This window comes from Aptenodytes patagonicus, chromosome 25 (assembly GCF_965638725.1).
Source record: "Aptenodytes patagonicus chromosome 25, bAptPat1.pri.cur, whole genome shotgun sequence".
Classification (NCBI taxonomy): Eukaryota; Metazoa; Chordata; class Aves; order Sphenisciformes; family Spheniscidae; genus Aptenodytes; species Aptenodytes patagonicus.
This window is the reverse complement of record NC_134973.1, coordinates 5,544,728-5,681,666: the sequence shown is the minus strand read 5'-3', so window position 1 is coordinate 5,681,666 and position 136,939 is coordinate 5,544,728. Positions and strand designations below refer to the sequence as shown.

The 136,939-nt window shown below is 58.1% G+C and overlaps 5 protein-coding genes across 10 annotated transcripts in view; 3 read left to right on the top strand and 2 right to left on the bottom strand.

Annotated features, from left to right (window-relative positions):
* Positions 1–25,584, bottom strand: part of SBNO2 (strawberry notch homolog 2) — a 68,357-nt gene extending 42,773 nt beyond the window's left edge. For 2 of the 3 annotated variants that reach the window (XM_076359132.1, XM_076359135.1), the window contains exons 1-4: positions 24,384–24,447; positions 11,181–11,404; positions 9,989–10,068; positions 2,240–2,363 (exon numbers count right to left, since the gene is read on the bottom strand). In XM_076359132.1, the coding sequence (XP_076215247.1) occupies positions 2,240–2,363; positions 9,989–10,068; positions 11,181–11,306 (330 nt within the window). In that variant the 5' untranslated portion in view covers positions 11,307–11,404; positions 24,384–24,447. Of the gene's footprint in view, positions 1–2,239; positions 2,364–9,988; positions 10,069–11,180; positions 11,405–24,383; positions 24,448–25,108 lie in introns of those variants that run through there. The other variant, XM_076359133.1, reaches the window with a different exon arrangement.
* An 8,074-nt stretch (positions 25,585–33,658) lies between these two features.
* Positions 33,659–79,949, top strand: STK11 (serine/threonine kinase 11). Its single transcript, XM_076359139.1, has 10 exons — positions 33,659–35,197; positions 45,342–45,425; positions 49,476–49,565; positions 50,828–50,960; positions 51,448–51,584; positions 52,103–52,230; positions 60,027–60,084; positions 68,939–69,132; positions 77,492–77,714; positions 79,270–79,949. The coding sequence occupies exons 1-9, from the start codon at positions 34,908–34,910 to the stop codon at positions 77,698–77,700; spliced, it is 1,323 nt and encodes a 440-aa protein (XP_076215254.1). The 5' UTR covers positions 33,659–34,907; the 3' UTR covers positions 77,701–77,714; positions 79,270–79,949.
* A 1,144-nt stretch (positions 79,950–81,093) lies between these two features.
* Positions 81,094–88,522, bottom strand: CBARP (CACN subunit beta associated regulatory protein). 2 transcript variants are annotated; one of them, XM_076359137.1, is made up of 10 exons: positions 88,420–88,522; positions 85,970–86,041; positions 85,210–85,355; positions 85,042–85,103; positions 84,514–84,679; positions 84,268–84,442; positions 83,906–84,058; positions 83,306–83,513; positions 82,985–83,168; positions 81,094–82,686 (listed from the first exon to the last, which is right to left on the bottom strand). In XM_076359137.1, the coding sequence occupies exons 2-10, from the start codon at positions 86,015–86,017 to the stop codon at positions 81,495–81,497; spliced, it is 2,334 nt and encodes a 777-aa protein (XP_076215252.1). In that variant the 5' UTR covers positions 86,018–86,041; positions 88,420–88,522; the 3' UTR covers positions 81,094–81,494. The 2 variants fall into 2 exon arrangements, with proteins under 2 accessions (XP_076215252.1, XP_076215253.1); XM_076359138.1 differs by lacking the exon at positions 83,906–84,058.
* A 643-nt stretch (positions 88,523–89,165) lies between these two features.
* ATP5F1D (ATP synthase F1 subunit delta) lies at positions 89,166–92,911 on the top strand. Of its 2 annotated transcripts, XM_076359131.1 has the most exons (6): positions 89,166–89,319; positions 90,508–90,661; positions 91,119–91,207; positions 91,761–91,888; positions 92,486–92,529; positions 92,782–92,911. In XM_076359131.1, the coding sequence occupies exons 1-4, from the start codon at positions 89,188–89,190 to the stop codon at positions 91,881–91,883; spliced, it is 498 nt and encodes a 165-aa protein (XP_076215246.1). In that variant the 5' UTR covers positions 89,166–89,187; the 3' UTR covers positions 91,884–91,888; positions 92,486–92,529; positions 92,782–92,911. The 2 variants fall into 2 exon arrangements, with proteins under 2 accessions (XP_076215246.1, XP_076215245.1); XM_076359130.1 differs by lacking the exon at positions 92,486–92,529.
* A 16,286-nt stretch (positions 92,912–109,197) lies between these two features.
* On the top strand, positions 109,198–124,558 carry MIDN (midnolin). 2 transcript variants are annotated; one of them, XM_076359487.1, is made up of 8 exons: positions 109,198–109,374; positions 111,525–111,750; positions 112,909–112,996; positions 113,279–113,341; positions 119,127–119,513; positions 120,094–120,226; positions 120,330–120,623; positions 123,207–124,558. In XM_076359487.1, the coding sequence occupies exons 2-8, from the start codon at positions 111,533–111,535 to the stop codon at positions 123,467–123,469; spliced, it is 1,446 nt and encodes a 481-aa protein (XP_076215602.1). In that variant the 5' UTR covers positions 109,198–109,374; positions 111,525–111,532; the 3' UTR covers positions 123,470–124,558. The 2 variants fall into 2 exon arrangements, with proteins under 2 accessions (XP_076215602.1, XP_076215603.1); XM_076359488.1 differs by lacking the exon at positions 109,198–109,374 and adding an exon at positions 110,942–111,401.
* The last annotated feature ends 12,381 nt before the right edge of the window (positions 124,559–136,939 follow it).

Below are 136,939 nucleotides of genomic sequence, written 5' to 3'. Positions count from 1 at the left end.
CAGTTAGAAGACTCTGGTCAACAGCTACTGGTGACTGACCAGATCCGCTGCGTCAGGCAAGTCACTAACATGAGGCAACCCCAGCAGCTTTGCTCAGGGAGTTGAATTTGGACTACCGCACCAGCGGCTCACCTCAAAAGGCACAAATCCCCAGCATACATAAATCCAAACCTGCAGAAATCGGAGCCCCAAGGAGGTTCAAAACCTCTCTTTAGCCATGCCAAGAAAATAAAAGCACAATTAGGGGGAATTAACATATCCCCTTCAAGAAGAGGGGAAATGCATCAATTTGCTGATGCATCAATTAATGAATCATGCAGGAAGAAGAGACAGATTACGAAGGAAAGTTTCTGTTTATACATATGTCTTGACATTCAGCAGTTACCGAAAATAAAATATATTCAAAAGTGCAGGGCAGCTTAATGGGGCCTGCTGAAGTACTTCTCGGTGTGTCAAAGCATGATGCTAGCACGTAGTACATCTGTACTGCCCCAGTTTATCCTCATGTCTCTCCTGCCCTGTTTTCAGCAACTTAGGGCTACCTCGTAAGGCATGCTTATAATTAATAGTGAAACATCCAGAAAAGGCCAATCTTCACCTGAACACAGAAGGGGGGAAAACAACAAACTCGGCTCCATCTCACACAACACCCAAACAGTGCCCCTTGTGCTTATCTATCACACCAAGTCACAAACCTGAAGCACACAACTGATGTTCAGATTAGCCAGTTCCCAGACTCAGAGGAAGCTTGGCTCTGACGGTAAGCTACTTTGTGACCAGAAAAAAATAATACTTTTAGTGAAACAAGTTTGACTTACAGATAACATAGATGAAGATTCTGAAGAGAGCCCATGATTTTGCACACCTTAAAGGTTCCTTTGAGACCCTCCAAGCACCCCTGAGGCTTAAAGGTCCAATCTGTCAGCAAGTGATGAGCCCCCAACCAACCTGTGAATCAGGTCTCAATTAGAAGACCTTAAGCATACAAAACACCAAAAAAAAATCAATCACTAATTTCTAATGTAAGCTCCCTGTAGCACTGTCTAACTGAAAAAGCTATTCTGCACATGGCTTGAAGCATGTGCCCGTCCCTGAGCACTGCCACAGCCCTGCTCCTCCTCGTGTCTCTTGTCTGATGGGAGAGTCGTGCTCAAACAACTGTTCAGGACACAAGTCAGGGGCTGGAAGTAAAGGGGTGCTCTGTAACTCTGTCTGCACTCCTCCCCCTTGGCTGCTTCCCGCAGGGTTTTGAAGCACGGCGGGCTGTGCCCTTTGCCTACCTGAGGCAGGACGCTGGACCGCATCTGGCACCTGCGTGCTTCCCAGATAACCAGAACAGTGACTTACTGAGGTAGGAGAGCTGAGAGTAGGGAGTTCATTCAGTTTGGCTGTTGCCTTGACAGGTCAAAGCAGGGTAACATTCTGCAGCTTTACTCACTATGTCTCTTCAGATGCTGGGGGAAACCCTAATGCAAAGAACATACACAGCCAGACACTGATAATGTCTATATTAACTCCTAGAATGGATATAGCTAGTCCCTTCTTTATTCCAAGTCAGCTCTATCATGTCAGCTGCTTTCCAGTCTTTACTGACCAATCCTATCATGAGATGTTGCCAAAAACCAGTGCAACATTTCAAAAACTCCATGGAAAGAGCTCCTTCCCACCCAGAGAGATCCCTGAGGTGAGGATGCCTCTTGATCCCTAGAGATGCCAAACGAACCAGGGTGACTTCATTCCTCCCACACTTCAGCTCTGCAAAAAATGAACGGGCTACAATCTCACTTCGCTAGGCACTGAGTTGATGTAATCCCTAAATATTCACTGTTCAGGAATCCACCACTTGTAATCAGTGAGAAAGCACAGGCAACGTATGCGAGTGAAGAGTGTTTCAGGAGGAAAATGATTTAACTGTCTGAAGCATGTTCAAATTCACACTTACCTATACCCTCCTGCAAACTGGATTCTCCCATGCACTTTCAGTGTTTATGTTAAACATCACTTTAAAAGACAGAAGGAATTTTACCACAGATAAGCTGCTACCAAGCCAATGGATAGCTTCTGAATTGCTGTTGTCAGAGAACCTATCCCAATTGCACACAATTCCTAGCAGGTGCTGGACAAATTTAAGATATTGCCCATCTCTTCCTTTCCCCTCAATAAGGCAATACTGAAAAATAAAACCCATCACCATAAAGTACCGTTCTCCCCCAAAGCCATTAAGTAGCTATGTACTTACCTGAGGAAAATCACCATTTTTTGGTAAGAAGTCAGTGGGGTCCACAGATGCATAGTTTGTATCCAAGAAATGTGGTCTGCTGATGGAATTCATATAAAAATCGTGAGGGGAATTAAAATATTGCCTGTAAGGAAATGGGAAAAGCAGTTATTTCCTGTCTGTCCTGAGTATTTCTCAGGTTGCTTCAGATACCATCGTCAGTGGTGAAGCTGCAACTATGGGATGACACATACAGGAGACTGATATTAAAAAAAGCTGTATTTATCCAGAAGAGATATCTAGGCAAAATAATACATCCACAAGTTATATCCTACTTCCCGGACTCAGTAGTGTAAGAGTCTGGAAAGCTGCATTAGCATTCAATTCTCTGCAATTTGTGTAAACTGGGAAGGACTCAGTAGATAATAATGGTCTGCAGGACTAAATAATATTTCAGTGCTGACAACAAAGCAAAATTAAGCCCCTGAGATGTCCCAGCGCCAAGCGTTTGACGGGTGTGATGGAACCTGACAATCACACTACGTAAGGACAAGCATCAAGTTTCACGGAAATATCACACCTGAACGCTAGTTTGGGTCATAAAACTGAAACAACCCTGCAAACTAGCACAGACAGGGAAAGAAAACACCCCCCTTTGCACACCCTTGACAGGGAGGTTTACCGGTCACAGATCTTAACTTAAAGACAGATAAAAATGGAAGGGTTAGGGATATGCAACCCTAGACAGAACTATTAGCCCAGACAGAGATGAATTACGGATGTAACCGATCATACCAAGATCTCTGCCGAACTAACAAGTGAGAAAAGCAAAGGTCTTCGGGTTGCTCCCTCCTGGGTAGGCCACATGCCAGCGCTTCCTCCAGCCTCCCTTCCCCCAGCACCAGCTTCCTCCAAGCAGAGAGGAGGTAAGAACTGCAAAAGAGCAGACAATTCCCTTCCTCCTTCCCAGGAGTAGCCTCTGGCCTGTATTACACGACTGCCTTCTGGATTGCTATTACACACGCAAGCCCTTTCCCTCTCCTGCAGGAGCAAGGAATGTGCTTCGTAATCTTTCCCGTAAGGACTGTGCACTCACGCTGCTTGGGCAATCGCCACCCAACACGTTTGCATGCTGGAACCACTAAAACATTTCACCCGATCTGACTGGTTTCCTCTTGTGGCAAGTTGTACGTTCTTCGTAATGCCAGGGTTACAGAACCCACAGCAATAAACTTTAACAAGGCACTGGGGGGGGAGGGAGAAACAAAATTTAAGAAGAAATACTACCCAGGAGCAGAGCTGGGGAATGACTGCACTGCCAAAGTACTATTAAGCAATTAAAATGCCATGTGTGGCTAGCAGCTCATTAATACACCATGCTTAACATTTACATACGTATTTATGTGTAAACACAGTTATCTCGCTCTGCTAAATACATTTTTCCTGCTCTTTTTTCATCATTAAATATAATGCTCTCAAAGGAACAGCTCCCTCCCTCCCCCTCTTTTCCTTTTTTCCTTCTTTTCAGTGCTGCCACTGTTTTACCTACTGCAGAGATACACCGAAACAGCGACCTAACCCTGTGCGAACGCAGAGAGGTGGATTTAGCTACACCTGCACGAAATAGCTCTGACAATCCAGCACTGACTCTCGGCTCCTCCTAATCTATTCAGGAAAATGAAAATATGTGCATAAATTCTGGGAATTAATGTATTTACACACAGGAAAAGGCTTGTTTAATTTGCTTTCAAGTTGAAACCGCTGTGGTCTCACTGCCTCTCTTGCATGAGAACAGAGCTTGGCCAGCGCTAACGAACTAACCAGGGAAGGGGAAAACTATTTTTACCAGAAAAGTGAACACCGCCTCCTATTCCACCAGCACCTCGTGGGTCTGGACAAGAGTCAGTTCAGGTAACGGGAAGGAGGCCATGACAGCCCCAACCTCCCTGGCCCAAACTGCTGTGGAATGACCGGCTTTGGTACGTTATTTTGCTTCCCTTAATCTTGGTTTTCAAATCTGTGAACGTGAGATGCGCTTTCTTCTTGCGGTCTGAAGTAAGAGCCAACAGCAACTCAGTGCACTGCTTTGAGATCCTCTTAGGAAAGCCACCAAGTATGCAGCACTTGCCAAAGTCCTTTTAGTACCTATGGTGCTGTGCTTTACCTTTCTTTCAGTAAGAACTTAAAGACCTTCACCCTCATCTGAAGAGTTGTCATAAAGCCACTGACAGGTTAGCTCGAATTAAACCGCAAAAAAAAAAAGCGTTAACCGGAAGAATCAAGTATGGGAACCTTGCTGTACTGCCAAAGCAAAGGTGTGAAAACAGCCTCATGGCAAGACTGCCCTGTACATACCTGCTCACCCTCTCCAGGGCTTAGTTGCTGGTAAACTGCTCCAGGGAAGCTACTCTGGGTCAACAGCTTCCCCTCAGAGGCTGAGGGTGTTCACTGGAGAACTAAAAATCATTTTAGAAAGGAAATTCATACTGGGTTTAATCACACTGGATTTACAACAGACTGCCCATTTGCACTCTTATCCTAAGATCTGACTTTGAGCCGCAGCGCTAAAGAAGGAACCGGGTGTCCTGGACAATAGAAAACAACACTGCAAGTCCATGTCCTGTCACGGAGACACTCAACTTGCCCATGAAGAGCCAGGCTCTGGCTAACCTGGCCCATCCCAGAGCCAAAACCCCTCTGATTGAACTTGGAAGACAGCCAGGGACACGCACAATTGAGGTCCATCCAACGGTTGTGGGCAAGTGCTACACCAGTCCCTTTCAGGCCAGTGATTCACTTTAACCATCGAGGTTGACTATTGAAGCAATCAAGGCCCTACACCAATTACTAACCTCATAATAATTAAATACACGTCCGTATTATTTAGTCAGTGAAACTCGTCTCTTCAGTGCTCAGAGTTTAATGAGTTAATGCTGGGGAGTTTGGACTCATTTTACTTCTTTTGGCTGCAGAAAACCAAGTGCTGATCTTCTTTATGAACAAAACCAGACCTTTTTAACGCAAATGACTAAACACATTTAGTCACTAAGTTCTTAAGAGAAATTACTCTACACTAAGGTGAAGTTGAGACTGGAGAAGTGCTGTGCTCTTCAGACAGAAGAGGTTGCACTGGCTCCATCCCGCCCCCCAGAAGAGGAGTGCTCCATTGTGACTCAGCCAGCATCAACACCACTTTGCTTTGGGGAAAGGTAGTCGTCACCCCGATGAAACCACACAGACAAAAGGGAAGGAATGCCGGTCTCCCGCTTCTGCTTGAACTCTGCTTCACAAAAGAGAAAGAGGGAATCTGGCTCAAGAGCTCAGTTTGAAGAAATCAGCATTTCCTTGTGTGAAGAGGAAGTTACATGTGCTGACGACCCAGTACACGTCCCTCAACAGGTACCAGTTAAGAACAATAAGTGTCTGCTCCCTGCCCCACAAGCAGAACAAGCCAATAAAGCCAAGTCCAAAAAATCAGCTGTTATGAAAAAGGATATTTAGAAATCCAACTAGAGGGACATTTTCCTGTAGGAAAACATGAAGGAAAGTACATGAAGGTGTGCAACGTTCAGAACCCAACAAGCACCAGTAGCCTTACTGCAGAGATGGTTCCTACCCTTCCTTAAGGAATAAAGCAGCTGGCTCAGAGAAATTCTTACACCCCTGAGTCCTGGGACATTATGAGCTGGGTGGGGAGCATCTTTGGATTATATCAAGTTCAGACAATTGCTTTAAAGAGCAAGACTGCTTTTTTTTTGCTGCCACCCACTCTAAACATAGCAGCAGTGGAACAGTTTGGTACAAGGCAAACCTGAGCTGACATCTGACTCACCCAAATCATTTGATGTCAGTCCAGCCAGTGGGTCTCAGGGTAGGGCTATTTCACATACTCCAACAGAATGTTGTTGGGTGGGGTTTTTTTGTTGGGTTGCTTTGGTTTGGTTTGTGATTTTTTTTTTTTTTTTTTAAAGAATTTGATAATTGCCTTCAGTTTTCCTGAAGCTCAGGACTTTCAACAGCAGGACCTAGAGGAACACACTGTGGACAGGCTTTTACAGGAATCCACATCTCAGAGGTGAGCACTGCAATGCACATCGCTCCCAGGAGGTGGGTCTCCATACTCTGACAGCTTAAGCTTGCTATAACAACACTTGTTTAGACTACACTATGATATTGTGCCTGCCTCGCATGCTTCATACCAGCTGCTCATCAATGCACCCAATGCATTTGAAGCCCTTCTGGGGCCATGCTGCAATTTCACTGGTGACCTCCTATGTGTATTTTGGCCAGACTTTATGCTCTGATGTTATAGCCCTCCATTCAGAGACACAAACTCCACATCTCAGGCCAGCAGAAGATCAGAGACAAGCTGGCAAGGTCACAGGCTGCCTCGGCATCAGTCTGGCACTACTCTTCCCCACCATTAGACCAATTTATGTTTTTCAAAGCCTACTTTACTATTATAGTAAGCAATACTCCACACGTGGGTGGCAAAGTAGAAAAGGGCATGAAAACAGCAGGAAAAGAGGGTGTTGCATGTTTTGGAAACTGGGGAAGAAAGCTTTGCTCCAGGTTTTGAGAAATACTTTTTTGCAGATGTGTGACACCACTTCCAACAGCACCACTGGACTGACCCAGATTTCCCTGAAGCAAGGAATGTATTGAGCCTACAGCTGCAAAGGAAGCCCAGCTCTTCAGGGATAATTGCCTTAGAAATGAACTGAGCTACAGCTCTTCCCTACAGGGGACCTGAACCTCATTTGTTCTTTCAAGCAAGGTTTAATACACTGTTTACATTTTTCAGGTTAAGAAAATCTGAAACAAAGAGGCAAGCTTTGGTATCTTTTAAAGAAATTCTCTAGCATGAAAGTTAACTACTGAAAAGAAACAGGAAAAACCTGCTTCAGGACAAAGCTGTTGCTATGAGAATAAGCCATGTCCAAACACAGCCACTTGCAAATGAGATTTCTTCTGCAAGGATTTTGAAGAGAAACTTGTACTAACTCTAATGCCATCCGCATTTTTCTATTTTACAACATGGGCTATAATTACAACTCCCTTTACAATCCCATTTTTCAATGTTTCCATCCCTTTCAGGATTCCTACCTGTAACACCCTAACCCTAAATCCACCTAAAAAAGATTCAGCTGCAGTTTTCAAATACAAAAGGACAGACTTCCTTGTTTTTTGTGAAATACAGATATGGAAAATTTCACCTGAAAGGTAATTTTTACAGTTACCAGGATATAAAAACCAGGAAGCTAAAGGTGCAGCCTTGGCTAAATCATTCTCTAGCAAGTAATCGCTACAATGAGCCTCATTTCCAAAAGTAACTATAGCAAAGTCAACAAGTTTACATTTGTGTTAAATGCAGGCATGTCTTTGCAGGATCAAGGCTATAAAGTTTCCAGCAGAGTTGACATGAGCAGCACTGAACAGGAAGAAAGCAAGGGGCAAAACCAGAACAAATGGTCAAAGAAAAAAACCCAACACAATAGATAAACACAATCTAATCTTGTGGTTCGATACAGCAAAAGAGAAATTCTGTTATAGCTCTCTTGAGGATTCACAAAGTGTAATTTACAGGAATCATGCTTAAGAAGTACACCCTCTTCCAATCAGAGACAGGCTAGCTAAGAGCAAAGATACTGAACTTATCAGATAACTCCTCTCAAATTCTCACCTTGGGGAGTAACTAGCAAGGCAGAGCTCCATTCAGCACCTGTGGGACAGCTTCTTGGTGATCTCACATCGAGAACTGCCCTATTCCATCCGCCCCGTCACTGCTGGCTAGCTCGCTCTGCAGACTGAGGTGGACCAGGCACATGAGAAGCAAGAAGAACTAACGCAGAGACAAAACACGTCTCATCCCTCTGAACAGAGGAGCTGATTCTCACTGCTGCCAGCCGGGCTGGAACTTAGACACTCACGAGGATGGATCGCTCTGCTTTTCCACGAAGATGCTAAAATCCCTTTAGGAAGGAGGTTAAACTAAATCCTCACGCACCTGGAACGCAGTTATTAGCTCACAATATCAAGTTCTGTTTCTTTTATTTTTCCTTCCTCTCACCTCTGACCTAAATAAAAACACATCCTGTATATCTGTGCCACTCCCTGTATTCACAAAAAGACCAAAGCAGCTGTCAACCAGCCTTGAAACCTTCTTCCCAACAATCAGCATCTCCCAGTCCCAACAGAGTTCCAATCCAAGTCACTCCGTGGTGGCACAAGGCCACTTTATGTTGTCCCAAACGTCTCCTGTCATATCCCACCTTCTGATCCAGGATGGAGGTTCATCATAAAGGGGGAGAAGGAAGAAAAATGTTTATTGTTATACAAAGACCCCGCAAAAATTTTGGGCACGTAATCTAGAAAAGTTTTTGCACTCAATCTAGAAAGCACGTCTGCTGTTTTTCCCATCAGATAGGGCCATTGTTACCATGCAAATGTTACTGAAACCCATCACAACTCTGCTTCACAGCACTAAACTGTGCTGTACGCTAGGCAGCTTTACTTAGAAGTAAGTCACAATTTCCCACACGAGCCCGTACTCATCACCTCACACCTTGCGAGATGAGGTTATCAGTGAAGAACATCAGTTATAACCAGAGGAAGAAGTCATGACTCTTGATGAACTCTGGGTTGTGCAGTTAGGGGCTCTGCACGTTTTTTCAATATAGACACGTGTGCTGGTTTTGGCTGGGATAGAGTTAATTTTCTTCATAGTAGCTGGTATGGGGCTGTGTTTTGGATTTGTGCTGGAAACAGTGTTGATAACACAGGGATGTTTTCGTTGTTGCTGAGCAGTGCTGACACAGAGTCAAGGCCTTTTCTGCTTCTCACCCCACCCCACCAGTGAGCAGGCTGGGGGGGCACAAGGAGCTGGGAGGGGACACGGCTGGGACAGCTGACCCCAACTGACCCAAGGGATATCCCACACCGTATGGCATCATGCCCAACATATAAAGCCGGGGGAAGAAGAAGGAAGGGGGGGATGTTCAGAGTGATGGCGTTTGTCTTCCCAAGTCACCGTTAGGCGTGATGGGGCCCTGCTTTCCTGGGGATGGCTGAACACCTGCCTGCCCATGGGAAGCAGTGAATGAATTCCTTGTTTTGCTTTGCTTGCACATGCAGCTTTTGCTTTACCTGTTAAACTGTCTTTATCTCAACCCACGAGTTTTCTCACTTTTACCCTTCTGATTCTCTTCCCCCGTCCCACCGGGGGTGGAGTGAGGGAGCGGCTGTGTGGGGCTTAGTTGCCGGCTGGGGTTAAACCACAACAGCATGAGATGGTAGTATTTAGTCAGCTTCCAGTCACCTACACAGCAAAAGATTTTAACCTCACTTTACCTGTAAGTCTGCCACCTGGTATCAGTAATACCTTCTTCCCTGTCTGCACCATCTGTATAAAGCTAGAGATTGCATGACGTATTTGCTCAGCTAGATTGTGCTAACGGGGTGTTTTTAAGAACCCCGTCAGCACAACGAATCCAGGCTAAAAACAAGGTTGTTCCTCCCTTAGAGCAGCCTCCAGGTCTACCAGAAATCAAAGTCTCTCTCTTTTTTTTTTTTTTTTTTAAAAAAAAAAAAGCTGTTTGCTGCTTTTTCCAAGATGTAGCAGTTTATGAAATGCCACAAGATCAGTGTGTGATGCAATTATTTCCCCATCAGTTAGTGAAATAAAGTAAACAAGGAAAGCAGTAAAGAAACAGTTGAATCACGGGGTGTGCAAGAGCAGAGGGGAATTATACAAAGGAGAACAGCACTCACTGGTTTTCACTTGGGAAAGATGAGGTTGGGAAAGAGGCAGGGTAGCAGCTACTCCATGAGTCGGCAGCCAGCATGGAATTCTGAAAGGAGAAACCAGAACGGTTACAGCAGCAGAGGACTGGCACAATTAGCTGCAGCTGCAGGCCAGGCTTATGCCTTCTCGCCCTCAGTGCCCCCCATAAGCAGAGGTGGCTCAATCTCTCATAGTAGGAGAAATTGAGTGCTACACTCCAGTTTGAGCTTTTGAACCTACTTTCCTATTACTGTCCCCAGAAGGACAATAGGGTCAGACCCCTTTCCTAGCCCTTTAACCTCAGTCTTTGCGGAAAGCGAGCACCAACCCGTTAACTTGAATTTGGCTTGCATAGGTAAACACCTGAAAACACTCTTCTTTTCTTTTTGTCTTCCCACCTCCCTAAACAGTCTCCAACATTAACGGGAAGCTTTTAGCTCAGCACGTACCAATACCATCATGGAAAGAATACAGTATCTTATTACTCAGCTACAGATCAGTCTTTCATCTGTCCTTTTTTGTGTCCAAAGCAATGATACCTCATGCTTGAAGCAACACGCATTTGGTGAAGTGGGCCTCTTTTTTTAACCTCTATATTCCTATATGTGACAAAACTCAAACAAGAGTTATAAACAGAAACAGAAAACTGCGGGAACATGTAAGCTATTTTGGGATAGAGGTTTGCTTTTTGCCCTGTTGAGAACAAATGCATCAGGGACCCGGTCTTGTTTTAGCAGCCGCATCAGGACAAATACAACCCTGTTCACCTCTGCCACTCTCAAAAAAGGCACAGCTGGACCCAGCAATAGACTTAGCACGTCTCAGAGAGACGAGCTGGGGTAGAAACAAAGTTTGCAATTCTGCGTAAACTCTTTAGTCCCTTCCCAAGGAGCCTGGCACCTACCAGCTTTTAGAGAGACGTTGTTTTAATCACAGCTTTGTTTTCCTCCTCCCACTTTCAACGGCAGCAGACAGCCATCACCTCAACCCTCCAGCATTCCCAATCAATACTTCATGCCCCTGGACAGCTGCCTAGAAAGTCTGGTAAACAGCTCCTGTAAACATGCTCAAGGACTCCCAGGACTTGACAGGCTGGAGTGCTCTGCTCAGATCCCTTCTGGTGACACCCTCCAAACAGCCTCTCCCTACCCCTCCCCGAGAAGCTGCTGGGGCCCTCACCTCCATGGCTGGCACGGCGAGCTGGGAGCGGAGGCCGGGGATGCTGTAGAGTGTATTGCCTGACTGCTGGTGCTCGTGCTGCGGATGGTTCTTCCCCCCGTCCATGGCAGGGTGTGCTGAGGGCATCAGCCTGCGTCCTGCCACATGAAGTCCTCAGGGCAGGTGGAACAGGCTATGGAGTGGTGGAAGGTTCTTTATTTGTGCTCTTCACCCTGCACCATGTCCTAGGGTGGAAAAGAAATGCACATTGAAATTTTATGAAAGGGGAGAATTAAAAAACACTTGTAAGACCAAACATAGCCAAGAGATCAGTAAACAGACATCAGCCTGTGAAACGCCTGCTGCCTCTTTATAGAAGAGAGGGTTTTACTGGGAAACAGTGTTCTCAAATACCACCACACCTGGAATTCACCCAGACCTGCGAACTTACATTAAACACACCTCTCCTGCCTTACTGCAAACACTGCGGAAGTCTGGCAGATCATCACAATCATCTGTGATTTTTGCAGTAGACGCACAGCTGGTTTTTAGCTTGAGGAATTTTCTTGTCTAATATACAAAAAGATTCTGCACTTCTGTGCAAACTCACGATGATCAATTCCCCCAAATCCCTCGTTTTCATGAAAATATGCTACGTAGGTGGAACATGGTTCCAGTGAGTACCGATGGCCATGCTGAACAACGAGTGAATCACCTCGCGGGGCCAGAGCGCACTCACATCTCCGATCTCGCTGTGCTCTGATGTCTCTTTAATTTCACAGCAGATGTTTAGTGTGCACTAATACTTTTGCCACTGCTACGCACAAAGGTCAAACCAGACAGTATACTTTTAGCATTAATACTATTAATCTTACAAATATAAGAACTTAGCAGCTGTCTTGCATTTTCCCTGTTGCTAGCAAGATGAGATTTCAGAATCATGCTGGCTAAAGCAAGAGTATTGTTCTGGCAGGGATTAACCTCACGATAAGACATTGCCTTCAGTGCAACTTCCCAGTCAAAACCTCCAAAATAACTTCTGATTTTTTTTTTTTTTGCTAAATTCTCCATAACCCCACAAAACATCAATTTCCAATTGGATTTAATGAATTAAAAAAAAAAAAAAGAGATGGTAAAAGCAACCTATACAACTAGAGGAGCAAGAGAAAAGCATCTGTGATGTCTTTACTTCCATTGCATCTTTCCTTGCCCCTCTCCTGCCTCCCATGACTCTGTCCACCACCAGAAGCCTGTAGCATAACAGCCAAGTAAATGAAACTGGCCAATATATTCTCATCAGGCAAGCTAGCCAAGCAGAAGAACTAAGTAGCACAAACCGAAGCTGCAATTTAAAATATGCTAGCTTTGATCGTTTAGAAGATACTACTTGCTACAAGGAGTATTTTTGAAAAGTCTTTTTTTGAGTCAGAGTCCCTTTAAAAATAAGTGACCTTTCAGCAGACAAAATTATTTCTGCATTTGTAATGGAAAGTGAAATTAAAGTAACTCTTTCTTTCTTTCTCCGGTGGCAGCAGCCATGCCAGGAGAGCTCTGAGCAGGGCTCGCACGTGCAGGCTGCGGAACCCGCAGGGGACCAGCGACATCCCTGCCGAGCCCAGGGTGGAGAGGCCGACACGGATCCCTCCATGAAAAGTTACCAGGCAAAGCCCTCGCATTCAGGGGACTTCCCGGGTGAAGAGCAGAGACCGACGATCCCGCTGCCTCTGCTCCTCTAACAAACCGCAGGCGCACAAATGCCTTCACAAGACACAGGCTTCCAGACTGAATTAAATCATTTGCCAGAGGCTAAGCACTCTGCGGTTTAAAAAAGTATTCCCCCTTTTATTTTAGCTAAAGAGGTAGTCACACTGGGATGGACACGGTCTACGTAAGCCCACAAGCCCGCGCTGGACGAAAGCTGCGGCTCCTCGGGGTGAGGCTGCAGAGCAGAAGGCAGCTTCCCCAGGAGCAGAGCGGCCAGTCCTCCCAGGAGCCGCGGGTTTGAACGGGCTGCAGAGCGAGCGACCGAGATGCGAGCGTTTTCCCTAGGAAAGCACAATGAAACATCACCTCCAGAGAATATAGTTTATACACCAGCAGAAGTAACACCAGGCTACCCGAAAAGGTCATTAAGCTACCAAAAAATCTCAGAGCATTTTAATTAACCGCTAACAGAATACTCCTTACAAAGGCCTGGGATCACCTAGATCCTTTTCACTGGCTTTATTTCACCAGAGATTTACTGCAGTCTCATTCTTTCACAAGCAGAAGCGTTTCTTTTTATTACACCATAAAATCTACACTCAGACTTTATAGTCCATAAGCCCAGGAGCAAGAAATAGCTAAACACATTTAGCTCGCACCCCAGCATCCTAATTAATATTGTTATACTGGCCTCAGGCCTCTTGATTTATTAGCCAAACTTTAGCACCAGGGTTCCCAAAACGCAGCCTGTTGACCACTTGTAGTCTTGAAGCCTCATTAGAAGCTGCTTAATCATGGCCTTCCTTGACAAAAGTCAGCTCACCAGCACGGCTGCAGAGGCAGCAGTGTTACTAGTGGGTGCTCTGGCCCCACTCACGCCCGAATTAAGTGTTGATGCCGAAGTCCTAGTATTTAAGCAAAATCTGCTTTATGTTACATCTCCTGAAGACAAAGGACTGCAGATGAATTTCCTCAGGCAGCCCAACGTTCACGTCCCACCTATCAGGTGGCTCTGCGCACAGAGACTGTGACGACATTAAAATATTCAAGGACTTCTTCCTCCCAAGCCACATGATTTATTCCAACAAAACTCGTGAACAGGGATGCATAAATGCAGACTTTGACCCCAAACCCATTGGGAAGAGATGCAGTAAAAAGTTTCACCAGTGAGAAATGAAACAACCTATGCTTCAGCATGATGGCTACACAATCATCCCAGGGGATGCTTTCCTCTCTGGGCTTTCCTTTTTTTTTTTTTAAAGATTATCTTTAAATACTGCTCAGCTGTTCCTGAACAGAGGTGGTGAGGTTCGCTGACCTAAGGGTCAACGTCACAGACTGCTTTAGAGATATCGATATCCTCTGGTGCCTTTAAAATACTGCGTCTGTTCTTTTCACCACACTTCAGGGGTTTTTTGCTGCTTTTTTTTTTCCTATTTGTAACAGCTTTCGATAGGAAATCAGAAGCAGTTATTCCCGTAACAGCTGTAGCAAATATTCAGCTTTACTCATACATCCAAAGTAACTTATGAAGGGTAAAAATCAATATCAGAATTTCTCCCTGCCTGCTCTACATTATCTCGTGTCTTGGCAACGCCAGATCTCACCGGCCAGATTCTCTGCAGAGCAGAGCACCTTTCCCTAAAACAGCATTAGTTCCTCAGGAAAACTCTTGCACAATAGATCATACCCAATTAGCAAAACGAAGGAAAACTGCTTAAGGAACTGTAAACTTCTACGCTTGAGCAATGGTCAGATGGTAAAAGACAATGCATTGAATTTGCATGACATAATTCCTCTGAAGAGATCAAAGTGAACAGCAGTCCAGCCTTATAGATGGGCGACCCGAAAACTAGAGATCTTTTGTTCGGAGACGCCAAGAAAATCAGTAACAGTTAAGAATGAAACCCAGATGTCATGGACTCCCAGTCTTGTCCTCTAGGCCACACCAAAAGAGGATGAATCCCCTCAACATCTTCTAGTTAACCCAAAACAAAACCGCGCGCTGCTGAAGAAACATCACCTTAACGCACAAATGCCACACAGCAGCTCATAACCATCACAAGGCTGCTATGAACTGTCCACCCACGTGAGCTCCTTGCTAGTTCTGATAAACACAATCATGCCCTGTCAGCATTTACTTACACAGAACCAACCACTAAAAAAGTCTGAATACAAACATGGAAATAAGAAAGCTGGAATGCTGTATCGCCTAGGTTTATGGGGGGTCTCTAGCTAGTGTATATTCCAAAATACATCCAAGCATCGGTAACAGTGGGAAGCAAGAGGCATCAAGAATCCACTCTACACCCTGCACCCTCTCCATCCGTTGCCTCGAGCCAGAGGATGCTGAAGGCACTTCTTGTCTGACCAGAACAGCACCAGCAACCCAGCAGCAGAGGACGCACTGGACGTCACCAAACCCCAACCTCCTTCGCTCCGCCAAAGCTTCAGCGCTGCAAAATAATCTTCTATTCCCCGTGCAGGAAGACGGCGGTTACATCAGGTTCCCGGGATGATTAACACGGAGTTTGTAACAGCTCTCACTATAAGCTCACACTCTGATAAGAGAGGGCTGCCGTCCGGCTTATGCACTCAAATTCCAAGAAAAAACTAAAGAAAAAAACTGACTAAAGCCCGTTTCAGAGATCTGTGTGAGCCTGAGGACAGCAGGACAATACCCGTCACGAGAACAGGAGAAGTGGAAACAGCCTTTGGTATGTGCTTGTCTTACCATCCTCCAGGCAGCCTCGTCACGGAAAACCATGAAAATCAGCAAGTTCCTTACAAGCCAAAGTGCTCTCATTTCCACATCCCATCCTGTCGTTGTAACAATAAAAACTGATAAACACAGAGGCCCACGGTTTGCAAGAGAACTGTTACAGCAAACTTTTTCTTAAACATTTTTCCACCACTTCTCCTACCAAATATACTCCAACAAAGTAACAGTTCCCACCATTAAGGCAAATCAGAGCTCTCTAGTTTAAGATAATTTCTATTACAGAAGCATGCAAGTGGCCCACCAGGATTTACTTAAAAACAAAACAAAAACCAACCAAACTAGGGCACTATCAGCATCTAATTTGACTTGGGAGTATTAGAAACTCCAGGGCCAGCAGTGAACAAAAATTTAATTACTGATACCAACTTTTGATCTTAACAGTCAAAAAAGGTTCTAGTTACACAGATTAATACTTATTTTTTCTAAAGTTTCAGAGAAACCTCTAATACCGTCTAAGATTCAAACCATAGAGTTAAAACTCTTTCACAGGTCGCAGATGAACAAAACTTTTTAAAAAACTCTCCCGTCCTGTTAGCCTTTGACAACCAGACTTGGGATGTTTGCTGATTATTCGCTTTTAAGTTTTCTACTTACGAAAAAAATCCCTGAACAAGCAGAGTGCTACTACCAAATTCAAGAATCGAGAATTGACTCAAGTCTTTCATAGCACTAGAAAATAAAGAATGCAGAATCATGGAAAACAGCGACCTTGAACTCAGTGACAGAAGTCACATTAGGACATCACACCGAAACGAACCCCGGTGCGTGGCATACGTCACATCCCCGTGAGCGCAGGAAACGGTCGTCAGTACAAGGAGGTACCAAATACTAACAAGGAATTTCAAAAAGCTTCCCAAGTGGATTATGCTTCAAAATATAACTGCAGAGTAATTAGACTGATTTTACAGACGGGTTATTTGTCACATAGAATTAATTGAAGCACTCCAGTGCCGTGATAACTATTCAGGAAGCGATACGACCAAAATAACCAAATCCACAAAGAAAAAACCAAACAACCAAAAAACCACACCACCAAATAGCGCAAAGATAAATGCCCTAAAAATCACTGGAATGGATTTTTTCATTTCCCTGCCACAAAACCTACATAATTACAAAAAATTATCTCAAAGCACAAGCTGTAAAGCTGCTTACTTACAACCAAGCAGAGAAGTTTTCTAGACTCACCAAAGATGAGGCTCCCGTTGCCAGCAGTTATGTTAAAGAAGGCGTAAAGGGCAGAGGCCGGGAGAGGAGAACACCAGCTCTGCAGACCAGCACCTGGCACAAGTGGTAGCTGGGACAGAAAGTAAGGGAACCCCAACGACATGAGGATAAGGTTCAAGAACTTCAGTAATTTTCTTCTGCAAGCATCGCTAAGAAACAGCAAAGTGATCTCCCAGATTCCAAGTGATGGCACTCAAGCAATGACTGCACAAGCGTGAACAAAACCGTCGGACCTGCTCCTTTATGGCTGAGCAGCCTATGTTTAATAATGAAACTGGTTCCCTGCATAGCGTGATAAAGCCCCGTGAGCAATTTGATTATATCACGAGTTCTTCTGATTAAGCTATAGGAACAGTTTCAATATTAGTAACAGTTTGCTTAAAGGTTTGCTATTCGGTCCAGGCAGTACGGGGCAGCTTCAGTCTGGAATTCCTGTCGAATTCATCACGCCTAGAGGTTACGGAGCACAAATTTCAACTTCTAACAGCTTGAGCTTTTTATAAATTTATCAGACCAGCACTGCAGCAGACAACTTCCAATTTGAAAAACATAATGAACTGCTCTGCAATAATCAGGATCGACAGAGCCGTGGGTAAGGGCTCAGTTCACGGGTATCTGCAATCAAGAGAGGAGAAAACAACCCATTGTACACTCAGTAAACGCAAGCACTTCCTCCTGTTCTGTTTCAGTCTTTGTTAGTGTATTTTAAATTGTCTCCATTAAAGGAAGATAGCTAGGAAACCACAGGTATGCACGGAACAGTCAGAGCTAAGCCTGCTGATCGTGAATTACCATGCACTCAATGACAAAAAGACCTCAGAAACTTGATCTAGTTCCTTCTCCTGCTTGCAGGTTAATTCCCCTCCCACCTGCCCACCCACAGCCATGGAGCAGAAAGGGAGCCCCAAGCCTCGTGCCCCTACCCCACTCCATCCACTCCTTCCACCAACGCGCTGCCGCTGGTGCACCATCGACACAGGAACCCGCGGGAGCTGCAGCTGGAAGGAATTCTTCGGAATACAATTAGTATATAACTGCCCAAAGAAATGGGAACTTAATGCTACGGAACTCTCGAAAGCCATTTTTATGTCCCAAGTGCCAAGCTAGCTTCAGGTTCCTCTTCAGTGTTTCTTCTTGCCATATGTTTGGACAGTTTAGACCAAACAACATTTTGTCTTGAGGGATGAGAAGGGAAGGGTTCGAATCGGAGCCCCAATCACTGCCACTGGCAGTGACTCACTCCGAGAAACAGGAAAACGAAGGGAGAGAAGCTAGGATCTACCCTCCTGATACAGTCATGGTCCCCTGGCAGAGCTACCATGAGGCTCCATCATATTTAGAATAGGGACTAGCAGACAAAAGATAGTATCTGAGTACAAAAGTTCAACATGAACAGAAGTATCAGATCTTTTCGCTGCGGATAAGTCAAAGCATGAATGGAAATACGGTTTTTTCATGCTCTCCACTATTTTCAGCTTAGCTTTTTTTCATTGGGCAAATCCAGTTCTTTGCAGAGCAGAATTAAATACAGTACTGCTTGTTTAAGTATCTGAAACACTGTTGGAAAAGGAATTTCAAGTTAATTTACAGAGAAGGCAGAAGTTAATGCAGAAACAGAAAATACTGTGGGTGACTCACTCTAGCTCTCTGCTATTCTTAAGCAAACAACTGGTCAATCTATATTTGAAAGCCAAAGAATCTGAAGTTTGTTCCTTACCAGGAACTATCTTAGAAGAGAGAGTTATACCGATCCCATGCACTTATCTCAATGAAAACGTAGAAAAGATGACTATGTCTCCAACCATGCATGTCAGAAAACATGAAAAAAGTGTGATGCAGACAGCTTCAAAGCCCTATTAGAAAGAATTACAGAAAAGAGGAGTGAAAAATCTAACCTTAAGCAGATGAGGAATACAACCCAGTCCGGTTACAAACGCATAGGATAACACCAGTCTAAAAGATACTTACTATCTGTGACGAAAACGGAACCACTTCAGGGCATCCTAACCCAAGCACTTTAAGCCACCTTGGTCTCCCGAATGTTTTCGGCAAGGAAGAACGCGCTTGGGAGCATTTGTTCTGTACAGACTTAGAGCTGTAAGTGTGTAGGCACAGCACTGCCAGGCTCTTGAGCAACACTTGAGAAGGAAACAGGGCAAACCTTGCTACTTACCTGGGCTGTGCAACTCAACACGGAATTGCAGTGTGAAACAATCTATTTGACAGATTAACTGCTGGAATTAGATAGTTTGTAAGCAAAGGGAAGAAGAATTGAGATCATTCCAAAGCTTCTTGCCAGATCTATGCAAGATATATGGTGGTGCAAGCCAAAGAGCAAACGTGCCCTCCAAAGACAGTGGTGTCTCAAGAATGAAAAGGAAGAGCTTTACCCTTCAAGCAGTGCTAGCTCCTCCTCATTTGAAGCTCAGACCATACCGGGGGGGGGGGGGGGGGGGGGGGGGGAGGGGAAATCAAAGACAGCTTTTTGGAAGGAAAAGTCCTCCTTACAAGAAAATATTAACTGTCCCGCACAGGCAGACTTAAACTAAGTCAGGCAGGTCTAAATTAGCATGTAACAGACTTAATTATTATAAGTGCCAGGAAAAAAAAAAAAGTTGAAAAACAACACTGAGAGACAGGTCAGGTTGCAAGGATCGTAGGAGCAGAGGCAAGAACAAGGAACAGAATAAGGAACTGCAGCTGACAAAGTCAGGGCAAAATCTGACTTACTGGGGAAGAGCACAGTGGCTGTATTTATACCATACAGGCCTGCCATGGAAACAGCCATACCATTAGCAAGGAAGTGCCGTACAGCACAGCCGAGTGCATCCACGTATGGAGACGGACTGTGCAGACGGTGACTGCCACCCCATCGCACGGGAACGAGCTCAGGCCCCAGAGCAAGCGCAGCTAGTAGGGAAAGGAGGCTCACCTCCCCACCATCCTTCCACCCTCACCAAACACCAACAGGGTCATTCTTCTCCCCACCACGAGAGGGATCAACGCTGGCATAAAGCACCTTTGCACCAACCAAGGCCTGTACTGCACCCAGCATCGCACTGCCCATCACCGGGACACTCCTTGGTGCTCTTTGGATACTTATGAGAGTCACAGTGGCCTTAATCCTCGCACAGAAATGCAAGACTCAATAATGGGGGGGGAAAAACTTAATCTGGAGTCTTGTTGCTGGCATCTGCCCCAATGTGCCATTCCCTAAATTTCCAGGGATTAATATTAGGCAATTAAGCGGCACAGCAGCTTTAGCAACAACAGAAAATTTCATTAATCTATCCACTGACATAAATTGTCTTAAACCTTCCACAGACACTTTTGTTTCAAGGCTGCACGATTAAAGTCAATTGCTGATGCTACCTGCAATGCTGACCTCACTTTTCATTCACTCAGCTCACGGTGACTCCAGAACATTATCTCTCCTGCTTCCCTGGACTGCGTTTCTCCACCAGCAGAGCTGTCGGGTCCCCGCTTCACCGTTCCAAGTTTCATGTTACTTCCCCACAACGAAGCGGCTGCAAAGCAGACGGCCGTCTCCTCCGCTCGCAGGCTGCTCTCACTCTGATGGTCTGTCTCCAAATTCAAATGCTCTGCTTTGAGCAACAAAATATTGCTCCAACAGGGACCCAGACTCAAAGTAAAGCTTGCTTGTAGGGCAGACAGATTCCATCTGTCCCTGCTCCTCCACTTGGGAGAACAGGTATGACTATTTCTGGACAGAGCAAAAATGCCTCCCCGTATACTACACATGCTTCTGCCGAGAAACACTCAGCACATTTTTGTGTAAATCTAAACAGCATCACCCGCACACAACCATGCACTGGAACTCCCAAAGGGTAAACACACAAGCTCTGCAAGGCAGAGCTCGGGTTGAGGCAGTCCAGCGGCTCAGACAGCGAATGCACGAAACAGTTCTCAAAAGCAGGGGCTTGAACAGCCCCCGCCAGCGGGGCAGAGCCCGAGCAGGGCACCGGCAGCGTCGGAGCTGCTCCCCTTCTCACGCCTGTCACCAGCACGGTCCTGGAAGAAAAGAAACCACGGCGAGAGCACGACGGGTGCTGGCTGCCAGCTAACACGGCAGCCACGGTGCTCAGCACAGCCAAGGTCCGGCAGCAGTGAAGCACACCTGGACGGAGCTGTAACACAAGCCCGACACAAACACTAATGAAGTCAACCTCAGAAGCACACCTGCACGGCAGAAATGCGTTATTACACTACTTAACTAAAGGGAAGGAGAAGAGCACAAAGATCTTGGCTGACTAAGGTCAGAAGCCAAGAAAACACGGGTCCCTGATTCTCTGCACTTTGCTCTACCCCCAGTTTCGATCATGAGAGACACATTGGAAGAAACACTCTCCACTGGGGCTGGGCAGGTCTCGATGTTCTGTTTCACACGCAGCCATTCACCGTGGAAAAAATACTCCACGACATCAAAGCCTGCTTCCCTATTGATCGTAAGCACACAAACACCATTTCAAACCAGCCAACCTTCAGGCACGCTCAACGTATACTTTCTCTGTGAAAGAGGCACGCATTCGCCTCTTTCATAGCTACCTGTTTACAGACCTTGGTTGTGTTACCAATAAAGACTGAAGAGTTTTAAGTTTTAAGCTGAAAAAATGTTTCGGGGGAATATAAAACTCCTAATTAAGCCTAGAAGGCTTTCCTGAGAGATCCAGACTCTCACGATTAAAAATCACAGCGCAGTATTCAGTGACTACACAGTTAGCTCTTTATTACAGTGTCACTACTCAAAAAGCTTTAAACCCGTGTCAGCATTTTTATTATAGACCCTCCATTTCAGGGATCTGTAACTTAACCATTAAAAAGGCCTATTCGGTCAGGAATCACAACCCTCAAAGACGCCATATGCTCGCTACTTCAAACAAACAAACAAAAAATTTAAAAACTCCTGTCCATGTGCACTTTAGCGTTAAAAAAACCTGCGATGAGAGCAGCTGTAGCTTTTCCACGAGTGTCCGGTCTGGCAGGGGCAGCCTGTCCCATGTCTGGCACATGACGAAACATGACGCTTGGTCCTGCTTTTTTTGTTCCAAAGTCGGCAGGGATTAGCGGGGGGACCCACTGCGTGGAGAGCTCAGCAAGCACAAAACAAAACACCAACACTCAACAGCAAGCGACCAGGCAGCTAAAGGGAGGGACAAATCATTTTCCAGGAGAAGTCCGTTCCTGTTTGAGGATGAGGATGTAAGACCCTCAAAAAGGTAAAGTATGGGAGGAAACTGCATTTAGCAAAACATTAAGAATTTCTAGGGTTTTTTTTAAAAAGCTGTGAGTTCATACACAAGAAAAGAAAAATCCACACATGGGACTCAGCAAAACCTTTCAGAACGCTTTTAAAAGAACCAAACTTGAGATCTCATCGTTAAAGAAAAAAAGAAAGTCGCAAAACGCACTGGCCGTGCCACCTCCTGTCAAGTTGTGTGGGTTTACCATTACGTTTTCCTTTATAAAGAAAAAAAACCTTCTCTTTCAGCTGGCCTGAAAGCCCTGCAAAGGCACGGGTACGATTCCACGAACAGGCAAACGCTATCGAAGGAAGCAGGCGGGGAAAACGTACCTCTCTTTTTCAACTTTCATCAGCCACCCCAGCTACTGCATGAAACAGCCCCAGGTAAAAAAACGCCACTCTGTAATTAGAGAAAGACCCTCTAACGCCCAGCACAGTTCTGTTAACTCCAGCATCTAATACTGGGCGAGCTGGCAGACAGAAAGCAGTGATTTCAGGCACTCCAGGATAACGCCAGCTTTGCACTACGCCAGCGCTAAGCGCTGAGATTTCAGATGCTTTTAGGCTGCTACTTTGGCAATGACTGAAAAAGGACTTCAGACAATTCAGATGTTCTTCCTTTGAAGAGTACTCACACTAGTGTTTGAATGAGACTTCACTCAGTTGAGCTGCTACAGGTATAAGTCTTATTTTGGGAAAGCGAGGGGGCAAACGTCAAGCGAATAGACCTCCATCAAAAAAAAGAGCAAGCAGCAGAGATAAGAACAGAATTCAGGCTTCCACAGTCTCCAGCTGGCATCCTACCTAATGAACTCCGCAAAAATTTTTACTGCTTTATAGGATGCACAGTGTTCCCTGAACTCAAAGCAAAAGTACTAGTACGTAATTTTCCACTTAAATACATTCCCGTCACCGGCTGCCCTTCAGTTTAGACGTACCCACACAGGTCAGAGGGAGCTCAACATGTCGGATGACACGTAGATGATCCGCAGAAGACAACAGCACCGCACAGGTACAGCCGGTATCTTTCTGCCCACTAAATTTACAACAGTAACGGTGCACAAACCAGAAACACCCTCACGGGCTTTTGGATCTCAGCACTGAACCTGCAGACCTCGCCCTTCAAAAGACCGTCTTATTTTAATTGCAAACGGAGCATGCTGGCTTGAAGTCACCGTTCTTATGCTGATATTTATGGTTACTTTTGAGAACGGAGCTCACCCTTAAACCTCGTGTTAGTATTTAATTATGTTAAGAACCGAGTACACCGGTGACCGCTAACAGCACTAGAATTAGGCGTCTGTTAGCGTAAGCTCTATTTTTCAGAGGCTCTTAATTGGGCCGTTAAGAGCTACACCACAACAGGCAGAGACTTGGCAATCAAGGCCTTGGCCCGCGACCGGCTCCTGCACGCGTCTCGGCAGCACTCGGCGTGACGGCAGCTGAACACGGAGCGCAGGAAAACGGGAGTTTGCTGGCTTTTGCCGCCCCAGCTGCGACTCGGGCAAGGGTTCCCTTTTCGGGATTAGGCCTCAGGCAGCGTCGGAACAGTCCGGTCTCGGCGCTGAAGCCGGGACTGGCGGCGGCAGCAGCGGCGGCCCCGGCGAGCTTCACCCCGCGGCACCTTTCCTTTTTCTACGGAGAAACACGTTAGCAGCGGGCGCCGGCGCCCGCGAACCCAGCGGGACGGGCCCTGACGATCGCGCTCGGCGAGCTGTAACCGTTTCACGGCGATAACCCCGGCTCCGCCCGTGGGACCACCCGAGAGGCGGACACGCGGGGAGAAACGCGAGCGACACCCCCCTCCCCCCCCCCCCCGGGCCGGGGGGCTCGCTGTCCCCACGCCGGCTGCTCCCCGGCCCCCGAGGCGCAGCCACGCGAGTCCCGGGCGGCCCGAGGGCCGCGCAGCCGGGCCCCGCCGCGGCACGGACCGCTCCCTCAGCGGCGACAAGCGGCCCCGGGGCGCAGGCGGCACCGGGCAGGCCCGGCCGGGGCGGCGGCACGCCGGGGGGCCGCGCTCCCCCCCCTACCCCCCCGCAGGGCCCCAGGACCCACCCGGCCCGGCCGCACGGAGCGGGGCCCGGGGCTCTCCGCCCGCCGAGGGGGCCGGGCCGGGCCGGGGTGCGGCGGCGGCCCGGGGGGACCGAACCCTCAGCACCGCCGGCCCCGGGGCAGCGCCGCGACCCAGCCTCAAGGGGAGCCGGCGCGGGGTCCGCGGCCGGGGGGGGAGCGGGACGCGGGCGGCCCTTACCTGCGTCCCGGGGGGGGGGGCTCAGGCTCCCGCCCGGCGGCCGCCGCCTCTCCGCACTTCCGGGTTCCGCGCGGCCGCCATCTTGGGGGGGACACGAACTTCCGGGCCGGAAGTGGGCGGAGGGCGGGGCCGGGGCGGCGGCGGAACCGGGGCCGGGCTGGGGGGGGGGAACCGGGGCCGAGGGGGACCGGGCCGGGGCGGGCAGCGGGACCCGGGGGGGGGGGGGGGGGTGGTGGCAGCAGGTAAGGGAGGGCCCGGTCCCCGGGCAGCAGAGCCCGCGGCGTCGGGAAGCGGCTCCGGGGCTGAGGGAACCCCGGGGCCCGCGTCACCGGCCGCAGCGGCAGCCGCCGGTGCCTCTCCCCGCGGGCAGGGCCCGCGCCGCCTTCCCGCCCTGCGCCTCGCTCTGTTCCACACGGGGAGCTGCCCTCGGCCCTCGCACCGCCCGCAGAGCGGCGGCTCCCGGCCCAGAAACCGCCCTCCAGGCCCTTCCGAGCCGGGGGGGGGGGGGGGGGGTCAGGGCAGGCCCGGCCCCGCAGGCCTTTGCGCTGGCGCGGATCGGGGAGCGCTCGCCTCGCCTCCCCCGCGGAGCCGCCGACCGCGGGAGGGGAAGGCGAGCCTTGGAGCGGCCTGGGCCGCTCAGGCGGTCGGCGTCTGCCCCCAGCCCGAGCGGGCGCCGGCGAGTCGTTTTCCTCGCCGAAGGAAAGGAAATTCCCCAGCTTTCCTACCTGCGGAGCCGGGGCAGTAGCCATCTGCCTCCAGAGGAAGCGGGAGAGCTGAAAAGGGAAACACTTAAATCCTGACCGGCTTCCAAGGGACGTCCGCTCGCTGCCATCCCACAGGAGACTCGCTCTAAGAATTAACTGCGAATCGGCTGAAGTGCTGAATCACGGAGCTGAAAAATAAACTGCCCTGGCGAATCACCCCGTGCTCCTTGATTGCTTCTTCCCATCCGTTCTTGTAATATCTTTTTTTTTGTTGTTGTTGTTTTAATTTCCCATTGCTTACGTTGGATCTGTGCCCCTTTTAAGTCCCAGGATAAGAACAAAAATCCCGACGGGGTCATATAAAAAAGCCTGCCAGATAGGTCTATTTTTACGTTGGCATCCCTAACGCAGCGGCGGCAGCACGGGTATCTCGGCTTTGATTTATCCCCAAGAAGGAAAGCGCTGGCAGACCAGAACCACCGCTATCTGCTTGGCCTTTTGAAACGTCGGGCTCTTGCCAAAGGCACCGGCGGGAGGGAGGGGGGACCTTGACCGGGGAAGCCTGTGACACCGCGGCCGGAGCGGGGACGGGGCGAACTCGCCGCTCTGGCGCACCGAGAAGCCCTGTCACTGGCAGCGGCCGCGTGCGGCGCTTGGCACAGGGGCTCGGCGCTCCGGTTTAATCTCCAGCCTCTCTGTTCCGGTACGGGGACGATCCCGTTGATAACGGGGAACCCAGCTGGCTAACGGGAAACACCCCGGGCTCTGCGCCCGCAGCGAAGCCCCAGACAAGCGGCCACAGCGAGGTGCGGGCTGGCACGGCACCGGCAGCCCGGATTTAGGGACATGTGGGAGTTCTCGTCCGACGAGGTGGGGGAAGGAGGGGGGGGGGGGGGGGCAAAGGCCCTTTCAGGAGCTGGGTGGTCCCGAGCCCTGCGCCCACCAGGGCAGTCCCCTCTGAAGGGGTTCAGGGGGTCAGGGACCCTGGCCCTGCCGGGGTTTGCGTGGGAACCCCGGCGGCACGAGCCCGCCCAGCGGCTGGCTGCCGGCCGAGAACAGCATCGTGCCCATCAAAGGAGCTGTCTTCAAAGGAGATGAGAACAAAAGGTTTGGGGTTTCTCGCAGCAGCCCTGGAGGAAGGCAGCCTGCCTCCTGCTCCGTGCTGCCTGGGAGTCTCAGGCGTGCGCTTGGTTGGGCACAGACACGCTCGGCTGGTCCCGTTCCCTCTTCCAGGAGCCGAACACCTCACCTTGGGGAGCTTTAGAGCCCACAGCAGCCAAACCTCAGCTTCCCGGGCCCCCTCGCCTCTCCCACAACCTGCTGCCGTTAGCAGACAACTTGCTCGAACCCAAACCCCAGCCCCAGCCACCTAAACCAGCCAGGGAACCTCCCGAGGGCGGAGGGGAATGCAGCCCCCCCCTCTCCCAACCGCCACAACGCGTGTGGCGCAGCCGGAGCACCCTGAACCGGGACCCCGGTCCCGCAGGCTCTGCCGCGGGGAAGAGCAGTGCTGCCTCGGGTGACATCCCCTCCCCAGCCCCGAGGGGAAGGGTCCCTTTCTCCCGCTCCGACCCGAGCACAGAGAGTTTGTCACGTTTGGGTTTTTAATCCCATCAATGAGCGCTGCTCTCAGAAGACTTCATTCATTTGCATGCATTAATTAATCAAAGCAATCGTGTCATGCTTTCTGAAGTGTCCTTTCTCCAGAGCTTAATGCCGAAGGCTCTGGCTCCATTAAATCACATCCCTGTAATAAATCACCCCGCTCTGACTCTTGCCCCACACGGGGCGGCGGGCACGCTGGAGGTGCGAGCAGCGTCCCCGCAGGCCCGGCAGGACTGGCCTCATCCCCATCCAGGGATCTGATCCGGCCATCTTATCTGAGAGCAATTGCTGGAGTCTAGCTAGCCATGCATTTTAAGGGTCTAAAATCCCTTAGAGCTATTTATTTGGTATGATATAAATATGAATAAGTAGATACACGGGAAGAACACGTACTGATCCATTCAGCAATGAACCAGTCTCCTCCCGCAACCGTCACCGCCTCTGCAGCTGGTGCCACAACCACTTATTTCACTTACCCCGATCGCCTCCTCCCTCCCGTCCCAGCCCGGTTCCTGTTTTAGACACGAACCTGCTGGCCCCGCTGCCCCAGCCCGCAGTCCCTGGGGGCCACCGCCGAGGAAGCCCCACAAAGCCAGCGGCCCCGAGGTGCAGGCTCTGCCCTGGTGCGCTCCCCCCGCGGGGGGCACAGCCTGCCAGGTGCTGCCAGTGCTTCAGGTGTGCGGGCACCCTGCCCCACGGAGGCACCCTGCCCCACGTGCTCTGGCTTGCAGGCAGGTGCTGCTGCACCGTGAGATGGTCTCGGGGAGCTGCTCCAAAGGCAGCCGGTGCCTCGCCCGCTCCTGGGCACACCCCAGCCCACCCTCTCCTTCTGCTAACAGCGCAGCTCCCCGGGCAGGGGTGCAGATAAAGCCTCTGCCCTAATTGCCACCTCTTAATAAGGGAGGGGAGGGCTTGCAGGTGCTTCTGCAGGAGCATCCCTGGGCTGTGCTGGTGGTGGGGCTCTGGTGGGGTAAGTGCGGGGGGGGGGGGGGGGAGGCTCAGCTCAGGGGAGAGCAGATGGTGGGGTGGGTGCTGATGGGGAACACCTCCTCCTCCTGAGCCTGATGCCGCTGCTCCAGCAGCACAAGGAGAAGGCAGCGTCCTGGACGGGACCCCAGCACAAGTTTTCGTGTTGAACCTGTTGCCGCTGTGATGCGAGATGAGCATTTCCCAAACACTCAAAGCCACGAGGCTGCAGCACAGCCCCTGCTGCAGGCAGCAACGGGCTGTGGTTTGGCTGCCTTCAGCTGCAGCCCCCAGAGCTGGGGAGCAGGCAGGGGTGCTCCTGCCGTGCAGAGGGCTCTGCCTTCCCTGGCACCCCCCCCACACACATGGGGTGTCACCCCCGTGGTGGCCCTGCCTGCCCTGCACCTCCCTGTGACGGGCTGGAGAGGAAACCCCCAAAGAGGGGATGAAGCAGAAGCGATGCCGGTCTGGGGCAGTAGGACTGGGAGCGCTGGGGCTGCCCTGTGCCTGCACTGGTGGGACGTGAGGAGGAGAAACGTGATGTGCGGGGGACAGGGCTGAGCTGCGTGCTGATGCTTCGGCCCTTGTAGGGGAGGGATGTCCCTGGGAAATGGCCTGGCTTCCCAAGAAAAAGCCCTTCCTGGGCAGTCGGGTCCCTGGGGGGCACCAGGGAAACGGGGTCAAAGACAGGAGCTCGAGGGCCCTGGTCCTGCAGGCTTTGCTCTCGTGAACGCTGCAGAGCAGCTCCCACCAGCCATGGCTGTGTCGGGGTGAGCCTGGCCGCTGCCACGCGCAGCCGGTTCCTGTTTTTTTTCCCACAGCCTGGAAATCCCCTGACTTTCCGCCGGGGTGAGGAGCGAGGAGCCCTGCACCCAGCTGGCTCCGCGCCTCCCCGCAGCTTCGGGAAGAGGTGGCCGCGGGGACAGACTGGCAGCCCCCAGGGAACCGGGCTGCCCCGGTGCCAGGGGTCCCGTCTGTGCTGGTGGTGGGGCTAGACCCTGCAGGGAGGCAGGGACGGGACCTGGCAGGGACCATCCCGGGGTGGGAGAGTCCTGCAAAACCATCTCATGCTTGGGCAGACCCTTCCCTGCCCCCCTGGCTGGGGAGTGGGGCCGTGGCTGAGGGCCCCGGGCTTTGCCCCGTCCGGCGGAGGGGACGAGGTGGCAGCGGTGGCTGTGCACCGTGCAGTGGCCCATGTGCGACGAGCTTTGTAGGTCTCAGCCCAATTCCCCTTGGCTCCTGGGCAGGCTGACCTCCCGGCTGGAGGTGAAGATGCCGGTGCAGGCACTCAGGAAAGCTGGTGCAGCCACAAGCCCGTGATGGGGACAGCGCTGGGGCATCCGAGGGTGCCTGGGGACGCCCTACGTGTGCTGGGGTGGGGGGCCCGCAGTGAGACCTTGGCTTGCCCTGCTCCGGCTGCCCATTGCTGGAGAGCCGGGCAGGATTTCGCCTCCGGGGAGCCCGTTTTCCTGCCACCCCGGCGGGGCGGGCGGCAGGACCGGCAGGGAGCAGAGTGTGGCTGATACAACGCAGATACGGAGCTGCAGCCGAAGCGACGGGAGCTGCCTCCCGCCTGGGTTTCTCTGCTGTGGATGGTTTCCAATCGATCCTGCCCTCTTGCTGCTGGGAACCCGTCCCTCTCGGGAAGGGGAAGCACGGCACTTACCAGAATTTGGGTGATCGCTTTCCAGCACTCTGGACCCGGTGCCAAGGTCGAAGTAAATCGCACGTGGCCGGGCGCTGCCATGAGAAAAGCCTGCGAGGGAGCAGGAGGGAAATGCAGCGCTGGCAGGAGCCTGGGGGGCTCGGTGGGGCAGTCTGCTCCCGCGTACCCTCTCTTCTGCGCTCTGGAGATGCTCAGCAGCCCTTGGAGCCTCCCCCACCTCCTCCTGCAGTTACGGGGCTGGAGACCCCAGACAAACCAGCAACAGAGCTGGGGTGAGAGCCGGAGCATCGCTGTGCTCTGACCCCCATCCCTGGGGACCCACTGAGCCTTTGGGGATCCCGGGGTGGAGAGATGTGCTGTGACACTGCTCAGGCCCCCCGAAACGGGCTCGGGGCTCTCCTGCCTGTGCTCCGTGATCCCCTGCAGTGCCAGTAGCTCTCGTGAAAAGGCAGAACTCGTGGATTTGTCCTGTCCCGCCTCAAAATACCGGCTCAGCTGTTGGAGCTGGTGCCCCACGCGCGATTCCCAGCCGAGCCTGGCTCGATCCCGTTGCCGCAGGGTTTTTTTTAACCTCTAGTGCAGCAAGGCCTGGGAGGAAGCTGCGGCTGCAAACGTCTTGGTTCCCCTGCGTGTTTGGAAGCGGGTGCGCAGCTGGTCACTGCGCGGACCGGGTGTGCTGGCACCTGCCACCAGCTGTTCCCCGGCGGGAGCTGGCGCGGCAGGGGCTGTGCCGGCAGCCTCTGCGCTGGGGCTGGCTGTCGTGATGCAAACCCTCGCCCTGGCGATTCGGCAGGGCGCGTGCCCTCACGCCGGCTGGGCTGGGAGGGAGGCTGCAGCGTGCTCCGACGCGCCCGGTGAAACCCTTCCTCTTGGGAGACCCCTCTAATGCCCCTACGGGGGGAACAGCAGTGGTGTGAAGCCCAACCCTTATTAGACGGCAGAGAATCCCCGCAGGAGAAGCGTCTTGGCTGTCGCCGAGGCCGTCGGGGGCTGGTGGCCGTGCCAGCGCCTGTGCTGAGAACAGCCCGTCCTCCTCCGGACGTGCCGGGGTTTCTGGCTGGGGCGGTGGAGCCGGGCCCTGGGCCGTTATTTTGGAGGACGGCCTCGCAGCTGTTTGGCCTCATCCGACCCCCCCCCTCCCCCTCCCCCCCCCCCCCCCGCCAGCTTCCCGCATGTCACCCCCCAGTGCCGGGTGTCCCCTTGCTCGGGGCGAGGAGGAGGAAGTGCTCCTGCTGCCCAAATCCGGAGAGGGGCTTAGGGAAGCCGTGGACCTCTCCAGAGCTGCTGTGCTGGGGATTTCTTTCGTCGTCCTCTCGCGTTTCCCCTAGCCTTCTCCAAGCTCTTGTGCAGGGCCACAAGGGCCGGCAGGCTGTCTTCATTTTTTAATAAAGGTAGAGACTCCCAAGTGACCAAATCCCTTCCGGGAGAAGGGCTTAAAACACGACTTAGTGCAAAATTCGAGCTAAAGAAAATCACAACTTATTCGAAGGAGGCTATTGCACGTGTCAAATCGGGGGCGTTTTCTTCTCCTTTTGTAACACACAGACCAAAGCGAACGGCAACAGCTGGAAACTGCGTCAAACGAATAACGGAGCCTTTAAAAAATCCCAAACGAGCCCGGGCAGCCGCTCCCTCGCTGCTGGGGGCCGATGCAGAGCTGCCCCCCGGGCTGCGGGGGTCGGTGCAAACCCATCGGCCGCCCTGCGGGAGGGGGCAGGTCCCGACTCCCCCTTTCTCCCGCACGCGAACTTTCCTGTTGCGATAAAAGGGGAAAAGAACAAGTTTTACACAGATTTCAGCAGAGCGTCCAGCTCGCGGGGCGGGGGCGTTGAGGAATCCGTCCCTGCCTTTAAGTGCCCTTACACGCGCGCTGCTGAAAGCGTGGGAGCGCCGGCGCCGGCTGGGAGAGCGGCGGGAGAAGCTTTGCAAGGCGGGTGAGCGAGTACGGAGCCAGAGACACCGGGCTGGGCCCCGCACGGCCTTCGGTGCTGGCAGAGAAAGCGAGAGACCTGTGGAAACGCGGGATTTACGGCACCAAGAAAGTTGCGTTACGTATCGGGGACAATCTCCCTCAAGAGACGCGGTTCGGTGCTGACGCGGGCTGCGCTGGGGGTGGGAAGGTTTCTAAAGGGGGGATTAAACGTGTGGCGGGGGCGATCCGTGCTGGAGGCTGTCTCGGGGGGACCGGAGGGCTCCTGGCAGCGCGTTTTGGCCCTGCGTTTCCAGGCCTGGCTGTGCTGGGGGGCGCGTCCCTGCCTGCCCGCTGCCTGCCGGGGAGATAAGCCGTTCGGGCAGGATTATCTCCGACGGCGCCGCGCGTCTCCCCGGGGCCTGGGGTGATCCCTGGGCGCAGCTGCTGAAACACAGCGAAAGGCAAATAAACCAACCGTGAGAGGAAAAAAAAGGGTGAGGGGGTCGGGAGGGTACGTCCGTGAGCACCCGGAGTGAAAAACACAAACGATGTTGGTAAATTCCCCGGTAAACCCACCTCCTGCAGCCAGAGCAACGTCGCCGGCCGTTCTCCAGGCGGGGAAGGGTCGGAGCGCACCCGGCATCAGCTGCGGTTTAGGGCTCGCAGGACGGTCTTTCCCCGCCAGCTGAGCCCACGGCCAGAGGCGGCCGTCGTGCCGCTGAAGACGGGCAGCGAGGACGGCCCGCGGGTTTTAGGATGGGCAGGAGCACGAACGCTGCGATTGACTCGACGGAAACCCTTCCCCATCCGCATTTTCGGTCGGGAACCGAAGACTTCGGTGCCCGCGGTGACATCGCACAGCAGAACGAAAACAGACGCCGCCTCCCAGCCCAGCGCTGGCTCCGCTTCAGAGGGTGCTGCAGCGTCCCCTGTGCCCGCGCCGCCTGCGAGGGTCACAGATGAGAACCGCGCTCTCTTTTATTTACTGTCCGTTATTTATTGTTATCCCGGAGCACGAAAATGCGCGTTTGGGACCGAACGCCCTCATCAAAACACCCAAGTGTGCTGGACCCATTGGGAGCCTCCGGCGGGGGGGGGGGGGGGAGAAGCCAGCGAAGCGTGGTCTAACGGGGGGGGGAGGACGGGAAAAAGGGGCCTGAGCGGGCAGCGATGGCGGGACGGGTCAGCAGCCACCGAGGAGGGGACGGGTATCCTCGCCTCAGGAGAGCTCTCGTCACAGAAGCACCGCAGGGCTCTAGCACACGTTAAATTTGGCACGGAAGGTACAGATCAGCGGAAGGGGTCCCCGAGAGAGACGCCGTGTGACCCAAGAGCGCTTTGTGCTCTGCGTAAAAACGGGCGGCGCCAAGTTACTGACCGTTCCCGGAAGGGGGGCAGCGACGGAGCGGCTTCCCGACCGTCTGCCCCCCGGCCGGGCTCGAGCCCCGCTCCTCACCGACAGATCTGCGGGACGCCCGCGCGCCCCGCCAGAAGGGCTGTACGTGGCGGGGAGGACGCCGGGCAGCAGGAACCGCTCGGCCCTGCCTGGACACGCGCGACTGCCCTGGGCAGAGGTGGCTGGGGCACAGCAGGAGCTGAGCCGGGTCCCGCGGGCCCCGGGGAGCCGGCGCGCAGGAGACCGGGGAGGCCCCGGGTTCACCCCAGCCTCGGAGCTGCTGCAGAGCAGCCCAAGGGCGGGCAGCCCGCGAGGGCGGCGGCGGCAGGGCAGGGCTCCGCGGCCGGCGGGCCCGGCTCCCCGGCGGGGCAGGCCCCGGCAGGGCAGGGCTTCCCGGCGGGCCCGGCTCCCCGGCGGGGCAGGCCCCGATCGCAAACACCAGGCCCCGCGCCCCGTCTCCATGGCACCCGCTTCCCCTTCGCCCTCCGCCCCTTGCCCTTTGCCCTTTGCCCTCCACCGCCCCGCCGCCGTCAGCCCCGCCCCCGCCGGTGACGGACAGCTCCCGCCGTCTATCGCGGCGCCCCGCCGCCCGCCAGAGTGGGTGGGCGGGCTAGAAAAACAGCGAGCCAACCGGAAGCGAAAGCCGCACCGCCGGCTCCGCCCCCTCGTGGCGCCGCCGCAGCCAACCAGCGGGCGAGCGCACGGGGGCGGGGCCGGCGCCGCGGCCAATGGGAGCGCACGTCGGTCGCCGGGGAGGTGCGAGGCCCGGAGGGGGCAGCGGCGGGAGCGCGGCGGGGCCGGGCGGGGGCGGGAGGTAAACAAAATGGCGGCGGCGTGCGCGCTGCGGCGGGGCTGGCGGCGGGGGTAAAGGGGCGGCGGGAGCCGGCGGGTTCGCGGGGCGGCTGGAGCGGGGCCCCTGGGCAGGGCCGCGGTGGCAGAGCGGGGGCAGCGGCTGGCGGGGCTCCCCCTGAGGCGAGGGGGGCGCGGGGGGCGGAGCGCGGCGCCGGGACCCGGCCCGGTTCCCGAGCCCGGCGGCGGGGAGGGGGGACGAGGTTGCCCGCCCCCCTCCCCCGACTCGACAGCGGAGGCCCGGGGCTGAGGGAGCGGCCGGGGCTGCCTGCGGGGCTCGTCCCCGGCCCGCGGGGGAAGGGCCCGTCCCGGGCCGGCTCCCCCCGCCCCGCTGCGGGAGCGGGGAGCTCGGCTGCGGCTGGGGAGGAGCCGGAGGTCACCTCGCCCCCCCGGGGGTCCCTTCCCTCCTGGTTCCATCCGTAGTTTGGTTGCACTTGAAGTGCTTTATCCCCTTTTCGCCCCTTCCCTGCTTTCCCCGGGGGCGGCCGCGGTGTCGCTTGTTTTCCTCCCCACCCCGACTGACACCCGCGGAAGGGGCGTGAAGGAGGGGGGGGGAGAGCCCGGTCGAGGCTGGCATCTCCTCGTTGACCTTCCCTTGTTGGAAAGGGAATGGGGTGGTTTGGGTGCCGGGCAGAGAGAATTTCTTCCTCCTGATTGTTCCCGTTTTAAGGTGGGTCGGTAAAGCTCTGGTAGGTTTTGCGTTGTCTGACACCGGCTGACACCTGGACCAGTGGTGGTGACACATCATGTGCCAGGCGGAATCCGAGTGGTTGAAGGATGCCCCTGGGAGATCTTGATAGGCACCGAAGGCCTCAAACTTTTGTAGGCGTGAAAAGCAAAGACGTTAGAATTGTTTCTGAAAACTCCTTCAAAGAAACTTGGTTCCAGCTTCCAAACGGCTGAAAAAAAACCCCCAGCTGTACTCACACCTGGACGGTGAGGACAGCAGGGCAGAAACGCTTCGCCTGCCATCCAGTTTGGAGTTGGTGACTATGATCTACTAGGGATGGAAAGTCACGAAAGAGACTCGGCAGTTGTCTGTTTTTATGTGGTGGCCTAAAGTCCCAGAGGATGACCTAGCACTTAAGAATCAAACTGGGCCAAGTTAAAGGCCACGTTGACTTGAAAGAACCCTAACGGTGGGACCGGGTCAGAAGCAAAGCAAGTCCCAAACTGAGTGTATCTGGTCAAAGATATATATTCTTTTTAAAAGACATTGTGTTACTGGAGCCGGGCCTGGATCTTTTAGCATCCAGTTGTGCTCGAAGCAGCTCATAGGTTTTTTGTTTTGGTTTTTTTTATTCATGTTTGTACAATCTTCTGGATATTTTTTTTCAAGAAGGAGTAAAAGGGAGTGTTGGAAACTAACAAACAGGATTAAAACCCTGAGCGCTTAAGGAAAACAGGTTAAGGAACTTAATCCAGGATGGATATGCAGGAGCCACAGCAGCTGGGTATGTTTGCAGAGAGCGAGCTGATGTCTGTGGGGATGGACACTTTTATCCATCGCATTGACTCTACGGAGGTCATCTACCAGCCACGGCGGAAAAGGGCCAAGCTCATTGGCAAATACCTGATGGGAGACTTACTTGGAGAAGGGTCTTACGGCAAAGTCAAGGAGATGTTGGACTCTGAAACCCTCTGTAGGAGAGCTGTGAAAATACTGAAGAAGAAGAAGCTACGCAGAATTCCCAATGGGGAGGCAAATGTGAAAAAGTGAGTAAATATTTCCGGTAGCTGGGAGCCGAGGGGTTAAACTTTGTCATTACTTTCCAGCTGATGTTCTGTATCATTTTAACTAACAACTTGGCTTTCTGCTGTGGAGGTGCTTCCTGAACCGTAGGTAGCCAGGAATCTCTTTGCCATTGAACGGCAGCCGGCGCTCTGGTTGAGGGTGCTTCTTCCAAATGCTGCCCGACGGTTGGGAACAGGGAAGGGAGCTGGGCAAGGGCGGCAGGTCTGTCTGTCTGAACAGACAGCCCATAACACACGCCACTCTTAATAGTATTGCTTAAAGAGTGAAATAGTATTTCTTAAAGAAATCCCTCTTCGAGATTTCACGTCGAAGAGGTACGCTGTGGTGCCGTCGGCTAGGAAAGGTGAGAGGGGGTATAGCTGAGAGTGCAGAAATACACTTTGTTGTTGCGGTCTGCGTTGTTTGTGTACCCATCTAGGGGCGCGTGGTTCTTGAGCTCTTTGGGATGGCAGTTATTGCTCCCACCCGTGTAGTAGGTGCCTGGAACGTGGTCCAACGTGTTGTGCACCCAATGGGCATAGGAAGTCTTGGGGTTTATTCTTGGTTTCACTTCTGACTAATGAGTTCGGTAACTAATTCGAGGCTCTTTTCAGTTGATTTCTGCAGCTGTAAAATGGGGACAAGGGTTGTCAACTTTTTTTTTTTCCTTCAGTGACTCAAGATCTGTGCTTGGAAGCTTTCGAAGTGCCAGTTACACACTGATTAGTCAGGGCACAAGTAACTAATTAAAATTAACTGTGGGAGAAGCCTGGTGTTATGCTTCATCTGTAGGGCTGGGTGTATGAAACTTTCCCTTTTCTTGGGGCTGTGCTCTGCTTGCGGGGACCTCGCAGCCAGCTGTGTTTTCCGCGGCAAGCTGTTTGTCACAGCCCTGCGAGATAGTTGTTTATCTGCTGTGAAGGGGAGTCTTCTGCAGCCAAAACAAACTATTTGCAAGCATTTATCTCGTAGTGGGAGGGAAAACTTGCGAGATGTTTAGAAGACTCTTGTATTGCGTCTTTAGCTGTGGCATGCTGAGTGTAGAGCCCTGACCTAGCAGGGTCTTGTTTCTGTTTCTCAGTTTGGTTTGAATTTCCGAGCTCAGCTGCGAGATATTTCACATCCTGTACCGGGACTTCTGTCAGTGAGCTGTTTAAGTTTGCCTTCTAGCCTTCAGTGACAGGCTTAGCTACGAAATAGTCACAGATCCCAATGCCGGGACCTCCCTTTCTCTCCTTTGCTGGCTCAAGTTCAGAATCAGAGTAAACTGTTGGTTAATATGTAATAAAATGTTTCTTGTTTTTCTGGTAAAGGCATGAGTGCCCCTTTCCACCCTTGCCCCCTCCTTGAATTACATCAAGAGTCCCTGCTGAAGAAGGGGGAGGCTGTTTCCTCTTTAGTGAAAACTTAGTTTTAAATTTTTACCCCTCTTAGTGAAAAAGGACTTGCCAAGTAACAGTAGTGTTTACTGAGATCAGAGCCATGGTGATGGTCCCGTGTCCTGAAGTGAACTCTGTAGAGGTCTTATTCGTGCACACAGCCTGTCCATGAATGTCTTGTCTGGTTTCGTTAAGGTTAGTTATTAAAGCAGACTAGCCAAGCACCACTCTGTTTTGCTGTGGCTGTTTTTCTGGCTCAGCCGCACCTGCCTCAAAACACTGAGGCGGATTTTAGATGTTGTCTTGTAACAAGGGTTTACTTTAGTTCAAGTTCCTATTTTTGTCGCCTTGTCCTTTTCTCTTTGTCCACCTATTCATTTGCTTTATCTGCTTCTTCAGTGGTGAATTTTTTTAAGGCAAAATGTCATATTTTTGTGATACCCGTGGAGATCTGACTTTATCAAAAACCCTTTGGTGCTACTGCAACAGGCAGCGAAAGCTGTCTCTGCTCTGAATAAACCTGTTGTGGTGAGATACGTCATCAAACCTGTACGGTTGGACTGGTCAGTATGGATGGGGGTGAGCAAACCATTGCTGTGTTTCCAGGTAGCACTGCAAAGTACTCTAACTTTTTTTTTTAACGTTGCATTGCTTGGCCAGACTCCATTAAAATTTCACTTTCTACAACTGCATTTGAGCAGCTTTGCCGAGTGGTTTGTACCCAGCAAACTACTCGCATGTAATAAAAGAGCAGAAAATCAGATTGTGGACTGGATCGCATCAATAGGTTTACTTTCTTTCTTGAAAGCTACTAATAAGTGCAGTAATAAGTAAATATGTAATTCCTGCGTTACAGTGAGGCCTGCTTCCAGTCCCACTTGCGTCCTTATCTATATAAGGATGTCTGCAGCTCAGTACGTGCGAGATGAGTGTGATTAGTTGTCTAATCTTTGTAAACATCCCGACTTCAGTTGGTGCCCTTTGAGATTTAAAAACCTCTTCACCTGCCACCAGAACTAGACCACCGCTTGGTGCTCCCTCTCCCTGCCGGTGCCCCCAGTGGTATGTGCAAGCAGAAGGCTCTTCCAAAGCATTTGCATTCATGGTAAATGAAATGGTCAGGAGTGAGAGTCTCCTGAATCCCTAACGAATTGTTTTCTCTGCTGTAGAATGACTGCATAATGTCTTAACTATTAGTCTGCTCTCTGGGGGTTAATTTCTTCATATAGTGCTGCAAACGTGTTAAAAGTGCACTGGCCGAGGGTCTGAGCAATTAGGGCGAGTGTTCAGGCTCGGTTTAAAAGTGCCTATCTCTTGGAAGTGACCATTTGCTCTTTCAGTCTCAAAATACCTTGTATAGTTTTCTCTTAACTGCAAAGACAGTGCCCGTTCCTACTAAAGTGATCTCCAGCATTTCTTACCATACAGGAAAAAGCCACGTGTGTGACTTGGTTTGTTTGACAGAGATGTAATTGAATTATTATAATGGACTTGTGCCTCTGCCATTATCACAGGATGCCTCGGCATTGCTGCTGCTGTGGTGAAGATGAAACTTGCATTGATAGTGTGTCATCAAAGAAATTCCCTAGAAAACAGTTCCTAGACTGTTGGCCCTTGGGTAATTATATGAGCAAGTAATATACAGGGAGTAATGACAGCAAGGGAGACCACAATAATGATGAGCCACGGAGGATCGTACGGGTCTGTGCCGTGCATTGGGGACCCCGGATACGTGGGGCTGGTGTTACAGCTCGGGGAGCTCTGTTAATGCCATTTCTGTGTTACTCCTTACTAATATTCGAGGCTGCAGCCTCGTCCTGCATGCGTGGGCTGGTTGCCCCAGTCCTGTCTCTCGGTGCAGTAACAGAGTTCTGGGGACCTAGAAATTATGACTGAAATGTGTTTGTGATTTATTACGTAAAATTGAACGATTCTTCTCTACCCCAAAATGCTCCAGTTCTGCCCCTGAAAAATGAGCCCTGAAGGGATCTGTGAATCCTGGTGAGGAAGTTGAGGGTTTAAACTCGTAAGACACGCGTTTCCCTAAATCAGTCTAGGGAATCTTCATTTCTCTTCAGTCACTTTAGAGAAAGGTTGAGGTGGCTTAGTCAACCAGACAGTACTAGGGCTAATTACTGCTTCCAGTTAATACAAAAAATGAGTTTAGTAAGATTGCCAAAAAGATGAAAAAAAAATTTGGAAGACTATTTGTCTCTAGCAGCACAAGTTTTATTAAACTGTGTGCTAATAGCCTCACATTTTAATTAAGTGTTTGGGACTTTCTGTGCGTATCCCAAGTGTCTTGTACTGTACTTACCACGCTCGGTGATTACTTGGATTTGAATATATGCTCATTAGAATTCCTCAGAGGTTTAAAATGTACAGTAGACCTGTACTTTGACGATTTGCTCCTTGGGTCTGCAAATCAAGAGTCTTGCACCTCAAAACATGGACAGTTCTGCTGAAGGAAGGACTTGTTGCAAGCTGCAGAGGCGTGTGCTTTAGACGAAGACGGGCTAAAGCTGACTCACTGATTTCCTGTCCCTCGCTCCCAACCGAAAAGGTCTGCGGTACGTAACCGGGTGGCTCTGCTGTTTTCTTTGCCAAGACGAATATCTGCTTGGGTTCAGTGGTGAAATGTTGGAAAAGGTAATCCGTAGCAGGTAGCTGTGCTGGGGTGGATATAGGGCTTGTAATGTCGGACATCCCTGCTAGGAGTGTGATGCGGAGGAAGGCCTGGAACTAGTAAAAAGAAAAATTAACGCTGGGATCTTTACCTCCCTTAGCAGCCCCTGGGGCTCACAAACGCGGTTTGGGAGTAGGGGCCTGCCTGCGAGGGCTGGCCTGCCTGTTGCTGTCAGCTTCTGCGAGGTGAGAGCTGTCAGGGTTCAGATCGCTGTGTTTGGTGGCAGAGGGTACGCTCTGATCTGCATCTGCAGCATTTAACATCTCGGGGGCTTTTGGGTGCGCATAAAGAAAGAAGTGTGGTGACCACAGTGGATGTTTCTGTAACTTGGCATGTTGTGGCCCTAGGGGAGGGAGAGGCAATGGGAACGTGGTGGAGATGCTATAATGCTCGCAACACTATTTTGGGTGATGGCTGGAGAGGAACCGTTTGGATACTAAAACTTGAAAGATGTAGGTCAGCACTGGATTCATCAACACATAACAATGTCAGCCCCTCCCCATGTCAGATGTACATTCAGACGTGTAAAGCTTAGTTTGAAGAAGGAAATAGCGAGGTGCTCTGCTCAGTCTCTTATCTGAAATACCGCTCATCTTCGTGAGAGCGAAGAGGTGCAGCTTCTCACGTGGATGAAAATGACAAGTTGCATCCTTGCAAGCAAAGGGCTTTTTTTTTTACGTGAAATAAACAGGAAGAAGCTGTTCACAAGCTAGACCTTAAATAAGGTAATCTGCTTTGTGGCGTATCGGGGATACTAACTTGTAATTAAAATTTGCTTTGGCTGTACAGGATTACAAAATCAATCTAAATAAATACATAAAGTAGTTGTTCAGTTGCGTAAAGACCAAATGAATGATTCTCGAGTCCTTTGTAGCAATTAGCAAGAATGGTGTTAGTGGATTTATGGTACGTGCCAGAACTGGCATATGGAGCTGTTCTCTGCGCACATCTCCCAGCCCTTCGCTGTGGCACTAGCTCTGCAGTGGAGGTGTGCCAGTTCCTTGTGCCTGGTTCCTCAGTACCACGTGCCGTATGTAGAGAGCTTGAGAGGGGCCACGGTTGTGTGCTGAAGAGTGAAGGAGCGGGTGAGGGTAAGCTTCTTCCAGGCTGAAGGCTCTCGCTGCAGACCTGCTGCGAACCCTCACTTCTGACCCGGTAGGTAGTGTGGAAAAGATTCACCATCACGTGTCTCCAGTAAAATCCTAAAAGCTTAGGACCTGTGGAGGAACCTTGTCAGCCAAAGGAGGGGAGTGAGTCTTTTGGCTGTACTGCTCATTTTTATTTAAGTGAGAATGGCTTTGATGAAACTGAGGCTTGAAACAAACTGTAGAAAGAATGCTAAATCTTATGGTGAAGATGTGCTCTTACTAGAATGGTCCAGGGAAGAATGTCTTCTTTCCAGGCTGTCCTTGGCATCTTCCAAAAGCGTGCAGCACATGGTACAAGTAGGCAGCTTTGCTATATACGGTTCTGAGCAACACCACCACCCTGTTATTTGCCAAAGCAAGGTACCTTGCTAGGGATGTCTTAATCTGTCAGGATGAGCTTAATGGGCCTGACAGAACCACATAGAAACCTTCGAGTTAGAAGATCTTTTCTTTTCTCTTTTCTTCTCTTCTCCCTCCAAGATGGTTATACTTTGAAACAGGCCCCAAACTCTGACAGTCTGTCTTGTTGCACACTTGAGGGCTTTCTAGTATGGAAAACTAGGGACAGAATTCCATAATGGAGACTATTCTGGCCACATAATAGTGGTGTTGAGTAGGATGGGTGTGGAAGCGATTACCACATTGCAGAGAGCACAGCCTACCCCCTCGCTGGGGTTCTCCCTTTCCCTCTGCACTGGGGAGAGAGGTCTGACCTCAAAAGCAACTGTTGTGATTTAAATTTCATGTTAAATTTTAGAGGTAGCAAGGAAAGGAGGCAAAGTTGCAGCAGCTCGGAAGGTGTCCTGAAAATCTGAGCAGATTCACTAGGCTAGTATGGGAAAAGCAGGAAGCCACCTTGCCTTGGTTGAGAGGAAAGGCAGCAAACTGTAGGCATGCAAGTCTCTCTTTCCCAGTGCTGTCAACTGAGACACTGCTGTGCAGGCGAATCGCAAAGAAAGCAGTGGGCTGGGGTGGCTTTGTTGTTGTTAATTTTGAAAAACGTAAATTTAGGCACCTTCTGGCGAGGTGAGCACCTATGTTCACTTACTCGGTGAAGTTTGAAAACAGAAATGGAACTGGAGGTGACTGTGGTCTGGCTGCCTCTGTTCCTCAGTCGTTCTAGAATGCAAGAGTAGCTAAAAATAGATGTAATCTTTCCTCTGGGAAATGGGCTGCTTGGCCTCTGCCCCAGAGGTGGGTGCACTTCACTGGCATTTTAGATTGGTTCACAAAGTCCTTCTGGAAAAAAAAAATCATTACAGAAATATGAAATATTTATTAGTCCATGGAAGGAATTAGTATTTGTGTTTTCAAGCCGTATTACAGGGAATGAGCTGTTGGGATCAGGATTTTAAATGTGTTCCCAATATTGGAAGCTTTCTTTGCCTTCACAGCAAAGTAGTCTTATTTAAATAAGTATGTGTTCACTCCCTCTCTTGCCGGCTTGGTCTGAGCACTCAGCCTGTCTCCCTTCATTATGCAGAAACTTCTTAGACCTACGCTAATGCTGGCTGCAGTTTCTATGCTAATTTAATCCACTTCATCCTTTTGGTCATTACTATAATTAGAGCGGCTGCATCGCTTTGCAAATCTGTCAGCCATTTAAACTAAACACCCTTCTGAGCTTTGCCTTGTTATCCTAGGTTTCTGTTTAGCTATCGTAACTTTTTTTTAAAGCCATCTATGATAAAGGAAGAGTGCCTGGCCTAAACTTTGTTAGTGAAGCAGTGCTACTGGTCAGGGATCCTTAAAAGACCTTTAAAAACCTGCTTGCATTCCTGCATCTTATGAGCCTTTCGAAGGCGCAGTTACTGGCTTGTTAATCAGATGTGATGCATCAACAAGCCTTTGTACTGGCCACGGCCTGTTATTAGAGGCTGGCTAATTGTGCAGGCAAGGGGTGAGTGGCTTTCTGAGCTCGGTGTGTCATGTGTTTGGGCAGACGCTCTTGCTTCCGAAGCTGTGCTCTGAATTCCTTGTAATGCTGCTTTCAAGAGTCCTAACTGTTGAAATGTAACCGTGCTTCTTAAAGCAACTTACCGAACGGCAGGAGAACGAAGCTGGAAAGAAGAGTTTATGTACAGTTTAGCACAAGCCCAGAATCGAGCAGCAGAAGAACAAAGTGAAGAGCAGTATCTGCACTTCCAGACACTGACAGAACCACCCTGACCTGACTGTCCTGATCCTCCTGTTTCTCTTCACAGCTGGCATCCAGTGGGATTTTTGCAGGCTGAGTTTAATGCAAAAGATACTAAAATGTGGTTTGGAGCACAGTACAAAATCCCAAGAGACAAAGATCAAAACAGCTGATACGAGATGACATAAAGGGTCCATTTTCATAGCCAAGGGAAGATGTCTCCTCACTGTTTTACATTATTTATTCTCCACAAACGGAGAATTCAATTCAGATCTCTGAACCGTTCAGTCAGGTTAAGTTAGGACTAAAGTTTGGAAGAAATGGAGTTATTAGCTGGAACTCTTGTTTTTGACTCATTCTTGAGACTAATGTTGCAATTCTTACATTGGTCGCTTCATTTCTGAATTCTCGTGGAAGTTATAGCTTTAATAAAGGGCACTATGAAACTGCCTCAGTAGTTGGCTACTGCATATGAGGAATTTGATGTGTCTTAGGACGATTTTTGTACTAACTCTACTGTAAAGACACTTAAACTGATCACACAAATGGACTACTGGACTGGCCAGCTCAGGGGTCTTTGGCCTGCAACCCCAATGGTGAACAGCTTGTTGTATTTGATGGTGCTCGGGGTGGGCACCTGTGGCTGTTAAACTGTGCGTGACTTCCGAGCAGCTCTCAGTGTGGTTCGTGCGGCGGGGAGCAGGGTTGTGTTGCGGTGGGAGGTCTCAGGACAGCTCACATCTGGAGCGAGGAGGTGAGCCGGAGGGGTGCTGAGGCAGAGTTTGGGGTTGCTGGGACCCAGCAAAGGCCAGCTCTGCAGGGGCTGATGGGACTGCTGGGAGGCCGTTGTCATCTCCCATCTGTGAACTTCTCTGGAGTTCTTCCATCCCTCAGCTCTGACGTCCGTCGCGCTCGTCTCCCGGCCGCAGGAAGCTTTTGGTGCAGGGCTTCTCGGGTCGGGAGCGGTGGAGGCTCGCTGCCCCTTTGGCAGCCTTGGCACGTTGGCTGTCTTCCCTTTTGTGGCTGCAGGCTGTCTGCATCATGCAAGATGCAGTGCTGCTGGTGATGCACTTGTCTCTTTTTTGCTAGCGAGGTACCTCTCCCGTTTTTTCTGTAGTTTATATGTTCTGTAGAAAATCATGTTCTGCTGAACAGCCACTCTTCAGATGAATTTCATGTGGTATAATAAAAAATCAATTTAGTTTCATTTGTTCATGTCTTTAGTAGATTAGCCAGTTTCTGATGTCTTTATATTTATGTTTAAATCACTTCTGTCCATTCACAATACAACAACTATCAGAAGGAATTGCTTGTTAAGTATAGAAACTTTTTATTTCTTTTTTTGGCAAGTAACTAATATTCAAGTTGCTTCCCAGCTAAATAACAGAATTTGTGCTGAAATGGGCTATATAGTGTGCTAACTGCTCTGCCGCGTCTGGCACCGGGCACTGCCTGCCTGTGACAACAGGAGCGCACCTAACTGCACGGTGCTGCGTTACACTGACATCTGCGGGGGTTGTTCCTGGTCACGATGCTGATTAAAAACATACCCTGAAGTAAGAAGTCTGGAAGCCCAAGCAATTCTATTTCTGCTCTTGTAACTACAGATGACGCTTATGTATAAAGAAGCACGAAGTGCAAACGTAAAAGGCTTGTCTTGGAAGTGACTGTCCTAGATATTATGGTAAACACAAATGTAGTGCATCTTTAGGGGTTTAACTGAAGAGACTGGTAGCGAGCTAAGCTCCCAGCGGTCCAGCATTGTTTGAAAAGCTTTAATCGGAGGGAAGCTGATAAAGCTGCGTCTTTGACACGTGGAGCAAATCTGGGTAGGCTTTGACTTGCCTGAGCAGTTGACAGGGCGGCGTTTCAGTTCCAATTATACCTTTCCTTTAGTCAGCACTAGCTTTAACTGGGAATGGTGAGGCACTTGCCCAGGGCCATAGGGAAGGGTGTGAGCTGAGGAGGGGACCTCAGGGGACACTGTAAACCCCTCTTGTATGGGTGGGAGGAGGAGGAGGCTTGGCTTGCTGCAGCAGGCCCTTGCAAGTCCTGTGCCAGTGCTGCTTGTGGAGTCAGGGGGTTTGCAGAGTGTGTCCTTGGGTTGCTTTCTCTTTCCACGCAGCCTGGTGTCTGAGGGTCCAGCAGGATCTCTCCAGGAGTTGTCTTCTGTGGGTTGGCTCAGCATGATGCACTTCTGGTCTTGTTCCTACTCACTTTGAATGGGGCTGTTGGGCTGCCAGCGTCCTACTGTTGACCAGTCAAATAGCTAAAGGGGGGCACTGCACAGATTTTATGGGTAAAACTGGACTAAAGCTTACGTTGGCGTGCAGAATACACCTTTATATTAGCAGAAGTAACACAGCCTGTGTTGAATGGCACCAAAGCATTGGCACCGGGCATTCTGATGACCAATTCCCTGTCCAGCACAAAGGTAGGTTGCTCCTTGAGAATAGTTCTCCTGCTGTTTACCAATGGACTAAAATTTCTGCCCAGAGAAAACTGTCTGTGTAGTGTTAACTGAAGGGGTACTTGTTTATAGTCCTAGTCAGTGACCAGTCAGTATTTTCACGGTCTAACCTTGGACTAATGAAGTCAAGAACACACAAGACCTTCTGTCAAACAGCATGCATAGGTAGTCTTAGGTGAAGCAGTTGGGACTAATATGGTTTGAAGTGTCTTTAAAATCCATGTGATTTAGAAAACATTAATTTCATTCCATAGTAAGGAAATAGGCTTTTTAAACATAACTTTTTTCCTTTTCTCTTCCTGCAGGGAAATTCAGCTCCTGCGACGATTACGGCACAAAAATGTTATCCAGTTGGTAGATGTATTATACAATGAAGAGAAGCAGAAAATATATCCTTTTTTCACACAGTTGTTAATAAGGTTTGAATTCCATTGTTCTCTGCTATAGCGCTGAATCATTATAGTTCTGCTTTTGTTAAGGCCCTCTTGAATGTTTCTTAAGCTTAAAATTGCTTTCACTGGTATTAAACATACTGCATGTCTGGAATACTTTCCACACAAGTACATTTTCTTAAGTTTCCCAGCTTCCCAGTTAGGAAATGAAATATTGTCCCCAGGTTACAGATGCGCAGGGCTGGGGTAGGGGAGAACTGACCCTCAAATACTGTGTTTTGTTGTGTGACCTTCAGCAACTCGGAGATGAAAAAAGAGCTGCAGATCTATCATTTCTAACCTCCTGTCCTAGCTGTGGTATGTGTTAGTGCTTTTTTTTCCCCTGAAGATGGACCTTTTATTGTCTATGCTATGTGAAATCAATTTTTGTAATGCTTTTTCCTTTAAGTCCTTGGCAGTGGTTTAGGTATTTTTTTTTTCTTTCCCTCAAAAGAAGAAAAAAAAAAATCTACTCGTTTGCTGGCATCCGGATGCCTGCAAGTCTCCTTCCCTTTGGAGGGTCTGTACTGCTGCAGTGCTGCCTCTTCTGCAGGCGGTTGGTATGCTTTGCTGCTGGTTATCCTTGACAAGATAAGATGAGCTCCCGAGCCTGCCCAAGCCTCCTCTGTTTTGTTTGTGTGAAAATCCCTTGTGATAGTGCTTAAGTGACCTACAGCTTGTAACAGTCACGAGAGATTGAAAGCATATTGCTCCTGTGAGATCTACAGCTCAGCTTTTTGAGACTAAACGGTTCAGCTCTTGAATCAAATCTGTGGCTTGTGATCTCAGTGCATCCTTCAGACTTTCACATGTTATTCCACAGTGCACTGACCCCCCAAGTATGCATAGACGCTAACCAGTGTAATTACACGCTTTAACTTGCAAGGGAAATGCAAGTGAGTAGCTGGATGGTCCCCATCCCTGGAGGTATTTAAAAGACGTGTAGATGAGGCACTTAGGGACATGGTTTAGTGGGTGGTGGTGTTGGGTTGGACTCGATGATCTTAGAGGTCTTTTCCAACCTCAATGATTCTATGATTCTAATGAGTCTGCCGCTCCGAGTGCACTTTGACTTGAACCAGTTTGTAAGCTTGTTGAGCTGATCTGTTGTAGTACGTGTTATAAATGGTTGCTTTTATTTTTGACAGTGTTTTCTAAATACTGTCTCCCAATTACAGTACTTCATAAAACGGGTAATTTAATTGTGTGCTTTAATTAGATCAAATACCCTGCCACCGCATCATTAGTATAAAAAAGCACGACAACTTTTGCTTGTGTTTTGTAGCGTTAACAGACTGAAGGGACCGTAATTCAATTACTGTCTATAGAGAGATACCATTTAATCAATAGGAAGCTGGGATGCTAAACGAGAAGCACGGGGAAAAAGAGCCCGAGAGAGACCTCATGTGTTGGTAACAGGTGATGACAACCCAAAATGGTCATTCAGAAATGTGACCTCTCTAAGCCAGGAGGGATGTTCCTTGCTTTACTTTCTGAACAGTAGCGTTTGAAAAAGAACAAATCATTTTTCAGTACTTTTCCCTTGCAAGTATAGATTAACTTCACTATTTTTATTTTTATCTGCTTCTACACTCTTAAAGTTTTTTTTTTCTATACCTGCTTATTCTGTGCACGTGAGTGGCAGTACCTGGAGAAATGTGATGTTTTCACTGGGGCAGGGGGCGGGAATTCATCCATGATCATGTTCTTGCTTAACCTTTCTCCAGCTTCTCATTGGCACTGCCAGTGCCTGTGGAGCATGTCTGAGGATGTGGCAGTACAAATGCTTGGGCAGCCTCATGGTAAACAGGTTTGGGAACAGATCCAGCTGAAAAGTAACTTTCTCTTTTAGGCTGGCTTCTCTGTAGGTCAGTTCCCTTACTCGTTTCACTGTGTAGTCACGCAAATGCCTGTATTAGTGCCTTGCGGGAAGCAATGTAAGATAAAAGTTGAGGGGGGTATAGGGGAGGGATGTCGGCTTTCCCCCTTATTAATAAAAAAAAAAATCCTCATTTCCAGAATGACCGTTGTGGCATTTGAAATTGGGCCTGTAGAGGAAGGAAGGATTCTGTTCTCACCTGAGTTTTCTGTTGCTGATAGAAGTGAACTGCAGGCTTCAGCTATGTTTATACTTGGGAAGATAGTGTTTTAACAACTTACCTGCCTAGTCAAAGCCTTCAGTGATTTTCTTTGGTAAAAGGAAAGCTGCAATGACTGCATTAAAAAATATCAACTACGTTTAGTATTTAATGGGCTGCTCTGATGACCTGCTGTGGCTGGGAATGCGGAGCTGGTGATGAATGGAGAACTAATCCAGGCAGAAAATAAACCCGGTTCAATAAGCAGGATCCCAGCTGGCACCTTCTCTGACAGCTTCTGTTACCAGTACGTGCAGTTGTGCGTGGGAGCAGAACCCTATCGATTAGAAGAGTTGAGAGCCTCAGTCTTCTTGGGGCACCTGTAACAGATCTGCTCCAGCCTGGAAGTTTGTACTCTAATCTGGCTGATCAACCAGAGATGGATCAGTTACAAAAGAAGGGGTGAAAAACAGTCTGGCAGCAAATGAAACCAAAATCAGGCTGTCCTTTGTAGATGAGAACGAGACCTGGGTCTTGCTTCCCGGGAGCTAGTCTATATAATCTACTGTTAGTGTTATTCTCTGGAAGGTGGCAGAGTTGATGTCTTCCACATCGCTGTGATATAAATAGTTCACAGATGTCTTTCAGAATAAGAAATGGTAGGAATGAATTTTGGGAGCTTTTTCTGCTATTCTTGCTTCTACTGATTTCCTGGGTGGCATTGTGCCCATCATAAAATCTTACAGTGCTTTAGTGTCCCCCTGAAGAGCGGCTCACATGGGGAATGTAACACAAATTTAATGAGTTCGGACAGTGTTTTGAGCTCCTCGATAGAACGTGCTACAAAAGGGCAACACAATCTTTAGCGCAGATCCCACTTAAAGCGCAGGTCATCTCTTTAGTCTCTCCTGCCTCAAGAGTTAAGATGGCATCCTGGGACATAGGCAACTTATTTTAGGCTTAGGTTAAGAAGGCATCTGCCAGGAGTAATTAGAGTGACCAAAGAAATGCTTTGTGTTACTGGAGAACATGGGCTGCCTGACAGTCGCGCTTTTCTCTGCTCTTTATCTTGAAGGTGCAGTCCCTTGGCAAAGCCACCAGATGTCCCAGGGTCTGATCTTGCAAGCCCCTCTCAGCACACAGTCTGCCTTTAAGAGCCCAGGGAGAGGAGGAAAACAGAGGCAACTGCTTTAGGCAGTTGTGTAGTTTCCATTGTTTGGCCCCAACGTTAAAGCTTAAAGAGATGAAAACTAGAATATGCTGCAAGGGAACAAATGCTAAAAAGTGCCACCAGTTCTTGGCATTCTGTTGTAACTTTTTTTATCCGTGCAGTTTCAAAAAAGCTTCCCAGCTCTCTAGGGATCCTTTCTCCTGCTACTGAAATACTACCATGGGGATGGGGGTAAGCAGCAGCTGTTAAATAGTGCACACAGCCGTATCATTTCGAAACAGGAAACGAAGAATAACAAACTTTGGGGGAGGTGATGGGAGCTCACTGTTACGTCAAGCGCGGACCAGCCAGGGTATTGGGAGAATATGCTACAGCCTACAGCTCTTCTGCCAGGGGTTCCCTAACTTTTTGTTGCCACTTCAGAGTATTATCCTATTTCTGACGTGCTCGTGAGGTCTCCAACTTAATTTCTGTGGAGTTCGCATCCTGTTTCAGGTCTGATCACGGAGTTGCAGCAGGTCGTTAAGCAGAAGAATTTTCTCGTGGGTTCGTTGCCTCCTCCCGTTAGACAGTTGGAGGAAGGCAGCTACCGCAGGAGGTGCAGCGCAGCTCAGGCTCTACCTCTCCAGTGTGTGTATACCAGGTAACAGGGCTGCCTGTGCAGCAGCTCTCCAGTTGCACTGGAACGGGGCTGCAGTCCTCACACAGCATTTGCCTGAGAAATGTTTAACCCTGAAGCTTCCTTAACTCTGCCTTCACGTATATGGTGATGGAGTACTGTGTGTGTGGGATGCAGGAAATGCTGGACAGTGTCCCAGAAAAGAGGTTTCCAGTTTTTCAGGCTCACGGGTAAGTACGGTTTTGTTCCTTAGGCTGCATTAGCCTCTCACCACTGTACTCTCTTGAATTCAAGAGCACGTTCTACTCTGTTGCTTAGACTGTTGGCTGCACTTTAAAGTAAAACTGGCTTTGTGTAATAACTGCATCTTTTACATCCATGGAAAAAATGAAAAACTAATGAAGTGGTGACAAGGATAGCCCTTAGATTCTGGGAAGAAAAAAAAAAACATCTTTCTATTGAATTTTCTGTTACTTTTGTTTTCCTTTGAGATGCATGACAACCCTTCCTGGCCCCTTTCCTACAGCTCTGCTGTTCAGCAAAGATGGGTGCAATGGAGGAATCCATGAGGGCTTGCCCCGCCTAAATGGAGGCAAGCCATACAGTTCAGTGTCAGAAAAGAGATTAAAGGTCTTTGGAGGGATTAAGGATTGGCAATATCCAGCATGATCTGTTAGCTTCTTTAGTTAGTAGAGAGGATAATCTGAAGCCCCTTTCACTCTGCAAGTAAAGGAACCTTAGAATTCCGGAAATAGGTGCAAGAAGATTGTCATGTATATCAAATCAGTGCAGACCAGCAGATCTGTGGTAACTACATGTTTTTATGGTCGTATTTTCATTTTGTTTAAAAAAGGTGTCTGAGATTACAGGTAGCGTAAGTGAAATACAGGCACCTTAAGTCAAGTATTATTTCTGGATATTATGAGAGAAGACGTGCATGCCCAGTTGTTGCCAGGCTGTTAATGCGCAGTGCTTGCTACGTTATAGTAATGGCCTGCCCGTGGTCTCTGACCATATCCATGTTACCTTTGCTCAGCCAAGTAAGCTGTGCCAGCAAAACACTCCTTTCTGCTGGCTAAAAGAAACTTTTTTCCCCACCCCCTGTTAGAGAAAGCTATGCCACTGAAAGAGCATCTTTCGCTAGCTTAACTAAAGCAGGCATCAGAATTAACTGTCAGGTCTGTGCCAGCGTGGTGCTCAGCACATAGAAGATACGCAGACTTGTGAAGAGTGCTTTGGTGTGGAGGAGCCCAGAGTCTGAAGTGGTTAGCGCACTGCTGCAGAGCTCTGGCAGGTAACTTCTGACTTTGTCAGAAGATTAAGTACCTTTTCTTATACACCACAGCTCAATCTCAAGTTCCTAAGCATCAAATGTGAATGTATTTCCGACTTGTTTCCAAAAACAGCACTCTTTGCTTTATGTATTATCAGTAGTTCACATAGTCTTAGTCTATGGAAGTGCTTGACTTTCTTCCTCTAACTCTTTCTGCAGGTACTTTTGTCAGCTTATAGACGGCTTAGAATACTTGCACAGCCAAGGGATTGTCCACAAGGATATAAAACCGGGGAACCTCCTGCTAACAACCAATGGGACACTGAAAATATCTGATTTAGGCGTAGCAGAGGTATGTGAGAACTGCGGCAAAGTCAGGAATGTGGGAAGCGTGACATTCTAGATTTAGGTCACCTTTGTGGTGCCAATTGATTTACTGTGCATTTAGGCTTTTGTTCTGTTAAACTTGCAGAGTGCTCTAGAGTGATTCTGAATAGTCATTGTAATTGGCAAAACACTTTTGATAACAGCACAAAACTTCCATCTGGGAAGCACATAGAGGAAGACATCAGTCTTAGACAAACCCAAAAGTGTGGTGAAATGGCGATAAGCTATATAACCTTATCCTTCTTATTGTATGAAGGCTGTCTTAGCTGGGTAGGATTAGTGCAAGAATTGTCACTGATGGCATGTAGTTATTGTAGTGGCATGTTCTTATGATATGTAAGTAGATTTTCAGTAGCGGAGTTTTCCCCTTTTTTTCCCCAGGTGAAACTTTTTTAACAGTTACAATTTGTCTGCCTTGAAAGTTTAAAACTGATCGGTCTCTTCTGCTGCAGGCATTGCATCCGTTTGCAGAGGATGACACGTGCAGAACGAGCCAAGGGTCGCCAGCATTCCAGCCACCAGAAATTGCCAATGGCCTTGACACCTTTTCAGGCTTTAAAGTAGACATCTGGTCCGCAGGGGTCACACTGTAAGTGCCCGTGCAGCATCCAGGAATTGCAATAAAAAGTTACAAGTCCCCAGATAGCTCAGTCTTGTGCTACCTGCTATCATCGCTGCTCTTCATGTTGTTGCGGGGAGCAGGGAGAGTGTATGTGTGCTGGTCCCTCCTTTGGATGGGTGTATGTTCCCCGCAGTGCTTGTAATTCTGAAGAAAGTCATCTTTACTCTCAGTGAGTAACTCTGCCAGCCGTTTCTCAGCATCCGAGATGCACAGCTACTGTAATAATAGAAACCACAAATATCTCTAGTATTTATTTTTAAGTTTCTCCCATCCCAGCCTGTCAGGGAGATGTCTTGGTGGTTTTGACTCATGTGAATGAAGAGGCTGTGATAAAGGAAGGATAAGTTTAAAGAGGCATTCCAAATGCTGTCAAATATTCATCTTTTAGTTTCCTCTTGGCTTCTTTTGGTTTACGTAGTCACGTAAGAACTGAACACCTGTTCTGTGTGCTTTTTCTCATACAGCTTCTCCTTCTGCCTTTACAGATACAACATTACAACGGGTCTATACCCCTTTGAAGGGGATAATATCTATAAATTATTTGAAAACATCGGGAAAGGTGACTACACAATTCCAGAGGATTGTGGTCCTCCACTCTCAGACTTATTGAGAGGTGAGTCTCCCAACTGACTCTAAAAGGATGGGTAAAATCGATAGGTGCAACATGCTCAGCTTACATAGTGCCGGGGAGAGCTTCGTTCCAAGCATCCTGTGAAGATACAGGATCCTGTTGGAAAGGGAGGTTATGCTTATGAACATTTTAAAACTTTGAAAGATCTTCCACACTGATATTTTCCCAAGATACACTAAACCCTGCATGGGTTGCAGTCACTACTCTATAGAGTTGGTTCTTGCGTTATGTTTCTTGTGCTCTGAGAAGCTCTTAAACCTGAAGACAAAGCCCACAAGAGGTTAAATTTGAAGTGGCATCATAGCGTTGATGTGGGTTTTGCAAGTGAGAACACTCAGTTAAATTCCTTGCCCAAGCTTTCTATAATGTGAAATACTGAGTACTCAGGTTCTGCTGTCTTTCCTCATCAGCCTCTGCTCTGAATTTACTTGCTTCAATCCCAGTTGTCTCCTCCTGCCCCCCAAATTTAGAGTTGCAAGGATACTGGAGCAAAGTGACTGGTGCCCGCTTTCACAACAGGGCTGTGGTAGAAATAGGAGTAGCGCTTTCTGGGTAGAAGGAGAGGGTTGTGGGTTTTGTTTGTTTGGGGTTTTTTTTGTTCCTGTCGCTTATTGCAATAGTTCGAGGTTTAGCGTTGAACAGTCTCAGCTCTTGAAAGCTGAATAGTCAGGGCAGCAGTTATGCTGTGCGTAGCAGCCAATTTGGTGATGCCCATTTGGCAGCAGGTAGGATGTGATTCTAGCACGTGGGAGATCCTGACCGGAGTTCCTGCTGCCTCATTGGCAGTGAAGCAGCCGGGTGCGATACTGCTCCCCAGCCCTCGGCACGGGCTTGCTCTCTCTTCTTTGTCTTCAGCTGTTTGTGAAAGATCAGACCTCAAACATGAAATGGTGCTGTCTTGTTTCAAGTTTATTTTTCTGGTTCTTGTGCCACATGGGGTTAGGAGGTTAGTGTGGGTGAAGAGCCATGGGGCACTGTGAGCAGACTGAGTCAGCTTCCCTTCCTCCTGTCCGCAGTGTTGTCAGGTCTGCTCGTAATACGGGTGTTGTTGCTAAACCGGGGGGGTTGTGTACTGTGCCGTGTCCTCTGTGTGGTCACAGTGCTGTTGCAGTTTGTGGCTGGCCAAAAGGTTACCAATTTCAAAGTGGTTTATGGCTGCACTTCGTGCTGCAAACGGCAGCAGTTGTGCCTCTGCAGGAAAGGCTGCGCTGCCCGTGGGCTCCCGGCTCCCGTGTGGATGGCTGCGAGCAGCCGCAGCTCCAGCCCTGTAGGGTCACCTCCGCTGCGGGCCGTGGCCCGGTGCGGTGCTGGGGACGTGGGCGTCGTCGCTCGGTGCCGGCAGCGTGCCGGGCGGCGGCGGCAGGTGGTGCTGTCTGTCCGAGCTCTGCCTGCTGCTGCCTCCAGCGGGGCTCCCCTCAGCCCCCCGCCACCGAGGAGGTGGCAGACCCCCTGCGATCCTACTCATAGGAGGCTATTTTAGCTTATCTGGCCCCATACCGATTATGAAATGTTATTTCCATGTGTTTCAAAAAGCATTAACTAGCTTTAACAGCTTTCAGAACGCATTACATAAGGCATTGCTTCAAATTGCACTCGGCACAGCTGGTATCTTGGCTGTTCTGCTGAGACTAATGTGGCTACTGCGTACAGCCCAGCACTTCTGACTGATGTGTGTTTCACATCGTATCCGCGTGCCTCAGGGAACGATGTCCTGATCTACATGTGGCGTTTGATTTGTGAATGCTGACTCAAAACACAGCCTTTTTTTTATGAGCTTGGGAATTGCCCAAATGGAGTAAATCCAGTGGTCCATCTAGACAGGCAGCCAGTCTTCTAAAGCATCCAGCAGAAATCATTTGAGGTTTGTGATAAGCCTCTCAGCTGCACTTAGTGTTGTACCCCAGGGAAAATGAGTGTGGCAGTTGTTTCTCTTTTCTTGTCCTGAGGATACTGATAGCTTCAAGTCTAATGCTTCATTAGCAGAATAACTCCTTTTTTAGTTCTCTTTCCATCCCCTGTATGAGACCTGCAGTCAGAATCTCCTACTTTTCCTGCTGCCTTGTTTTAAACAGAGGAGCCTCGCACCTGATGCCCTTTGTCCATCTCTTCAGCCTGAGTTGCCTCCTTCATCCTAGCTGCCGTCTCTCTTCATCCCTTCTGTGTTTGGACACTACAGACACGCAAGTTGAGTGCATTTGGTAGGCAGAGGAGCTCACCTGGGAGGAGATGTCTGTGTCTCTCTATCAACTTGACCCTTTCTTCCAGGGCGGTGGGAAGTCCTAAGGATTCCTTTCACTGTCCTCCCTCCATCCCACCTGAGAGCACTCTCCCACCCCTCATCTTGCCGTATGCACCTGTTACACAGTCAAAGCTGGCAAAAACTCCTGATATTCTCCTTGTTTGGTTTGACACACTTTACTTTTTCTAGTGGTTAGAGTATCCAGTGGACCCGAGGTGACTGAATTCTGGAGCGGGATTGCCCTGGCTCCCTCCACGCTGTGGAGGCCTGAGCATCTCCGCAGCCCAGCAGATAGCAAGGCATCTGCTGAAGACGAGGGCTGAGCTTTGCAGTGGTGATACTACGTAGCTATGGTGACAAAACCTGAATGCTTTATCTGGTTCATGCTTTTTCTCCAGAGCATCTGCATTTCCTGGTAGGTGCCTGCTACTTCTGCAGCAGGTTGAAACTGAATCAAAAGCCTGCAGAGCAGATATTGTCAATGGCTGGCTGATGCTTTTATATGAGCAGCACAGACACCCACAGCTCAGCTCTATCTCACTAGAGACTTTGTTTCACCTTTGCATTGCTTTTAAAAGACTCTTAAAGCACTCTGCAGCGCTGCAAGCATTTGTTCTGGTTTTATGGTAAGGAAGAATTCAGTACGCTGGCTGTAAGTGCTGTGTTGACCATAGTACTGGTCTGGCTGTGAAGCAAATACTAGAATACACTTTTTAAGGTTTTTCCTGTTCTTCTGTTGACTACTTTTTAGTGTGTTTTGGTTGGGTTTTTTTTGCTTCCCCCCACCTTGAGCTTGGTTTTTTTTTTTCTTTGTTCCTCTTTCCAGATGAAGCAGAATTTAGAGGACTTAAAGCTTCTGTGGTATTTGACTTGTAAAGAGACTTATATGACAGTGTATTTCAACAGATTAGTTGGGATGCTGCGCCTCTTTTTGTCTCCTTAATCAGGGATGAAGCTTTATTTATACTCTTCACTGATGGAAAAGAGAAGGGCTAGTACTGTTCTGGCTTCTGTGTGTACAGTCAGTAAAGATGTGTCAGAGTGGAAGCATTTATAAATAGCCTTAAGGTTATTCTGTCACCATCTGCGTGTGACTTATCAACTCATATGCAGTTTGCTTCTGGGCAAGAAAAATGCACAAGGTCAGCTTTTCTTCCTCTTCTTCTAATATACTTTTACTGAAAGAGAAAGCCTTGAGACTGCAGTCTCTGCATTAAACATCTGGATTTATTTCCAGGCTCTGCTACAGACTTTGTGACTGGGGACGAGTTGGTTAGTTTCTCAGCGTTTTGTCCTCTCACTTCTGTGTAACTGCCATGACCTTTCATTACAGGGGTGGTGAGAGGGTGTGCGTCCTGATGACGGGGATGCTTTAATTCTGTAGTAGCAGGGCGTCCCCGGAGCCAACAGGCAGGCAGGCTGGTGTCTATAACCCATCCAGTGGGCAAGTCTTCCACATGTGTTTGATCAAAGACTCAAGGTTTGCCTGCAGAGGGAGTTTATGGTCAGAACGCCTGGCTGTGCTTGTGGAAGATGAAGGAGAGGGAAAAAGTCCTGTCTCATTTTACAGAATTTACTGCTTTATATTGGTTGTTTGAAATGTTGATCTGAGTTGGAGACTCTGAAGTGAAATCCAGGTTGAGTTCATTAACTCTTGCTGTTAGATTCCTTCCGGCTTCTCAAACGACATACCTAAGATTGTACTGTCTGCTAAAAACTAGATACTCTACCACATGATACAGTGCTATGCTTGTTCAGGATTATTGAAGTGTGTGGGCTGGAGTCTGTAAGGAGCTCAAGACAAGTTCGTGTCTCCAGATTCTGGATTGCCACTTGACATAATTTGAAAGGGGTTTGAGACTGCTGGTGTGCTGTAATGGGCACGATATCCCATGTATGGGCACGGCGAATCCTTCTGAAATACCATGGGAGCAGAGATTTGTGAGTTAGGCGTCCTCCCGAAGAATCGCCCTGCTAGTGTCTCGTCTCTACTCGCAGATAAACTGCATGGAAATCTTTACCGTAAATGGTAGAGAGTATGTGTAGTTACTGTGGGCAGACACTCTTAGATGACTTGACTGGTGAATAGTACATGATGTTTTGTCTTGATGAAGTCGCTTTTCAGTACAGGACTTCAGCCACAGAGCTGCCGTGAGTGAGTCAGAGCTGAACGCATGAATGTACATTTTTGGTGATTGGGCTTTCCATTTTCTTTCAAACATTGCCCAAAACACAGTCCGTCCTTTTTCATTAAAGTAAATATTCTTTTTGCTCAATTATCTTCTTTAGGCCTTTTTAATTGCTTGAGAACAGTACAGCTCTCTGCACCATAGCTATTTAACTGGTGCTGTTAGGCCTCTTAAAAATTTACCTTAGAACTTTATCCTCTGCTTGTACCAGTTTCATCTGGTAAATGCCTTAAATTTCTTTGTTAGCCCTGTCATTCCTTAAACAGTGTTTGAATTGCTGCATGTTTATTTTTTTCCTTTGGTCAAAGTGAGCTGCTTATGAGGGTGTTCCAACTCCTCTTCTGCAGCACCCTAGTGAAATTAATCCCAAACTGAAAGTGCAAGAGCCTTGAGACAGTCCCACTGTACTTCAGTTTTCTATGAAGCGTTTCCAGTTGTATCTGCTTGGATGTGCAGAAGTTTATCCCGAACTTGATGATAACAAGCTGGATTCCAAAGACACCTTGAAATGTGGTCTTTAAAGAAATAAATTGGGAGGGGGGAAGGTGGTGTCCTGACTTACCTGTTTTTATTACATTAATAAGATAACCTAGCCAGTACTTGCTTTGGTGTCCCCTAGACTTCATGTAAGATCTCTTTGCAGTCCTATTTCTTAAAAAAAGAAAAAGCTAACAAATTTGGGCAGCTCAGCTGTGAAGCTACTGTCTAATAATCTTATTAATAGGTCATTTCATTAGGTGTGGGATTTTTTTCTCTGAACCACCTTCCCATCTTGTTTTCCAATTATTACTTCTTTCCTTGTAAGGTGAGGAGCAATTATGTCTGAACACGAGAACTCCTTTACTGCAAGGGTGGTTGAGCACTGGAGCAGGTTGCATAGGGGGGTTGTGGAGTTTCCATCCTTAGAGATGTTCGAAACCCAACTGGACACAGTCCTGGGCAAGCTGACCCTGCTTTGAGCAAGAGGGTTGCACTAGATGATCTCCAGAGGTCCCTTCCAACCTCAGCTGTTCTGTGATTCCGAGAAGGCCGCGGGGACTGCTTCGGACACATGCTGGAGTACGGAAGAAAGGAGAACGCACATTGCAAGGACCCTTGTTGTGGAGAAAGTCCCTCATAAAGTCTGTGTTCAGTGTTAAACCGATAATTTTTTTTTTTAACAGTAAGGGAGTTTGTTTTGTAGTATTCACTGAAAAAAAGGAGGGCTTTCTCTAGCATCGTTTCAGTAACTATGGCTAAGGTGAGGAAACAACTTGGAATTAGCCCTGCGAGAGCACCTAAATGCTGTATTACAAGCATTGCAGCACTTTGCAGGACAGCAAGATTCAGGATCAAATCCCTTCTCTGTTGAAGATGGTTCAACCATACCTTCCCTTCTCTCACCCTTACTGTAAGACCATCTCAAAATACACTTTCAGTGGTGTTCCTCAGTAGCAGACCTAGCTGTTCAGCTTCTGGCACTGTCACTGGCATTAATCACCTCCTGCCACATGCAGTTTTTATCTGTAGCTGCAGCCTGGGCTGCTGGTTGCTTGTTTATAGGGCTTTAGCCTATTCAGGGGAGCAGATAAGGAACTACTCTCACGGTTTAGAGCTCTTCAGCAGGGAGCTATTGCTTTAGCTGCAGTCAAGCTCAGCCATGTAACTCTAATATAGCCATATGGTGGGTTTTGTGGTCTCGGCAAGGCAAGTATAAATTTCCGGTATGCTCTGTCTAAAGAGCTCTGAAGAGTTGGGCTCTGAAGACTCCAGTGCCTTGAGTTCATGAGACCAGATGCTTGTGATGCACTTGACCTTCTCCAGCCTGGAGAGGTCTTCCTGTGTCTCTTTAACCTACTTCATAGTGATGTAATGTGGATCAGTAGTGACTCCATCTGCCTTAAAGCTATTAGTGCTGTCATCAGCACTGATAAACCTTTACAAAGTGCCATGGCAAACTGTATTTTGGTTTCTGGGGGGAAAATAACTTCAGCCCTTCCGCGCTGTACCTTTTCTTTGCCGATATTTATTACTGTCAGTAATGTGATACAAACTGAACTGACAAGGAAGATGTTCTGGATCAGCTTTTGTTATCACATGTGCTGTTGGTGATTTATCTCTTCCATTACCTTTGTTCAACAGTATTGCAGAAATTAATCTGCAAAGCCCTTGCAACTTCTCACTTGAACTACAATGTCTCTTTCCAGCCCTCCCTTCCTAAGCGTCCATCCAAATGTATCTCCCGTCCTTGTGTTTTCACTGTGTCCTTGTACTGGCTCTCCCCAGCACTCTGCACTGTTTGTTCCTTGTCTTGACTTCCTTAACTCCTGTTTGATAGTCTGTTCTGTTTCCTAGTCTTTCTTTTCTTCTGGTTGCTGGAGACGGGGTCTTCCTGTTCTCTCACCTCTTTCCAAAACCTTACTCTTCATGCTACCTGTGCAAGACTCAACAGTGCTAGTGCTTCAAGAGCAACAAGGGGGTATCATCCAGTAAAAGCAAAACTCCTTGTAATGTACAGCAGTGAGATTTTGTTCACACTCATTAGATGAATACATTCTTGGAACCTTCATTGGAGAATATCTTGGATGCTGCTGGATGAGACTTGTTAGGTCCCATTGGCTAGTTTCTGAAGAACACGGCAAAATTTGCCACTTCCCTTCTGTTGAGTTGTAAAGCTTTTTAAAGACAGTGGCGCAGAGTGGGCATCTCATGAATCTGTTTAAGGAATCCACCTCCCTCTCTCCTAGAGAGAATACAGATAAGCCACTTTTCCTCTCCCCCCCTCTTCTCACCCCCACCCCGGTTATCTTAGCAGATGATGCCAGACATCAAACTCCTGGCTAGAGCAAAAGGACGGACAGTAGGATTATTTTTTGTCAGTTCTCCCCAGCTGTACTTCCAGAATAGAATTTCACCAGACTAGCGTTCCTGGGATGCTGAGCAACTGGATATATGCTGTGCCTAAGGCTTTGGCTCTTCCATGGAGAGATTTCAATAGCATTATCTGTGAAATGCGAAGTCTTGACGTTCTTTGCCTGGAGACATGCTTGGACATATGATCCAGGGCTGTACAAGCCTCTGTCCCTGCAGTGTGAAGGAGGGAAGGGTCATACCCACTTTTCAGGTGGGGAAACTGAGGAACAGACTTGGTCAGGTAGTCAGCAATGAAGTCGGGATTTTGTGCTGAGCTTCCTGTGACCGATGCAGCAGATTCTTAGGGAGGTAAAGGCTCCCTAAGCTGCCAGGACTGGACACAGCAGTCGCTGTTGGGGGCGGGAGGTGGGAGGGAGGGGTAGAGCTTTATGCTTCCTGTCTTCAACTTGGCTGAGAGCATCTGTGATCACACCTGGACTTTTTTTCCTTCTTTTCAGGGATGCTTGAATACGACCCAGCCAAGAGATTTTCAATACAGCAGATAAGGCAGCACAAGTGAGTGTTCAGCTTCTTCCTATTAGTCATTCTCTTTCTGCTTCTTATGCTAATGTACCTGTGCTATTGCTCTCAACTCATTTTTCCTTTTGACAGCAGACACATGGAAGTCACTAGATATCCTTCCTCCAGCTCTGCTGGAGCTCTGGCAACCTCTACTTGGCTTTTTTTCCTCCTATTAGAGCATCCGGTTAAAGCATTTGAATTGCTAACCGGTAAATAATGAATATGTTGAAAATATGTTTCTAGCGTGACTGGTTCTTGATAATTAAGGGTTCTGGATAATTTTTTTTTTTTCAGAGGTCAGCTAGTACTAATGGAGCAGAAGAACAGGGGTTCCTTAAAGCTGGGTTATTGAACTAGGACTGTTTAGTAATGTGTGTTAGTTCTGGTTTTCTGGACAGTTTGGTGACAGAAATATCCCTTGGTATTTGCTCCATATGGAATCAGTATGTGGAGAAGCGTTCCAGGACAATAGGAAATTTTTTTTTTTCTTTCTCTTTAATGTCATACTTCTCCCTCCTCCATATCCTCCTCCTTTATCCTTGCCATTGTCTGAGGGGGGGAAAGGCCCCGTTATCTCTGAGGGTTTTTTTTTTTTAAAGGATCTGTTTGAACATGCTGCCTCTGAGCAGAGATTTCCTGGGCGGATAAAAGTACAAGAACAAAAAGCATCATAAGGATGCTTCATCGCGGAGGCTGCATTAGCTTATCTCCTATTTGAATAGGAAGTGCTTCTGAGGACATGCAGAGCTGCCTGCTGGACCGCAGCTGCTCGGCGGAGGTCCTGCCTACAAGCTTGCCCAGAAAGCTTTTGGGAACCTTGTAAAAACAAGGCTCTGATCCTGGAAGGTGATGGGCCTCCTTTGTGCTGCCTGCAGGCAGGAAGAGCACTATTTTCTTGTTGTGTCTCTGAAAAAAACCAGCAGCAGTAGCCGTGTGCTGTCAGATGATGATCCCTGGTAGATGTTATGGCATGGGAGGCATCTGCAGGAGCCACAGAACAAAACCTGACAGGCTTGAACTGCACTGGTGTTCTGCAGAGGAGCAACTGCGACCTACTCCTGACGAAGATCAAAGAGGCTGGGGAGGCAGGTCTTATGTAGCTGCCTGGTCAATTAATTAAGCAGTCGGGCTGACTCTTTTACATAGTAGCCAAGCACTGTGCATTGGTTGTTTCACTGGGTCTGGGAGATGATAGGAGCAGGCATTTGCTTTTAAAGACTGCCTTTCCCCATGCACATGCCTCCCAGTAATGGTGGGCCATAAAAGAGACTGCTTGGGGCTGGGCTCTTAAATGCCACGCGGCATTTAAAGCACCATATAGAGCTGGTCTTCCAAACAATAGCTCCTGCTGTTACTGACTGTCCTCCCATCTACCACTGAGGACTAGAGTGCTTCAAGCTAGACAGCAAAGCACTGTATGCTTTTGTACTTCCTAATGAAGTAGTTCTCCTGTTCATTACAGCTAGTCGTAGGGTGGTGATCAGCTTGCCACGCAGTCAAACCGATGCTTTGTCGGTAAGCACTGTAAAGAAGCATGGCAGGAATTAAGTCTATGGAGTACATTAGTAGGTGTTGAGAAAAGCACTGAAAGCACTTTCTTTCCTATCAGTGCTGCGGGTCTAAAGACTGCAGTGAACTGCCCCTAAGCTCGGGGCAGTGTAGTTGGTTCTCGTGTGTCACTATCTGCTAGGTATTTGAGCTAGTTATCCAACTCCGTATACTTGATTTTATGCTTCTCCCATGAGGCAGTGAGTTTTTGCGTCAGCTTTGCCCAGCTGGAAGCAAAGAGGTTTCTCTAGAGACCCTGCCTGTAGTTAGAAAGCAGGAGAAACTAGAGCATGCTTCTGGCTTGGAGGGCAGTCACACATCTCCCGTGGTCTCCCAGGGTCCTCTAATTGGGCACAGCTGCTGGTGGTGAGGCTTTTCATCTCATAGCACTGAGAGGGGCTGAAGAAAGACTCTACCTGCAAACACAGGAGCATTTCCAAGACTCAGCCTCTTATTAGTTTTCTGTGAGCTTAGCCAGTGCTTCTTAACAGGCTTTTGTCCCCTATTAGTAATCGCCTCCTTCCTCCTGCTGTGGCATCCTAATAATTACATCAAGCACAGCAGAGCTTGCAGCCTTGGGCTTTAGATGTGTCTGTCTGTCTCCTTTTTGTGGAGTAGCATTGTGCTAAACAATCCAGTGTTTGGTTCTCTTGGTTTTTCTTTAAATAGAAGAGAAGCTTAGCCCTTATGCTTAACCTGACCCTGAGCTGGTTTTTTTTTTTTAAATTGAACAAAGCAATCGGAAGGACAGCAGGTAGCCATTCAGATATTGTCGGAGGGTTTTTGGAAAGCATTTTAGTGAGAAAAGACTTGATTTCTAGAATCCTTAGATTTCTAGTGTGTGTGGGAGTAACAGTCATTAATGATTTTGGGTTTCTCTACACTCTTCCCACAAAAGCATGTGTTAAGGCACAGGAACTAGACTATAGAAACATCAAGCGACTTACCCAGGCTGCCCTGCTGAGATGGATACTGGCTCAAACCAGAATTACCCAGTGCCTTTCCGTGCTGCTGGAAGTCTCCTTTTATGTCTTTGAGATGATGTTACTGGTGACTTGCTCATACAGACAGTGGAGACTATCAAAGTGCGCTGAAAATCAACAGGAATAGCCCCCATGTCCTGGGCAGTGTTTTTTTGCATTGGAGCCAAACGCTGCTAGACCAGGCTCGTGTCAGCACGATGGGAAGGGGCCGTGTTCCCCTGTCCTGCAGGGAACGGTGATCCCAAGGGAAGCATCACGGAGCAGGTGTCCTGCGGCCGTGGAGCTGGGCGCTCAGGATCCATCCAGAGCTGGATAAACAGCTCACACTTCACCTTCCATAAAGTGACGTTTCTTGCTCTTGTAGTGGGATCAAGGATAAAAGGCTTTAATCAGTGGGTCAGGGGAAACACTGAGGAAGTATTGAGCATTGCTCCGTGAAGCAACAGAGCTGCAGGAGGCAGAGAAGGCAGCCAGGCACGTGTTTATTGCCCAGCAATGGTAATTCTGCCATTCCTCCCTTATTTTTGTCAGCTGCTCCAAATGTTTTTCCCCCCTTGTAGTGGCAGCCCTGTTTGAAGAATGCTGTGGGAAGAGTCTGCTTAGTTTTATACCTGCTAGCTGCCTTCCTCCTCACTGTGTAGCTAAACTCTTGCATCAAACTCATGTTTCTGCACTTTGTTTTCATTCAGCAGGACAAAGCTAAATTTTCTTCTTTGCTTTCAGAGGCTTTTCAAACCTAGTCAATCTGTGCAGCGCAGACCTACGAGTTGTAAATTGAAATGAATTAAAACTGTCTCAGCCTGTCATCTAAGAGTTTATGAACTGCCAGAAGCTGACCCCAGAATAACAATGAAAGAGCCTTGAAACCTGCTCTTCCCAGAAGGATCCGGATAGGATGATGTTCAATGGAAAACTGACACTTTTAGTTCACCTCTGAATATTTTGTACTCCTGGGGTGGGGGGCAGTGAAGAAAAGCTGCCAAGAGCCGGGGAGTTAGCAACCTGCTCCCTATAGATTATTCACCATCTCCTCTCTACCCCGTGCTTTTGCTGAAGGGCTTAATGCTCGTATACTGCATTTTGTAACTAATTCACTGACCCTGCTGCAGCACTTAAAGTGATGAAGTGGATGCAGAATTCTACCTCTGTCCCTTGTTTCCAAGGCAACCATCTTGCCTTTCTTCTCCAGAAGTGTCACACTTAATTTGTTCAGTCATAGATACGATTGCAAGAGTTTATAGCAAGAAAGGGAAGGCACTTCCACCTTTTATTAGTGGAGGTGCAAATTTAACGTGCTGGGCTAGTGTCTCCTCCTGACCTCCTGGAAGCTGCTGTGCCACCTTCCCCGAGTGCTTTTGCTCGCCCCAGAGTCCTCCCCGAGAGGTTTGGAGGGTAGCTGTTGGATGTTCTGCCATGCTGTTCAAACCCTGGGTACTGAACCCCTTGGAAATCTGTTTCTTGCCACTGTAGATTCCTTTGCAGCCACTGAGCGTGTTCCTTGACTTCTGTGCTTGCATTTGAGGGAGTGAGAGGGGTTTCCCTTAACCTCTGCTGCAGCGTGTATACTCATGGGCTTTTCCCATCCCTGGTCCGTGGTGTCATGCAGTAATCTCCCCTTGGTGGGACACACACAAAAAAAACCACTCCTCCTCTCCTTTCTTGCTGAGGCGCCTGCGTCTGCCTTCCTTCCCTGTGGCAGGCACATGGAAGGAATCTTTGGTTCTTCTACCCACGTTCTGCACATCAGTTTCATAATGCAACTGTGCATGGCGTGTTAAAGGAATGTGAGTCTCCATCTGTGCACAGAACACCTCTCCTCACAGGAGTCTGAACTGTCGCCTTTGGCCCTAGCATCAGCTAGGGGAAAACTGCTTCTCTTTCTTACTCATTTCTACTTTTTTTATGAACCTGACTTAAGAACTTGGACATCTCTTGATATTACAGGAATTGGAGCAGTGATTGCAGGGACGCCGCTATATGTTTATTGCTAGCATGTGTTGTCTTTCCCCAGGGCATACTGTTGTGTGCCTTCCACATTTGTCTGCAAGAGGACTGAATTAAACTGGAATGCTGTTAGTTGCTTCTTGTGGTGACGGTGACCTTCCAGTAAGCTTGAAGCCCTTACATGGTATCACGGGAGGTAGAGAATCATTCATAACCGATCCTTGCTGGCAGGGTGGTGATCTGCAGCTTGGCATCTGGTTTCAGAGAAAATTGTCCACATACAAAACAAGCAAACTGAAATATTTGTGACCTAGAATTGGGAAGTGAATTAGCTGTAAGTAAGCTGCAGCTGTGCTTACTGATTCTTATTTTAACCTCGCTTATACCAGAACTTGAAAAGAGCAGAGTGGTGACGTCCAACATAAAATTTGAGCTTGGAAGCTGCAAACCAGACAGGCTCATTAAGCACTGGTCAACCAGATTCCTTTTTTCATTCAGTCCTTGACCCTTGCTGTCTTATCTCCCTGTAGATTATAGCAACCCATCTGGACACCACTTCTTAACTGGCAGGATCACAATTAATACTTGTGCTGCTGCTCTCTGGAGTTTCTGTGCTTTGCAGGCATTCTCAAGAAGCTTGCAAAGTAGCAAGAAATGATCTCTTACTACTGCTTCCTTCACTCTTTCAAAGGGCTGGGAGTAGCTAAGAAATGTTTCACAGACCAGAGAGGAATCTGCCTCTTCCAGGGGATATTCTGGACAAGGGGCGCTTTTGAGATCCGCAAAGCTTTTCTTTTCCTTTAGTGTTAAAGCAGCAGTCTGTGAGCACCAGGTAAATGGCTATGTTTGTGCCAGGGCTGTTGGCTCGGAAAACATCAATGAAACTGTTTGGGAGTAAATGGTGAAATAGGGCACTCTGTCAGCAGTACTCTAATCCAGCCTGTGTTTTAGGGTCAGCGGTGAAGGCAGGGTGGGGAGGGACTTTATCTTGTCTGCATTACGGACCGATGGGAGAGTAGCTGCTTTCTGGCTTAATCAGTGGCCAGTAGCTTCTTGAGCCAGATTAGGGCATTTGATGGAGCCAGTGGTCCTCAGCTGAAGAGCAAATCTTCACTAATAACATTTAGCACCAGTGCAGAAAGCAGAATCTCTGTCCCTGCCGGAAAATTGCTTGCCAGGAAATACTCTGCTACTCCATACAGAATTGCTTGAGGCTCTTTCCAAGAGGTCTTTTGATTTTCTTAGAACTTCAATGAATTTCTCTTCTCACTCTGTATCCTCATTACCATATATGCATATGCAAGTATTTGAAATCACCTCCCAGAGGATGGAATCATTAAGGCTAGAGTACAGTGATTCAGGTTTCTGCTGTTAATAAAAACCTATTTTTACTCTCCTGGTAAGTAGGACAGAAGGAAAGAAAGAGGCAGAGCTGAAATACAGCAAAATAAAAACACTAGTTGCTATAGACTTCTAGGCTTTCTCCCTTTAAAATACCCCTTTTCATAACGGTCATTCTCATCTCATTTCTCCTGTATATTCCATTCTCCTTAGGCCCCTGGCATTTAGTTTGGGTCCCTCTAGCTCCACTGCCCCTGGCAAAAATAGCTGGCTGTGTTGGGTCTTCTATACCTGTGCTAGATGATCCTGCCAGGCTGGATCAGCCTAGGCTGAATTTGCTATCTTGGCAGTCACTTCCTTGATGAAAGCAGTCTCTCAAGGAAAGGAAATCAAATGATCAAATTAGGAATGCTGTGTGCCATGCACATCGCCAAGGAAGCCATCCACAGGGTTTGCTAAAACCATTGGCCAAAATCTGGCTATGTTGGACCCGCTCGCTTCCTGCTAGTCCGGTAGCTGGGATGACATTTTACTTAACTCTTGTAATGCCACTTTGTGCACGAGAGGTCATAGTTGACAAATTAGATCTGCGTTCAGTTCTCCGTCACTTTCCTAAAATACGCCGCTTTCACCGCGGCTTCCAGTATAGTCGTGGTACGGCCATGGAAGAAATGCCAGTAGATCCACGTCAGTGTGTAACTGGAACGTGCCAACCTCATCGCTGTTTGGGGTGCTGTCCACCCGTTCCGACTGGCAGGATGGAACACGATTCCTTGCGTGACACTGGCATGCTCTGTGATTAACCAAAATACATTTCCTTTTAAAACTTTAGGCTGTAGGGACTACTTTGCTCTTTCTTACTGCAAATGGCAGGATGCTGCCTTCCTCAGAGCAGTAGGCTGACTTTAAAACTCAGTCACTACGGAGAAAATGGTTTGAGGATGCTAATTGTGAAGCAGGGATTCTGGATGAGGGTTCACTCCTCCTTTGAATCCTAGCTGATTTGTCCCAGTAGCTACATTTTCATTTGTTTATCTCCTAACTCCTTGCTTTTGCTGGATAGTTTTGTTAGATTGCCACTTTTTATTTTAGGCCTACTGTCAAAGCAATGTAAGGCTAGAACAAAATTGTAATTACCATTCTTCTGAGCAGGAGGTGCATCCAACCCTTACTTCCTAAAATGAATTTGGAACCGGAGTGATAAAAAACAGATGGCTCAGGTTTATAAGAGCTCTTTGGTGACTGGCTTCAGGCCCTCTTCAGTGGTTATTAGCCAGGAGTTACTGGATGCCTGTGCAAACTACGGAGGGGGAAGCTCTCATGTCATATCAGGCTTGTCTAGGGCAGCAGTTGTCAGGTAAAGAAGTGAATATGCCATGAAGGGATAACTTTAGATCTTGCTCTGCTTTTGAGGTCAGTTTTCAGAGAGACCTTAAGTTGCTTCCTAAAGCAGCACCCTTTTGTGGCCTAAAGTAAACTTTGAGAGGGGGGAAAAAGGCTTAGACTTTCTAGGCTACCTCCTGCTGTGAAAGACTCTGAATGTCCCTTTGTGCAGGTAAGCGGCATCTACATAATATTTAGCAAGGTGAGCACAAGAGTGCAGTTGATCTGGTGAGGCTTTTCTTTCCTTTGTTACTGTGCAAAGACCAGGAAGAATAGGTCCCCGTGGCTTAACTGACATCCAGCCCACAGTGTAGACATAGGGGGGCGGATATCTGTGCCAATTCAAAAGTTTATCAGGAAAGCAGGCTGCAGTTCAGGAGATGGTCTTAAATGTGGGAGGCTTTGATGCTTTCTGACCCTTCCTTTGTGTAGAATGACCCTCCAGAGCAAGGTATGAGTAACAGCTTGATGAAGTGCCTCTGTAGGACAGCCTCCCTGCTAGCAGGGACAGCCAGCTGCTGGGCAGACCACCTTCAAAGGCAGCAGAACACCACCATTTATCGGGGAGGGAGCGACTGGATGGCTATCGCCTGACCTTTTCATTTGCTAGCCATAGGCAGCTGATTCTCCTTGCTGCGGGACGTCTTGCAGGGGGAGCAAGGAGTAGCAGGAGGTGTGTGGGCAGGAAAGGCATGTTAGAAGTACCTAGCTCTGGAGGAACTTCTGTTCCCACCTGCATTCAAGAGAGGATCAGCAGGAGTGTGGAGGTTCCAGCAGTACTTCTAGGAAACTTTCAGTGCCCACATGCAGCGCTGATAGATGTCCCAGAGACAGTCTGGTGTTGGAACCCTGCTATGAAAGTACGATAAAAACGTAAGAGGCTATCCATGTGGCTTCTGAGATGCTGATGTGATGCAAGCCTGTTGGATTCTTGATCTGATTAAGAACAGCTTTCAGAGCTCATTTCCTTTACTGGGCAGATGGTAGCACTATGGCTACTGGTTTTAATGGTAATAGCAGTCCCTTGAGACAGAGGTGGGATAAGAAGATAAAGTATAAGCATTTCTGCTGTGGTCTTGTTGAAAACTGCCTGTTAAAGGAGCTTGCAAGTAAATACCACTCTCCTTAGATTGACATTCTGCAACCTTCCTTTTGTCTTGTTGTGCTGGATTAGCCTCAACTTTAGGGTAGAAGTTTCTCCTTTTCTGCTTGCTTTGGCAATGCAACTCAGGAGCTCTAGCAGCTCTAATAATGTGTTTTGACTTATAGGTAGGTAGTTTGGGCTTGAGTTGGTGATGGAGAGAATGTTCCTGCACTCTGTTTCCAGGTAGACCTGTTAGTTTCTCCTTAGCTGACAAAGCACCCAGTGGATGGAGCACCTCGTGGAGTGGCTTACACAGCTGTTGATGTCCCTGCAGCGGTGTCAGCAAGACAGACTTGCCTTTCTTGGCACTCGCCTCTCCTGGTTATTGCACATTAAAAAAACCTGCAGTGGCATAAAACTGGCTAGGAACTTTTCCATAAACAAGCTGCACACACCTTTGAGTTATTGGGGTGGAATGGGACCATCTCATAGTGTCAAGGATTTCTCCATGCCTTCTGAAAAGTGAAGCTGTACCGATGAAACTCTGCTCTTGGACTCTTTGCAGTTGGTTTCGTAAGAAACATGCTCAGGCAGAGGCTCTGGTGCCCATACCTCCCAGCCCAGAAACAAAGGACAGGTGGAGAAGTATGACGGCGGTGCCTTATCTGGAAGATCTGCATGGCTACAATGAGGAAGAAGATGATGACTTGTATGACATTGAAGATGATATCATCTACACTCAGGACTTCACAGTACCAGGTAGGAGAGAATGATGCTGGGATGGGTAGGGCAGAAGTGGCTTTTTTTTTTTTTTTTTGTCTGTTTAAAGCTTTTTAGGAAAGGCCTTGAGGTCTGAATAATCCTTTCAGCAGTGGAGGAGACTATTGATTATTAAGTGGTGTGAGTGACGCATAGTGAGTGAGCCGTGATGCTCCGGATGCCTTGGTCCTTTATTTGATCAACCAGGATGCCCCTTCCTGCGTGTTACCCATATGCCAATTTCCTTCCTTCATCAAGTAATAGCTTGCTCCTGCTGGACTCTGTTGTTTAGCACATTTAATTCTTTTGGCCAGCTTTGCTAGACTGAGTTATTTTGGAGCAGAGCCCTAAAATGACTCAGTGTTCAGAGTAGATGGCACATCTGGGGAAGAAGGGTGCTTGTAGCCTTATACTGAGACCTTTTTCCTGCTCCAGTCTTGGTAACTATCTGGTTACAGAATTGCTTCTTTCTTTATTAGGGATTTCCTGTTGTTTTAAGGTAAGCCAACCAGTAAGTACAGGGGCGTGTGTGGTTTTAACCATGTAGCTCTTACAAAGCGGTGGTAATCGAGTAGCTTTCCGTTTTTGGCCTCTCTGTGCCTGTAAGCCACGTAGCGTGTGAGCAGAAGGCTGAAGGGCATGTCTGTGATAAGACTAAAGACAAAGACTGCTCAGCTCTACAGTCATTGCAGCAGCGGTACTGTATGATCGAGGCAGCAGTTTCTTTGTCTTGCTGCCTGTGTTCTCACTGCCTACATCAACAGAACGTGAGTTTCTAGATTAATTGCTCCAGCCTAGTTTAATTGTTTTGGAGGGGAGGTTTCGAGTCCTGTTTGTAGGGATGCTGATTTACTCTACCACAGTGTGATTAGAGGTACCTGCAACTGACCTTTCCTTGTGATAAGGAAAGCTCCAGTTTCTGTAATTCAAGACTAGCCAAATTACTTTAGTTTTTCCTTAATGATGGCCTGGTGGGCCTCTGTGGACCTGAGTAAAAGCAAGGTCTGGTTTTACCAAATCTTGCACCTGAAGACCTTGTTTTTTTTCTCTTGGTTTCCTGGTTAGGCAGAAATTGCTTTTTTTGGAGCACTATCATGGAAGAATAAATTGTCAGGCCTTGAATTGTAATAAGCCTCAAATTGTACCCAATGCTCCAAATTTCTTTGGGCAACAACTTGAAACAAGATGGGCTTCCCAGGCAGCGCCTTCCAAGGGGAGAAGGGGAGAGGCTGCTTTGAGCCCAACTCGCTAAGCCAGCGCTTCGCCCCATGCTGTATGACATCCTTGGGTAACAGCCCCCAACAGGGCGTCTGTTCAGATGTTCAGCCAAACGGATATGTAGGTGGGTCGGAGGTGGAGCCTGCCAAGATGAAGGGAGTCTCATCAAAGTGAAATAGATTTATTTCCAAGTGCTGATTCACTGGTGACAGTCGGGTAATTTATAACCTTTTCTAATAGAACTAATGTCCCAGTGCCAGCTGGGTGACCTGCAGAGCTCTGTTCTTTGCTCTCTTCTTACATCCCGCAGGCTTTTGTGCTAGAATCTGACCAGGGCCAGGCCTTTCCTCACAGTTTAGTGAGGCTTTTTGAAAGGAGGGATCCTCTTAAAAATGCGATAGACTCACTGAAGCACATACTTGATTGCTAGGGCCTTTCTAAGTACAGAAGCAAGAGAGAAGAGGACTTGCCAGATGCTTTCCCCACTGTCAGAGGTTAGCCATTTTCCTCTGCAAGAGCTCTCGCCGGGAACAGCCCATGCATAAGAGCCCGAGATGTAATTCTGCAGAAATGTTGGGGCTGGAAGCCCCATCACAGACAGTGGGGCCTGAGCACAATGATGAGGCTGCCAGGCTTGAAAATCCATAACTAGCATCACTTGCATCCCTTTCTGATTTTACATTTTCCTTTCTGAACTGACTTCAAGAGGCAGAAGGAAGGTATGCTTGGACTGTGTGTGCCCGTAACCTCCCTTGGAGGGCCAGCCTTCCAAGATGATAACCTCTGTGAGAGTAGGTCTGTTGCTCTTAGTACTTGACTATCTTGCAGCCAACCCAAGAGCCCACAGGACAGTCTGTTACTGCTTTTTTAGTGCCAGTCTAGAGAATAAGCGTGTGCATGTCTCTAACGGTGCTCTGTTGCTTCCCTGTGCATTCCCAGCTGCAGAGGAGGAAGCTGAGGCAGGGCTTAGAGGACAGAGCGGAGCACTGAGCAGTCATGACGAGCTGTTTGGAGAGGAAGCCGTGCTCCCATCGGCCACGGGCACAGAAGAGGAGCGTGAAGCTTAGCCTAGGCCCCAAAGCCACTGCCCTTTTGGGCTTCCCGTGGCCTGAGCTAATGGCAGTGGCTGGAGAGTGCAGGATCATCTCCTTGCTTCCCCCAAGCTTCAGCAGGACAGTTGTATTATTTCAAAAGCAGATAACTTTGTTCTGCAAGGGAATCGTTCTTTAATTTTTGGCTTTGTATTTTTAAGCAAAGGGTAGCTGTAGGGGTTCGGCACGCTGCAGAGGAAGATGGTTTGTGACCCCTTTCCGAGTGGGTTACTCAGCTTGTGAAATCCAGCCCATTCCTGCAGACCTGCCCCACGAATGATTTTGTACAGAAGATGCATTCTTGTCTGTTCTCACTCTCTTTAAAATGTTTTGTTTCTTTTTAACTTTTCCAGTGGTGATTAGCCTGCATTGCTGTCTGGTTTATGCACTTCAGTGCGACTAAAAAGTGGAAGCTTAGGCAGACTTCCAACATTGGAGAGTGGTTGTGTGTCCAGCAGGCCCAGGACAGAGCTGTCTGTCCTGGTTGCTGTTGAGGGTCTCTGGCCTGTGGCACTGCAGCTGGGTGTTGCACGTTATCATCTGTGTTTGGAAAAACACGGTGCTCTGCCCTCCCTCTGAAGAACAGCAGCAGAGCGTGCGAGATCCTCTTCTCGGTCGGGTGAGGGTTGGCGCTGAGCCCTCCGCACTGAGTGGGCGAAGAGTTGTGCCCACACGTGCACACCTTCCTGCCGTTCGACTGTCGGTGTCGTGGGTGGCTGCGGCTGCATCCCACGGGCAGCGTTACTGCCCTGTGCATGCCCAGGAGCCTGGCCCGAGCCTGGCCCGTGCTGGTGCAGGTGCTCCTCCAGCAGCCGTGTCTATCTGCCAGCTGAGGTGGATGTACCCCCACACACAGGCAGGTGACTGTGATAGTGGGAGATCATCTCCAGAACGGTGATATCAGCTATTATACACTCCTAATGCAAACAGCAGTATTTAAACCCAAATAAGAGCTGTCATTTCAGAAGGTGACAGGCAAATTACTGGAAGATTTTTTTTTTAAGTTCTCGTGTGTAACTTGTGCTGTTTCAGAGGGATTTAGAGACCTAAAGGTTAATTGTGGCCCCACAGACCAGCACTTCCCATGTTACGGTTAGCCAGGGTAGGTGGGGTAGACATGATTTTGGTTTAACTTAGCTGGTGAATGGTGACGGGTTTTAACCCTTCAGTTATTTCAAGAGTTGTTCTTAATTGCTTAGGTAGATAGTGAAATAAAGCGTTGCTTCTAGCCAGTCTGAATGTCCTCTTCCCAGCACGCGGGTGTTATGCTTTTGTAGTGTTGGTGACTGAGTTGGATGTGCCCATGAGGGGTGGATTCTTTGGGGGCTATCAAAACACAGCAGTCCAGATGTGGGCTAGAGCTCAGGAAGTCCCCAGGGAACCATCCAGAGCAGGAGGAGGATTTCTCTGTACTGGATGTTCTTATGCTGCTCCTGAGCAGCCGTCGCTGTCAGGCAGGGCCCTAGGTAAGCCGTTGAGTCTGAACACATGCGGCTCTTTGCCACCCTTGATTTGGGAACATATTTGAGCATGGAACAAATTCTTCTCCCTCAGACAAATCACGTTTGGCTTGCCTTGCCCTAGAAAGGACAGAAAGCATAGTCCAGTGTGGCCCCAAACCCGGCAGGAACAGATCTGATTTGGACTTAAGCACTGAACAGCTGAGAACTGGTCCACTGTGATGGATCATTCTCTCTACTTTACCCTACAACTTCCAATCAGGCTGTGACGGAGGTCAAGCTGTTCACAGGACTTGTAGAGATCCCTTAAAATAAGGCTGTTTAAAAAAAAAAAAAAAAGGGGGGGGGTAAGAAGGGCTGGTGAGATGGGATATGAAGGTGCAGTTTACAGGTTCAGTGTTTGTGATGGACAGAAATCCCCTCTCCAGAAGTGCAACACTCAAACAAGCTCATGGGAGGAATGGGGGTGAGGAGGGAGCCTAGCGTGGTACAGTCTGCTCTGGTGGGCTTGCATGGCATTTGCAAAGGCAGGGGGGCAGCTTGCATAGATAATAAATGTTAATCTTTTTTTACCCAAGTCTTCCTGCAGGATCCTTTTGAACTTGCTCAGCTCCATGCGAGTGTTAAATTTCTAACAGCGATGCCATATTAAAATAAAAATTTTAAAAAAACTTGTAAATGACTGATCAATTCAGTTGTGGTTCTGCTGGGCAGCGAGAGCAGGAGTACAAGTGACTCATAGGTGGGAGTGGGTGTTCAATTTGGGAGGGGAAAAGAGGGAACCTCATTAAATCTTGTGTTCTTCAGAGGAAGAAGGGGCTTTGAGAATGTGCTTTTATTTTTAAAGGGTTATTTCAAGATTTATGCAGCTCTATAGAGAGCTTTAAATGTTACGTGCCCCTGGTTCAATCGGTGTTAAACATCTCTTCCGAGGGAAGTGCTGAGGAGAGAATAACGGTGGCATTGAGCACGTGACGAAGCATCCTCTCCAGAAGTGGCTGCCTTCTTATTTGGAGAGAGGCAGCATATGCAATAAATGGATGTAAGCATCTTGCTTGTTGCTTTTGTGCTGCGTTTCAGATTTAGAAGGCTGTGCTCTGCTTTTTTTTTTCTCCCCTACCATTAACCCCTTCCTCCGTTGCAGCCCAGTCCTCCTGCAGAGGCAAATGGCTGCATAGCTTGATTCGGGGGTGTTGGGTTGTTTTTGTTTTGCATTCTTAGCATTCAGTCTGAGACTGGAAAATAAAGCCAGGACTAGAGTCTTAAGTAATGCCTGGTGCTTGAAAAGGTGCGTTTCTAGCTGCAAATCATGTATGCATGTTTGTGTCTGACAAACACAGCAATTCAAAAGCTCTTCAGTTTTATTTTGAAACCTTTTTTGTGCCTGAATGAGCTGGATGGAGCCATTAAGAAATGTGAGAGGTGGCAAGGATGAACATGCACGTTCTCAATGCCTCTCTCGGCCCTCCTTTTATTTATTTTATTTTTAGCACTGTTCAGCTGGTAATGGTAAGGTAGGATATAGCTGTTCGAACAGACACAGCACTGGGTCACTGGCTTCCGCGTGGGCAGACAGTTGCCAAGACTTCATCCCGTGTTGAATTTTTATTTTCATTAATTTGAACGTCAGCAACTGTCATTGGTGAAGGAGGTAAAATTAGCTTGCGATTCACCCTCCCTCCTTGGTATCCATAATAGACTCCCAGGACTGTGCTTTTCAAGCAGGGTGGGAAGGGGAGGAGGGAAGAGTCACACAAAAGACAAATGAACTGTTTGGATTTATTTTTTTTCCCTCCCCAGTCAGAAATGTTAATGGACTTGGCCTGAGTTCAGCTGAGGGAGGGGAAGCATAAGTGTTCAGCTTTGCTCCGAATGGGGTTATTTGAGGCTCTGCAGACATGCAGTTGGGATGTAGGGAGAAGAGAAAAAACCCTGAACTCTGGATGGAGGGTATGGCCAGGCTGCGCTGCTCTCGGGCTGCAGCCTGACCCACGGCGAGCTGCTCTGCTCCGAGTCGCTGGGGAGAGCCCCATCCCTGAAGGAGCTCTTGGAGGTTGGGTGTCTCAGCCCTTTCTAGCAAGTCATCCCCTCTTAAGGGGTCAGAAGCTGGAAGCTGATCAGATCACTAGCAGGTCCGTAAGTGCACAGCCGGGTACGGCTAGCGTTTCTGCTTCGTGCTCCTGAGCCTCTCACCTTGCCAGTCATTTTCAGAAAGTATTTGAGGTAGTGACAGATGTCCAAGGTACTTCCATCCGTCGTGGTGAGCTGTGCGAGGAGCTGGGTCTGTGTTTCTTGGGAGGTGCAAGGCTGGACCGGTGGGTGCCATCGGCTCTGGCAGCGATAGGCTTGGGTGCACGAAGCCAGCAGCCATCCCTGGCGAGTCAGTCCTTGTCTCCTCCTGCGGCAAGGCAGAAGTGCTCAGGTAAGCAGCAACAAGCCAGTAACTGGGAGCTGTGTCAAGACTCGGTGGAGCCGTCGGGGAGGGATATAAGGGGCCGCTCACCAGCAGGTTCATGGGGGAATCAATTGCACTTGTAACCCAGAATCGCCCTGCAATAGGCAGATCCGTCCTGTCCTCCCTCTAGCTGTTTTTGGGCCCCTGTCCTGAGCCTCTGGTGGAGCAGCGGTACCTCACCCTGCTTTGCATGGCCAGAGGCTGAGCTCTGGTGTGCTGGAGTGTCCAAACCACAGCACTGGGAAGGTGCTCCTGAGCTCTCAGCAAGCCGGGAGCGCAGCTGACTAGCTTGAAGGACTGACTGCTTTGATCTGTGGATCAGTCAGCAGGGTAATTTCTCAAGGTAGTTCCTGCCTGGGCCCAGCTCTGCAGCTAGGCCTGCTTTTAGGGGGAGAAATCCACTCCCCGGTGAGCACCCTGGTCCTCTGGTGCTCGCAGCCTGCGCCAGGCCATGCTGGCCATGGAAGTGCTCAATCTGCTGCCTTATTTCCAAGGATGCGTTTTCACTCTAGCCTGCTGGGGGTTGCCCTGCTGCAGCCTGCACTTTGCTCCCGGTCTCTGCACTGGTGAGGCTTTACCAAAGCTGGTCCCCCCCACCAGGCAGAGGAGCTGTGGTCTGCGCTGGGTCTGGGCTCCTGCCGCCTTTGCTGCTTTGGGTCTCTGCGAGTGTTCCGTGAGGCTGATCCCTCTCCCCAGCACGAGCCCTCCAGGGAGAGGAAGGTGGGCGCTGAAGGTGACTTTGTCTGAACAAGGTGACCTCTGTGTCCCCTTGCAGCTTTTCTTTCCCAAATGACTCTTCACCTGTGGAGGATGCGCTGGGCCCCCTGATGCAGGATGGAGGATGGGAGCGGAGCGGATGGGAGCCTGCAGCGGTACCCGGGAGGGATGCAGCGAGGCAGAGGAGACCGCAGGGGTCCAAGGTGGATCCCGCCACTCTCCTCCAGAGGAGAAGCGGCTCTCCCACCGCCCCCATCCTTGTGTGTCCCCTTCCTCCCCGAGCTCAGCAGCAGTGGGGTGATCATTGGCGCAAGTACAGAGAGATGACGTGCCGTTTGGCCTTGGCGGAGAAAGGATTGAGCATCCTTTAAAGAAAATTATACATAATCGTCTTACAGCCTTCGCTTCCACTCAAACCTCTGAGTCATAACTGAAGGGCCCTGGAGCGTGACGTTCCTGCTGGAAGGAAATTGCCTCGGCTGGATCCGGTGGGGGGGAGCTGGGAACCTGATGAATTCTCTCATCAGCCCTGCGTCTGGCTGGGGGATGCACCGCGTTACCCATGAGAGCGCTGGGCTGTGGTGTCCCCTCCTGCTCTGGGCCAGGGCTGCGCCGGGGGGGGACCCTTCATCACTCCCCAAGTGAATGGATATGACCCGAGCCCCTTCCAGCCATGGCAGCGGGCAGATGCCTCTGGAAATGGCTCTTCATCTGCTGTGCTGAGTCACACTGAGCTGGCCCACAGAGGGGAGGGGGGCTGATCTGAGGCCATTCTCCCATCTGGGTGTCCCCTTTAGGGGACGGTGGCATGCTTGAGCTGCTGCATCACTGCCTAAACGGGCAGTGCCCCCAGCCCCTGCCAGACGTGGCCGTGCTGCTGCGGGTGAAGCAGACCTTCCTCTGCGCCGCGAAAGCAGATGGGTGTTTGCTCTACAAACACATCAAGCCCCTGGGTACTCCGCAGGTCGGTGGATGGGGCTGGGACTTGCACCGTCCTCCAGAGAAGGTAGCAGGAGGGAGGAGGAGTGAATTCCTCCACTGCTGCCCCTCTGCTCCCTGGCCGGGAGCTGGGCTGCTGCCTGGGGGTTCAGGGTGGGCATGGTGGCCGCCCAGCCTGCTCGGGGAGGACGGGGAGTGCCCATGGTTCTCATTCACTGCCTCAGGTTTTCTTTTGTGTGCTGGGGAAATGGGTAAAACCAGTCCTCGGTGGGAGGGAGATGTGGTCTCGGGCTCCCTGCCTCACGCATCCCCTGTTTGGGCTGTCTCCCCTGTGGGGTCCTTAAAGGTGTAGAAACGGGCTCTGATTTCCCTCAGGAGCAGCATGCCTTCTGAGCGAGGGGAAGGGTTGCTCTTCTGCTGGAGGCGATGCCCTGGGGCCGCTGCCCTCCCTCTGCCTCACCATCTCTCTTCCCTTGCAGGACAGGTGCCTGAGGAGGAGGCAGGGCAGAACGGGCAGAGCCGCGGCAAAGGGCTGCCCAAGGCCGTGTGCATGAACGGGACGGAGACGGGACAGCTGAGCACCAAATCGAAGGCAGAGCGGCGGGCGAGCGCCTCTTCCAACCCCTCCCGCAAGGCCTGCTCTGCCAGCAGCAAGATCCGCAAGCTCTCCACCTGCAAGCAGCAGTGAGGCGGGAGCCTCAGGTAGGGGCAGCCCGGTCCCCGCGGGGGGGTGGCCACCCTGGGTGACTGCCCAGGGAAGAGGGGGGGACGTCTGAGCCTGCCCCAACGGTGGGCAGCAGGAGGGAGCTAGAAAGGGTGTTTTGTAGTCCCAGGTGTGGAGAGGGGAAGGGTCTGGGTCCTGAGCATCCCTCTGCAAATGTCCCCGGCACCCAGAGCCTGGATCCCCTGTGGTGTTGGGGGGGGGGGGGGGGGGTGCAGAGCCCAGTGGGGACCCCCCTGTGCTCCCTGCTCTGCTGCTTGCCTGGCTCTGCTCTACCCCCTCCTTGCAAGCTGCTGCTGTGTCAGGCGAGAGCTGTTGTCGTAATCCTTTCTCCCCTCCTGGGCTGCAGTCAGGCTGTTGCGACAACCCCTTTCCCTGGCACCGGGGTCCCCCCGCTTTCTCTCCCTTGCTCTGCTCCCAGCGTGGGGGGGAGCACAAAGCCCCCGGCGTGCAGAGGAGCTGGGCTGCAGCGGGACGCTGAGCACCGGGATGTTTCCAGAGGTGTCCCTGAGAGAGGCCCCCGTGGGACCTCCCACCTGGTCTGGGAGGTGGCCGCGTCACCCGTGGCCGGGCCACTGCCATGCCCAAGCCCCTTCCTCTCCTTGGGGAAAGCTGAGCGCCCTCCCTGCTTCCCCCTCCTCCTTCCGGCTCTTTCCTCGGCTCCTCAGCTCTGTCCCCTCCTTCCCACCCCTCATTCATAAGTGAGCCAGCAATGACTCATGTTCAGCGCTCATCCACCCCCGGCCTCACGCTTGTGCTCGTCACCGGCGCTCCGTGGGGCTTGAGGCTCTGTTATCTGTTTGGATCACGACCAGCTTTGTGGTGTGAAAAAAAGCCAGAAATAAAAGCCTGTTCCTCCCCCTGCAGCTGTCAGACCCGCGCTCAGCCCCTGTGGCAGCTTTCATCTTTAATTCATGGCTGGGAGTGAGTCACCTGCATGGGGAGTTACTGTATCGGCAAGCAAATGCCTTGGATCTGGGTCTCCCCGGGGATCTGCTGCTCCTCTCCCCCCTTCCCGCTCGGGTACCCGGCGTGGGGGCTCCACGGCAGCTGCCCAGCGGTTTCGGGAAGGAGAAAGTCCGTGCCAGCTGCCAGAGCCTGGTTCGGTCACTGCCTCTGCTCTCCTCCCGCATGCATTGCGGGGACAGCCGGGTTGGAAATCGCCTGCCCACCCTTTAGTCAGCGCCTTAAAAGCTTTGAAAGAAAAAAAGCGCTCCCCTCGGCATAAATGAAGTTCCTTGACTGCATTTTCCCCTTGGGTTTTTGCTTCCCGGCTTCAGGGGCAGGTCTGGGGCTACCTGGCCGAAGGGCCCGGGGCTGTGCAAGCACGCCTACCGCTCCCGGGGACAGAGCAGGCACCCCAGGCCCCCTCTCCCTCCCATCCGCACGGCGCTGGCGGGAGAGGGAGACCCGGAGCAGGCTGCGACCTGCCCGTGGTCACAGCGGGGGCCAGGAGCAGAGCAGGGGCTTGCACCCCCAGTTTGGCACCAGCCCTGCCCTGCCTAACCCCCCTCCTCTCTGTTCTCCTGCAAACAGCGTCCCAGGGCCCGGGCTAGCCCGCATCCCCCCCATCCTCGCCCCATCTCTGCCTCTCTCCTGGGAGTGGACTGCGCTTGCGATCCAAAAAGAAACCAGAGGAAACCAACCAAGGAAACCGCCCCCCACCTTCCCTGCGGCCCCCCCGCTCCGGACAGCGCCAGGAACCAGAAGCTGATGGTGGCCAGACCCCACTTACCACCTCGGAAGATGAAATCTCTGACTGCGAAGATGCTGCCCCTCCTCCCCAATCACTCTTTGCCAATCAAGACACTGATTCTGTTTAATTTTGCGATGGGAAGGGTGGGACGAGCGGGGCCGGGGTGCGGTGGGACCCGCGCCCCTCTCCCCGCCGGGCTCGGCCGTGCCCACCCTGGCTGTGTAGAAGTCGTGCAAAGCCATTGCCGTGCACTTTATGTTTTAGACTACTGTTATATATTATATATTTTCCTCTTTTTTTTTTTGTTTATATTTGCGGTATATTTAGAGATTCCTACACATCGTGATGTGTTTAAAATAAACCAGATGAGGAAAAAAAACAGGTATTAAGACAAAGCAAAACTCTATTAAACCTGCATGCTGTAAAAGGGCTCGGAAAAGGGAATGGGTGCGTTCGTCGTCTTTTTTTCTTTTCTTTTTTTTTTTTTTAAAGAAAAAAAAAAATAAAGTGAAAACAGTGAGGTGGGTTTCATGTCCTTCCTCCTGCAGCAAGCGGGGTGGGGGGTGTGGGCCAGCCCCTCTGCCCGGGGGCTGTGCTCCTTTTGGGTGGGTGTGGGCTCCCCCAGGCAAACCCAGCTCTTCTGGGAGCAGCCGCAGGGGCGATGCCGGGGCAGGAGCGGGCCCCTGCCCTCCCCAGCAGCTCCTGGGCAGGGGGGGGACGCTGTCCCTGGGGGGGTGGAAGGTAAGAAGCAAGCTCAGAAAAGTCACACTTGGTTTGTTTGGTTTTTTTTCTCCTTTGTTTATAGACTTAAAAACGCTGAGTTGTAGATCGAGTTAGTGCTTTGGACAGAGACTTTGCAGAGGGAAGGAGCGACCCGGCCTCTTTACTCGCATGCAATTGGGGTGCCGTGGAGGGGCGTGGGGGGCCCTCGGCCGTGCCCTGCCTGCCCCTCCTGCCTGCCCTGCTGCCGAGTCTCCCAGGTAACATATCTTGGGCTTTTTTTTTTTTTTTTTCTTTCCTCACCCATCCTTTGAAACACAAATAAAAACCCAATAAAAAGCAAACCCCTTCCCCGGAGCAGCAGCATCCACCTCCGTAAAAATCAATAAATATCCTCCGAACGCCTCGAGCCCGGCACTGAGCTCCCGGGGAGGGCGGGGGGTGCGGAGCACTCAGGGGTCACCCACGGCACGTGCTGGCCCGACCCCACGCTCTGCTCTTGCCCTGCGTGCCTGGGCAGAGGGGACAGCACCAGGGGCAGGCGACGGGCAGCCCCCACCCCTACAGGGGGTATTTACAGGGGTGCCCCAGGGCTGGTCCTGCCTCCCCAGCCCTCGGGATGCTGCTGCGGGGCCCACGGCTCGCCTGTGCCCCCGGGGGGGGGACACACAGACCCCTCAAGCATCCTCCTGTCCCGGCACGGCAGCCCCAGGCCCCCGCTTCCAGTTTAGATCCCAGGCTCCCTGTAGCGCCGGGCGGCTCGTGGGCACAAGGAGGCGACTACCCCCTCCCCAAATAACTGTCCCCCCTGCCAGGGCGGCACCACCAGCATCCCCCAGCCGGCCAGGGGGATGCCCAGCTCCGGCCCCTTCCTCACGAGGACGTTTTCTGGCCGGACGGGAGGCATTATTGCTTGTAAAAAAACTGGAGAGAGGGGGGGGAGAGCGTATCTGCTACACAGCTCTGCCGTGAGGTAAGGATTAGGCCTCAGCTGGGTTTGGGGGTTTATTAGCAAAGTCCCTCCTCGCTGACCTCCCGGCCAACGCTCTGCTCCACCTCTGCACCCCAACCTGCCCCCGGGCACCCCCAGCCCGGGCCCGCCGCCGCCTGGCACCTCGCTCCCGGGAGCGAGGGGGCTCGGCCACCCCACGCTACTGGACCCCCGTGGTGGGTATGGCCAGGGGACCCCACGCGCCCTCCTGGCCTTCCCATGGCAGGGCCACCCTTCCCACAGCGCTCCGGGCACCGGGCTGGTCCCCACGCCGGCAGCAGAAGGGGATGGAGCCCTGAACCCCAGTGGGGGCCGAGCCCCCCTGCGCCAGGGTCTCTCCCCCTTGCGCTGGGCCTAGACAGGACTGTGGTCAGGGGGGGCATCGCTGGCCGCCACGGCCACCGTGCACTCGGTGCTCTCTCCCGCTTTCCTCAAGTGCCCGTAGAGCCGCTCCTCGAGGCCGCCGGCGATCTTGTCCATCAGCTCCGAGCTGGAGCCCAGCCCCAGGCACCTCCCGGGGCCGGGGCAGTCGTCATCCCTGGGGGGCTCGGAGCCAGCCTTGGGCTCGGGGGCCGCCTCTCCGGGCTCCTCCACGATCACCTGGATCTCGGGGTCGGGCAGCGCCGGGGCAGGGGGGACCCCATCGGCCGCCTCCGCCGCCTCCTCATCGCCGGCGCTGACGATGCGGGGCAGGGGGCTGTGGAAGCGGGCGTCCAGGGGGTAGTTGGCGCTGTCCCCGCGGCGCAGGGGCGTGCGGTGCCGCTCCAGCGCGGGGTAGCGCACGCCGGGGTCACTGTACTGCTTGGTGTGCTGCCACTGCTTGCGGAGGTGGGTGCGGGAGCGGTGCTTCCCCCGCAGCGGCGACTCGTCGAACTGGGGGTCGTGGCGCACGAAGGCGTTGAACAGGGCGTCCGTCTTCTCGTCGATGCTGTAGTCCCGCCGGGGCAGCGCATCCCGCCCCGGGAACATCTGCCCGTACGGGGACCAGGCCAGGGGGCTGTGGGGACGGGGGTGTCCCCCACCTGCTGCGCCCCGGGCCATGCTCCCCTCTTCCTCCTCCTCCTCCTCCTCCTCCTCCTCCTCTTCCTCCTCCTCCTCTTCTGGCTCCCGGCCCTCAAAGCTCTCGAAGATGGTACCTTTCCTCCCCGCGCTGGTGAAGCAAATGCGCTTCTCAGAGGCCGTCTGGTCCTTGGGGGGCCCCTCCTCGCCCCCCCGGCTGGGCGCCTCGATGGAGGCGTAGCCACTGTCCATCTGCAGCAGCTTGCGCGTGCCAGGCTCCGACTCCTCCGGCTTGGGCCGACCCCAGAGCTTCTCCTCGGGGCCTTCGGCCTCATCCAGGGAGGAGGAGGGGCAGGGGGGCATGCCACCGGCAGAGGAGACGCTGTCCCCGCCATCACTGCGCACCGAGTCCTGGTCGTTGCTCCGCTCGGAGGAGGCGTACAGCTCCAGCGAGGCGCGCAGGCTCCAGATGTCGTGGTAGGCGCTGGGCTGCTCCGAGACGCTGGCCTCGCCGGGGCTGCCCGCACCCCCCTCGCCCGGCTCTAGCCTGCGGGCACCACCCCGGCATCACGGCCGAGCAGCGGACAGGGGAGATGCCAGCCCAGCACCTGCAGGCTTCGCGGCGGTGCCACGCGGTCCCCCATGCTGTCCCCACCACCCTGCCCATACCCCGGTCCAGCCTCCCCATCACCGACTCTCCCCGGACCCCTCACCCAAGACCCTCGCCCCGCTGGCCGCCCCACCAAAGCTGCACGAAGGCAGGAGCCCCCCTGTGCACAGGGCAGTGTGGGGTCCCCCGGTGCCCGGCTCACCCGTCCCCGTCCCCTCTATCTACTGAAAAATACCTGCCGAGAGAGGGTGGGGGGCTGGCGGGGGAGGGCTGGAAGGGGCCGCCCGCGGGGTGGAAGGCCACGTCGTCCGTGTGGGCGATGTACTGGATGATGTCGGTCTGGTGAGGGTCCCTGTCCTCCTGGTCCATGCTCTCGCTGGCCGCCCGCTGACGCTGGAACTGCCGCCGCTTGGGGGACCCTGCGGGGACACAGGGCAGGGCTGGGGGGGACGTCGCATCCCGGCACGCTGAGCCCCCCTGCCCACACATCTCCACCCGCCCGGCACATCCCCGCGGGGCCGTGCCCCCCGCTGCCCCCCTGCGCGGCAGCTCCCACCTCTCGTGTCCAGGCTGGACGCCCGCTGGGTGCTCTCCAGCTTCCACTTCTTGATCCTGAAGTAGGGGCTGGCCCCGTCCAGGCTGGCGTGGCGGCGCAGGCGGGTGAAGAACTGCAGGACGGTGCCCTGTGGGGGGGCCGGGGGGGGCTCCCCGGGGCCGGCACTGCCCGCCCCAGCCGCCTTCCCGCTCCTGGGCGCTGCTGCAAACTAGGGGGGTGGGGGGGACCGTGAGTGCTCGCTCAGCTCCAGGCACAACCCCCCCCAGCCCCCCCCGGCCCCAGCTCGGCTCCTTTGTCCCGCTCCTGCCAAGCTCGGCTGCAGCAGATGCACAAATGTCCCCCGGGGCAGGTGATGGGGACGTGGGGGGGGCAGAGCATGTTTCTAGCTGGATGCCCACATCTCTCCCCAGAGCCCTGGCACGGAGCTGGGGGGGGGGGGGGGGGGGGGGAGGGCAGGCAGCCCTCCGGGGCGCGGGGCCGGCCCTGTGCTGGGGGATCGGGGCAGGGACAGGATCCCTGGGGCTGGGCAGGCTGCCAAGGCTGGAGAGCCCCTTTCCCTGCCCGGTCCCGGCCCCGCAGGCCCCCCACCCCAGCACTCACCGAGGGGCCCTCCCCGGAGTCGGAGGAGGCGGACGGGCTGGCCTCGGTGAAGCTGGTGTCCACGGTGGAGTTGTAGGTGTCCCCGGGCAGGGCAGAGCTGGGGCACACGGCATGGCTGGGGAGCGCCGGCTGGGACAGGGCCCCCGCGGGGGGCTGCAAGGCAGAGCACGCTCAGGGGGCTTTGCACGAGGGTTGGGGACCAGGAGGGGCCCCCTGCACCCCAGGATCTCCCGTCCCCGCATCCAGCAATACCCCGAGGCTCCCACCCCAGGTCCAGTGGTGCCTCCCCGGGGTGCTGCAGGACCCCCCCCATCCCCCTGGTCCCCCCAGTCCCTCGTCCCCCCGGGGTGCTGGGGGCTCACCTGGAAGATGGCGAGGCCGGGCTTGGGTGGGGGCAGGCGGGGGGTCATGGCCAGGCTGTTCTCACTGGACTCGCACTCGTGGATGGTGACAATCTTGAGGGCGGGCGGTGGGAGGTGCAGGTGGGTGAGGCGGGCGTTCTTCAGGTGGTGGAAGTCCCCCTCCGTCAGCGTGTACCTGCCAGGCACGCTGGGTTAGGAGGGGTGGCCCCGGCCCCCCGGCCCCCCCGGCCCAGCCCAGAGCTTCACCTCCTCCCCTTCTCCTGGGTCTTCTTGCCCTGGTCGAAGAGCGTGGCCTCGTTGAAGGAGACGCGGCGGGCGGTGGAGGAGCTGGAGGACAGGAACCGCTCGCTCTCCGCATCCCGGTAGCTGGAGGACGACAGGCAGTCGGGGTCCTCCACTTTGATGGTGATATCTGTGGAGAAGGGGGTCAGCAACTAGGGTCCCCCCTGCCGTGGTGCATGCCAGCTTCCCCAGCTGAGGCCTGGCAAACTTGCTGCACCCGGGGCCTCGATGCCAGCCCGGCAGTCCCGGCTGCCGGCCGCCAGTCCTGCTCGCACAGCCAGGGCACCGCTGGGATGGACGATGGAGGGCGCAGGGGGTGTGTGGCCATCCCTGCCCCAGGGCAGGGGGCTGCACCCAGGAGAGGGAAGGGCCCAGGAGCTGCTTTACCCCACCCCGGGGAGCTGGGGGTGCTGCTGGGGGTGCAGCTGGTGTTACTGGTGGGCAATCGCTGGCAGGTCACCGCAGCACCCCCAGCCCTGCCGTGGCACTCACCCTGGGCTGGCTGCGAGTCATCCAGGTAGGTGGTGTTGGTTTTCTCGGGGTCATCGCTGGCTCTGCGGGGGCAGGAGGGTCAGCGATGCACCAGCACCCCCGGCCCCCTTCACGGTGCCACACACCCCAGGGACAGCGGTATCGCCTATCCCTGCGGCCCGTCCCCACCTAGAGTGCCGGCGGTCGGCCTCGCAGCACCGGCGGCAGATGATCAGGATGCTGGAGAGCAGGACCAGGGTGCCCCCGATGAAGATGGAGAGCAGGGCGAGGAGCAGCACATAGCCATCCTGGGGGGACACCTCGCCGGGCACCGCCTGCGGCAGGGCAGCAGGGGCTGAGCCGTCGGGGATGCGCCGGGGGGGGGGACACGGCCCAGCCCCAAACCCTGCCTCACCGGGGTGCCAGGGCAGCCCCCTCCCGCGCTGAGGCTGATGCTGAGCGCCGCTCCCCAGAGATGCTCGCGCTCCCCCGCCGCCCCCGGGCCTGCTGCCGGCTCCGGGGACCTGCCTTCACCAAGGCAACCGCAGCCGGGGGACGGAGCCGCCAGCGTCCCCCGCGCTGAGCGGAAGCAGGGACGGGACCCCAGCCCTGCCCCAGCGTGGGGGTCGGCACTCGCCCCCCACGGCCAGCAGCCCCGGCTGTGGGAGAGGGGCTGATCCGGCAGCAGCACCCAGGACCCCTTGGACCCCGGCACCCAGAGCACCCTGGGGGGCTGCACAGAGAGGTGTCACCCACCCCCCAGGACTGGTGGGGCAGGGTGGGTGACAGCGGGGCTGGGTGACCGCTGCCTGTCCCCACCCGGGCGCAGACCCCACACCTCCCAGGCGCTGCCCCACGCCGGCAGGCACATCCCCACCCTCCCCCGGGACCCCGAGGACGGCAGCGTGGGCAGGAGCAGGCAGGAGCAGGCAGGGGCGGCCCCGCTCACCGTGGCGCTCTCCGTCGCGTTGTCCCAGGGTGTCGGGTCATCGCTCATGGTCCGTCCCGGCCCGAGCGCGTCCTGGGGCGGGGGGAGACAGAGGGAGGTTCCGGGCCGGGGGCGGCGGGGCCGGGCCGGCCCCGGGCCCTGCCCGGCACCGCGGTGCGGAGCTGCCGGGAGGGACCGGGATGGAGAGATGGAGGGAGGGTGTGGTCAGGAGGGAGGATGGAGGAGGGAGGGAGGGAGGGGAGGAGGGTGTGGTCAGGAGGGATGGAGGGAAGGTGGCTCCGGAGGGAGGGATGCAGGGATGGAGGGATGGGGAGGCAGGTGGGGCCCGGGATGGGGAGAAGGAGGCAGGACCGCTGCCCCTCCCCGGGAACCCCCCCCTCACCCCCAGCCGGGCACAGCCCCTGGGGTGGGACGGGCACCGCTACCACCCTGTGCCCAGCCCCGGGGCCTCCCGGGTTCGTGTGGGGCACAGACCCCATCCCTGCACCCGTGGAGCCCCACGCCGGCAGCCGGCAGAGAGAGGCCACGCTCCCCGCGCCAGACTGGGAGCCAGAGCTCCCGAGTGAGTCCTGGTGGCCAGAGCTGGCCCGGGGGGGGGAGCCTGACCCTGCCCTGGGGTCCCACCCAGGATGGCTCACAGGGAAGGAGGTGACATCGCGCTGCCCCAGCGTTGCCGTCCTCAGGGAGCCACGGGGCCAAAACGCAGCCCCCAGGCACCGCTGCCGAAGGGGACGGAGCTGCCCGGCCCCTGCCCGTGGGAGCTTGGGGGGGAGCAGCACTCGGGGCACCTCGGCGGGGAAGGGCGGCAGATGGCCACCCCGCACCTTGTGTGAACGGAGCTGGCGTGGGTGTCGCTGAAGCGCAACGGGTGACGCTTCTGAGTCAGCCAGACAGTGGCTCCGTCACCAGACTGTCCCCGCACGGGAGGGGACAGGGCTACCGAGGGGACGGGGCCTCGGCTGGTAGCAGGGCTGCCGAGTGGCCCATGGGTGATGGAGAAGGGCTGAGCTCCTGAGGAGTGAGAGCCACCGGGGCCAGGGCACAGACGGACGGACAGACGGACGGACCCCTCCACACTCCCGCCACGGCATAAACCCCGCGGCCTTTGGACACCCGGCTGAAACCTCCTCACCCTCCCGCGCCGCCCAGCACGGCCCCAGGAAGGCTCTTCCCGGGGGCTGCCGAGCTCCAGCTCCCGCTGCGGGTCCGTGTGTCCCCGTCTGTGTGTCCCAGGCTGCCGGAGGGGGCTGGGGCTGAGCTGGGGCAGGCGATGCTGGTGTCGGGGGAAGCCCCCGGGGTGGCGGGCAGAGGTGGGCGTTGCGCTGGCCGGGGTGCTCGGAAACCGCTCAAAATCAGGTCAGCGAAAAATGTGAATGGAGCCCGTGGCCGGGTGGGAAAAGCCGCTCGCGGGGACAGCGCAGGGGGCGACCGTGTCACGGCTGGCAGCGAGAGCCATGACGGCTGCGCCGCACGGGGTTGGGGGCAGCCCTGCCACAGTTTGGGGCATGAACCCCTCGGGGGGATATCGGGGTGCTGAGGACCACCCGGGTCAGACACCCCCCACCTGCACCCGCCCTCGGGCATCTCCAAGCTGCCGGGGCGAGCGGGGCAGCGCGGGGTGATGTGACCCACCCCGCGACCCCCAGGAGCAGGAAAAGGGGGGGTTCCCCCTCTGGCCCCCAGCTGTGCCGGGGACGCAGGGGGACCCCAGGCTCAGGGGAGCAGGTGAGTGGGCTGCGGCTCCACGCGGGACGGGCGCCCCAGGGGCGGGATCCCGGTGGGGCACCCTCTGGCCCGAGGCGGGGGGCGCGGGGGGCCGGGGTGAGCGGGAAGAATGTCCCTCCTGTTCCCCATCATGGAGGAATCCCGTCTCCATGGCGACCCGGCGGGAACAGGACGGCCATTGTCTGGAGGAGGGGGCCGGTCCCCGCGGTCCCCGGGCTGTCCCCGCGGGTGGGGGCACGGGGCCGTGCTCCTGCCCGCTGCCGGTGCCCAGGGCGGGGGGGCTCGGGGGACCCCGGTGCTGCCGCGCTCCTGCACGTGTGCGCCCGTGGGAGCGGGAGGGCCGGGGCGGGTCTGCGCCCCACGCGTGCGTGTGCCCCGCGGGGCCCGGCTGGGCCGGGGCTGGGCTGGGGGGGGGGGGTGGAGGGACCTGCCCTGCTCCCCCCGGCCGCAACGGCCCCCCCGGCCCCAGCCCGCTGACGGGGGATGCGGGCAGGGATGCAGGCAGGGATGCGGGATGCAGGCAGGGATGCAGGCAGGGGTGTGGGGCAGGGATGGAGGCCGTGGGGCAGGGATGTGGGGCGGGGATGCAGGCGGGGCTGGTGACAGCGAGGCAGGAGCCCCCGGGACCTCCACGCGCGGTGGGGCGCGATGGGCTCCTCTCGGCCGGGCCGGCTCCGGCTAGTCGCGATAGGGGCTGTCGCGAGGCGGCGGGGCCAGACACTCACCTACAACTGGGACCGGGGCTCCATCGCCGCCGCTGCGCTCGGTGCGGCGGGGCGGCCCCGGGATTTATGAATGAACCGGAGCCGCCCCCGCGCGGCGCGGGCGTCACGTGGGGACAGGGGCTGCCCCGAGCCCTGCCTGCACCAGCCCTGCCCGCACCGACCCCTGCCCGCCCCAGCCCTGCCCGCCCCAGCCCTGCCCGCACCGACCCCTGCCCGCCCCAGCCCTGCCCGCCCCGACCCCTGCCCGCCCCCGAGCCAGCGCAGCCCCCAGCCCCTCCCGCCCCAGGTGCCCCCGGCACCGCAGCCCCGGGAGTGGTCGCAGGTTGCCCCCCCCCCCCGCAGCCCCCCGCGGCGGGACGGGCAGGGCGCGGGGCGGGACCGGCCCCCCGAGCCGGCGGGGCTGCGGGGCGCGGCCGGAGCCGGAGCTGCCCCTCGGGTCCCATCGCCCCGCGGCGGCGCCCGGAGAGGGGCGGGGGCCGGGCCGGGCCGGGGCTCTGCGGGGCCGTGTCCCCCGTGACCCCCGTGTCGTCCCCCCCGCCGCGCCCCGCCGATCCGTGGGGCAAACGGCGGGCGGGGCGCGGGGACTACGACTCCCATGTGCCCCCGCGGCCCCGCCCCGCGGCGCCACTTCCGTCCGGCGCCCGGCGCCCCACGGGACGTGTAGTCGCGCGGCGCGGGGCAGGCTGGGAGCTGTAGTCCCGCCGCCGTCCCGGCCTGCCCCGCGCCGCCCGCTCGCCCTTGCCGCCGCCCCGGCCCGCCGCCGCCGCCATGTTCCGCGCCCGCCGCCTCCTCCTGCGCCTCGCCGCCCGCCCGGCGCTGCCGCCGCCCCGCGCCCGCGGCTATGCCGAGCCCGCCGCCGGGCCGGCCCACATGGCCTTCACCTTCGCCTCGCCCACGCAGGTAGGCCGCGGGCCCGGGCCCGGGCCCGGCCCGCCGAGCCGGGCCCCCTCGGTCGCCCCCGCTTCGCCTGGGGCGGCCGGTGCCCGCTGCGGGCCCCGGGGCGGGGCGAGGCCTGTGCCGCCGCCCCCGCGGGGTTGTCTGCGCCCGGGGCTGGGACGGGAGCGAGCGCCGGCGGAGGACGGCCCGGAGCGGGGCGGGGGGGGGGGGGAGCGGCGGGGCTGGGGGACGGCTCCCGGGGCTGGGAACGAGCGGACCGGCTCGATCAGGAGCAGGGCTGGGGGTGGCGGGGGTGCGCTGCGATCCCTGCCGGCTCCTGCCGCGCTGTCACCGGCCCCGCCGGCCCTGACCTCGGCCCCTCTCCCGCCGCTGCCGGGCCCCTCTCCCCGGCCAGCTGCCCCTTTCTCCCGCCGCCCTCCCCTTCCCGCCCCCGCGGACGCGCGGGTCCCGCTGCAGCTCTGCCGGGGCCCGCGGGGTGACGTTCTTGCTCTTCCAGCCCCGGCCCTTCTGCTGGAGCCGGTGTGGCTGTTTGGGCCCTGCCCTGCTGCCAGCGCTGCCACCCCGGAGCGGTTTCTTGGCGCCGCTCCCGGGTGTGGGGCACGGCCTCTGTCTGCCCCCCGAAATGCCCAGGGCTGCGGGGTGAGCTGGGCTTGCCGCTCTCCCGGGGCAGGGCGCTGGCAGGGCGCTCGGGACGGGGCTGCGGTGTTGCAAGGCAGGATTTGTGCGGCATTGGCAGAGCTGTGTGGGATGCTCGCACGAAGGCTGCATCGCTGACTCCCGTTGGAGCAGTGACGGTTGGCGTCAAGGTCTCCCTACGCTCTTCTCAGGCTTCTCCCAGCTGCACCCTTCGCCTCTCGCCCACTCCTGACTTCATGTCTCCACGTGCCGCCTCCCTGCCACTACCACGCCTCTCGGGAGGCTCGGAGCACTTTCCCGCTCCGTTTGCCAAGACCCCTCCTCCAGAACCCGGCCCCGCTCCCACCCTGTGAAGGTTTAGGCTGTCCTGGTCACACCTTGCTGTGCGTTAAACCCCGCGGCCTGCCAGCTGCTGGGAGCAGGGCTGCTCCCTCGGGGTGGGAGCAGGCTGCCCACCACATCCCTCAGCTCTCCAGAGTCGGGGGAGCCACCTCTCGCCTTCCCCTCCGTTCCTGGTGATGGACTGTTTCCATCTGCTCTGCCCTCCCCGTCCAGGTGTTTTACAACGGCGCCAACGTGAAGCAGGTGGACGTGCCCACGCTGACCGGCTCCTTCGGTATCCTGGCCTCTCACGTCCCCACCCTGCAGGTCCTCAAACCGGGAGTCGTGACGGTCTATGCTGAGGATGGCACAGCCACCAAGTACTTCGGTAAGTAAAGCAGGCGGAGCTGGGGAGGCAGGAAAGCGTGCGTGGGGGAGTGTTCTCAGGGCTTTCACAAGGGAGACTCTGCCGATCAAGGTGTGCCCTGGTGCACTTCCAGGGATTTCTGCTTTCCCAGCCTCCCGGGGGCTGCTGGAGGCTGCCCTGCGGGGCCGGGGATCTGCCCTGGAAGATGGGGCTCAGTGTGAGGCTGTGGTCTGGGCCTCAGGTTTTCTTGGTTCTGCTCAGACTCTCTGGGAGCATCCCCTGCTTTAGCTTCCCTTTTGGTAGGAAACGAGTCCCTGCGGGACTTGGGAATTGTTACGGGAGGGCGTCGAGGTTTTGTTTCGGCAAAGGGATCGTGGAGGTTCCGGGGATGAGCTTGCCAGTGCTGCCCTGTGTTTGGACCCCCAAACGAGCCCTGCCTGCGCTGCCTGACTCGGCCCCCGCTGTTGTGCCTTTGCAGTGAGCAGCGGCTCTGTCACGGTCCACGCGGACTCCACCGTGCAGGTGCTGGCGGAGGAGGCGGTGACGATGGACATGCTGGATCTGGCTGTGAGTAACCCCGGTCCCCGTGGGCCGGGCTGCGCCCTGCCTCCCTCAGGCAGGCCCTGGCAGCCGGGCTCCCTCGTGGAGGGAGATTTGCTCCCCGCTTCTCTCACGCGGGGTGGTTGTCTCGGGAGCTTCCTGTGGCTGCGGAAAGCATGCCCAGACCAGGGGCTGTGCCTTCACCCCGAGCTTCCCCAGCGCCTGCTGATCGGGATCAAAGGCTCGGAGCTCCTTCTCAGTGAACTCTCCACAGGCTGTGGGGAGAGGAAGCCACGCAGTCGTTAACCCTTCTCCGGGCCACTTCCCTCCCCTTGGACAGACGCTGATCTTGCCCCTTCCCACCCTTCTGAGTCTCAGGAACAGCTTTTCCCCATTAGGGCCTGTTGATAAGGCGTCTGCTGCCGATGCAGCCGTGTAAGCGGGTCTGTGGGGCCCCGTGCACGGGGCCAACGACTGCAGTGAAGGGAGGGGTGGGGAGGAGTGACTCAAGGGCTGTAGGACAAGTCACCTGTCCTGCAGTGGTCTCTCGATGACGCATTCCTCGTGCTCTCACGTTCAGACTGCAAAATCAAATCTGGAGAAGGCTGTTTCGGAGATGGCTGCAGCATCCGATGAAGCAGCTAAAGCAGAAGCTCAGATTAAAGTAGAAGCTAATGAAGCCCTTGTAAAAGCACTGGAGTAATTAAGGTAAGTGTCACCTATATCCTGGCTGAGATTTCCAGACCTGCTCTGGAGACGAGTCCCTGCTCCGTGCTGCCCATAGGGAGCTTCCTCTCACAGCAGCCAGGCCTGCTGGCCTGCGCGGGGCTGGACAAGGGTTTGTGCCTGGGTTTCAGGGAGCGGTGACACGAGAGCTGTCCCTTTCCGTGGCCGGGCGTCAGCTTGGGGGGGGCTCGTGGGGGGCCCCTGCCCGGAGCTGACCCGAAGCCGCTAGATGGCAGCAGGGCCCGGCGCAGTGCCGTGCCGCACCGCCGCACAGTGCCGCGGGGTTCAGCCTGACGCCGGGACAGGCTAGGAGCCTGCAGTCACTGGTAGGGCCTCCCTGCTGCCTCCAGGTCCCTGCTGGGACAGGTCATGCCAGTGGGCAGCTCAGGAGCAGGCTGGATGCCTGGGGCCCCGGAGGGAGAGCAATGTGTGGCCTCTGCTCCGTGTACACTCCCTTCCACTAAAAACAAACAGCTTCTGTCTCAGGGGAGGCAAGGCCGGGCTGCTTACCTCGTGGCCCCTTTTCCCTCTACCCTGCTAAGACTGTGCCTCATCCCTCTTCTTCCCACGTGCTGGCAGTTGGGAGACTTACTCTGCGGCAGCGTGTGTGCTGTGCCTGGCAGGTGAGTCACCAAAAGCCTCTCCGACGGCCTCTCCCTGGAGCAGGTACAGCAGGGCAGCGGCTCCCCCGCTATCTCCCTGATCTCTGGTCCCTGTGCTCTTTGGCCCGTGAGGTCAGGTCTGAGAGAGCCGGTGGCTCTTGCTTACTCGCAGCAGTTTAACAGCCTGAGCCAGGGCCAAGCCCTCGGATCAGAATCCACCACTCTGCCGAGCCCACCCCGCGTTAAAACCGACTCCGCTTCTGTGTGTTGCAGGAATCCCACTGTCGATGTAGAGAAACCCCAGACTGTCCTACTTGTCCTGGCTTCCCCGGTTGTACAGATGGTGCGGGACAAATGGAGGCGGAGAAAACGCTCTGATCAATTAAAAGGAAATGTAATCCCGTCTCGTAGCATGTCACCTTCTTCTGAGGCAGCAAATTGCAGCTTGTGCTGCACCGATGGCTGGGTGCCCGGGGGCAGGCTCCTGCCCCCACGCTGGGGTCTGCCGGCGTGCAGTCGCTCGGGGAAGGTGTACCTCCAGCACTGCCCTGGGGTTCGGCTGGGGGTTCCCGTGGGGGATTCACTTACGGGAGGGTTACCAGGCAGATTTTATAACCCCCTCCCTGTGCTGTCAGCCGCCTCTGCCTCCATTAATCCACCTGGACGGCAGGATTACAGCAGCGCGGGAGGAGGCATCCATGGGCCAGCGCAGGTCTGTACCAGAGGCTTCCTGTGCTGACCCCCCGCCCCATCCAACACTGGCTTTTGCTCAGCCTCGCGGCTCCGTTGCCGCAGGAATTCGCGTCGGCCGGGCTGTTTCTTCACGGTATTTCTTGCAGCTGGACAGCAGCTGCCCGGGCTTTGACCCATTCCCCTGCTGCTGCTGCGTTTCCACCGCGCGTGTGGCACGCAGAGCAGGGGAAGTCTCCCCCTGCTCCTTGGAGACAGGCTTGGTGCGGAGAGGGAAGCAGATGCCGTACGTGGTGGGAGTCTTTCCTGAATCCGTGTGTGGTGGGGGTGGCTGATGATGTTGCTCTGCTGAAGTTGCTGCTTGCCTGGGGGCTTGCTAGCCAGCAGCCCCGTCCGAGGAGGCTGCCCTGGGGTCCTCGCAGCCGGGATAAAGCAGGAGGCGCTTGCGTGTCTGCGGCGAGCTCGCCGGTCCCCACGCACCTCGAGAAACGGCAGCGCCGCTGGGAAGGAGTGGGTTCGAGCGAGGGGCCGGTTCTGCCTGTGCCAGACGCCCGAGGATGCGTGTCTTGCCAACGGCACCATCTGCTGCCAGGCTCCTCGCTCGGTGCCGTCCTCCCCACGCCTCCCCAGAGGGTTTTCAGGTTCCCTCTGCTGCGCAACCCCCCCCCAGCGCGGGCTCGCCAGCCGGGGGAGGCCGAGGCAGCCGCTGGCCCCTGGGCACGCGGGGCTGCAGTCCCTCTGCCTTGCTCTAATCCCCTTTTCCCTGCAGTCTCCCAGCGCCTGCCTGGGAACGGGAGTTGGCTTGCCTGTGTGGGCAGCTGCTCCAGCAAAGGTCATCGGGCAGCAGGTTCGGCCTCCTGCCTGCCCGCCCCCCCGGCCGCGAGCCCGGCTCCCCGCGGCTCCGCAGTCGGAGTGGGACACGGCTATTTTCGGCGCTGCCACCCAGGATGTAATCTTGGCTGCCTCCTCTTCTTCTCACCACCACCTCCTCCCCCTCCTCTCGCTCGCTGTCTTTCTCTCCCCCCCTCCACAAGTGATCAAAAATAGTGCCTGTGGTGTTAAATTTCTCACTCTGCAGCTTATTAAAAGCCTCTGAGTGCCTGACGCTGAGCCTATTTGAAGCTCAGCCGACTTCCCAGTTTCTGAGCTGCTCCAGTGCCTTTTTCTTCCCTTCCCCTCCTTTCCTTTTTTTTTTTTTTTTTTAAAGGTCATACGTTGCGCCATGCATAAGCAAAGCCTCAAAGTCACAGTGAGTGCTAATTAAAACGTCTCGGGAATAACTGGGGACGGACGGCTTCGCTCCCTCTTCCGCTCCCTCTCACTCTCCTCTGTCCCCGGTTTCTATTTGCGGCGTGCGTGTGCCTCTCTCGACACACGCAGCCGCTCTCTTTCTGACGGAAGGTGGCTGGGGTTTGTTGTTTTTTTTTCATCTAATGGAAGAGCGTTGGCGAGGCCGGGAAGCTGGGGAAATGGCCAGCTGCTATTTTTAGGATGGGAAAAAAGTGTCTCCGTCAGCGTCCTCTCACCAGCTCTTCCCACTGCCTCCCGCCAGCTCCGGGGGAACGGGGGGCCCGCAGGGATCCGGCCCTGCCTCCTCGCAGGGTGCCCTTGGCTGGGCTCTCCGCGGCGTGACGCCTGCTGGGACTTGTAGTCTGCGCCTGGGGGGGAGCAGCGAGGGCACCTCCGGCTCGCCCCGCGTCCGGGGTGGCGGAGGGACCCTGGGGCTGGCCGTGCCCCCGCTGTGCCTGTGGGAGGCAGCTCTGCCCCTGGGCAGGGGCTCTCCTGCCCTCATGGGTGTGGGGAAAGGGCCTTTTCCTAAACCCTGCTCTGCCAGCTCCCCCCCCCCCCCCGCCATTGCCGGGCAGGACCAGAGTGGTGCTGGGCAGGGACTGCCTGCACCCTGGCTGGTGGCACTGCAGCCCCGCTCGCCCTGTCCCGCAGTTTGGGGGTGCAGGGCGATGTGTGGGGGCATCCCTGGGCTCTCCCTGCTGCCCCTTGCAGCCCAGCCCAGTCCCCGCAGGGTCCCGCCGCTGTGGCCTCGGCTCTGAGCCCCTCACCTGCCTCTGTCCTTTCCCATCACTGCTAATTATCTGGTTCTGTCGAGAGCAGCGTTATCCTCCTCCCCCGGCTCGCTGCGCTGAGCTCTCGGCTCCCTCTGCCCACGCCGGGAGCCGCAATCAGTCACGTCCCGCTGGATGCCACGAAAATGGTCTCTGACTCTCCGCTTGGTGCGGGAGACGTGCGGCTGCGGCTGAACCGAAGGCGAAGAAGCCCTTCCCCGCTCCCGGCTCGGCGTTGGTGCTGCGGGGACGGACCCGGCCGGGGGCAGGTGGGGATCGAGCCCCGGTGTGGATCGTGCTTGTACCGCTGATGTGATTCAGTGGGTGAATCCTCCCTCCTCTCCTCCCCAAACCGGCCTGGCTCAGGGAGGCGGCGGGGCCATCCCAGCTGGCGGCGGCACCAGCACTGTCCCTGGAGCGCTGGCACATGCCCCTGGGGACCGCAGCCTCCATCCACAGCTGGGGCGAGAGGTCTTTCCCTGCTGCTTTTTGGGGCGGTGGGTGCTGGGGCAGCACCTTGCTCCTGCGCTTCGGTCCCCGCTCTGGGCAGGGGGACACGGGCTGTGGCGGCCGGGAGCATCGGCGCAGCGCGGTGGAGTTACTACGGGGAGCCTGGGATCTGTTTGTCTCCGGCTTTCGAGCGCTGCGGGGCGGGGTGGGCGTGAGAGGGAAACGTTAATGCGCAGGAGGGAAGGGCTGCCTGGAAAATGGCATGAGCGGGGCGGGGGGCCGGCCCGTCACCCTCCTCTTTCCTTTCCACCGAGGGCTTTCGCCCATGACTTGCATCTTCTGCTGCCAGATGGAGGGTGGGGAGCCGGGCCGGGAGTGCTCGGAAAGTGAAGCATCACCGTTTCTGCCGGCATCGCCGGCAGTGTCTCTTCTCTTGGGGGATGATTTCCGAGATGGGCAGGGCTCTGCCGGCCCAAATCTCCAGGCGCTGGCGTCCCCTCCCCGTGCTTGGCCACATGGCATTTCCACCGTCCCACCCAGATCCCGAATGCAGGGGAAAGGTTCGAGCTCTCATCTCTCTGCAGGAAAAAAAACCCCAAACCCCACCACAGCCCCAGGATTCCCCTGGCTGGACTGACTCATCTGGCAGAGCCGCCCCTTTCCCTGCCCAAACCCTCGGTGCTCGGGATCCTGCCTGGCCTCTCGCAGCCGCCCTGCTATCGCCCTGCGTCCTCGGTGCCCACGTTGCGACATCGGGGCGGGGGCTGCAGGGGCTGCTCCCCACTCTCGTCCCTGCCGGGGGCACCCGCTGCCCGGGGGGCTGCGGGAGGTGGAAGGCAGCCCCGCTCACAGCCCCCCGGGGGAAGGGGGCTGAGTATGGAGCTTGGGGAGCCTCGGCGCTGGGCAGCACCCTGCCTGTCCCAGCCAAGGCTTTGCGGCAGCCGGGTGCAGAGCTGGCTCCAGCCAGGACCCCTCCCCAGCCCCCGTGGCCATGGGCTGCTGCCTGTGGCCCCGGTCCCGGCGTGAGAAGGTCAGCAGAGGCTCTGCGTGCTGCCAGCACGAGCCCGGCCATGTCCTTGGGCCATGTTGCCCTTGGGTGGCTCGAAGGCCGTATCCTCGCAACTTCCTTCTCTGGGGGGAGCGCTGCTGTAATGATTAACCCGCGCTGCGTTAATCGTTCCGTCCTGCAACCTTTTTCCTCTCAGTTTCCAGCACTGGAAAATGCTCCTCTTCCGCCGACCTCCCACGCGCATGGTCCCATCCCCGTGGTGGCTCAAGGAAAATCCCCGCGGGCAGGGCAGGCAGGAGCAGGGGACCTGGGCTCGGGGCACGGCGGCGGGCAGGATCTGGCCCGGCCGTGGCTTCTCGGTCCCGGCCCATTCTAGGGTGATTTGCCGGCAGATGGCGGTGGAGCTGTGGGGAGATGTCGCCCCGCCAGCCTGCCCGGCCTCACCCCCCAAAATCCGGGTGCAGGAGTGAGTGCTGACGGGTGTTGCAGAGGGCGGGTGTTGTAGCCAGCACGACGGTGCTTGTCATGCAGCTCCCGGGCCAACAGCCTCGGAGCACTGTGCTGGCGAATGTGGCAAACCCTTGGCCCGGGGCAGGTTCTCTCTTGGGGAAACTGAGGCACGGATGGGGAAAGCCACTTGTAGGCTGGGGAGAGCAGGGATGGGATGCGGGAGTCCCGGACCCTGCTGCAGCACCGTGCTGCTCGGGGATGCCACCCCTGTGGGTGTCCCCCCCCGGGGAGCTGCCGGGGTCAGGCGAGGGGCAGTGGGGGAGGCGTGTTGCCCTGGGGTCCCAGGTGCCTTGGCAGGGCTTGGCGGCACCGGGGGCTGCGGGTGCAGCCCTCGCTCGGGGCAGCCTTGGCGGCCGCTCGCATTTCACTTCCCTGGAGCCAGCCCAAAGCCACAGGGCGTGTGGAGGGGGGCGCACAGCCCCGTGCTGGGGGTCCGAGCGAAGCCCCCTCCCACCATCCCCCCGGCCGGGGCGGCGACCCACACGGGGCAGGGGGAGGCCGGGGAGGAAGCGGCTGCCAGCTGGGCTCGATGCCGGCTACAAAGGCGGCCCAGAGAGCCCGAGCAGAATGAGATGGCACCCGTCCAGGTTCCCACGGCGGCCCCGGTGCAGAAAATACACCCGGAGCTGGTGGCGGTTGCCACAGCGATGGGCTGGGTGCCACGCCGCGGGGGGGGCACAGCCCCAGACCCAGGTGTGCCGGCGCAGGACCCCGGCGTGGGGCGGTGGGAGCACCGTGGGGTGGCGGAGCTGGGCGCTGGCGGGGACCAAAGGCTCCTGCCCGGGTTCCCGCTGCCCCCGCCTGCCTTTGATGCACCAGGACTTCGCCCTTGGTAAAGCTGGGAGGTTCCCAAGGAGTTCCCGGCTGGAGCCCGGCATCCAGCACCCAGGCGTCCTGGCACGAGCCCCCACGAGCCCTGGTACTCCATCTGCCGCTCGGTTCCCTTTGCCCCGCTGCAGCCGGGGGCTCGGAGCTGCAGCCGGAGATGCGGAGCCCCCACGGGCTCCCCGGTTCCTGGCAGGGCTGGCCGGGAGGAAGCGGCTGCAGCTGACCCTGGTGGTGGGGCGCTTCCTGGCGGGGCTGGCGCCGGGCTGGGGCCCGGGGTGGGGAGGGGAAGCCGGGGGGGCCGGGGCCGGCTGCCCTCGGGGATGCCCCGGCTTGCGGCAGGGAGGAGGGGACGGCAGCGCTTTCATCCCCGCTCCCTCAAAGGCCGCCTGTGTGCCGAACAGCCGCCCCTCCGCCGGGTATAAATAGCAGGGATTGAGGTCTGGCGTGACACTGGAGTCACTTCTGCCACCGCCACCTTGGGTGCCCCCCCCGCCACCCCGTGGGACCTCAATGGGGTCATTGTGCGCTGCGGCCCCGCGGGGCACGTCCTGAGCAGCTGCTGAGCCTGACCCCATCTGCTTCCCCACGCGTGCCGGGGCCACCGTGGGGCTCGGGGTGCCCCTGCAGGGTCCCATGCAAGGAGGGGGCACGCACCCCCCACTCGCCCTCCTCCTCCCAGCAGGCGAGGGCCACGCACGGGGTAGGCGATGGCTTCCTGCCATCCCAATCCCCACCTGGCCGGGCCGGCTCCCGTCCCCGTCCCCACCTGGCCGTGCCGGCCGGCTCTGCCCCCCGCCGCCCCCTCCCTGCCCGGGCAGCGCCGGCAGCTGCTGTGGGGCGTAATGACGGGGTGTGCCTGCCTGCCCCGGGGTGGAGAGCGGCGCGGGAGGCTGCTGCTGCCACCCAGCAAGACGGGGCCAGCCAGGCGCGGAGCTTCCCTGCCTGCAGCCGGCGCGGCCACACCTGCGTGGGCTGAGCGGACCCCGCTCCCACCCCAACGCCCGGCCCAACCAGCTCCATCGCGTCCCGGCTGCCCGCGGACAGGCTGCTGCAGGCAGAGCCCCCCCGGGCCAGGCAGGTGCGGGGTGCCGAGGAGCGCCCGGCACGGCGGGGGGACACGGGGGGCCAGGAGGAGCCGGAGCTTGCCTCCGTCCCCGCTGCGCCGCCGGGACACGGTTGCTGCGGCCCCCACCCGAGCGCACCGAGGTGGCCGGGAGAGCCGGGGGCTGGAGGGGCCTGTGACCCCGCTCACGCCCAGCCGGGGGGTTTCTGGGTGCGCCGGGACCAGCCCGCCTGTGCTGCTGTGGGATGTCCCCGTCCCTGCTCGCCCCTCGTCGCTTCCCCGCATTGTGTCCCCCGTCCGGCCCCGCATCCTGTCTCGGCAGATGGGCCCCGGCCCCGACCCCGGCCGGCTGCAGCCCCCACATGGCGTGTCCCGGCCGGGCACCCCAAGGGCACAGGCTCCCGCCGGGGCAGGCTGCAAAACGGCCCCGCCAGCTCTCACGGGCTCCCGGCAGGGCGTGGGAAAAGCCAGCGTCTCCTGCAGCGAGCGGGGCGGGCAGGGCAGGCAGGGCAGGCAGGGGCCCCTCCGACGGGGCCGGGTGTGGGTGCAGAGCGCACACAAGCGCATGTTGTGCCGTCAGTGGGGTGGGGGGGGGGGTCGCACACCCCACGTCCCCCCATCCGCTCCAACCGTGCTCGGCCAGTCCCCAGGGCTGCTTTACCCCCCATCCCAGTTTGGGGAGCGAGGACCGGCTGTGCTGCAGCATCCCTGCTCCCGTGGGACACAGGACCACAGGCGTCCCGCACGCCGGCGGGGCCAGGAGAGCTCTGTGGTGCGGGCGTCCTGGCTGAGCAGGGAGCGGCTGTGACCCAGCCAAGCTGCGATGTCGCAGCCCCCGGCAGGCTGTGGGTACCTGCTCCTTACGGCCGCAGGACGAGCGGCGCGAGGCCGGACGGCTCATGCCAAGGGCCTCCCGTGAGCAAAGAGTCGGATAAGCAGAGCCGGGCCGTGACGGCCATCGCGGGGGGCCCTGGCTTTCTCAATTCATCTCGGATTCAGCACATGGCTGTGGCTGGAGCAAAAGGGAAGGAACTGGGCCGGGGGCTTAACCGGCAGCGTTTTCCTTTGGAGATGCATCTCCTGTAAAACGTGAGCTTGATGCTTTTTGCTTTGAAGGCTGCCGGGAGCATCTGGGAAGGGCAGGCGGCGCTGGGGCTGCTGTGAGGCGAGTTTCTCTTTTGCTTTTGTTTGGCTCTTGTTTGGCCAAGCATCCACCCCATGCCGAGCACAAGCGGGCTCCCGAGTCTCTCGGTTTCCATCGAAGCAGTAGTGACGTTGCTGCATTTTTGGTTGGTCGGTGATGAGGGGCTCAGCGGGGCAGGGGGCCGGCGGGGGCCGTGCCTCCTGGGGAGGGTGGCGGGAGGCAGGCGCTGCGCTGCGGAGGTTACACAAGAGCCCCGCTCTGCTGATGCTCCCAAAACCACAGATGATCTAATCTCTTGCAGGCTAACCTATCGCTGCCATACCACATTTCCCCTCAAAACCTAATCCTGCAGAGAGCACCCGACGCCAGCCCGGCCCCGCCGGCAGCGCCCTCGCGGGAGCACCGATGGGCAACTGCTCGGTCACACCGGCAGCCCCCGGGGAGCCGGCCGGCAGGGCCAGGACTGCAGGCACCAGGAGAGCGGGACCTGCCTCCCCGCCTCGGGAGGGCTTTTTCAGCCCGGGCAGCTCCGAGGCTGCCGCAGCCGGTCTCAGCCGAGCTCAGCCGCCGGCAGAGCCCTCGATCCTTCTGACCCCAGCCCCGTGCGGTGCCGAGCCCCAGAGCGGGATGGCAGCCTGGGAGCCGCTCCGTGCTGGCCGCCCCAAGATGCCGGCCTCGTCTGGCGGACTATCGCGCAGCCTTGGTGTGGATCTCACTACAGCAAACCCGCCCTGGGGCCGGGTTCTGGGCACTAATTGCACCCTGCGAGGGAGGGGAGAAGGAAGAGAGAGAAAGGCAGAAGGAGAGCCCCGGCACGGCGCTTCCTTCCCCCTCCCCATCACAAGTGGCTCGAGCTCTGCCACTACGTGTGCCTCTTTCATCACCGCGGCTAACGCAATTGGGGAGCTCTGGTTCCTGCCCGCCGGCCCCCCCCTGCGCCCAGTGGGTGCCAGAGCCCCGTGGTCCATGCCTGCCAGAGGGGCTGCCCACCCGGCAGCATCCCGGGATGCTCTCAGCATCACTCAGGCGAGGGGCTGGAGAAGCACCCGGCTTTGGCTCCGGGTGCTCCGGGCTCTCCGGGCAGCAGTGTCCGGCAGGGCTTGGGTACAGCCCCCGTGGCCCCGCTGGCGGCTGGGACGGCGCCTGCCTTCGCCGGCACGTGGGGTGCCGGGGCGTGCTCCAGCCCGCGCGCTGCCATGGTGCCAACCGCCCGGCACACACGGGCCTTGTGGCGGATGTGAGCAGGCGTGTTTCGGGGCAGGGCTGCCTCCACGCCAGGCCAGCACCGGCCCAGCGTGGCCGAGGTCTCCGTTGGGAGCTGAAGGCGCTATGGGGAGACAAAGGTTTAATGAGGGGTTGTTCGGCTCTCTCTGATCCTTCCGCCCATTATCTAATCAGAGCAGGGCATTTAAAAGGCCACAGTGCAGGGTGAGTCACTTCCCTGGTCCGTGCCTCAGTTTCCCCACAGGTAGTGCGCTAGGGATTAGCTGAGCCCGTCTCCCCGCAGCGTGGCTCGGCCCTGGGGAATGCGGCACAGTGGGTCCGGCCCAGGGCTGGATTCCTCCGTCTGCTCTTCGCTTGGCACTGACTCACCCGAACCCTGGGCACAGCACCTCCCTCCGTCCCCCCAGCTGGGGAAGGGACGCAGGGCAGCCCCGCTCCGGCCGGCATCCCTGAGCAGCCAGGGAGGGTCCGGCAGGAGGGAAGGCAAGAGCCAGCCCTGCCCAGGGGTGCTGGCACATCCCGATGCCCCAAGTGCCCAGCAGCACGGGGCACCCACACCTCCACACGCGGCAGCTTCACCTCCGCCCGGCTGCTGCAGCCCGGCCCTGTGGCAGTGCCGGTGCCGGTGGCACGCGGGGTCCGACTCTCCTCCCCGCCAGGATTTCCTGCCGCCGTTCCCAGAATAGACCGTGGCCCCGCATCCGTGGGGGGGCAGGTGACCCCGCACAGCCATCAGCCGGGAACCAGTCCCGCCGCCCCGAGCAGCACCGGGACCTGGGGTCAGGCACAGGGCGAGGCGGCAGCACCGGCGTCCCGTGGCCAGGGCCACGTGGCAGGACTTATGGCGGTGCCCCCTGCCCCGGCCAGCTCCTGCCGGTACAGGGAGGGCCGGGGAGGCGACTCCATCACCGTAAACAGGAACTGTGGCCGGGGGAAGAGCGCAGCCCGGCCGGGAAGTGAGGGGGTGCATGCGTCCATGACGGGATGTGTGTGAACGGCGCGAGCCAGCGTCCGGCCTGGCCGGGGGGAGAGCGTGGGTGGGGGTGCAGCACCCACCTGGGCGAGCGTGCATGGGTGTGAGTGTGCGCACACGCACGGGAGCGTGTGTGCCGGTGTCTGTGCGCAGAGTGAGCACGCGCGTATGTGCACGAGTGTGCATGTGCCCGTTTGGGGCGGTGCCGCCGGAGGGGTTGCACACGCGTGTGCAGGGACGAGGCCAGGAGGAAGCGCCTCCTCCCGTCCCCAGCCCGCCCTGGGTCAGGGTTTCCTGTGGCACAACCCCCCCGCGGGGCTCCTTTTCCTCCTCCCTGGCTTCGGCTGCTTCGGTGGGTGCCAGCCCCGGCAGAGGGGCAGGGGCGGCACTGGGCAGCAGGGCTGTGTGCGAGCGTGCCCACGTGCCCGTGTCTGCACCGTCCCGCGCCCCGCGCTGTGCCAGAGGCAGCCAAACCCATGGTGCCATGGGGCTGCCGGCCGCCCCGCCGGCCCCCGGCCCCTCTGGCAGCAGCCCCAAGCCCCCCAAGACGGTGATGGGGAGGCCGGGCAGAGGGGTGCCCCGCGGCCCCAGGCTGGCACCATGCCCCCCGCCCGGGTGAGGTTCCCGCATTCCTGACGCGGCTCCAAGTGGAGCAGTGGGCAGGCGCGGGGCGGGGATGCTGCCGCGCTGAGTGTGCGCCCATGTGTCAGCGCGTGGGGCAGCCCGCCGGGACGCGCCACCCCACGCGCCCTCCCCCCCCCCCCCCCCCCCCCCCGGCCGCCCCATGCCAGGCCCTGGGGCCCTGTGCCGGCATTGACCCCGGCCCTTGGCACACACTTGGGCTCTGCGGGATCCGTCCCACACGGCCCCGGCTCTGCCTCCGCCCTTTGTGCAGGCGGGATTTGGCCGATACCCCATGGGCAGCGGGGCCGGGCCCCCATGGGTGGGCTCGCTGCCTGTCGGTGCCCCCCCTCAGCCAGCCGTGCCCCGTGGGACCCCCCAGGCAGGGGCACCGAGCTCTCCCTGGCCACGGGGCAGGGTTGAGGGGTGGGTGCTGAGGATGCTGCGCCCCAGCTGTGCGCCCCAAAGTGGGGCAGCTGGACTACACCCCCCACAATGCATTGCAGGACACACTGGCCCCACCCACTCTGGGGTGGCCTCGGTGCATTATGGGGTGGGTAGTCCTGGGGGTGGCCGGGCTGTGGGGCCACCCGGGGCAGGGGTGTCATGGGGTCCCAGGGTCTGCAACGGTGGCACCGCTGCCTCTGCTTGGCTCGCACGGGGACCCTGCCCACGGCAGCAATGCTCCCCTTCCCCGGGTGATGCCGACACCGGCGGAGCAGCCCCTGCTCCCGCACCCGGGGGCCCGGCTGGGGCGAGGCGAGGGCAGGGGCAGCTTCGGGGCGAGGGGGGAGCCGTGGCTGTGGGGCCGAGGGGATCAGCCCCGAGACGGCGGCGGAGGCATGGTGAGGTGCAGGCGGTGCTGGCTGGCTCACGGCCGGGGCAGCCTTGGCTCCGCTCTCGCCCAGACTGGACCACAAACCGCCCCAGCCAGCCCCCGGCGGCGGGAGCTGAGGGATGGGGTGGGATGGGGTGGGATGGGGTGGGATGGGACGGAATGGAACGGAACGGAACGGAACGGAATGGAATGGAATGGAATGGAATGGGATGGAATGGGATGGGGGGGTTTTACTTGCCCCCTGATTTATGAGCCTGGGTCACTCCAGGAACAAGGTTCAGCATGTACTTGAGGAGGCTACCAAAATCCTGGGTCCTTCCCCTCCCCAGGGCTGGCAACTTGCTTAAGCATTTATAATAATAATAATGATAATAACAATGATAATAACAATAATAATAACAACAACAAACAACAACAGTCATCTGACTCCTGGAGCTGGTGATTTAAAGTAAACCAAGAAATGTTGCGGCGTCTGAGAAACAACCGTGCAGCGCTGAGCTGAGACCAGGGCTGGGTCCAGCCCAGCTGGGAAGGGGCTTTCCATGGGAGGGAGGGGTCAGGGTGTCAGGGCTCCGGTTCTTCTTGGCCGCAACGGGTGGGGGTCCGTGCCCCGGGTACCCCTTCCCACCCTGGCAGGGGCTGGATGTCCGCATTTCCAGGGCTCCCCGGGAGCAGGAGCCGGGTCCTGCACCACTGTGGGGTCTCAGCCCCCAGCCCGTGCCCAGGGGAGGGTCCTGTCTGTGGGCACGAGCCGGCAGCGTGCACCCGCGGTGCTGATACCACCAGGACCTCTCCTGACCCATGATTTCTGCGATTGCCACACCGCCTCCGGCACTCGGCACAGGGCCAGCGCTGGGCTCCTGCGTGGGCTGGGGTGCAGGATGGGGCTCGGGCGGGACAGGGGCTGCAGTGGCAGAGCTGGTGCACAGGGCAGGACTGGACATGGCCGGTGCCGGGGTCTGGGGTTCCTCCTGCCTGTCCCAGCGCGGCTCTGGGCCGAAGCCCGGGCAGGGGAGATGCCCCCAGACCCGCAGGAGCTTCAGCCACTGCCAGAGCCCCGGCCGTGCGCTGACCCGGGGACGCCAAGCAGGGCTGGGGCCAGCTGGCTGCCCGTGCCTGGCCCCGGGCGCAGCCGGGCCAACCTGCCCATATGCTGCTCCGGTGATGAGGAGGGAGAGTCAAATCTCTGCTCCCACCCGGCCGGGGGGTGCTGGCCACGGGCCGGCAGCGTCAGGGGCTGGCAGGGAGGCAGCGGAGCTGAGGGCAGGGAGCCGCTCACCCTGCGTCAGCAGGGACGGAGAGTTCAGTGTCCCAAAGGGGACCGTGAGCTCAGGGAGCCGAGAATAGCCCTGGCCTCACCGGGGGCAGTGGGGCCGCGGCCCGGCACAGCCAAGTATGGCCCCACACCTGGGCCCGCGGCGCTGCTATATCCAGAGGGATTCGCCATCCTTCCCAGGGCCGGGGCCAGGCTGCGGGTGGGAGCCTCTGCGGTGACTCCCCCTGCCCCAGCCCCACACGTCACGGCTGGGAACTGCCTCATCCCAGGGTCCGACGGGAGCCGTCCAGCCCTGCGCTGTGCTGGGGTCCCCCCTGCCCATGGGGCGGCTTGGGGTGCCCGGCCCCCCACGCCCGGGTGGCTGCCTGAGTCATTCCAGGGGTGACTTCATCTCTTGGGCTCGCCTGGCCCGAGGCCGGGGTGATGGGCAGAGCCCCCGGGGAGTGTGGGATGCCCCAGAACCAGGGCATGGCAGGCGAGGCCAGGCTGGGCCACCGGCTCCAGCTGCATTGGGCTGGCAGCCGGGGTGTCCCCAGGCTGCGACGCCCAGACGCAATGCCAAGGGCCACCGGGACACGTCCCCGAGAGCCGGGAAACACATGGAGCTGATTGTGTGTTTCTAAGGACACGCCTGGGTGTTTACAGCCCCGCCAGCGTCACCGGCACAGGCACCGCCGTCCTGCCCAAGGACACCCCGTGCCTGCCATGAGCCCCCTGCCTCAAGGCAGCCCTGAGCCTGGTGGGATAGGGGGGCTCCGGCTGCGGGGGTTCATGCCTGGCTCTGTGCCGGGAGGGTGGGGACTGCCGGCTCCTTACTCACAGCAGCAAGCGATGGCTCACCTGAGCGCGCTGGGGCGACGTGAGTCACCGCTCGCCACCGTGACTAAGGCTGAGCCACTTGGCCCCGTGGGGCTTGGGGGACGGGGAGCCGGGACCCCCAGCCAGCGGCCTTGCGCCTCCCCCACCGCGGCGATGCCGGCGGTGCCTGGTGGGCCGGACTGGGTGGGCGGAGGTGAAGCGGTTCGGCTGCACCCTCTTGCCGGGGTGTGCCCCGTGTGAGCCCTGCTGCTGGCCCTGCGCCCGTGGGAACGCTCCCACTCGCTGCCGGCAGCTCTGCGGGGAGGCCCCGGCCGGGCACCGTGCAGCCGGGCCCCGCTGCCTGCGCCATGCCCACCGGCATCGGCCCCTTTGCAGCCGCGCCAGCTCCGCTCCCCGCGGGAGCGGAATCGCTCCCCTCCCCGGGCTGGGGGCCTGGTGAAGTCGTGGAGGAAAAGGGTCCCCGTCCCACCTTGGTCCCCCCAGGCTGCAGCCCTGCCTCTTCTGCAGTCACAGGAGCGAGAAACCCCCCCTCTTCCCTCCTCTCCCCATCTCTGCCTGAGCCCGGCATCAGCTCTGCCCTAATCCCATGACCCTGCGCCTGCGAGGGGAATGCAGAGACTTGCGATAAAATCCCCATTTGCCAAAGCTGTGAAATCAGCCAGGAATTCGGTCCAAAAGGAAAAAAAAAAAGAAAAAAGAAAGAAAAGAGAAAAGCTGCTGCCCGGGGCTGGTGGGGGATTTCCCCAAAGAAAGGCTGGGAATTCCCTTCCTTCGAGGGACAGAACTTCCAAGAACTGGCCCCTGAAAGATTCAGGGCTCCCAGCTGAAGCCGGGGCCGGCGGGACGGGGCAGCGTTGAGGGAGGCGGAGGAGACGACACCGCGGTCCTGCCCCGAGTCCGCCCTTACACCGGGACGTGCACACCGGCCGGGCCCCGTGGGAAGCATCCCGGTGGGACCCTGGGTAAGCCCCTCTCCTCCGCCCCGGCGCCCGCGCTGCCCGCGCTGCCCGCCCTGGTGTGTGTGAGCCACCGCGGGGGCTAATCCGCAGGGCCCAGGTTAGCTAAGCGGATTGTGGGAGCTGCGTGTGGCCTGCAGCGGGATTTGTGTAGGTATTTGCTCGTTGGATTGTCTCTCCCCAAGCTGCTCAGCCGTGCGGGGTTTGGAGAACGCTCCCTCTGGAGACGGCAGGAGCGTCTGATGCCGCACAGCAATTATGCCCAAGTCTGACTGTAATCTTTAACGATTTATTCCCAGGGCAGCACAATAAACTAAACACACAAAATCTAGGCTGCTGGGAATCCTGGGATCTCCCAGCTTGTGTCTCTGGAGGCTCAGGATACCTTCAACCATACTGAAACCTGCACATGCTTTCTAAAGCACCAGCTCCCGGAGTCACGGGACTGCGGGAGGACATGAGCTTCCTCCCAGGAAGGAGATGGAGCCGTGCGGGGAGGGTGGCGACCGGGAACGGGGCTCCTCAGGGCTGCAGGGACGTGGCAGTGACTGGTGGGGAGATGCCCTGCCCTTGGGGCACGGCACACTTTGCCAACAGACCCGAGCGGGCCACGCTCTCAGCCAGCGCTGGAGCAGCTGCCCCGTGGCCGTGATGTCCCCTTGTCCCTCCCCACAGATCCTGGCTGCAGGGCTGGCCAGGGGGCTGGCGGCCGGGCCCTGCTCCCCGAGGAGGTGGCTCTGGGGTGACGCCTTGTCCCCACCACGGCCCCTCCTGGTGCATGAGCCCAAACCCTGGCAGGGCCAAACCTGCCGGGGCCTGGCTGCCCCCTCTCCTCGCTGCTCCAGAGGCCTCACCCCACATAGCAAGCTGGGGACGTGACCCCCGGAGGGGTGGCTTCGCAGGCCCGGGGCTCTGCAGCTCCCGGGGAGAACAATGGCGCGTCCCTGCCCCGGCCTCTCTCCCAGGGACAACAATGGCAGGAGCCGGAGCCGGAGCCGCCTGAGCTCATCTCCCCCCTGAGAGCCCAAAGGGGGCCGGGGCGGGCAGGGGGCCACGAGCTGCACCACAAAGGCTCCTTCCCTCCCAGCCCGGCTCTGCTCCTTGCACATGGAGGGGCCTCGCTCCCACCCCAGCGCGGCTCCGGCAGCGATCTGTGCCGACCCCAGGGGAGGCCTTCGGGAACAAAACAGCCGCAGCATTTTGGGGCTACAGAGAGGTCCCCCTGGCTCCCTCCGGGCCCCCTTTGCTGCTGCCTCGTGGGTCGGGAATGTGCGGCCCCCTCCTTGCTGCAGACCGGCCGCCAGATCCCCCCTCCAGTTGCTTTGTGTCTCGGTGTGCCAGGGCATTGTCTGCGAGGGAGAGGCCCAGCGGAGTCGGCCTGAGGTCATGCAGCATCTCCCCAGCATCCTCCCTGCAGCAGACCGGGGAGGCCGCCGGCTCCGCAGACCCTATCCCGGGGGGAAACCGGCCTGTGGCTTCCGCTCCAGGGCACCAGGGCATCAACCCCCCCCAGCACCAGTGGTATGCCAGCCCGCTTCTCCTCTGCTCCAAAAAATTCTGTGGGGCTGAGTCTTCGTCCTGGCTGTGAAGTAGGTGGTTGGGCAGAGGGAATCCCTGGGGGAGGGACGGCCCAACCTCGCTAGACATCAGAGAGTCTCCACTGGGAGCCGCTTTAAAGCTCAGCTCCCCAGCAGAGCTCAGCCCATCGGTTCCCTGCGCACGGACCGACTTTGACCCCGGTGACCAGCACCCGGAGGGGGAGAGGTGTCCGGACTGTCCCCTCCGCACCGCCCGCGGGAGGCGGGTACCCCCTGCCTGCCCTGCCTGCCCTGCCTGCCCGCCCGCGGGATGCGGCGGCCCCGTGTGCAGCGCCGAGCACGTGTGAGCAGCGGGGGCAGAGCTGGGACCGGGACCCCCGGAGGGGCTGAGCCACGACCCCGGCAGAGGCCGAGACCCCCCCGGGGGGGCCGAGACCGGGAGCAGGAGGACGCCGAGCCGCGACCCCGGGAGCAGGATCCTGGACGGGGGGGGCAGGGGCCGGGACCCCCAGGGCAGGGGCCGGGACCCTCCCCGGGAGCAGGTGCGGCCGCGTCACCTGCGGGTCCCGCTGAGGCCGGGGCCGGTGCCGGGGCCAGGCCGGTCCCTGCCCCCGCCAGGCTCCACCCCGGGCGGTGCGGGATAAAACTTGGGGCACCTCCCCGGCAGCTCCGCGTCCGGGCTGCGCTCGGACCGGCTCCAGCGTTCGGGAGGGGGCACCGCACCGCACAGCACCGCGACCCCCGCGCTACCCTCCACGCCCCCCCGGGAAGTTTCTGGGGTCTCTTTCTTCCTCCCTCCCTTCCTGCCGCCGGAGGCAGCTGAGCTCCAGCCGCGCCGGGGAACCGCGGGGCAGCGCTCCGGGCTCGGTGAGTGGGGCCGGGGCTGGCTGCGGGCGGGCCGGGCCGTCGGGGGCCCGGGCCGGGGGGGGGGGGGGGATCCGCGGACCGGGGCTGCGCTCACTTGCTTTTCCCGGAGCGGGCGGGGTGGCCCCGCTTCCCCGGGCCCGGCGGCTCCCTGGGGGTTCGCACGGCAGAGCCCATCCGCTCGGGGTGTCCGGGAGCGCTTCCCACCCGCCGGGACCCTCCGTATCCCGGTCACTCGGGGCTTTGCCTGCCCTCGGGGCACGGGCAGCGGGGTCAGCTCCCCTCGCTCCGGCTGCCGGGGACCCCGAGCGCGGCCTCCCGGGGTGTGTGTGGGGGGGGTGCGCCCCGCTCAGCCCCCGCCGCGTCCCGGGGAGCGGCCCCTCTCCCCCAGCCCCGACGTGCCGAGGTGGAGGGGGGTGGTGGTGTCTGCCCGGGCTGGTTCGCTCCGTGCCGGCGGGCGGGCAGCGGCCCCGGGGCGCACCCCGGCCGGGCTCCCCGGTGTCTCGGCAAGGGCTCCCCGGACCCTGCCGCGCCGCCCCCGCAGGCCCCCCCCGGGCGCAGGAGGCGCGGCGGGGCCGGCAGAGGGCGCCCGCGCTTTGCTGACTCATAGGCCCCCCCCGGGGGAGGGGGCCGGGCCGGGGCCCCGGGGCTGCGGTGCGTCCGTTCCGCCCCCCCCGGGCCGGGGCGGCCAGGGCTGGGGCCGCTGGGTCGGGGGTCCCCGCTGTGGGATTTGGGGGGGTGGGGAGAGGGGCGCCAGGAACGTGCTGGGGGGGGCGGGGGGCTCAGCCCCGCGTCCGGGCAGTTCCCCGTAGCTTTAACGGCGTCACCGGGAGGGTGACCGGGCGGGTGCGTGTGACCGGGCGGGTGTGACCGGCCGCGGGTGACTGTGCGTGTCCCCCCCCCGCCCTTTCCGCCTCGGTGTCCCCGCGTCACTCGGCTCCGGGGGCTCCGGCTCCCGCCCGGCCCCGCGGGCAGTCCCCTCCCGCCGCGACCTCCTCCGATGCGGGGGCCGCTCACCGCCCCCGCCGCAGCGCTCCGGGCCGCCGCCTGCCCGCGTCCCGCGTTCACCCCTCCGCGGCGCCCGGCCCTCCTCCCCCGGGTCTCGCGCCACAACCCCTGCCCCGCCGCCTTCCCCCTCTCCCCGGCTCCCCGGACAGGGGCGGCCCCGCGCCCCGCCGGGTGCTCGGCGCTGCCGGGCCGGGGCCGGGCCCGGAGCCCCCCGCCGCCGCCCCGGGGCCCCTTTGTTGTGCGGCCCGGGATTATGAATGGCTCCCAGGCGCGGCGCGAGGGCGCGCGGGGGGCGGTGGAGGGGGCGGGGCCGCGCGGCCGCGTGGGCGGGAGGAATCCGGCCGGGCCGCCCTCCCACCGGGCCACGTGGGGAGCCTGCGCCCGGTTCCTATTGGCTGCCACCGCGGATGTCTGGGCGCTCGCCGCGCTCCCATTGGTTGCGGCCGCCGGAGGAGCCGGAGTGAATGAGGGCGAGGCCCCGCCCGCGGGACGTTGCTACATTGTAACTTCCCCCCCCCTCCCTCCCCTCCGGTCGGCGCTTCCACGGCAGAGCGCGGCGGCGGCGGCGGCGGCTGCCGGTTCGGCGGGTCCGGCCCCAAAGAAAGGGGGGAGCGAAGCGTCCTCCGCGCCTCCCCGCCCCTCGCCGCGGCCTCCGGGCCCGCACCCCGCCCCCAGAAACCCCGCACAGAAAGGAGAGCGGCGGAGAGGAGAAAGAAAGGAGGCAGGGCAGGCGGCAGGCAGGGCAGGCAGCAGGCAGGCAGCGCCGCTTCCACCGCCCCCCTCCCGCAGGCAGCCAGCGCCGCCTCCCCTCGCCCCGCGGCCCCGCCAGCAGCCGGCGGAGCGGGAGGAGAACGGGAGATTTTTTTTCTTTTTAATTATTATTATTTTTTTTTATATTTATTTTGCCTGGGCCGCGGAGGGCCCGGCCGGTGCCAGCCCGGCCCGGGAATCGCCCCCCCGGCCCCCCGCCCCGGCTCCTCCCGGACCTCGCACGGAGGACTCGACGCGGAGCCGGAGTTCCCGTGGGTACCGCCGGGGCGTGCGGCGGAGCGGGCCCCGCTCCCTCCTTTGTCCGCTCCCCCTCCCCTTCCCCCCCGCGTTCCTGCGTCGCCCCCGGCACCGACCGCCGCTCCCCCCCCCCGCAGGTCGGCGGATGGACCCGCAGCCCGGCGCCAGGAGCTGCAGCCGCGGGGCTCCCGCCTGCGAGGTGGTCCCGAACGAGCCCCCCATGAACCTCTATATCAACACCACCACCGGGACCCGCTATGAGCTCTCCGTGCCCGCCGAGGAGACGGTGGAGGGGCTGAAGAGGCGGCTGTCCCAGCGGCTCAAGGTGCCCAAGGAGCGGCTGGCTCTGCTGCACAAAGAGAGGTAGGGCTCGGCGCGGCTCGGGGGGGCCCGCCAGGGTCCCCATCCCCCCCGGCAGCGGGGCTGGGCGCGGGGGCGGCCCCCTCGCACCGGGCTCGGCACCGCACAAAGGCTCCCGCCCCCCTTCCCCCTGCCTGGCCCCATTCCTCCGCGGGTCGGGGCGGGCAGAGCCGGGGGGGGGGGGGGGGGAGCAGCCCGGGGGGCCGCGGGCGGGGGCGAGACGGGGGCCGGGGCGGAGGGAGGGAGGGAGGCAGGCAGGCTCCGGGCCGTGCTGGAGACCGGAGCGCGGCCGCCGCCCCCTTGCTCGGCCCTTGCCGGGGCTCCTTTGTGGGCGGCGGGCCCCGGCCGTGCCCCGCGGGGGCCCTGCCCTTTGTTCTGGGCTCAACTTCGGCGGCGGCGCGGCCCGGCTCCCCCCCCCCCTCCCCTCCGAGCCCCCAGCGCTGGGAGGGCCGGGGGCGGCCGGGGTGGGGGGGGTGTCTCCTTTGTCTGCCAAAGGCCCGGTCCGAGGGGGCTGCGCAGCCCCCCCCGAGTGGAGCGGAGCCCGAGTGGGGCCGGGCTGCCCCGCGCTGTGCTCAGCCCCGGCCTGGAGTAACTTAACGAGTCTCGCCCGGCTCGGGGAAGGGAGGGGGAGACCGCGTACATCTGCCGGCACCTACGGGTCTGGGGAGGACACGTCCCCCCCGTGCCGCCTCCCCCACCCCACGCTGGTCCCAGCTTCTCCCCCCCACCCCCGCCGTGGGCAGGTTTCCTGTGCCACGGAGCCCCGCGGCCCCCCCCCAGCCCCTGACCGCCTCCTTGCTGGCTCCCTCGCCCCGGCAGCGCCAGCTTGACCGATCGCTGCAGCCCCCCTCGGCCCTGCCCCGGGCCCCGTTTGCACCGTGCGCAGAGGAGGGGTACCCCGGCACCGCGTGCTGCCCCCCCCCCCCCCCCGGGGTGCAGGGGGCAGATGGGGAAAAGGCAGCTGAGCAGCGGGGCGCTGGGTTCCCCTCCTGCCTGTCAGGTGTCGGGAACGCTTGAGGTTGGGGGTGCTCGAGGCAGGCTCTGTCCCCTGGGAGCAGCCAGGCTTGCGGCTGGTGTCCCCCCCACATCGGTGCGTGTGGCCGGGGCCTGCCGAGGCAGCGCTGACCTCGCTTTTGGCATCTGTCTCTTTCTCCCTCACAGTCGACTCAGTTCTGGAAAACTGCAGGACCTGGGGGTCGTGGAAGGAAGCAAGCTGACGCTGGTGCCCACCGTGGAGGCCGGCTTGATGGTAAACGGCCTTTTTCTGCTGCTCCCTCCCTCCCACTCGTCCCCATCTATTATTAAAGCCCCGGGCGAGGATGTGCTGGCAGCCCTGCGGCTCCGCTGCCCCAGCCCTCGCTGGGCTGGGCACGGCAGCAGGTTTAATATTTCACTGCTTTCTCAGGGCTTGTGTAGAAATAGTGGAAGTGACATGTCATCCCTCCCCTCCTGCCGCACAGACGCCCCCTCCTTCTCTGCATTTGTAATGTTAATCCCCCCCCCCCTGCTTTTTCTTTTTTTTTTTTTCCAGTCCCAGGCATCCAGGCCAGAACAGTCGGTGATGCAAGCTCTGGAAAGCTTAACTGAAACTCAGGTGAGAGGCTCGATGCCGGGGCACCGATAGAGACAAAGGAGGCTCCGTGGGGCGGTGGGGGGGGGGAAGGGACTGCTGCGACCTGACTCCTCTTCCCCTCCCAAAAGACTTTGGTGTTCAGTGCCTCGTTTAGGTTTCACCTTCAGGAGGGGTTGGGAGCGCTGAGGGTGGTGCCCGCGGCAGGCACCGTCATCCTGTGCAGCACCGAGCGCAGGGAGGTCCCACGCTGCAGCGCTCGCAGCCCAAACAAGCCGGCAGCCGGGGAGGGCAGAGGCGCTGGGAGGTGAAGTGACTCACTCAAGGTCACGCAGCAGGTCGGCGGCGGAGCCTGGCGGCCCAGGGCCCTGCCCGGGGGTGTGGGGCTGCAGCCCCCCCGCAGGCGCCCGCCCCGTGGTGCAGAGGCAGGGCTGGCTGCCTGCCCCGCGCCAGGGACCAGGGCTGGCAGGGCCGTGCCAGGGGCTCGCTGGGCCGTGCTGGGGGCTCGTGGGGCTGCAGAGCCTGGCTTCTCCTCCCAGCGCCCAGAGGGCTCTTCCCCTTCTCCTTGGAGCCGTCCTTGGGGGGGGGGGGGGGGGGGGAATTGGCTGTGCCCGGGTGTTCCGGCACCCTCCGTATGCCTGCTCGGTGGCCTTGGGCTGGGGCACCGGGTGCTGAGGAGGGGGCGTGGGGGGTGGGGGTGGCGCTGGCGGGGGCCATGTTTAGAATAACTGTGAAGTTTCTCGGTGGCTGGCGGGGCGGCCTCCAGCGCGGGAGGTGTCATGGGCGGGGGGGGGGGGGGTCCTCCGCCCGCGGCGCGCAGGGAGGAAGCGTTCCCAGGGCTGGGTGAGCTGCCGCGGGTGCGCACGCAGCCGCCGGCTGCCTGCCGCGAAGGTGGAATTTACCCCCAGCCGCGCAGGCCCTGGCTTCTTTGTTTTCAGTCTCTTTATTATTGCTGTTAAACTCTTGTCTTCTTTTCCGGCCAATGCTGCAGGTTATTTTTTTATTTTTTTTAAAGGCTGCTTTTTTTTTTCCCCCCTAACCTGCCTTGCTGAATTTGGAGAAGGGGGCTGAGCCCCACGCTGTGCTGCGGCTCGCCCAGGGCCAGACAGGGGGGCTTGGTGGGGGCACGGCTATGCCCTCCGTGGGGACGTGGCGAGGGCCAGGGCTGCCCTGCGTGTTGGGGACCTTTGCTGACCCATGGTGCCCTTGGCTGCCGGAGGTGACCTTGACTTTTGGCAGCTGGTTTAACCCTGTGTGGGCCAAGGGGGTGAGCTTGGACCAGGAGTCCTGTGCCAGAGGCTGGCTTTTGCCTCTGCCTTCCCCTGCCAGGGTCCCGTGGAGCCCGGTTTGCTTGCAGGGCGCTGCCCGTCCCAGTTGGGACGGGTGCAGAGCTGTGGGAGGGGGCTGGTTCTGGCAGCCCAACCCCCGGGGGTCCCGGTGCATATCCCAGCCCCAGGGCAGCAGCCGTTTCTGGTGAGGCTGCGCAGCTCCCCACCGGGGTGGGCGGCGAGGTGGGATGTAGCAGGGCCAGGGAACCCATGGAGCTACCCAGAGCGGGGGGGCTTGGGGTACCCCCTGCATCTGTGGGGGCTTGTAGTGCCCAGCGCGGCTCCCATCGGGTGGGCGGTCGTGGTCCCTCCCGGCCAAGCGCAGCAGAGGCGGAGGAGAGGTGTGTGGGCTACGGTCTGGTGGCCCACGGGGCTGGCGGCTGCAACGTGCCGCCTGGTTTTCCCCTCGAGGCTCTGCCAGGCAGGCTGGGGGCCTGGCAGCCCGGGCGTGCCACGGCGGGCGGGCGGCGCTGGCTGCGGGAAGCGGCTCCGCACCTCCCTGCCCACTGCAGGTTCCTCCTGGGTCGGTGATTCAGGAAGCCGGGGCTGTGCAGGAGGAACCGCCAGCACCTGGGGGGTGGGGGTGGGGGGGCAGGAAACCACTCCTCTCATTCATGCTTTGCTCGGCTTTGCCTGCGTCACGCATCCTCCGGCAGCGCAGGGAGAGCTGCGCCGACTTCCTCTGGGGGTGGCGGGGGGGCCGGGAAGCTGCCACCCCCTCCCTGCCCAGGTGCCTTGGGGAAGCGGCTGCTGGGCAGGAGGTGATGCTGTGCCCCGGCTGAGCGGCACGGGGTCTTCCTGGAAGGGCTCGCCGCGCTTCCTTCCGCTGGGCACGCTCGGCAGCTGCCCCCGCTTTCCAGGGAGCCGTGCCCACGGCCCCGGCACGGCAGCGCCCAAGCAGGCAGCTGGCGTTTGATCCTGCAGCCTCAGCTCTTCCTTCCCCCAGTCCCTCTGCCCGATGGCGGAGCACGGGGTGGACGGTGGGGGCAGATGGGGACGCATCCTGCCCAGCCGGCCTGGCTCTACTGGGGCCAGGGGCTGCGGCCAGAGGAATGTGGCCGAGGGGCTCTGGCCCTCTGCCTTCCTTGGCATGGAAAAACCCTCAAGCAGTGGCGTGAGCGTCTGGGCGGTGGGACCCAGCTGTCGGCTGCAGCTGCACCCGGCTGGAGAGCGTGTTGAGAGCCTGCAGGGGCTGGGGGGGGCATTTCCTGCTGCCCCCCCCCCCCCTCGGTCTGGGCTGGCCTTTCCCCTCCAGATCTGCCAGGAACCAAAGCAGGACAGCTTGCCTGCGTTTTTGTGGGGGTGCTGCCCTCCCCGCTCAGGGCAGGGGCTGGCTGGGGGCAGCTCCTGCTCTCCGCCAGCCTGGGGAGGGGGGAGCCGGGGGTGTCTGGGGCTGGGGGCTGGGGTGATGTGGGGCCAGGCGTTGGAGCGAGGCGGGAATGCGGCGTTCTCTGAGTCATCGGTGTTTCTGAGAAGCAGCCGGGAGACGCTTGCCCCGTCCCTGCGGGCCCCAAGCCCGGCACGGTGCAGCTGGATACCCTCCCAAGGCTTGGCAGGATCCCGGGGGACCCCTGGGCACGGGGGCTTTGGGAGGCCCAGTGGCTCCAGACCCCTCGGTGGGGCTGTCCCAGTCCCCGTGGCAGCGCCAGCTGGGAGGGACGGGGTCCTCCCCGGCCGGCCGTGGGCGGCCGAGCAGGCGGCTGGGTGGGACGTGTTTGCATTGGAGCAGCCTGGTTTTGCCGGGGGGGGGTTGGCAGTGGCGTGGGGGCGGGCGCTGGGAGCCCTGGAGCTGCGCTCCCACAGGGCTGGCTGCCCTGTCTGGGGCGCCGCAGGGACCGAGCCGGCTCAGCACCGCAGCCGAGCCCCCGCCTGCCTAGGGGGTGCAGTGGGCCAGGGGGAGGCCATGAGACCCCCACGCCTGGGGAGGAAGGGGTTATTTTTATTGCTGCTGGGAAGCGCCCAGCGGCACGGGCTCGGCGTGGGTTTGGGGTGCTCTGGTTTCTCCCAGCGCTGGTGAGGGGTCAGGCAGGACGCAGGCAGGTGTGAGTCAGATGGAGCAGGGGGGTGGCCTCGGGTGCTGGCTGACGTCAGGGGGCCCCAGGGAGGCGTGTGGGGCTCCCTCGGTACAGAGTGAGGGCAGCCGGGATGCCGGGGTTGGTGGAGGGTGGCAGGAGCTGGTGTGGGTGCTCCTGCCCCGGCTGCCTCCCCCTGTGCGTGGGATGGGGCTGGGAGGGCTGCGAGTGGACCCTGCTCCTCACTCGGGATCTCGGTAGGGGGAAGGATGGGAACTGCCCTGCCTGTCCTGGGCACGGGGCTGGACTCTGCTGCGTGGCAGGAGGGGGCCGGTCTCCTTTCCCAAACACAGTCTCTGCACCCCAGCTGGGAGAGTGGCATGTGGACCCCGGTTTGGGGGTCCGTGGAGTCCCTGCGTTTGTGCCCCGTGGGAAACGTCCCACCTACGCTGGCTCCACGAGCAGCAGCAGCAGGGCCAGGGTGGTCCAGCAGCCATGTGGGGCCATGGGCAGCTGCTGCGTGCAGCTCCGTGGAGGGCTCCGTGCAGGAGTCGTGATGCTGGAGAGGCTGTTGTGGCTGGAGCTGGGGTGGTCGTGACCGAGCAGTGGGGACGGGGTGCCACGTTTGCGGGGCTGGTGCGGCGCTGCGGGGGGGACAGAGCTGCCAGCCGGGCATGTGTCCATCCCCGGCTGGTGCGGGCAGGGAAACCAAGGCAGAGTTCTGAGCCGTGGGGCAGGATGGGGGCTGGGGTGACACTTTCCTGTGGCCAGGTGCTGTGTGCATGCACACGCGTGTGTGCACGCATGCCCGTGTGCACGCCCGCCGTCCTCTCCCACCCCCTCGCCCCATAACCTCCGTGTCCAGAGCTGCAGTGTCTCCTTCACGCCCACCTCTTCCTCTGCAGCCTCCGCCTGACATGCTCGGGGCTTTGCTGCTGGTATTTTTAAAGCTGCTTTTCCCACGGCTTCTCAGAACCGGCCTCCGCTGGAACGGGGTGCGGGGGAGCCGGGACGGGGCTGGGGGTTGACCAGGGGGGCCGTGCTCTGCAGAGGTGCCGGCCCTCAGCTGGGGAGGGAGTGGAGGCCGGGGGGGGGTGATGGGGGAGCGCAGCCCTGCGGGTGCGCTTGGGACCCCTCGCCTCATCCTGCTGCGGGAGACGGCTGCACCCCGAAGGTGCCGGTGGGGGTGTGGGTGGGTGACGTCTGCCGGGAGCCGTGCACGGTGCTGCACGTGACGGGCTGGGAAAGCCAGTCCTTGCTGTGCCCTAGAATAGCTCAGCTGGGGGGGGCGGCGGTGGCGTCATTCCCATTAGCTGTGACCCGGTGTCCTGCCCACAGCCCTGCCTGTGCGTGAGCCCGCGCCCTTCAGCCAGCAGGGCTGGCGGGGGCGAGAGGCACAACCCCCTCTGGCAGCACACACGAAGGCATGGGGGGAGGGAGGGGGGGCTCGCGGCTGTCCCAGCCCCCCCAGGAATGCGGGGGGATGCTCAGTGGTACTGGGGGGGGGGCTGCCCCATTCCCTAGCACAGATGTCGAGTGATTTATGCATCCTGGGGGGCTGGGTGGAGTGAGTGGCGTGCTGGGGGGGGGGGGGGGGGCAGCAGGTGTTGGGGATTGGGGCCCCCCCCTTCTCAGCCACGACCTGGGCAGGGTCAGGCCCCTGCTCTTGTCTCTGCGCTGCAGCTGCTCCATCACCTGCCTGCGATGGAGGCCTCCAGGCTGGGCAGGGGCAAATCCTGCCTGTGCAGCCGCTCAGCCAGGCCTGGCCCCCCCCTTGGGCTGCATTTGGGGAGGGAAGGGGGGGGGAGGTGGGCTGCCCTCCCCTGCCTGATAGCCCCAAGTCATGGCAGTGGGCACGGCAGGGACCCGGCATGTCCTCACCTGTCCCCTCCCCATCCTCCTGGCACTGAGTTTGCTCCCTGTGCTGGGGCGGGGGGGGGGGGGGTGTGAAGCCCCCCACACCCCTCTCCGTGCTGGCACTGGGCTGGCCGGAGGAGCGGCGCTGGCCCCAGGGGTGGGTGTGCAGCTGCGCGGCAGCCCCGGCTGCGGCCCCTGCCTGGCCCTGCCCGCCGGGCGCTGGCGGGAGCACGCTGGCTGCGGCGGGTTCACCGCCGGGGAGGGCGGGCGGGCACGGCACGGCCGTTTTGTGCTGGGAGATAAAGGGCGGGGAGGGCAGGAGGGAGAAAAATAACCCCCCGGCGCTGTCAGCTGATGGAGCTGGCACTGGGCTGGGGTCGCGCGGGGACGATGGCCGGGCTCGCCTGCCTGCCAGGCTGGCGCGGCCGAGGCCCTGGGAAAGGGCTGCGGGGAAGGGGTTGCCCCTTCGCTGCCCTGATGACCCGTCCCTACGGCTGCGTGGCCCTGGTGAGACCTGTGGAGGCAACAGCCGTCCCCCTGCTCAGCACCTGGGGGGCTCCGCGTGGCGGGTTCACTGCGTGCCGGGGCTGACGGGGGTCCTTCTCTCCCCAGGTCAACGATTTCTTGTCGGGACGGTCCCCGCTGACCCTGGCCCTGCGCGTGGGCGACCATATGATGTTCGTGCAGCTCCAGCTGGCAGCTCAGCAGAGCAGCGGGCAGCTCCAGCACAGGCACGTCATCGCCAGCCGGGGCGAGGCGGGGGCCGCCGCCAGCCCCCACTGCCGGACGCTGCACGGCAGCGCCGGCTCCGGCTTCGCCCGCATCCCCGTGGTGCCTGCGTGCCAGCAGAGCCCGGCCCCCAGCCCCGCGCCCGCCGCACCGGCCCCCCCCATGTACTGTAACGCCCCCCACCCCGCTCCCGTCACTGCTGGGATGTTCCGGTCGCACGGGGCCAGCACGCAGACAGTGAACAGCAGCGTGGTCTCCTCCTGCTCAGAGGTGAGTTGGGCTGGGGGGGCTCCCAGTGCCTTTGGCGTAGGGGAGCAAAGCTGTGCACTTCGCAGCCCTGCTGTGGCGATGCCTTTCCCTGCCTCAGTTTCCCCACGTGTGGATGGAACAAGGGTGTTCCCCTGCCCAGTTTGCAAAATGCTCCCAGGTCCCGGGGAGGGGTTCGGGGACAGGGTGTGATCCAGGCTCTTACTCTGCTCATCTTCAGGCCCTGCCTGCCCCCACAGCCGGGCAGGAGCTGCCTGCCAGCGCTCTCTGCTGCTCCTTCCCTTTCCCCTTTGCGCAGCACAGCTGACTCGGGGAGGGCGACTGTCAGAACCCCCAGGGCTGGGGACACCAGTGCACAGAGGGGTGGGACAGCCATAGTTCTTGTGTCGCAGCAAAACTGGGGCTGGTGGTGCCTGCTGGACCCTGCTCCCTGCCTGGGGCTGCTGCGGGGGTCTCCTGACCTGACCTGGCCATTCATGGGGGGCAGAAGGGCTGGAGCAGGCCTGCGTGCCGCCCCCCGGTGCCCCGGCACGCCTGGGTCCCCTGCCCGGAGGCTGATCCTGCGTCTCTCCCGCCCGCCCAGGTGGACTGCAGCACCCGCAGCAGCAGCTCCCCGGGCAGCAGTCCTGCTCCCACGGCCCGATCCCGCAAACCCGGTGCGGTCATCGAGAGCTTCGTCAACCACGCGCCTGGGGTCTTCTCAGGGACCTTCTCCGGTACGTGATGCTGAGCCTCCCTGGGGGCTGCAGCGGAGAGACCCGGGGGGGGATGTGGGTCTGGGGGGGCTGCTTGTCTCACACCCACCTCTTCCCCCTGCAGGCACTTTGCACCCCAACTGCCAGGACAGCAGCGGGCGGCCGCGGCGGGACATTGGCACCATCCTGCAGATCCTGAATGACCTCCTCAGCGCCACGCGACACTACCAGGGCATGCCCCAGTCCCTGACGCAGCTCCGCTGCCAGACACAGTTCTCCTCCTCCTCCTCCTCGCCCCCCGCCTCCCCGGACCTCGCCACCAAAACTACCTCAGAGCCACTGCCAGCGGCCGCGGCCTCCCCACCCCTGCACCCCGTCGTCCAGTGCCAAAGCCAGATCCGGATGTGCAAGCCCAGCGGTAAGCCCAGCTGCCTCCATGCCTCGCGTGGGAGGGGGCCGCTGCCGGCCCCCCGGGTCTGCTGCATGCCAGGGGTGCCTTGACCGGCCGCGCTGCCTGCGTGCTGCCTGTACGTTGTGGCGGTGCCCAGTGCCGGGAGCCCACTGGGGTTTGGGTTTGGCGTCCGTGGTGTTGTCCCGTCCCGCTTGGGTCTGTAGGTGTTTGCAGCCAGGATGGGCAGAGAGGGGCTGGGGAGCCCCTGCAGCCCGCTACCCTCAGCAGGGCCGGAGCTGACCCCCTTTTTGCATGGGGTCACTCCCCACAGCAGCCCCCGCTCCCACAGAGCCTGGTGCTGCAGGGTCACTGGAGCCTCTGGTTTTTATACAATTCCCCCCCCCCCCCCGTAATGACTGGCCACTCGCTTCTCTCTTTTTGCACGACTGAGCGTGCTGGAGCAGGCACGGGCACCCCGAGGCTCTGCCCTGCGGCTGCCTGCAGCAGAGGGAGCAGGCAGGATGGGGCAGGGGCCGGTGAGTCTCGGCTGGGGCCCATGGGAAGGGGCTGTGGCAGAGCCCCCATCCTCCCCCTGTGGCCGGGAGGGGGCTGGAATGATTGACATGTGGCAGTCAGGGTGGGGGCCCTGGGGGTTTGCAGGGTCTCTGCAGGGGGGGAAAGGTTCGCTCCTGCCTGACCCTGCAGAGGTGGGGGACGGCCAGCACCCCCGGGGGACCTGGGGGAGGTCCCACCCACCCAGCCCCCCCACCCCTGCCCTGCTCTGGCCCCTCCACCGGCTGCAAAACCCCGTGGAGACAAAGGATCCCACTGAGGGTGGGGGAGGCACGGGGGGGGTGGCGCTGGCAGAGCATGGCCGGGGGCAGGCTGCTGCGGTGTCCCCGTCTCTGTCCCCGCTCCCCTGGGAGCTCTGGACCTGTCCCTGCCGCGTAGGCGGAGTTTTTGAGGGGGACACCCAGATTCTGACTCCTCGCCCACCTCCCCATTTGCAAACCCCCTGCCCTGGGCTGGGGGTGGCCGGACCCCCACCGGGGCGCAGAGGGAGGCTCCCGCGGCCCCCCGGGTGGTTGCGGGGTGCACACCTGCGTGCCCCGAGGCCGGAAGGCGCCCGGAGGCGCCCGCCCCGGCCCCCCCCCGCGATTTGCTTAGAGAAAAGAAGTGAAACCGCCGGTGCCGGCCGGGGGGGGATTCGCCCTCCCCTCTGGGTTTTCTCTTCCTTCTCTCCTGGCCGAGGGGGGTCCGGGCCCCTGCCGGGGGTGGCTCCGTGCCTGCTCCCAGCCCTCGGTGACGTGGCCAGGGCCCCGGTGCGCCGATGCGGCCGACCCAACCCCGGGGCTTCCCGGGGCCACCTGCGCCTCGCGGCAGGGTGTGTTGGTGGGGGGAAACCTGCCCCCTTCCCCCGGTGTGACGAGTCCTCCTGGGCCCTGGCCGGGCTCACCCGTCCCCTTTGCACACTTTCGCACCGGTGTGAAATTCCCAGCAAGGGAGAGAGACACCCCCAAACCTCCCGCCTGCCCCGCACCGCGACTCGGGGATGGGGCAGCCAGCATCCAGCCCTGGTGGCATATGTGGCAGGGCCACCCACGTGGCTCTGCTCCGTGTCAGGACCCCTTCTCCCCTGTCTGCCCCAGAAGGGGCCTCGCTTGGGTTTGCAGGGGGGTTGTCCCCCCATTTCTGGCGTGCATTTTCACCCATGGTCTGGAGGGCGATGCTGGAGCATTCGCAGTGCTTGGAGGGGTGCTGGGGCTTTGCAAGGGGCCACAGCCGAGCGTGGTGCATGGGGCACCCGAGCGGGGCTGCCTCACCGTTTTGGGGGTGGCCACGGTGGGCTCTGTCCCTGTCCCCCAGGGACCAGCTCCCGTCCCTGTTGTGCCAGCCGGGGAGCAGTGGAGACTGTCAGGGCACGCTCTGCCCTGAGGTCCGAGCTGCATTTCGGACGTGGGGCCAGACCGGGACTTTACCTGCTGGGTTCATGTGGGGCTGTTGGAGCAGTGGCGTTTGGCGCTGATGGTGCAGCCATGTCCCTGTCCTGGGGTGGTTACGTTGGGGAAACTGAGGCAGGAGGGCAGCAGAGCCGCTCCGTCCCCTTACATGGCTTTGCTGTGTCCCAAGACCCCCCCTCCCAGCCGCTGCGGATGGGGGTTCGGTGCTCCCAGCCCCCCACCCGCTCCCGCTGCAGCCGCTCTCCCGGCCAAGTTTGTTCTGGAGCGGGATCCCTTTTTTCCTCTTTCCCCAGCGCTGGAGCCCACGTCTGGAGCTTCAATTGTTTGTCCTCCCACGCACCGCAGCGGGGCCAGGCCCGCGCCGGCTGCCGTGCCGCGGCGGAGGGGGTGGCCGGGCTGGCGCCGCTCCTCCCTCGCCGGGGAAATGCCCCCCTTTGGCAAAGCACCGCAGAAAGGGGCTTCTCCCCCATGGGGACCAGCCCGGTGCTGGCTGTCCCGCGGGCTGGTGGGGACCCTGCTTTGGGGGTGTCTGCGCATCCATGCCGGCAGCTGTGCTTTTGGATGCTGGAGGGTGGGGGACTGCGTCCCCCGCTGGTGCGGGGAAGGTCAGCCCCCCCGTGACCCCCTCCCGCCACCTTTGCCGTTGCAGGGGACCGCTTGCGGCAGACGGAGAACCGGGCGACGCGCTGCAAGGTGGAGCGGCTGCAGCTGCTGATGCAGCAGAAGCGGCTGCGCCGGAAGGCTCGCCGGGACGCCCGGGCCCCCTACCACTGGCTGCCGAACCGCAAGTCCAGCCGGACCAACAGCAACAGCAGCGTCTCCAGCGAGGGCAGCCTGGACCTGGACTTCGAGGACTCGGTGTGGAAGCCAGAGGTCAAGGCGGACATGAAATCGGAGTTTGTCGTAGCATAGAGCTGTGCCCGGGGGGGGCCCCAGGGCCGCGGACTCTGCCGGGGGGGCCCCGCTCCCGCCGCCCCGGCTGGCGGTGGTGTCATTTCTGTTGTCATGGGCCAGATCTCCTCTAGATTTGCCATCTCCTGCGACCGGACGCCTCGGGGCTGACTCTGCCCGTGCCAGGGGAAGCGTTTCACGGGGGGCGGCCGGGGCGGCCTCACCATCCCGGCTTGGTTGGGTTTGGGGAGATGGGGGGGAGCAGGCAGGAGCCGCCGGCTCCCTCCCGCATCCTCCCCGGCCGGGAGCGGGGGGTCCCGGCACCTGGGGGGGGCAGTCCCTGGGGGATATCGAAGCTGCTGCTTTGCTGTGAAGAGGGGCGCAGCGGGGTGGGCTCTGGCCACCCAGTGTCCCCCTCCGGTGCAGGCAGGAGGAGATGAAGTCTCTTTCGGAGGTGCTGGGGCCCCCCGGGTTTGGGGGCCGTTTGTTTTCCTTCCCTTCTATATGTAGCATTGCTCGGCTGCGGGGCTGGGACCCCCCCCCGGGCGGCTGGGGGGGACACGTGTGTGCCTGGGCGCCGCCGGCCCCGCTGCTGCAGCCCGGGGAGGGGAGCGGGGGGGGGCCTTGTTTTGGGGTGGGTTTTAATTTTGTTATCGGAGGGAAAAGAAATGGCGCCTTCCCTCCGTGGCTGAGACCAACTTCCGAGTTGCTGAACTCCTTCCCACCCGCCTCTTGGTTGGTTGGATTTTCATTTTTAACTTAAAAAAGGAGAAGAAGAAAAAAAAAGATTAAAGAATAATGAATAAATAAACCCAGTACTCGGTCATGGCTGTCCGCAAGCCGTGGGGCTAATATTTATAGACATTAATTACCCGACTGAGCCAATACTGACATAGTCTTGCATAGGCTGTAGAAATCCTTTTTCTTGTCCAACTTTGATTTTTTCGTCAGGAGATCTGTGCAAATAGAGAACCCATGTGATGTGTTTTTTGTCTGTAAAAGTCTTTTTTGTGTGTTTTGGGGAGGGGGGGGCGGGGGGGAGAGCGAGGCTTTCGGTCTTTAATATTTTATTTTTTATTTTTGAAATAAATTTGGGCAGTCTGGATGCAACCGTGCCTGCCGTTGCCGTCAGTGTCGGGATGGGGTGGGACGGGGCAGTGCAGGGACAGCCGGGCACCCCCGTCCTCCTGTTACTAACTTCAGTGCACGTGCACAGCCATGCACACCTTCAGCACTACACGTACATGTGTGCACACCCCCCCGTGCACACGCGTGGCCACGCATACCCCCTGTACCTGTGCACACGCGTAGCCATGCACATACTCAGCTCTGCACACCCCTATGTGCGTGCACCCAGCTGTGTGCGTCCCTACACCCAGCCATGCACACGCAGCTGTGCATGTGTTCAGCACTGCACATGCATGTGCGTGCAGCCACGCACAGGTGCACATGCGTGTGCCCAGCTATGCACACGCATCTCGTACAAGTGTGCTCACTCCCGGCCCTGCAGGAGGAAGGGAAACCTGAAATCTTGGGGGGGAGGTGATGGAGCTGCCCCCTCTTCCCAGGAAGGAGGAATGGGGCTGGGGTCCCCTTGCCCTGGGGCACCTGTCTCGGCACCCGGCTGCAGGGACATGCCAGGGCTGGTGTTTCCAACCCTCGCTGGACCCCAACCCGTGGGGCTGCGAGGTGCTTGTCTGACTGGGTGAACCCGGTCCCGTCCCACCGGCTGCGCCGATGTGCTCTTCCGCTGCCCCGAGGAGCCGGGCCGGTTCCACCAGCTGGGCCAGCCGTGGGTGCCGGCACCCTCCCTCCTGCGCTGGCCTCACCGGCCTTCCTGCGTCATGGCGGGGCGGCCGCAGGCCGAGGTGGAGGGGTTGGCGGCCACGAAGCCGCTGCCGCCCCGACGCCCCAGTTCAATCCCCGGGGCCCAGCACGGCCGTGCCTCAGTTTCCCCACCTGCTGCTGCAGGTTCGTTTCCCTGTGGCTTTCCCCCGCCCCGGGGAAGGTGACAGGGTGGGGATGGCCCTGGGGATGTGCGTCAGCACCATCCCACCCGTGGGCGCCTGCTTCCCCTGGCCCCTTCGGCTCCTGTGGGAAGAGGCCCCTGGGGTCCCCGGGAGGAAACCATGGGGGCCGGCAGGGCTCAGGGCATCGGTGGCTGCGTGGTGCCACGGCTGGGGACACCGTGGGCTGGAGCAGTCCCCGCACTGCACTCCTGTGCCCAGCACGGGGATGCGGTGACATGGTGGGTATCGGCACTCCCAGGTCCCCGGCACACCTGGGGAGGTGGGTGAGGCATGGCCCCGGGGGAATGGGGGGGCTGAGCTGTGGGGCTGTTATTTGGGGAGGTGGCAGGAGTGTCCCCCAGTCCATGCCCCTTCGTGGCTGCCCATGACCCCAGCCCTGTCCCCTGCACCCTGTGCACGTCCCCTCTGCCACATCCCCGTCCAGCCCTGTCCCTGCACCCCAGGGACTTAGAGGAGGAAGCCGGGGAGGGGGGACGATCCGGAGCCCCATGGGGGCTCCAGCGCCCCACGGACAGGACAGGATTGCCCAGCTGGGACCAGTGGCTCTTCCCATGCAGGAACACCCGGGGGGCCCAGCCACGGGGCTGGGGGGGGCTTGGGGGGCCTCGCCGGACCCCAAGCCCCTGGGGGCAGCCGAGCGCTGGAGGAAGCCGGGGCCGGGAGAGGAAGTGGCTCAGGTTCCTGCGGTGACATGTGCCGTACCGGGCGTCCCGCTGCCAGCGCCCTGCTTTGACGTCATTTCGGGTAGAGCGAGCCCCGGGCCGCCCCCCCGACACCCCCGGCCCACGCCGCTCACGCCAAATTTGGCAACGGGAAGAGGAGCCGCTCGCCGCCCCGGGAGCAAACGGCGGAGGCCTTTTAAGGCAATCGCTGCCTGGCCGGGCACGCGCAGGGGACACACGCACGTGGGCACGCTCACGCCCGCCTGTTTGCACGTGGGCACGCTCATGCCCGGCTGCTTGCATGCACACGCGTGTGTGCAGAGGGGCACACGCAGGCAGTGATGCATGGGGATGCACACGCAAACAGCCACGCTGCGGGTGGTCCCCCGGGGACCCCAACCCCCCCAGCCCAGCCCGGGGGTCCCGATGTCTGCTCCCATCCCGTGGCCTCAGCTCAGGGTTTGGGGGGGCACCGAGGGACCTGGGGGAGCAGTGGGGCCAGTGGGTGCTGCAGGGTTGGTGGCCTGGGGTGCGAGCTGTGCATGGGACAGGCCTGGCCCCAAAGCGCGGCATGGCATTGCACGGCACAGTACGGCCTGGCATAGCATGGCATTGCACGGCACAGCGCAGCATGGCACGGCATGGCACAGGCCGGCTCGGCACAGCGTGCCGCAGCGCGGGCGCCCGCAGGAGGTGTCTGCAGTGCGGCGGGAGGCAAGCTGGGACATGGGGCACCGCATCGCGCCGCGCCACTGGGGTGACATCACCACGCCCGGGGCCGGCAGATGCTGGTGATAAAGTGGGGGGGGTCGCTGGTGGCGGGGCAAGGCCAGGCAGAGCTGCACTCACTGCCCAGCCCAGGTGTCCAGGCGCTTCGCCCCCCCCCACAGACCCCCCATCCTGCCTCCTCCTCCTCCTCGCTGCCCCCAGCCCGGCCAGCGCCCCGGCCCCCCGCCCTGCCCCGGCGCTGCTGCGGGGCTAGGCCCACGCCGGCGAGGCTGCGCTCAGCCCAGTCCTCCCAGTATGGAGCAATCCGGCAGCGCCAGCGTCGCACCTTTGGTGTGGTGCCCGCTGGGGGGGGCAGCATGGGTGTCACCCTGCGGGTGTGAGTCTGTGCACGCAGGTGTGTGCTTGCACAGGGCGGGGGCTGTGCACGGGCGGGTGTTCGCAGAGGGGTGTGAATGGAACTGCGTGCACAGGGGGTGCTGGGGGGGGGGGTGTGTGCACACGGGGTTGTGCACACGGAGACGTGCACACACGTGAGCAAGTGCACGCTCCCAGCACATCCCCGCTGTGTTTCAGCCCCCGGGGGAGTGACCATGCCCCGGCCTTAGATGTGCACGGCTGCAGCGCCTGGCAGGGGAGCGGGTGCCCCCCCCAGTGCCCTGGAGTCGGCCCCAGGGTGCAGCCCATGGCCCGGTGAGCACGGCAAACACCTGGCAAACATCCTGGCGGGGCCTCGGCCGCAGGCCTGGGGCAAGTATTTGCCTTCAGTGGTGCAGCCCTGCTGCGGAGGGGGGACCTGAGCTGTGGCGGCTGTGGGTGCCAGCAGGAGAGGGTTGGGGACCCCCAGGGCCCCCCCACCCATACATGGCCAGCGGGTGCGGGCGGGTTGGAGCGGGTGCCCCCCCCCCCAGCCCAGCCCCCGCAGCAGAGGGTGTGCCAGGAAACACCCACGGTGGGTGAGCGCCTGGCGGCTCCCACGGCCCTCCCGGCACACCCGTGGGCCCTGGCGCACACCCACAGCGCCGGCCACAGCCGCGGCCCCGCGCTGCATGGGGCGCACGCCCGGCCCAGGCACACATGGGGGCTGCACATCAGCTCCTTGGAGACCTGGACCCTTGCACACGCAGCCCCTTGCACACCCACCCATGGCACCCTACACACCTCCCACCCCTGCAAGCACAGCCTGGCCCCGCCATGGCTTGTGTACACGTGCATGCAACCCCCTGCCTGCAAACATGCATGCACACACCCATGTGCATGCACGCACCCCACTGCTGAGAGCAGCAGCACGCACCCGGCTGCTCGGCGTGCCCAGGCCCGTGCCCCCACAGCACTGGGACCCCCCGCAGTCGCCTCCTGCTCGCCAGGCTTCTCCCCCGCTGATGTGGGGTTGATCACTGCTTGGGATGGAGCTCCAGCCCCGCAGACCCCTGAGTGACACCCGCCACTCACTGGGGCACCAGGCGGCTGTGCCCGGCAGTGGCTGCTGGCGAGAGACGGCGCTGGCGCAGCTCTGCCAGACGCCGGGTGGGCGATAAGCTGCCAGCATGTCCCTGGCAGGAGTCGGGAACACGGCATCTGCCGGCAGTGGGGTCCCGTCACAGGGGTGAGCCCCGGCCCCTGCGCAGGGGCTGCAGATGGCCTCCCTGCCACCCGGCTCTGGGGGCACCCGCTAGGGCTGGGACACGCATGGGTGCACCGTGGGTATCGCTGCAGGGTGCAGAGGCCCCCCCCGAAGGGCTGAGCCCCCTGCACCAGGCCCCGGTGCTGCTGCAGGGCTGGGCTGCGGGCAGGCAGCCCCAGTGTGGGGTGCGGAGGCGGCAGGGGGGGGCCGGGGGGGGGGGGCCGGGGTGGGAGCTGCCGGCGCAGGGACGGATCCTGGAATTAAAAACATTCCAGGAACTGACTTTGAACCAGATAAAATAACAAGCGCCGCAAGGAATGTCTCACCCCACCCCCCGGCCGGCCGCGGCCTCAGCCCATCCCAGCCCCACACCGCTCCCCCCGGCCCCACAGCTCTCCCTGAAGCTTCCCTCCACCCCACACGTGTCGCCGGGCCCTTACACACGCATGTGCATGCAGAGCGTGCAGCCAGTGTGCACACGTGTTGGTGCATGTGCCTGCAGCCCAGCTGTGGGTGTGCAGCCCCTGTGCCCCAGCGTGCCCAGGCTGTGGTGCCAGTGCACGGGGGGGGGGGGACGAGGGTCCCCCAGGGGCACGGGATCAGCACCCTGTGTGCAGCGAGGGGCCAGGGGTCCCCTGGACCAGTCTGTGAGGGCGCACACGTGCAGCCTGTGTGCAAGCAGTGCATGTGCACACACGTGTGAACACGGCTGTGCACGCGTGGGTGTTGCGCACACAGGGTGTGTGCACACCAGCCCCCCCCCACCCTGCGTCCCGCGGCTCCCTCCCAGCCCAGCCGGGGTGCAGAGGGTGCCCCCGTGCGCTGCCCGGCCCCCGCAGCCGCAGGGCCTCCCCGGCCCCCCCCAGCCTGGCCCATGGCCGCAGCCGGCAGAGGCAGCCCGGCGTGCCTGGGCGGTGATATCATGGGGGCTGCAGAGCCAGGGGCACGCCGCCCAGCCTGCTCCCTGGGGACCCCCATGGGGTTGGGCTGGGGTCGGAGAGGGGACGGAGCAGCAGCAGGAGCCCGTCCCACTCCTGCCATCCCCACAGCGCTGCACTGGGAACCGGCACTGGTCACACTGGGGACCGGCACTGGTCACACTGGGACTCCCGGTCAGGCTGCCTGTCCTTGCCAGCTGCCTTTGCCAGCAGCAAAGGCCCCAAATCTCCCCCCTCCACCCCGTGGGGACCCTCCCCCCCAAAAGCATCTCCCAGCTGGAGGTGTTGTGGGAGGGGTCACAGGCTCAGTCCCCCCCCAGCTGGGTTCCACAGAGGACAGTGCTTAATGCCCCTGGTGACACTGGTGTTGGTGAGGGGTGTCTCCCCACGTCACCCCAACCCTGCAGCCTGTGCCGTGGGGTCCTGGCTGGGCACTGGGCAGGGGGTCAGCTGCAGGGCTGGCACACTGTGGTCCCGGGCAGCGTGGCGGGGCCAGCAGGGACACAGGGGCTGGAGGGCAGCGCCGATGCGTCACCGTGTTTACGAAGACCTCGAGGAGCCCTCGTGACGTCCGCGCTGGCCCTGCCAGCCGGGGCCCTGCCAAGTGGCACGGTGCCACCACTGCCGTGCTCCCCCCATGGCCGCTGCTGAGATTTTCAGGTCTGGCGTGGGGCCACCTGGCCCCTGGGCTCCGGTGGCGCGGGGGGGCACGGAGCCGGGTGTCTCCCCCCTACCACCGCCAGCCGCTGCGCTGAGCGAGCAGATGGGGCGTGCGCGGGGCTATATATAGCAGCGGGACCCACAGGTAGCGATGCGTCAGTGTGTGGGTGACGCAGCCCCGGCGAGCAGGCGACGCTCGTCCACACGCCCTGTGCACACCCCCGCAGCTGGCTCCCCGGGGGCTGCAGTGGCCCCCCCCCGACCTCCATGCACCCGGGAGCTGGGGACATGCAGCCTGCTGGGGGTCTCTACGTCAGCTGCTCATGGCTGGAGGATGCTCAGCCCTCGGCTGTGCTGCATGGTGGCATTTGCTGGGTGGCACATGCCTGCACCCCCCCCATGTGCATGTGTGCATGTATATGCATGTGCACATACATGCTTGTGTGCACGTGGTCCCCGAGGGCGCATGTTGTGTCTCTGAGTGGCCAGGGCTGTGTGTGTCACTACGTGTGCCCACACGAGTGTCCCCCATGTGCATGGCTGCAGTTGTGCTGCCTCTGTCTTGGCGTGCGATGCTGCATGTGCATGTCCCCACACATGTGGCCACGGCCATGCTGCGTGTGTGCAAATCCCTGCATGCGTTGCTGCGCGTGTGTGTGCTCCCGTGTGCAGGGCCGTGCTGCGTGGATCCGCATGTTGCTGTGTGTGCATGTACCCACACATGTGGCCACGTTGCGTGTGCCTCTGCATGTCCCTGCGTGCTTTGCTGCACGCACACGCGCTCTGTGTGTGTGTGTGGCCGTGATGTGTCTCTGCGTGTGGCTGCGTGTGTGCGTGGCTGCGGTGGCCGGGGGTGACTCAGCCCCCAGGCAGCCCAGGAATGCCCCCTCCCCGGCGCGGGAGCCAGCCCGCCTGTTGCAATGCGGCTTCCTCCGCCAGCCTGTGCTGGGAACTGGCCGTTCTGGGGTTCTGGGGACGATGACAACCAGGGCTGACCCGGACCCTGCTGGGAAGATAAGGCGGTGCCACCCTGCCTCCATCCTGCCTTCTGGGAACCGCGTTATCGGGGCGGAGGTGGAGGGCGAGGGGGGAGGCTGGGCAGGGCCACGCGCCTTGGCCCTGCAGCTGGCGGGGAGGGGGCCCGGAGGGGCGAAGGCTCATCCGGGGAGCCCCCCCACTCCGACCATTGCACCCCACAGCCTGCCCACCACCCCCTGGGCCCTGTGGAAGGGCAGCCTGGGGACGGGCTCCCCCGGGAGCCCCAGCAGCAGCCCCTACCCATGAACAGGGCCAGCCCTGGGGGTGCCCAGGCCAGGGGTGCATGAGGGGGGAGTTCCAGCTTTGGAGCCCCCCAGGCAGTCGGCACCGGGGCTGCTGCACTGCAGGCAGGACGGGGCGGCTGTCAGGGCTGGGGGCTCCGGCCCCTTTGTGTGTCCCTCGGAGATGCCTGGCTTGGGTGTAAAGGGGTCCCATGAGGCTGTCCATGGGCGCCAAAGCAAGAAAATGGGGTGCTCCCCGCTGGGACGTGCAGGGGGGAGGTCACAGGCCCTGACCGGTGCGTGGCCGGAGTCAGGTGACGGCCCCGCACGGTGCATGGCCGCAGCGGGACCCATGCCAGACGCTGCCGCGGGACCGGGGCTGTCCCGGAGCAGGGAAGGGGCCGCCGCGCAGCCGGGCCGGGCCGGAGGGCGCAGCTCGGGTCCTGCCCCGGCCTCGCACCGGCGCTTCCCCTCCGCCCGCGGGATCCAGGCCGGGTCTTCCCGCCCGCTGGGGAGCCGGACCCCTGACCCGCTCCGGCGGAAAAGCGCGGCCCGGATTCCCGGGCAACGGAGCGGGATGGCACGGGCACCGCTCTCCCCCAGCCCCGATGCCGCTGCGGGCGAGGTGCAGCGCGGGGGGACTCAGGGGCGGGCAGGGGTCTGCGCGGGGACACGGGGCCCGGCCGGGCGGTGCGTGGGACGCTACGGGCGGCGGTGTGGCGGGGCTCCGCTCCGAGCTCCAGGCTCCGCTCCTGGCTCGGCTCCGCTCCGGGCTCTAAACTCCGCTCCGGGCTTTCCGCGCCGCCCCGGCCCCGCTCGGCCCCGCGCACTCATTCATTCATAGATCGCGCCGCGCGCTCCCGGCCCATTCATTCACGGCGGCGCGAGGGAGGCCCGTTACCGTGGCAACCGCCCGGGCTCCCGCGGCCCCGGCAGCGCCGCCCCCCCCCCCCCCCCCCCCGGGCCTGCAGCGCCGAGCACCGCGGGGGGGCCGGGCCGGGGGGAGCCCCTGGTGCTGAGCGGCAGCCGGGGGGGGCTCCCTGTGCCCCCCTGTGCGCACAGCTGCGGGGGGCTGGGGACCACCCCGTGTGCCCGGCTGCAGGGCCTGGGGCGGGGGGGGGGGGCCATGTGCCTGGGCGGAGGGGGCGTTTTCTTGGCGGCAGGGCGCCGGGGGAGGGGGGGCTGTGCTGGGGGGGTCCCCTCGTTTGCACGGCTGCAGGGGGCCGGGGGCTCCCTTGAGGCTCCCGCCGGCTCAGCCACCCTGATGCCCAGGCAGCCCGAGCCGTCCTGACCCCCACCCAGGGCGGCTGCCACGTCGGCGGGGGTGGCCACGACCCAGGGCTGTGGCAGGAGCCCTGCCCTGCGCTTGCCAGGCCCTGGCGGTTTCAACCATGGGCTGTGCTTGGCGCAGCCTTAAGCCGCCCCCCCCCGGCTGTGTGGTTGTGGCGCTGAGCTCCAGCTCTGCAGAGCTCAGAGCCCCCCCAGCGTGGCGGGGAGCCCCCCCAGGAAACCCCTGTGGGCACGTGGCCGTGCTGGGTCCTGCCCCAGGCTGGGGGTGCAGCGAGTGCCAGCAGGGAGTGCGGTGGCTATGGGTGCCAGAGGTGCGAACCGCCTGCACCCGCCCCGCAGGCGGCAGAGGGGGATGCCCCGGTCCCGTACGTAAGGGTTGGTGCAGGTCCTGCATATGCACACGTGTGCACCCACGGCTGCGCGTGCAGGGTTTTTTGTGCAGACCCTGCGTCTCCAGCTCTGCTGCAGCTGTCTGTGCATCCCAGGTCCAGCTGCACGGGCAGCACAGGCATTCACCGGGTGCCCTGGACACATGCAGGGGCCTGTGTGTGTGGTGGCAGAAAGCCCAGGGCTGCACCATGGGCACAGGGTGAGCTGGAGCTGGACAAAGCTTCCTGACCACCTCTTCTGCCTCCCCAGGGGTATCTGGAGCAAGGAGCCACGGCCAGGGGGTGCAGGAGAAGCTGCTGCTCATTTCTCGGCTGCTGTTCCAGCCCCGCAGGTGGGCTCCAGCCTGGGGTCCGAGGTACGAGCGTGGTGGGTAAGTGCCACCAGGTCTGCGTGGGGCTGGGCGTGGATGCACGGCTGCACGGCTGCACTCCTGTGCGTCTTGCACAGACGAGTTCTCCTGCAGTTTGGGTTTGTGCATGTTGAGAACACAGGCAGACGAGCACATGTGTGCATATGCATGTGCTGGTGCTTACTTGTGCTCCCGGGCATGTCTGCACACGGGGGCCACACGTGTGCCCCTGCCACCTGCCCGTGGTCGCGCGCCGACATCAGCGTGTGCCTGCACGCGCAGGCCGGGGTGGGTGGGTGTGCTGGGCCGCGCACACACACATGTCAGGGGTTGCCCTCACATGCAGCCGTGCACACTTCGCCTCCCCGGCGGCCTCTGCACGCCGGGCCCTGCGTCTCGGCACTGCTGGGGAATGACTCACGGGCTCGCAGAGGAAGCGGTGACTCAGTCCTGGATTCCTGCCTCTCCCCACCCCCCGGCCGGCCCGGCCATCGCAGCCACGTGGAGCCTGCAGGACCTGAGCTGCAGCCGGCCCGGAGGGACGCAGCCGGGTGCTGGGGCTCCCCATCAGGCTGCTGGGAGCAGTGCTGGGGGCACGTGCCCCTTCCCTGGGCTGCTGTGGGCCGTGGGGACCGCGGGGTCCTTGGGTGGCCATGGGGACTCCAGTGCCTTTGGGCATGTGGGAGGAGGCACCCTCAGGCACTCAGGGTGGCACCATGCACGCCGTGACTCCCATCCGAGCTGGGCACTGGGTTCAGGCTCGGGCATGTTTCCCGGGGTGTTTCGGGTGGTGCCGGCTGCACGCAGCCCTGGCCGAACCCGGTGTGCCGTCCCCCGGGCAGCAGTGCCAGGTGCTGCCCCGAGTTCCCGCCTGGGAGGGCTCCCCTCTGTGCAGGGGGCACCTGCGGAGCTGTTACCTTTGGGTGTGCCCCGTGGGCCGGTCACGGCAGCACGCCTGGCACTGGGCATCTCCCATCCCGCTGCCCAGGCTCCTGCCACCCACACAGTGCCTCCGGCCGGCAGCTGCTCCCCGTCCCGTCCCAGCCCCATGGCCGGGGATCTGCCTGTTGCTGACCCGCTCCTTCCCTGACCTGACATGCCGGTGCCCCTGGGGGGGGGGCTGCAAGCCCCAGTACAGCACCAGCACCAAACGTGGCCAGGGCTGCTCCACCTGCCGTGGGTTTGCCGTGGGTCTGGGGTGCGGCAGTGGCTCCACCTGCCCCTGGCACTGAGCCACCACTGGCACCGGGCTCTGCAGCTGCTCCGGCTGCCAGCCCTGCGCCTGCCGGGGGTCCAGGGTGCCACAGCATCCCACAGGCAGCACCGGGGACCAGGGCATGGGCAGGGGGCAGGTGCTGGTGGCTGCAGAGAGGAGAGGGGCTCATGCCAGGGGCCCAGGACACCAGCACCCTTGGCCAGAGCAGACGGGGTCCTGCCTGCGCCCTGGGCAGGTCTGTGCATCTGCAGTCACAGCCCAGGGACGGGATGGGGACCCAGGCAGGGGCTGGCTGCAGGGACCTGGGGCGCTGTGCCGGCGGTCAGTGGTGCCGTGCGGTGCCTGGGGCGCTGTGCCGGCGGTGCCATGCGGTGCCTGGGGCGCTGTGCCGTGGCACTGGCAGCCTCTGTGAGTCAGAGCGAGGTGGAGCCGCTGCCCCCTCCCCGCTCGCCCCGTTCCCAGGCCCTGCTCGCCAGATTTGCTTTCGCAATGACTGGGGCAGCCACCCCGGCCCTTCCCTCCAGCGCCTGGCTCTGCTGAGCTCGCCCTGGCCCAGTGCCCCACAGGTTGCCCCTGCCCACGCTGTGCACGGCCTCCTGCCACGCATCGCTGCCCATGCCCCGGTGCGGCTGCTGCCGCCGCTGGGTTCAGCCAAATCCCCTTAACTCTGCTCCTTGCCAGCTCCTGCCCTGGGCGCTACTGAGCACTGCAGCGTTCACCCTCCTGAGCAGACCCCACTTGTCCCGGTGGGGCCGCGGTCCCCTCCATGGGGACAGGGTCTGGCAGGTGGCAGCGGGGGGTCACGGCGAGCGGCCGCCGGGGCCGGAGCCGGCAGCGAGTGCCTGCGGAGCTGGGGTGAGTCAGCGGCAGGCAGGTGGGGAGGCGCGGGGACGCGCAGCGATCCGGGAATGACTCATCTGTTAAACAAACAAACAGGCGAGTCCGTGTGAAGCTGCGCTTCCTCTGCGCCCTGGCAGCGCCGGGGGAGCTGCTGGTGCGCCCCGGCCGCCGAGCCCCCCGGGGCGGCAGCGGCTTCGGGAGTAGCTGCGGAGCTGCAGCTGCGCATGTGGCCGTGTACGCACACGTGCACGGGGCACCCCTGTCCCCAGCCGCTCCCCATGCCACCGGCAGTGTTGCGGTGGGGTGCACTGGGGGCTGTGGGTGGGGGGCTGCAGCCCAAGCAGGGGCTGGAGCCACTCCTGATTCGGAGAGAGATGCGTGGCAGCGCGGGGACGTTTCGGGTGTCTTGGCAGCAGCGCTCCAGAGGTGTGAGGCTCGGCTGGTGCCATTCGGGGAAGTGTTGGGGGTGTGAGAGTGAAGCAGCGAATCTGCCCGTGGTGCGCAGGTAGCTCAACCCTGAGAAGAAGCCTTGAGAGGCTTCACGGCACCCACCGGCGGTGCTGAGCTGGCAGCTGGGACGGGCGTGGGGGGACCCTGGGCTCCCGCCATGCAGCGGGGACCCCGCGGGGCTGGGGTTGACCCAGCGGGGATGTGTCCCTGCTTGTGCAGGAGCCGGTCATGCGGCTGGAGGGTCCCGAGGGGCTCTGCAGGGGTGATGCTCGGGGCCGGCTGCTCGGTGGGGACAGGGTGGGATGGTCCCCCTGCAGAGGCTGCTGGTAACCCCGACCCAGGGAGGAGCCGGGACGGAGCGGGTGCTGGGCTGGGCATCGGCAGCACCGAGCAGCAGCAGCGGCTAGTGCATTTGAGGGCACGTGCCTGGGAAAGGGGCAGCAGGGCTGGTGCCAGGCAGGTGGGGACGAGAGGGGACGAGGGCAGTGAGTGGTGGCCGCCGGAGCCGGTTGGCCCTGAAGCAGCGGCAGCCGAGGAGCTCGGTGGGAGCTGGGGCAGAGCACCGCGTGGAGCACCACGTACGGGCTGCCGGCCACAGCACTGGGGACTTCCAGGACAGGGGAAAAAGCCACGCTCGACCAGGGGTTGTGAAGGGTAAAGAGGCTGAGTCAGTTAATTACGGAGCTGCCAGCCCAGCATCGATCCCGGCAAAATCATGGAATAGCTGATCCAGGCCATGATTAATAAAGCGTTAGAGCACAACGGCACGGCTGCTGCTCGCACCCGCCAGCTGCCTGCGCTCGGCACGGCCCTGCTGCCAGCCCGCCGTCCCCGGGACCTTGGATGAGGTTTTATTTCCAAGACCCGTTTTTCAGAAGTCAGCAAGTTTCTGGGCACAGCGGAGATCTTTCCTGGGCCGGCAGCCTGGTGTTCCAGCTCCTGCTGGGAGGGGGAGCATGGCCGGTCCCTGGCGGGCACTGCGCCCTGCCCTGTGACAGGCAGGATGATGCCTGGGGGTCCCAGATACGGGGGGACCGGGGGGTGACCAGGCACTGGC

Bases quoted from the DNA above. Each gene is read 5' to 3' on its own strand.
- STK11 (XM_076359139.1), top strand. From the start codon at position 34,908: ATGGATATGCAGGAGCCACAGCAGCTGGGTATGTTTGCAGAGAGCGAG. The intron at 50,961-51,447 runs GTATGTGAGAAC...CTTCTGCTGCAG, and splicing joins CTGATTTAGGCGTAGCAGAG to GCATTGCATCCGTTTGCAGA. The intron at 52,231-60,026 runs GTGAGTCTCCCA...CCTTCTTTTCAG, and splicing joins ACTCTCAGACTTATTGAGAG to GGATGCTTGAATACGACCCA.
- CBARP (XM_076359137.1), bottom strand. From the start codon at position 86,017: ATGAGCGATGACCCGACACCCTGGGACAACGCGACGGAGAGCGCCACG. The intron at 85,104-85,209 runs GTGGGGACGGGC...CTGCCCCCGCAG, and splicing joins GCCGACCGCCGGCACTCTAG to AGCCAGCGATGACCCCGAGA. The intron at 84,680-85,041 runs GTGAGTGCCACG...CCTTCTCCACAG, and splicing joins TGACTCGCAGCCAGCCCAGG to ATATCACCATCAAAGTGGAG.
- ATP5F1D (XM_076359130.1), top strand. From the start codon at position 89,188: ATGTTCCGCGCCCGCCGCCTCCTCCTGCGCCTCGCCGCCCGCCCGGCG. The intron at 90,662-91,118 runs GTAAGTAAAGCA...GTGCCTTTGCAG, and splicing joins CACAGCCACCAAGTACTTCG to TGAGCAGCGGCTCTGTCACG. The intron at 91,208-91,760 runs GTGAGTAACCCC...TCTCACGTTCAG, and splicing joins TGGACATGCTGGATCTGGCT to ACTGCAAAATCAAATCTGGA.
- MIDN (XM_076359487.1), top strand. From the start codon at position 111,533: ATGGACCCGCAGCCCGGCGCCAGGAGCTGCAGCCGCGGGGCTCCCGCC. The intron at 119,514-120,093 runs GTGAGTTGGGCT...CCGCCCGCCCAG, and splicing joins TGGTCTCCTCCTGCTCAGAG to GTGGACTGCAGCACCCGCAG. The intron at 120,624-123,206 runs GTAAGCCCAGCT...TTGCCGTTGCAG, and splicing joins CCGGATGTGCAAGCCCAGCG to GGGACCGCTTGCGGCAGACG.